The sequence below is a fragment of the Canis lupus genome, chromosome 10 (genome assembly GCF_003254725.2).
Source record: "Canis lupus dingo isolate Sandy chromosome 10, ASM325472v2, whole genome shotgun sequence".
NCBI lineage: Eukaryota > Metazoa > Chordata > Mammalia > Carnivora > Canidae > Canis > Canis lupus.
In genome coordinates, this window is record NC_064252.1 from 13,723,732 (window position 1) to 13,867,546 (window position 143,815).

The 143,815-nt window shown below is 46.6% G+C and overlaps 1 protein-coding gene across 1 annotated transcript; it reads left to right on the forward strand.

The window, feature by feature from the left end:
* The first annotated feature begins 11,946 nt into the window (after nt 1-11,946).
* Nucleotides 11,947-96,775, forward strand: TPH2 (tryptophan hydroxylase 2). The gene is made up of 11 exons (XM_035696553.2): nt 11,947-12,562; nt 16,381-16,533; nt 19,342-19,525; nt 19,624-19,724; nt 24,408-24,475; nt 44,171-44,367; nt 49,457-49,592; nt 66,448-66,574; nt 86,737-86,832; nt 95,584-95,717; nt 95,893-96,775. Exons 1-11 carry the CDS (start codon nt 12,458-12,460, stop codon nt 96,065-96,067), a joined length of 1,476 nt encoding a protein of 491 aa, XP_035552446.1. The 5' UTR covers nt 11,947-12,457; the 3' UTR covers nt 96,068-96,775.
* The last annotated feature ends 47,040 nt before the right edge of the window (nt 96,776-143,815 follow it).

Sequence of the window (143,815 nt, forward strand, 5' to 3'; positions counted from 1 at the left end):
TATTCTGGAGAAAGTTCCATGTGCGCTTGAGAAGAATGTGTATTCAGTTGAGTTTGGATGTAAAGTTCTGTAGATATCTGTGAAATCCATCTGGTCCAGTGTATCATTGAAAGCTCTCGTTTCTTTGGAGATGTTGTGCTTAGAAGACCTATCGAGTATAGAAAGAGCTAGATTGAAGTCACCAAGTATAAGTGTATTATTATCTAAGTATTTCTTCACTTTGGTTAATAATTGATTTATATATTTGGCAGCTCCCACATTCGGAGCATATATATTGAGGATTGTTAAGTCCTCTTGTTGAATAGATCCTTTAAGTATGATATAGTGTCCCTCTTCATCTCTCACTACAGTCTTTGGGGTAAATTTTAGTTTATCTGATATAAGGATGGCTACCCCTGCTTTCTTTTGAGGACCATTCGAATGGTAAATGGTTCTCCAACCTTTTATTTTCAGGCTGCAGGTGTCCTTCTGTCTAAAATGAGTCTCTTGTAGACAGCAAATAGATGGGTCCTGCTTTTTTATCCAGTCTGAAACCCTGCGCCTTTTGATGGGGTCATTAAGCCCGTTCACATTCAGAGTTACTATTGAGAGATATGAGTTTAGTGTCATCATGATATCTATTCAGTCTTTGTTTTTGTGGACTGTTCCACTGAACTTCCTCTTAAAGGGGAATTTTAAGAGTCCCCCTTAAAATTTCTTGCAGAGCTGGTTTGGAGGTCACATATTCTTTTAGTTGCTGCCTGTCTTGGAAGCTCTTTATCTCTCCTTCCATTTTGAATGAGAGCCTTGCTGGATAAAGGATTCTTGGTTGCATGTTCTTCTCATTTAGGACCCTGAATATATCCTGCCAGCCCTTTCTGGCCTGCCAGGTCTCTGTGGAGAGGTCTGCTGTTACCCTAATACTCCTCCCCATAAAAGTCAGGGATTTCTTGTCTCTTGCTGCTTTAAGGATCTTCTCTTTATCTTTGGAATTTGCAAGCTTCACAATTAAATGTCGAGGTGTTGAACGGTTTTTATTGATTTTAGGGGGGGATCTCTCTATTTCCTGGATCTGAATGCCTGTTTCCCTTCCCAGATTAGGAAAGTTTTCAGCTAGAATTTGTTCAAATACATATTCTGGCCCTCTGTCCCTTTCGGCGCCCTCGGGAACCCCAATTAAACGTAGGTTTTTCTTCCTCAGGCTGTCGTTTATTTCCCTTAATCTATCTTCATGGTCTTTTAATTGTTTGTCTCTTTTTTCCTCAGTTTCCCTCTTTGCTATCAACTTGTCTTCTAGGTCACTCACTCGTTCTTCCACCTCGTTAACCCTCGTCGTTAGGACTTCTAGTTTGGATTGCATCTCATTCAATTGATTTTTAATTTCTGCCTGATTAGCTCTAAATTCTGCAGTCATGAAGTCTCTTGAGTCCTTTATACTTTTTTCTAGAGCCACCAGTAGCTGTATAATAGTGCTTCTGAATTGGCTTTCTGACATTGAATTGTAATCCAGATTTTGTAACTCTGTGGGAGAGAGGACTGTTTCTGAATCTTTCTTTTGAGGTGAGGTTTTCCTTCTAGTCATTTTGCTCAGTGCAGAGTGGCCAAAAGCAAGTTGTATTGGGAAAAAGAGAAAAAGAGAGGAGAGAAAGAAGGAAAGAAAAGACAAGCGAAAAAAAAAACGAAAAAAAAAAGAAGAAAAAGAGAAAGAAAAAGAAAGGAGAAAAAAAGGGGGTGGGGGAAGGAAACAAATCAAAAAGCAAAACAAAACAAAAACAAAAACAAAAACAAACAAACAAAAAAAGAACCACCGGGGAGTATCTTCTGATTCTGTGTTCTTTAAGTCCCTTGGCTTCTCCTGGAAGTTGTCAGTCTAGCTGGTGTTCTGGGGGAGGGGCCTGTTGTGCTGATTTTCAGGTGTTAGCAGTTGGGGGAGCTGCTGTGCCCCTGCCTGGTGCAGGGCTCAGTGGGGGTTGTTTACCCCGTGAGGCCGCAGGAGGAACAGCCCCAGTGGCGGGGCAGCTCTGGAAACCTGGATTCAGCTCCGGAAGGAACTCCGGAGCTCTCCGTCTGCAGGGCCTGGAGGCTCCGGGGCGGGGCCGCTGATCTGCTCAGCTGGGGCAGGAGCGTCCTTGCTGTCCTGGGCCCTCCCGGTCTCTGCCTGTCCCGGGGGAGGCGGGATCCTGGGCTGTGTCCCGGCGCCCTGTGCTCCGGAGCCTGCGCTGTTGGATTCGCGCTCCCGGGCCGCGCAGCCCCCTCCGCGGAGCTGCCGCCCGAGCCCCTCCGAGCTGCTCCTGGAACCGCGCAGCCCCCTCCGCACGGAGCCTCTTCCTCTGCCCGAGCCCCTCCGAGCTGCTCCCGGGGCCGCGCAGCCCCCTCCGCGGAGCCGCCGCCCGAGCCCCTTCAGCTGCTCCGGGTCCCGCCGGGTCCCGCTGTGCGCGCTGCAGCCTTTTGGGAGCTCGGCGCACTCTCCTGGGCGCGCAGTTGCTGTTACTGTCCCCGGGAGCCCGAGGGCATCCTCGCCCTCCTGGGTCCTGCTCCAACTCCGCACGAGCCCCTTTCCCCCGGGAAGGTCGGTGCAGCTCCTGCTCCTCCGGGACGGGGCTCTCCTGTCCTGGGGACACTCGCCCCGGCCTCAGCCCGGCTCCTCGCGGGGCCCCTCCCCCTCGGAGGCCTTTGTTTCTTTATTTCTTTTTCCCCGTCTTCCTACCTTGATAGAAGCGCGAACTCTCCTCACTGTTGCATTCCAGCTGGTCTCTCTTTAAATCTCAGGCCGAATTCATAGATTTTCAGGATAATTTGAAGGTTTTCTAGGTAGTTTGGTGGAGACAGGTGATTTGGAGACCCTACTCTTCCGCCATCTTGCTCCTCTTCGCAAACTTTTTTTTTTTTTGCACATGCAAACTTCTTTATCTTTCCACCTGCCGATATATTGATTAGGTTAAAGCAATTAGCTGAGGCAATTTAGCCCCGCCTTTATTTTCCTTTGGGAGCTAATTCCTTTCTTTAAAAAATTTTTAAAAATCTGATTCTAGTATAGTTAACATACAATGGGGGGCTAATTCTTTTTTTTTTTTTTGTAGGTGATGTCTATTTTTTTATTACTATTTTTTTAAATTGGAGTTCAATTTGCCAACATATAGCATAACACCCAGTGCTTATCCCATCAAGTGCCTGGGGGGCTAATTCTTATTAGGGCTTTTCATCTGCCGATTTTATATTTGTCACTAATCCAACCTCACACTTTCCACCAAATATTTAAATTGGGGTTTGTCAGCTATGAGCTCCCCAGAGGGTGATCAGATTCTCCATGTTGTTCAGATTCTCTAGACTTTTCCTTTTGCCTGGCGGGAGGGTACATGCCTGGCTGTCAGCGTCCTGAGGTTTTTGAGTCTCAGTGTCCAGTGCATATGCTCATCTAATCGCCCTCCTTGCAGGATGACACCCCTATTCTCAACTTTGTCCGGTGCCCATCAGTCCAGAGGCCCCGCATTTTACCCTTGCTGGAGAATAAACTCCATTCATCTGCTGGGGGCAGGATGGGCGGGGAGTGACTTGGCTCTGTAGAATAGGGAAGGAGAATAATAGGGATTTAAGTGCCTTTAAGAAAAAGCTTTATTAAAATACAATCCATGTGCTATAAAATTCACCCTCTTAAAGTCTACGGTTCAGTGCTTTTTCATTTATTCACAGAGTTGTGCAACTTCCACCAGTATCTCATTTTAGGATATTTCTTTACCCTGAAAAGAAACTCTGTACCCCTTAGTAGTCATTCCTACCTTCCCCCCACTTTCTTTCTGCCCTTAGCAACCACTAGTCTACTTTCTCTGTTTTTTTTTGTTTTTTTTTTTGTTTTTTTTTTTTTTAAATCTCTTTTGGCCTCTTGTAGACATTGCCTGCAAATGGAATCATAAAATATGCGATCTTGGGACGCCTGGGTGGCTCAGCGGTTGGGCACCTGCCTTCAGCTCGGGTCATGATCCTGGGATCCAGGATCGAGTCCCACATCAGGCTCCCTGTGAGGAGCCTGCTTCTCCCTCTGCCTGTGTCTCTGCCTCTCTCTCTCTCAGTCTGTGTCTTTCATGAATAAATAAATAAATCTTTAAAAAAAGAATCTTTTAAAAAATTAAAAAATAAATATGCGATCTTTTGTGATTGGCTTTTTTCACTGAGCATAATGTTTTCAAAGTTTATGTTGTAACACCTATCGGTACTTCATTTCTTTATATTGCCCATTTATGGATATATCATGTTTTTTTAAAAAATATTTATTTATTTGAGGGACAGAGAGAGCGAGAGACCACACGAGCAGGAGCAGAAGGAGAAGATGGAGCAGACTCCCCACTGAGCAGAGAGCCCGAGGTGGGGCTCAATCCCAGGACCCTGGGATCATGACCTGAGCTGAAGGCAGATGCTTAATCAACGGAACCCCCAGGCGCCCCTGGGTACACCATGGTTGTGTTTTCTTGGGTTGATATTGGAGTTTTTCTCACTTTTGGCTATTAGGGATAATGTTGCTATGAACATTCATATACATTTGTGGGGACACATGTCTTCATTTTTCTTAGGTATATACCCAAGAGTGAGATTGTTGAGTCATATGGTATCTTTAGGTTGAACTTTTAGAGGAGCTACCAAACATTTCTCCAAAGCATCTACACCACTTTACATATACGTAGGAGTAAAATTGCTGGGTCATGCAGCAACTTTTTGTTTAACATTTTGAGAAACTACCAAAATTCCAAATGGCTGTACCATTTTTCAATCCCGCCAACAATGTATATGAAGGCTCCAATTTTTCCACTTTTTCTAACAGTTGTGTGCCTTTTCTATTTTAGCCATCCTGAGGGTTTGGGAAATTGTGTCTCATTATGCTTTTCAATTTGCATTTCTCTAAAGACTAATGATGTCGGACATTTTTTTCATGTGCACTATCGCCGTATATTCTTTGGAGAAATATCTTTTCAAATCCATTGGTCATTTAAAAATTGGCTTATTTGTTTTTTTTACTGTCGATTTGTAGGAGTTTCATATTTATGGGGTACTGTCTCCTATGGGATAGCTGATTTGCAAATATTTTCTCCCAAATTGTGGTTGTCTTTTAATTTTTTTTTTGTCTTTTAATTTTCTTGATGGTGTTCTTTGAAGAACAAAAGCTTTTCACTTTGGGGCACCTGGGTGGCTCAGTCAGTGGAGCGCCTGACTCTTGGTTTCTCTAAGGTTTGATCTCTGCATCAGGCTCTGCACCGGGTGTGGTCTGCTTGAGATAATTTCCCCCTCCTTCTCCCTTCCCCTTGCTCCTCACCTGCTCGCGTGCATGCTCTCTCTCAAATAAATATAAAACAGTGTTTCATTTTGATGAAATCTCACCTATTCTTTCTTTGGTTGCTTATACTTCTGGCATCATATTTGAGAAACAATTGCCTAAAGGTTATAACGACGTAGTCCTGTCTTCTAAGATTTTATAGTTTAAGTTCTTAAAGTCTATGATCCATTTTGAGTTAATTTTTGTGTATGCTGTAAGGTAGGTGTCTGACTTATTATTTTTTTTTAATGTGGATATCTCAGGTTTTAGCCGAATCATTTGTTAAAACGACTGTTCTTTCCCCACTGAAGTGTCTTGGCATTTCAGTTGAAAACCAAATGACCATAAACCTAAGAGCTCGTATCTGGACTCTAAATTTGATTCCGTTCATCTCTATGTCTATCCCGTTGCAGTACCACACTGATTTTGTTGCCTGATGCCCAGTACCAGGTTCTTGGGTCTCAATGTCACAGAAATGAACACTTGACTCAAGACAAAGAAGGCAGGCAGGGTTTACTAGAGACCGCTTGTGTACGAGGAAGCCACCAAGGAAGGGGGAGCTTGCTCCCCAAAGGGGTAACATACAGGGCTTAAATAAAGGCACTTTTCCAAAGGGCGAGAGGCTGGCGGTGGGGGAGTGTCCTTCAGTCCCACGGTCATTATCCTGTGGTCGTTACTCTTTCGCGGACACGAGACAATCACAGGATGCCTTTCTTCATGGTCAGGGTGTTCTTTAGGGCTCCTCAAAAATAGAAATACTTGTGCAAGCAGGCTTTAAATTGTTACTTCTAATTTTGGCCAGACAACCATTACTCCCCAACAGCTGTTATCTCTCATTTGTTCTCTTCCCCAGAAGGAGATTGAGGTTGTCTCCAAGCGAATGGAAACTTTTAACTCTTGCCTCAGACCGGAAGCCTTCCAGGACTAAAGTCCCTCTTGCTTTCCCGATACCGTCTCGATTTGATCACTACCACTTGGTTACGTTTTGGAATCGACGGCTTCGTAAACAGACTTCCAGGGCTCCTCCGGTAGCCTCACCCCTAGGGGTGTTTGGGCCTTTAGGAGATCCTACGATGTAAACGGGGTTGCCTCCTAGTCCTAAGGTTTAGCTTTCCCCCGTCTGCAAAGTCTGATCACCCTTCATCCCCTTTCAGCTTCCAGTTTTCTGTTACTGGTGTTTCTCGACTTTATGCTATTCTTCTGTGCCTTAAAAAGGAAAAAAGGAAATCTTATACTATTGCTTTAGTTGGGTTTCTGGAAGGAGCAGAAGTTCTTAGGAAGAGTCTTTTGATATCGTCTACAGGTGATCTAGACCTGTGGCCTGCGCTTTGGCACCTGCACGCTTTTTAACTCCTGTAACCTGGGTTCTGTGTTCTCTCTTTTGCTAAACTCGCACTCTTTAAGGCCAAAAGGGACAGTGTCATAGGCAGCTCTAGTGGTCTACCTCTGGCCCTCATTTCCTTCCCCTGCTCTGTTGTATTTGACACTAGTGACCACGAGTCTTTCTTAGTCTTTCCTAAGCCTTCACGTTTCACTGCCTTTGATCATCTTGTCACCCGAGGACGTCCCACTTTCCCTCTGCATTTCATTGCGAGCATCTTCCATGGTTTAGTTCCTGTTTTTTTTTTTTAGTTCCTGGTTTATCTTGGTTTTCATTTATTTATTAGTAATTACTAATAAATTAGTAATTTATTTATAAATTTATTTTATTTATAAAATAAAAATTTTTATTTTTTATTTTATTTATTTATTTTAGTAATTTTTTTAAAATTGTAAAATACACATAAAATTCACCATCCTAATTATTTTTAAACGTACGGTTCAGTAGTGTTGAGCACATTCACATTGTTGTGCAACCAATCTCCAGAACTATCTTTTTTTAATTATTATTTTTATTTATTTATTTTTTCAGAACGCTCTATCTTATAAAACTGAGACTTTGTATGCCATTGTCCCTGTGTAACCTGTCGTCTCTCCTCTGACCCAGCCCTTGACAACCACCATTCTACTTTGTTTCTGTGAGATTGACTACTCAAGATAACTCATGTAAGTGGAGTTCTACAGCGCTTGTCTTTTTGTGACTGGCTTATTTCACTATGCATGCGCCCTCAAGGTTCATCCATGTTGTAGCATGTGTCAGAATTGCCTTTTTTATGGCTGGATAATATTCCATTGCATGTGTATATCAAATTTTGCTTATCCACTCATCCACCAATGGACACTTGGATTGCTTCAATCTTTTGGCTGTTGTGAATCATGCTGCTGCTATGAACATGGGTATACAAATATCTTTTTGAGACCTTGCTTTCAATTCTTTGGAGAGATATATATATATATATATATATATAGCCAGAAGTGGGATTGCTAGATTATATGGTGATTCTGTTTTTATCTTTTTGAGGAACTGCCATAGTGTTTTCCATGGCTGCTGTACCATTTTACATTTTCCCCCACAGTGTACAAGAGCTTCAGTCTTTGTTGCCTCCTTATTTTTTAAGATTTGAATTAAATGTAGATAACATAAAAAATAAATGCATAGAAAAGAAACACATGACACAACACTTATCACAATACTTGAAAATAGAAAAAAATGAATCAATAAAGAAAAGTCACTTGATAGTACTGCAGTCAACTCAAATTCCCTGTCCCTAAAATTCCTCTTTTATTCTAAAATGTATTCCTTCTTTGGAAATAGTGGAAATACCATTTCCAGCCATGCGGGAGCTTGAGAGCTCAATCTATTTCTTATATGTGACCTCACCTTCTTTTGCTGAAATAATAGTCAGTTAGCCTCCAACTCCTAGTTAATTCTCATTTTGACATTCCTTTTTCTATTCATAACTGCCACCACCTAGTTCAAGCTTTTATCATTTCCCTCCCTCTAACTCGTCTTGCCTAGGCTAAATCCTACTAAGGTACAGCTTTCAGAGGCTATGGTTCCAAAACAAACATGATAAATGCTTTCTCTTTAAATATGATTTTTAAAATCCTGGCATTCAAATTTTCAAATAGTCTTTATCCCATCATTCAAATCTTATATTTGTCTTCTAGAAACTTATTTTCTCTTGGCTTTTCTTTTCCTACTTCTCTGAACTTTTATCTTTCTCATTTTTCTTTTTTTGGATTTATTTTAAATTGCTTCTTAAGTTTCGTGTTCCTCAGGATTCTGTTCTTGGCTCTCTTCTCAGACAACATATTCTCCATGAGTGAAGCTATACTCACATAAATTCAATTATTTGACAATACTTACACCTCTACAGCCAGCCTAGGTCTCATTTCTACTTTAAAATCCATATATCTAAGAGTTTATTGGACATTTTCACTTGGATATTTGCATACAATCTGTATAAAATCTACCTTTTAAGAATTTTATCCTAGATTGTTATTATTTATGTATGCTGTAGTTTAATGTATGACACCCACCATTTTTCCAGTCCCTCAAGTCAGAAACTTGGAAGTTGTTCTGTCACCTTTTTCTTGTGTCCATATCCAAGCAGAGATGTCCTGTGGATTTTGCCCCTTAATATGTCCTGTTTTTTTTATTTTTATTTTTTATTTTCTCATTCCATTCTTAATGCTATTGTCTTAATCCAGGTCATCATCTCCTGGCTACACTATTTCAGGTCCTGAGTGGCATATGCCTTCAGTCTCGAAGTCCTCCTCTGAATTGCTGCTTTCCTAAAATATTAATGTGGCCAGGCTAGCCTTGCATAAAACCCTCCCAATTGTTCTCTTTCACCTGCAGCATAAGGTGATCAAGTACAAAGCCCACCGAGCCATTCACGGCTTAGCAGGATCTGACCCAGCTTTCCTCCTCAGCCTTATCTCTCACCGGACACCCTTGCCCCAAACCCATACTCCAGCATTGTTGAACAGCCGTTCCCTGTATATTTTCTTACATTTTACCTGGAATAGCTTCCTTTCTGTCTCCCATTCCATTTTGATGAACAAACACCAACACTTTTGGGAAGCTTTTAAAATTTTATTTTAGGGGATCCCTGGGTGGCTCAGCGGTTTGGTGCCTGCCTTCGGCCCAGGGCGCAATCCTGGAGACCCGGGATCGAGTCCCATGTCGGGATCCCTGCATGGAGCCTGCTTCTCCCTCTGCCTGTGTCTCTGCCTCTCTCTCTCTCTCTCTCTCTCTCTCTCTCTCTGTCTTTCATAAATAAATAAATAAATCTTTTAAAAAATAAAAAAATAAAATTTTATTTTAAAATTGCTGTATAGTAAGATCAATTTGGTATGCAGTTCTGTGAATTTTGACATGGACAGCTCTGTAAAACCACCGCCATAATCAGGATATAAAATATCGCCCCTCGAACTCCCTCTTGCTATCCCTTGGGAGTCACACTCCCCCCTCCCCCCCATAAACACTGGCAGCCACTGATCAGTTCTCCATCACTACAGTTCTATCTTCTTGAGAATGTCCCGTAGATGCACATGACCTTTAATTAAGCCTGGCTTTTTTTCGCTTGGCATAATGCCTTTGGGATTCATTTAGGTTGTGTGTATTAATAGTTGGTTCCCTTTTATTGCTAAGCAGTATCCCTTTTTATGAATGTCCCACAGGTTGCGTGTTCATTCACCCCCTGAAGGACATGTGGGATGTTTTCAATATTTGACCGTGTGAACCTGTGTACAGGTTTTTGTTTGAATATAAGCTTTCATTTCTCCAGAGTAAATACCCAGAACAAACTCACTTGTAAATATTCAGGAGAGGCTTCCGGACTCTTCTAAGGGAGCATCGAACACCTTGTCTTCTGTGCTTCTTCTGTAGATAGGGTGATATATTTTGTCTTGCTTATTTATTTGCATGTACACTTCTTGCAGCTTGTCTGTGATTTCCTTGAGAGGAGGCACTGTATCTCATTCATCTTGGCATTGTCAGGACTCAGTTTCAATGCCTAATACAAAGTGACCACTTAACAAAGTTTTGTTGGGGGATGCCTTGGTGGCTCAGCAGTTGAGCATCTGCCTTTGGGTCAGGGCATGATCCTAGGATCCAGGATCGAGTCCCACATCAGGCTCCTCACAGGGAGCCTGCTTCTCCTTCTGCCTCTCTCTGAGTCTCTCAGGAATAAATAAATATTTTTATTTTTTTTAAGATTTTTATTTATTTATTCATGAAAGACACACAGAGAGAGAGAGAGAGGCAGAGACACAGGCAGAGGGAGAAGCAGGCCCCACGCAAGGAGCCCAATGTGGGACTCGATCCTGGGGCTCCAGGATTGCGCCCTGGGCCAAAGGCAGGCACTAAACCGCTGAGCCACCCAGGGATCCCCAAATAAATATTTTTAAAAACAAAAAACCCCCAACGCACCCCCCAAAGTTTTGTTGGATTGCACACCATCCCAAACCCTATTCTGGCTGAAATTATCTTTGTGTGCTCTCTTGAGCCTACTTATGTTTCCTTGTTTGGAATACCTAAGGGGCTGTATAATGTGATAGTTGAGGACACAGAGTTTGAAGCCAGACTACCTGAATTTAAATCCTGCCTCAGCCACTCTTTAATTGGACTTTTTGGCAAGTTACTTAAATTCTTTGTGCCTCAGTTTTCTCTTTATATAAAATGGAAATACCAGTTACTGCCTTGCAAGTGTTGTTGTGATGATCAATCAGATTTTTATCTAAAAGTTTTCTTAGAATAACGATTGGCAAGCACTCAGTAATATTAGTTATTCTTATTATGATTTCAATCAAGGCATTTTTATTTAAAAATTTTAATAGAAAGAAGTAGCATGATTTTATTGAAATGCTCTAGTACAGGGTTGGACAATCTCAAAATCCTATATGCTAAACTTCAATCAATGTATTTAAGCTTCACCTTACTGAAGGCACCTGCATGGCTCAGTCCGTAGAGCATGTGACTCTTGATCTTGGGGATGTAAGTTCCAGCCCCAAGTTGGATATAGAGATTACTTAAAAATAAAATCTTAAAAAGAAAAAAAAAAAACCCTTCGCCTTCCTATTAGTTTATCAGAGCTGATTTTTAGAGGAAATTCATTTCAAATAATGTTTCCAAAATGAGGTCAAATAATAATCATGTCCCCTCAAGATTCCAGAAACTATTAATATCCAGTTAATATGAAGTCATCCATTTCAGTTTTGAACGTTTTTCATCTTGTTTTCTGTGCAGAGAAGCAGTGCCAGCCCCAGGTTTTGCTTAGTTTTGTAGTCGGGCAAGCACATTCGGTCGAGTCTTACAGCCTTTAGGGGGTTGGTAGTATTTTCCCGTGACATGGTGAATTTTCTCACTTGGTAAAGTTGGAACAGTACTTACCTCAAGTGATCTATGCATTTCAGATGGTTGGATTTGATCTAGGTACAAGTGGAGAGGGAAAAATTCAGCAAATATCAATAGCGCCAAGAGATTGATTGATGTACAGGCATCAATCAATGATGAGAATGATTGATTCTCATCAATCATCAAAAAGTTTCCTTTTCCTTCCCACACAGTGAGGAAGATGCTAGGGTTAGTGTCTCCCCTTTATCTGTCTGTGGCCAAATCAGAGCCTTACATTGCCTTCACGCTACAGCTGCCTGCGCGTCACCGCATAGCGGCATCACAGGGGTGGGAGCAGTGCCTTTTAGGAAAGCCATCACCCGCATCCAGTCATGACGTGTCAGATCAGAAAACACTTATTAACACAGAATGGAATGAATTAAGGATTCAGCGGTGCTGATCTTTCTAATTTTTCTCCTTTGGGGGAAGAAAGCACAGAACCTTTGAACTCACAGTCCCCTAAAGGCTGAGGTTAGCTTGCCGGGAGCGGGTTTGAGAGATGAGAGCTGGCTACCAGGGGACAGAGCTAATATGGGTTTCTTTCACATACAGCACCCCATTGTGTCTTGTTCTCCCCCACGCACGCCCACACGACTATTCGACCTATGAAACAAACTGCGCCGGAGGCACAGATAACCCCAGGCGTCGGGTCTGTAATCTGATCGTGGCCATCGGCAGCCAGAAATGAGTTTCTTTCTAATCAGCCTCCCATCAGCCCCCGTCACTCATATAAAGGCTTCTGGGGGGAGGACGGTCTCATCGCTCTCCCTTCAGCACCAGGGCTCTGGACAGAGCCTGGGCAGAGGCTCCTGCTGGCCGTCCTGGTGGTGGCCGCCAGCCCAGGACGTCGCTCCGGTCCCCCTGCTGCACAGACAGAAAGTTGCAGCGGATCCATGCAGCCGGCAATGATGATGTTTTCCAGTAAATACTGGGCAAAGAGAGGGTTTTCTCTGGATTCAGCGGTGCCCGAAGACCACCAGCTCCTGGGCAGCTTAACAGTGAGTACCGAGCAGCTGGCACCCTGGAGGAGGGTTCCTAGGGTGGCGATGGCCCCATCCTGGCCACAGGGACCCGGACGGAGAGTAAGCACACACCTCACCCCAGCCCCCAGCACCCCACCCTGCTTCTCCTGCCTTCTCCCGGCCTTCTCTCCCCATAAAGTCAAGCATGTGTCCCCACCACCATGTCCCAAACTTCCTCTCCTCGAAGTTCATGGAGTAGGAAGTAAAGAAGCTCCTGAACATCAAGAGCGAGAGCTTGTATGAACCAACGTCTTGTACCTACAGCAAAAAAAAAAAAAAAAAAAAAAAAAAAAAAAAGCATGTAGGATTTTGAAAGGCCACGTACTAGGAGTAGGAACAGGGAGAAGAAATTAAACCGATTTATTTATTTATTTATTTATTTATTTATTTATTTATTTATTTTTTATTTATTTTTATTTTTTTAAAAACCGATATCTGTGGTTCCTGCAAGATGATTGAGCCTCCTACACCCCTTCCCATCTACAGAGGCTGTTCCTTACATACAGAGAAGTCATGTTTTTATTCTTGCCTGTAGGTGCTGATTATTGGAATCAAAGGAACATCAGCTCCTCCCAAAAGTTTTCCTGCTTTTCTCATTACTCCATTTTTCATCTTAATTTGATGGAGCAATGAAAGCAATACACCACTCGCTTCAGTATTTAAGGCAGTTTCTGTACTTAAATGTTAACAGGAAAAAAAGTCAACATTTTGCAGGATTTTATTTTATTATTATTATTTTTTAAAGATTTTATTTATTTATTCATGAGAGACAGAGAGAGAGAGAGGCAGAGACACAGGCAGAGGGAGAAGCAGGCTCCATGCTGGGAGCCCGACGTGGGACTCGATCCCGGGACCCTGGGGTCACGTCCTGGGCCAAAGGCAGGCGCTAAACTGCTGAGCCCCCCACCAGGGATCCCCAATTTTGCAGGATTTTAGATGCTGATTTGAGGTAATGGTGACCAGATTTAAGAAAAAAAAAAAGGCAGTGAACAACAAAAAAAATGTATGCAGATTCCCAGTCACTAAAAATATTAAGTGCTATTTCATTACTGTATCAGAGTTTATCCAACCAGTTACAATTCAGTCTGTATCATAGAAAATTCTGTTTTCATACCATAGCTCCAAACCTGTGCCAGAAGTTTGTATTGTACTGGTGTATTATTACTGCTTAAAATGTTGAGAAGTAATCAGGGCAAGTTTGTAGAACTGTTTAAATCATTTTGCAAAAAAAAAAAAAAAAATTAAATAAAATAAATCAATTTGCAGAAATGAGACCAAAAATGTAAATAGATTTTTTATTTTTAAAAATTCTTTTAAATAGATTTTTTTTAAACATCCAAATACCATGAATATGTGGCTGAGATATTACCCTGAGGAATTTTGAAGTCATAATGAGCTGCTAGAAGGAAAACAAAGAGCTCAGAGTTATGGTTAACGTATGACACGCTCATATAAAAATTCCTATACATGTGTAAGGGCTGCGTGTTACGTGGCGACAAGCAAGCAGATGTTGCGAGAGCTGAGACATTTGAGCTTTTAATGACTAAACACACTGTCAAATGCCAACGTCTGCATAAGCTTTTCTCCTCCAAGTCATAAATAATAAAATATTCATTTCCATGATATAAAAATCCAGGGAGGGAGGCAGTGTGAAGATGTGACACCCGTGAAAATGAAGTTGGGAGGGCGGGGGTGGAATCCGAGGGGACCGGGGCGGGCCCTACCCCCTGGCTCTGGTCCCCTCTCAGAGGTACTTCCCTCGGGTCCGAGAGGACGGGCGAGCCGGCCGATGGGCGCTGCCCTTTGCCCCGGGCCGCACTTGCAACTCAGACACGCGACACGTGCACCCCCGCTCCACTTGGCCTTTGAACTGAACGTTCCCAGCCTATTTTGCTCTGTATTCCTGACAGTGGGACCCAAGTTTCTGAAATCTGCCATTTTTGTCTTTAACCCATAGGACTAATAGTCACCACTCACGGCTGTGCGACGGTGTCTTGAACGGCCAATGAAGACTTGCTCCTTCCCAGTTTTCTCAGATTTTACTCTTTGCTCCTAATGATTAGCTAGTGTCCGTCCTTCCTTCCTCCCTCCCTCCCTCCCTTTCTTCTTCTTCTTCTTCTTCTTCTTCTTCTTCTTCTTCTTCTTCTTCTTCTTCTTCTTCTTCTTTCTTCTTTCTTTGTCTCTTCCTTTTTTCTTCTTCCTTTCTTCCTTTTTTCATTCTTTTTCTTTCTCTTTATTCCTTTGTTTTTTCTTTCTCTTTTTCTTTCTTCCTTTTTTCTTCTTTCTCTTTCTTTTTCTTCCTTTTTCTTTCTTTTCTTCTTCTTTCTCTTTCTTTCTTTTCTTTCTTTCTCTTTCTCTTCCTTTTTTCTTTCTTCTTCTTTCCTTTCTTCTCTTTCTTTCTTTCTCTTTCTTTCTTTCTTTCTTCTTTTCTTTTCTTTCTTCTCTTTCTTTTTCTTTCTTTCTTTCTTCTTTCTTTCTCTTGCTTCTTTCTTTCTGCCTGTCTTTGTCTCTTCCTTTTTTCTTGCTTCTGTCTCTTTTTGTCGTTCTTTCGCTTTCTGTCTGGTTTTCGGTCTCTTCCTTGTTCGTTCTTCTATTTCTTCCTTTTTGGTTCGTCTGTTTCTTTCTCCTTTCTTGTTCTTTCTCTTTCTTCCTTTTTCTTCTTTCCTTCTTGTTCTTTCTTTCTTTCTTTCTTTCATTCTTTCTCTTTCTTTCTGTATTTCTTTCTTTCTCTTCCTTTTTTCTTTCTTTCCTTTGTTTCTTCTTTCTCTTTCTTTCTTTCATTTCCTTTTTTCTTCTTTCTTTCTTCTTTCTTTCTTTCTTTCTTTCTTTCTTTCTTTTCTTTCTCTCTTTCTCTCTTTCTTTCTTTTTCTTTCTTTCTTTCTTTCTTTCTTTCTTTCTTTCTTTCTTTCTTTCTTTCTTTCTTTCTTTCTTTCTTTCTTCTTTCTTTCTTCTTCCCTTCCTTCTTTCTTCCCTTTCTTCCTTCCTTTCTCTTTTCTTTGTGGCTGGATTTTAATAGCCACATTTCAGGCATCATCTGCAGACACAGATGGCCTTAGTAGCACATGCTCCTCTGTGTTGAACTCCTGCAGGTAGATGCGCACTGACAACGTGAAGTGTCGTGCAGAAAGCAATGCAGGGAGTAAAGCTGCCAATTTTAGTGTGTGTCCTGACATATTTCAGAATGGAATGAATATTCTGTTTTTAAGATCATAATGGAAACTGAAATTATTGTTGTGAAAGATATGTTTGGTCTTATTTTTGTTATGCTTGGTGATTAGTATAGTTTCCACATTGTGTAACGACTAGCAGACCAAATTTTTTTTTTTTTTTCAAACACACGAGGGTTTATTTGCAAGCTTGAGCTTGGGTCCAAGTATACCCGACACAGCGGGGCAGAGACTTGGACCCTGAGCTGGGTTTCAGCTTAGTTTAGCAGACCAAAATTTATGCTGTAAAATAAACCTAGGAAGAATAGCAAGAATTAGTCATAGGTGAGACTTCATAATTTCTGATGGTCAGATCTTCGTGGCTGTTAAATAAAGTGAAGCAGATCTGATCCCCCTTTAATTTAAGCCACTGGATTCTGCCTTAGAGCACTGGAAAATAGTGTTCCGCAGCAAATTAGGCCAGAATTTATGATTGACAGTCAGGAGTGATGTGGCAAGTTTTCTTTGAGTTTATAGGATTGCTGAAGCTTCTAGCATTTGAATGGAATGTCCGACAAAAAATAAAATCTAGTTTTGAGAACTCTGGGATCCTAACCAATGTTTTTGTGTGTTTCTACCTTCTTGAAGTTAAATAGAGCTAACTCTGGCAAAAATGATGATAAAAAAGGCGACAATGGGGACAGCAAAAGTGAAGCCAGTCCTGAAAGCGGCAAGACGGCTGTCGTCTTCTCACTGAAAAATGAAGTTGGCGGATTGGTAAAAGTGCTGAACCTCTTCCAGGTGAATGTAAAATGTCATTACCTAACTTTGACAGTGACTGTGTGCCCAGTTCCAAACCCGTCCCCTGCTTTGAAACATCCCCAAATCTGTCTCTGGATAATGTGCTCAAAGAAACCACAGTCAACGAAGCTTTGTAAGGAAGGTTTGTCTGCCAAACAACGAAATAAGCAGATTTGTGCCAACTGTGTTTTATTAATTCCAAGGTAACCTATTAGTAATTCCGCAGACTATTGCCAGGTAAGAAAGCCAGTAATTAAAAAAAGGTGAGTCTCACACCTTTTGTTTGGCAAAATGAGCCAAAGAGGGTGTCTTTAAGTATCAAGAGACTGCAGCCCGATTTGGTTTGCTCGCATCTGAACTGCGCACTTGTCCTGGGAGCACGTTTATTCCGTGAAATGAGATGCAGGAGTCGAGGCTTTGGAATGCCCCCCTCCCCCACCCCGCTGCCCACCTGAGCCTCACTGCTTCATGAACTTGCCATGACTTTTGGGGAGATGAGTCACTGTCCTCATACATAAGCCAGGGCTGGCTCACTCTTTCTTTATTTCATAGAAATGTAGTGACCGTTGTCCAGGTCCAATGTGGCCTCAAGAAAGCGTGGTTGGGGGTAAGGTTGGAGAAACCCAGAAAAAGGACTGTCCCCTGGCCGGGGTAGATCTGAGGGCTACCTTTCCGTTTGGCAAGCATCGTGCCTCGCGCGTGCATGTTGTCTGGGGGGCGCTTCGCTCTGCGTGGGGCCCGGGGCTGCTCTCGGGGAAGAGGGTTGGCCTTGCAGTGGGAAGACTCAGGCCCGTGTTCTCCCGGCTTGGCCAACCGCTGGCTGCTGGCTCACTTCAGGGTCTTCCTCTGTGCATCAGTGGTGATGCTTCCTCCCTAACGAGGTAGGTCTGGTGCTAGGAGTGAAAGTGCCTTGCACAGTGGGCACAGGTGAGGCCTGTGTGGTGAGGCCTCTGATGACCAGAGGGGGAGTCCGTGGCCTGCTCCGGCAAATGTTTCCTCATTCTCTCTCCACCCGAGGAAAGGACCGGGCACAGTGAACAGAGCTAACGCACACCTGCGGGAAGGTGTCACGCCTTACAGCACCCAGGGCTGTCCTGGCCAGCGCCCGCGGGCAGGCCACACGCCCCGGACAAGCTCTGGCGGCGCCCAGCTTGGCCACCTGCGCCCAGGGAGCCTGCGGAGCCCCCTGCCCCTCCGGACCTCCGCTGCCTGGCCCAAAGTCCCTCCTCACCCCAACCCGGGGACAGGGACGTCCAAAGTGACACCATGTGTGAGAAGACTCTTGACCCTCCTATTAGCCTCACCGTTGCTTATCAGACGCTTTGGAAAGTCTGGTGTCACCAGAAAGGTCAGCACAAACAGAAGCCGGGTGTTATGCCTCGGGGTCGCAGGACCAGTTGCCTGATACGGGGGCCGCTGCTGTCGAGGCGCTCGGGCTCGGGCCTGGGGCGGCCTCCCCCAGCTGGGGCTGCACATGCCGACACTGCCCAGGGTCACAGGAGGAAGGTGACCTGATACGGGGCAGCCCGGGGGCTCGGCGGTGGGGTGCCTGCCTCCAGCCCAGGGTGTGACCCTGGGGTCCTGGGATCGAGTCCCGCATCGAGTCCCTGCAGGGAGCCTGCTTCTCCCTCTGCCTGTGTCTCTCATGGATAAATAAATAAAACCTTAAAAAAAAAAGGAATGTGAGCTGCTGTAGGACCCCCCTCTGGCATCCTGGGGCGCGGTCTCCCGTCGCCGGGGGGTGGGGATGAGCACGTGGGCCTCGGCCTCAGCAGGAGCCGGGACCCTGATGCCCAAGTACTGAGCCGCTGCCCCCTGTGAGCCCCTTATTTTATTTTATTTTATTTTATTTTATTTTATTTTATTTATTAATCAATTAATTAGTTTTTGTCAGGAGACCTTTAGCCCCAAAACCCGCCGTGGAGCATGGCTGCGAGGACGCGTCGTCTGGGGAGGCTGCCTGGAGGTGGCCCACACGGGTCCACCCGCGGCTGTTAGCTGTGTTCTGTTTTGGTCTCTGCCTGTAGAGATACTTGCTCGGCTGCTTTCCTTCCTTCCCTCTGGCTTGGGTCTCTCAACCACCGTCCTCAGGCCACCCGCCCAGCGCCTGCCTCGTTTCTCTGCCATTTGTACTACTGACTTATTTTTTCAAAGGTTATTTTTGAACTTTAATGCACAGTGGAAACCTTGTACCACTATTAAATTAGGGGTTTCAGTTTTAGCAATGTGGTTTTTTTTATTTTTTTGAAACATATGAAAATAAGAATGTAAATGTGCGGATTGCACGATGACGTGATAAGCTGATGCCCCCCAAGTAGCTACGCTCACCCCCAGCGGGATGTGGGCCGTGCAGGGAAAGGATGATATTCGTAATCGTATCGTGCCCTTTATATGCCTCTATTTTTAATTTTTATTTATTTATTTTTAAGATTTTTATTTATTTATTCATGAGAGACACAGAGAATCAGAGACACAGGCAGAGGGAGAAGCAGGCTCCATGCAGGGAGCCCGACGTGAGACTCGATCCCGGGACTCTGGGGTCATGCTCCGGGTGGAAGGCAGGTGCTCACCTGCTGAGCCACCTGGGGAATCCCTATTTTTTTTTTAATGAGGCAGGAAAAGCTCCATACAGTCCCCACTGCTAGTAACCCAGGCACTGGTTGGAAGCGTTTCCATGTGTTCATCAACCAAAGAGCCAGGAGATGGTCTTTCCCTCGGTCTTGGACCTCGGCCCCGTGCTTACGAGCAGCTGTGGCGTCCCCTGTTGTGCCGAGGGGTGAGTCGCAGATGTTGCTTCTATTTCCACAGGAGAAACACGTCAACATGCTTCATATCGAGTCCAGGAAATCCCGGCGGAGGAGCTCGGAGGTTGAAATCTTCGTGGACTGCGAGTGTGGGCAAACCGAATTCAGTGAGCTCGTTCAGTTGCTGAAATCTCAAAGCACCGTCGTGATGCCGAATCCGCCGGCGAGCATTTGGGCAGAGGGAGAAGGCAAGGCCAGCTGTCCCCGGTGGGGTGCCGCAGCGTCGCGAGAAGGGAGCGGTGACCCGGGAGCTAAGGCTCTTGAACCTGCGCTGTGTCTTCCACAGAACTAGACGACGTGCCCTGGTTCCCCCGGAAGATCTCCGAGCTGGACAGGTGCTCTCACAGGGTTCTCATGTACGGATCCGAGCTCGACGCCGACCACCCCGTAAGTGTCCAGGCACTCCGCTCCCCACGCTCCCCACGCGTGGCCCGGCTGCTGCACGTGCCGGGCGGTGTGCACCCGTGTGCTCCCCCGGGGGGCATGCGGCCCCCACCCGGTAAAGCGTCCCCGCAGCACGTGCGGGCCGGGGGCAGGTTAGGGGGTGGCACTGCCACAGGACGGTCGCTCTTAGAGGGTCGGCTGGGGGGGGCGGCTCTCAGGCTCGGGGAGCAGCTCTGCAGCGTTAGAGGGCACGACATACCCCGCAGCTGGTGGCCCTTGGAAAGACGAGGGGCTGACATGGGTGGTCCCTTGCAGAAACGAGGGCGGCCTGGGCCCCAGGGGCTTCGGGACAGGGGCAGGGTCTCCTCCTGCGTCCCTGGGCCGCAGGTCGTTAGGAGCACAGCAAGGGAGGATGCTGGCCTCGGTGGGAGGGCAGGCGGGGGTTCAGCGGTCAGAGGGACCTGCTCTACAGGTGCGCATTTTGTCAAAATGGGGACAGTCTGGGGAGCTGCCCCGGGCGCCGGCCCGACAGGTGCACGCCTGCCTAACCTTGAGAACCGAGCAGAGGACGCTGTGACACGTCGACGACAGGGAGCCTGCAGGGGCTTGTCGTTCGGCGCGACCCACGTCCAGACTGGCCCGTAACCGCCGCGCCAGCAAACGGTCGAGCGGACTCAACGCAACTGCGTTATTTTCAAGAAGCTGAACTTTTTCAAAGGCACCGCGTGCTGCGCCAGCAGGTCGGAAACCTCAGAACAACCCACAGGGGGTCCCACGGAAAAGCCTCCCGAGCATTAGAAACACACGCCGAAGTGCCTTTAGGGGCCATCCCCTGTGACCCCCTCGTCCAGAGGCCCGGACCGGCCCAGAAGCCTGATCTCAGGGACCAGCGGGGACAGGACCTCGCAGACACCAGCTGTTCCCTTGCAGGGTGACCTCGGCCGAGTCCCTCTGTCTGTGCACCTCGAATTCTTTATGTCCAGAGTGGAAAAGGCATCCTCATTGACCTGGAAGGGGCATTTCAAAAGCCGGAACAGCCGGGAAGCCTCTGGGCAGGTGCGCGGGCGAAAGCCCAGGAAGGGAAGTGCCAGGTTACGGTTACGGCGCGGACCCTGCCCGGGGCCTTGGGGCTCCTGCTAACCTCCTAGCTCCAAGTGACCCCCTGAGTTCTCGAGTCACCAGCCTGGACTCAGGACAGCAGCTTTGTTAGTGGGACCGCTCCGGCCTTGTGAAGAAATGGGTCCCGATACCCAGTGGAAATTTTCCTGTGTTTAATTCTGTTCCTTTTCTCCTAATTATACCACCTCGTGAAACCTCCTCTTACAGTCTGTGCAGCCCGTGGAGGTGATCGCACGTCCTTAGCAATCTCCTGCCTCACCACTGCTTTTTCTTCTTTTTTTCTTTTTTCTTTTCTTTTCTTTTTTTTTTCTTTTTTTTTTTTTTTTTACCCACATGTATTTCTTTTAGAAGCACACCAAATGTTCATTACGTAAAATCTGGCATGGCTAAATCGGTGTTTTTTGCAAGTTAGTACTTGATGAGCATGGAGAAGCTGGTCTCAGGACTTTTGGGTGCCTGGGAGTGACCCCAGTCTTGAGATGGGGCTTACGGTGTTCGGATGCTGCCCTCGTACGAGGGTGGCTCAGAGGAGCTGCCAAGGGAGGGGCCGGCTGCTGCGGCTCCCTAAGAGGCTCAAACGTCCATGTAGGCCAACGTCTCTCAAACTTTGCTGCACAAACCCCTTGGAAGGTCTTTACATTTTTTTTTTAAGATTTTATTTATTCATTCATGAGAGACACACAGAAAGAGAGAGAGAGGGAGAGACACAGGCAGAGGGAGAAGCAGGCTCCATGCAGGGAACCCAACGCGGGACTGGATCCCAGGACCCCGGGGGTCACGCCCTGGGCCAAAGGCAGGTGCCAAAACGGTTAGCCAACCAGGGATCCCCTGGAAGATCTTTTCGAGGTGCAAAGCGAGGCTCTGTGTGTCTGGCGAGCCCCGAGACGGGCCCGCAGCGCTTCGAGCAGCCAGGACCTGGATGGGGAGGCGCTCTCACAGTGTGCTTGGGGCCCCCTGAAAGTGCTTCTTAAAAATGCAGTTCGTGGGGCCCCGCCGAAGCCGCTCAATCGGGGCTTTCACGATGGACCTTGGAATCTGCCTGTAGAAGGACTTGCAGGACATTCTGAGGAGCTCTCAAGCTGAGAACTACCGCCCGAGCTCGGCGACCCTCCGCCTTGGCCTTCCACTCCGAGTATGCGGGGGATCAGGACAGAAATCACGGGCGCGGGGTCCCTCCCCAGGGTGCTTGAATCGTGACCTCGGGGCGTGACCTTGGGATCGTGACCTCGGGACATGACCTCAGGATCGTGACCTCGGGATCGTGACCTCAGGCTGTGGCCAGCTTTGGAGTAGTCCTGCAGGCTCCCCGGGGTATTCCAGTCTCCCCAGGGTTGAGCCCCGGGGCAGCCGGCACATCCTCGCTGTGCCCTTTAAGGTGCTGGCTGGTTCTTAACGCAACAGAGGAAAGGACGGGGTGCCCAGACTCTCCGGGACGAGGGCCGCCGGGCTTGCCAACTTGGGGGAGGCCTGGTTCAGTCTGACTCTCAGGCGAGCAAGGGATGGTTTCTGGGTGCCCCTGTGCCCCAACACGGCGTGGGGGGCGTCCCCTCTGCTGGCTGGTAACCTTAGCCCTGCCTCCAGGCCGGGACAGACGGCCAGGGCCTGCTGTTTCCCTGCTGTGCCCAGTGGCTGGCCGGTGTCCCTGAGCTGTTGTGCGGGTCCACGGGGAGTCCTGGGGTCACTGGGCCCCCCTCTGCATTGGCGTACTGACCGCTGCGCTCGGCTAACGAGGCACCACGGGCCTGCCCAGAAGAGGAGCGGTTGTTTGCCAAGGAGAGACAGGCGGGAATCTTCTGGAACCCGGCAGACTACGGTGCTTGCAGGATGCTGCCTGGGGGCAGGGCCCGGGGAGCAGGGCCCTTCCCTTCCGCACTGGCCTGCTTGCCTCCTCGGCGGAGCAGGGGCGGCCAGGTCCTAGGTTTGCCTCCAGGCCACGTGCTGCTGCTAGCAGGAGGACACCTGAGCTTTCTCCGGAGCGGGGGACCTGTTTCAGGTCACAGATGCAATTGTGAGCCTGGTGGCTTGGTCACGACGCTCGTGGAGCGCGTTGCAAGGCCTCGGAGCCTGCCTGGGAAAAGCAGTGGGAAAACTCTCGGTTCAGGGAAGGTAGGGCCGGGCCCTCAGGGGGCTACCCCGGCTGCAGGGCTTTGGGTGGCTCACCGCCGACAGCGATGCTCCTGTGACACAGCGGCCTTGGCAGGGGACGTGCGCCTCAGCCCAGCGGGCAGCCCCATGGCCGCTTCTCCATCAAGGGCGCAAGAGGCCAGCCCACCCGGGTTTGAGGCTCCTGCGTGCAGAGGTAGGGCAGCCACAGCCGGGTGATCTAGGACTTTGAGGGCCTGGGTGCTCCCTCCTCGGAGCCCCTGTCCCCGCCGCCTGTCCTGCCCTCTTTCACGCGGTGGCCACGGTGTCGCGGTGGCCCTTCTAGGTCGCAGGGTTGCACACAAGTCACATGGCAATGATTCCTTCTGGGTTTCTGGCAGTTGGAAGGAAGCCCCTGAGGCGCTGATGCAAAGTACCAGCAGGGAGGGAGATGGAAGGTGAGCTGAGGCCAGGAGCACAGGGACGGGATGCTCGGGCCCGAGCTGAGGCCAGGAGCACAGGGCGGGATGCTCGGCCCCGAGCTGAGGCCAGGAGCACAGGGCGGGATGCTCGGGCCCGAGCTGAGGCCAGGAGCACAGGGCGGGATGCTCGGCCCCGAGCTGAGGCCAGGAGCACAGGGCGGGATGCTCGGCCCCGAGCTGAGGCCAGGAGCACAGGGCGGGATGCTCGGGCCCGAGCTGAGGCCAGGAGCACAGGGATGGGATGCTCGGCCCCGAGCTGAGGCCAGGAGCACAGGGCGGGATGCTCGGGCCCGAGCTGAGGCCAGGAGCACAGGGGCGGGATGCCGCAGCCCCGAGCTGAGGCCAGGAGCACAGGGACGGGATGCTCGGGCCCGAGCTGAGGCCAGGAGCACAGGGACGGGATGCTCGGGCCCGAGCTGAGGCCAGGAGCACAGGGACGGGATGCCGCAGCCCCGAGCTGAGGCCAGGAGCACAGGGACGGGATGCTCGGGCCCGAGCTGAGGCCAGGAGCACAGGGCGGGATGCCGCAGCCCCGTGTGAGCGCGGCCATGGGTCCAGTCCCGAGGTTGCCAACGAGGCAGCAGCAAGTGCGGAGGCCCGGGGACAGGGCACGGGAAGCCACAGTACCTGTCCAGGCTGCTCCTTTGGGGGTTCACCGATTATCCTGAACGACAGAGTTGTTGAGGGCGGGGCACGTCCTGGCCTCACACACGACGGTGGCACTTGGGTCACCCTAAGGCCACTAGGTCACCCTAGTGACTACGCATGTGCCCCTGTTCCAATGAGCGGGGTGCATGAGCTGGTGACCCCAACAAGCGGCTCAGTGCCCCCCACGCGGCCCCAGTGAGTAGGGCCCGTGGATAATGGGGGTCATGGGGCTGGGCCGGCTGCCTGCGTCCCCTTCGTCACCCCGCGGCTCCTGTGGCTCCGGCGCACCTGCTAGGCCTTTGGCGCCCACCGCTCGGCCCCTTTGCTAAATAACCGGATCTCTCCTGTGTTTAAGGGATTCAAGGACGACGTCTACCGGCAGAGAAGGAAGTACTTCGTGGACGTGGCCATGGGCTACAAGTAGTAAGTACCGGGGTGTGGGAGCTCAGCTCCTGTCCTCACCGCCACCTGCGGGCCGTGCACCAACCACGGACAGCACTTGCTGCTGTGGATGCAGCACAGGTGCTGGAAGGTCCCCGGGCTGCCACAGCCGCGTGACGTCACGGCCACCGCACCTGCTGCCGTGCGGGCCCTGGTCACCTGCTGCTAGCCGCTCCCCGCTGGCCGCTGGGCCCTCCGCGCTGGTGGGACCTGGGTGCGAGTCTCACCTTTGACTCTGCCTGTCGGGGCCCCTTCCACGACCAGCCCCCCGTGCCCCCTTCCACGCCCCCTGGTGCCCCCTTCCACACCCCCCCTCCCAGTGCCCCCTTCCTCGTCCAGCCTCCCGGCAACAGGAGGGACCCTGCAGAAATGCCCCCGGGGGTCACGCCAGCACCTTCATGGAACTTACTTGTGTTTGCTTCTCATGGAGGGGGAGGGTCCTCACCATGTGGGGGCCTCGGGGAGAGCCCCACCCTGACCCAGGCCGCGGGGGTGAGGCCGGGGTGCAGCAGGTGCAGGGGGTGCGGGGAGCCGGAGGGGCCGGCCGGCCTCCGTGTCCTGTGCTCCCGTTAGCGGCACCTGGACACCTGCACCGGGCGCCCCCTCGTTGGCTTGGGAGCAGCCGCGGGAGCCTGACCTCGGGGCAAAGCCTAGATCCTGCCCCACAGGAGTCGCTTTATTTTACTTGCGAGGAGGTGGGCAGCCTGACTGTCCCGTGGGGCAACTTTGTCCTGGGTGAGAATTTCAGATATTTTGTTTAGAGAATGTCACTGGTGGCTTTTTCCCTTTTTCCTCTTCCTTTTATTTTGCTGACTAAGGCACACAGGGGCTCAAGCTGAGTTGAAGGGTCCCACCTGACACCCCCGCTGGGTCACCGGGTGGCTCCCTCTGGCTCCCTGTGTGTCCGCGGCTCTCCCCACGCCCTCCAAGCCCCAGGCAGCCTTCCGTTCTTTCTCCACTGCTTTTATGACCCTAAACACCAGGACCGCTTGGCCCGCGCTTTTCCACCTGTGTCTGCTCCATTTTTGTTCTCCTCTGTTCCAGGACACTTTTTTTTTTTCCTTTAAAGATTTTATCTATTTATTCCTGAGAGACACAGAGGGGCAGAGACACAGGCAGAGGGAGAAGCAGGCTCCTTGCGGGGAGCCCAACGCAGGACTCGATCCTGGGACCCCGGGGTCACGGCCTGAGCCGAAGGCAGATGCTCAACTGCTGAGCCCCCCACTAATTGATTGTGAAACTTAAGATTGGCTCCCTTGATTCACAGATTGTCCCCGGGGAATCGGGTTGTACGTGGGTCGTGGAAGGGGCGCATGCAGGACGTGACAAAAGCTCAGAGCTGGGCAGAGCTTTTTTCTTTAGGGGGAACCGATGGATAAATATGGGTTTTACGCACAGGTGGTATAGGTATTACGTGACTGGGAAGAGGCGTGTGTTTGTACGTGTGCACGTGAAGAATCTCGTTAGCACGGCGATCAAGGAGCCACTCAAATGTCACTTATTTCTCCTTGGTGGAGCCCAGAACCTGGGCCAGGCAAGCTGAGCCTACTGGTGGGGTATCTAGGGAGTCAACGCCTTTCACGGGGCCTCAATCCTGGGGAGTCTTTTTGTTTTAAAGAAAACATGCTGATATGGGCAGAAGAGCGAAGGAGAGTAGAGGCAAGATGATGGGAGTGTCCGGCTGCCGGCTTCCCATAGCTTAGGTGCCGGATCTGCAGAAAATCAAAGTAAACACTAGTGGTTGGAAATGGTGAAGACTTTTTTTCCTGCAAAAAGCTTTATTGCTTCCTTTTGGTCCACGACCTAGAAGTTCAGGGTGGTTGAGAAGCTGTCTCATGGCTGCGGGGACAGGCTTAGGCCGAAGCCCTGGCACCGAGGGGGATGCCACAGAGGCCTCTCATAGGGTGAGCCTTTGGAAGGGATACCCTCCCCCCCCCCCCAGCAGCCCAGCCTGGGGCCGCCGCTCTGCAGAGCTGGCCAGGTGGTTGCTATCTCCTTGCTGAGCTTCAGCTGCTCCTGTAGGAGATGATTCTTCGGAAAGTCACAGAGCCGGGGGGCTGTGTGGGCAGAGCCTGGGCATGCAGATCCAGAGGGGCCTGCTTCACGCTCTCCTCCAGAACCGTGGCAGCTTCCAGGGGATGGCTTCTGTGCATCCTGGAGGAGGGCCTGGCTGCCATATGTTTGCCTCCTCAAGAAGCACTGGGCACCCTCGTGCTTCTCTGAGGATGGGGAAGCGACCCATGCCTTCCAGAGCCGCACCAGCAAGGTGGAACTAGAGGCACAGAGAGAGGTAGGTGCGGGAGGCCTGCAGGTGCATGCTGACCAGGCCTCCACCTCGGTGGGATGGTTTTGACCAATCTGGGAGCTCATGGTTGGTGGGCAATAAGGAAGCTAAGCTCAAAAGATGGTGTTGGCTGTTTCCAGAGGCAGAGGGTGGCTGAGAAGATGGTTCCGAAGGTTATAGCTGGAAGGTGGGAGGCTCAAGGGGCATCCCTGGGTCTGTTCTGTTGAAACACTGTTGGAGCAAGACACAGACTTGCAGGAGCCCCAGCTGGAAGGGGTGGGGACTGTATACAAAGAAGGCACTGGACGGAGCTGGAGCATCCAGGCCCCGTTTACAGGGCTGGGAAGTGCATAGGTTCAAGGGCCCTGGCTCAGTGACTGGATGTTTGAGAGGCTGAGGCAGGCAGGGAGCTGCCAATTCATCATTTTCCAGGGAGAAACTACTCTCACATGGTTCACAAAACTCCCTGCTGTCGTGACCCCAGGTAGGCTAAACATTAACCCGAAGGTTCTGTGGTGGCTATAGGGTCAAAGCAAAGGGTGTTTGACCAAGACAGTCTGGAATCCAGGGCCACGATGGCCCTCTCCCTGGGCAGCGCCAAGTCCAGGCTCACCACCTCCAACAGCCAGGAGATTAAACACAACAAAACGCTCACAGCCTTGGGGCCAGTCTGGGGCTCGTCTTGACTCCACTGCCTCCTCGCTGGGTGCTCAGCCTCACTGTGCCTGTTTCTTCCCCCAGAACGTGTGTCTCGGCACCTCCCAGGGCTGTAGGGAGGATTGCCAAAGAGAAGGCACGTGCTGTGCTCCGCACAGGGCCTGGTGCACGAGCTGAGGTTGGAAGCGTCCCTCAGTCTTATCGCCTCTTGCCCTTTGGCACAGGCTCTCTTCACTTTCCAGTTGAACTATTGATCAGTTCTTTGCCTACGTCAGTGCCATTGCTTATGGGGCCACTGTAACGACTCCTGTAGCTCACGTGTCCCTAGAAGTCATCAGAAGCCTGTGCTGGAGCTTGCGTGCACACCAACATCCCTCTCTATGGAGAGATTTTAGGATGCAGCCGTCTTGCCGTTTGTATTGGAGGGGGGGGAGCTGCCAGAATGCGGACAACAGATCAGTTGCCTTGGTGCTTCTTGTAGGTTGGTGGGAGACGAAGGTGCCCATCAGGCGTGGTTAGATCTGGGAAGCACAAACCCAGGACCTGTGCAAAGTGGAGAGAAACGAATCATTCCCGGTGCCTTTTATGCCAGTGCTGCTGTGGCTCCTCTGAGTAGGAGTTTGAGGATGGTTGGAGGCTAGTAGGGCGTGCTTGGGTGCACGCCGGAGGCAGACGGGAGGCTGGAGCTGGGCTTGCGTTAGGTGCCGGCTGGGCTTGCGTTAGGTGCCCCTGTGCTACCGAACCCCAGGTGGGCCTGGCCCACCGTCTCCAGCTGGCTATGCCATAAGTTGGGCATCCTTTTAGTTCACGAAACATAAAGATGCGATTTAATTGAAATAGGGGCTTTTCTAGTGCTGATGGCTTTCCGAGAGAGCAAAGGAAAAACATGAACACGATAGTTACTTAAAATGAGCTCATTAGAGGGGCTGCTGGCTGCATGTGCAACCTGATGTCCCAACCCAAAGCTTGGAACTGCTGGTCCGAGCAGCAGATTATTTGAGGCTGGAGTGGTCCTAAAAATCCAGCAGGTGAGGTCCCCGCAACTACGATTTGCCGATACAATTAGGGACCGTGCCGACTTGTAGAGAACAATTCGATTCCCTGTTAATAATATGGTTAGGCTTTCTGGGCCCCACGTGGGTCAAACATATGGTCGGAAATACAGGGGACGATGGAGTAGGGACGTGTGGGGCTGTTGGAGGGACCGCAGGACGCAGTCCGGGTGCCTGGGGCCGAGGAAGGGGAGGGACAAGAGGCGACATGCAGGGAACAGGTGTTGACACCAAGGCCGGGGCGCCCCGTGCGGGACTCGCGTGGAAGGCTGTGTTTCCTGTGATGGTCTTGCAAGGATGAAGCGGGGGGCAGAATCAGTGCGAGCAGAGAACATGAGAACCTTGCAGTCTGGGACGGGAACCCAGCAGGCTCCAAGGGTGGTGGCCACCAGCCCGGAGGTGGAGGGCGGCCCGGCGGTGGTGTCTACAGGGCCCAAGCGGCACGGTCCGCTTCCATGCAGAGTCCCTATAGACACCCGGGGCGGGGGCCTGCAGGCTCCTCTGGGTCGGGGGTCCAGGCACTGGGGATCGGGGTCCGGGGTTGCCAAGGGGTCCCGGGGGACCCAGGTGCCTCCTCACCAAAGCTGTGGAGGAAAGGCTCGTGGGCGCACACACGGCCTCCGTGGAAGGCCCCAGGCACCGGTGGCCCAAGCGTCCCGCTGTGAATTCGGGTGGGAGAGGATGCGCGTGGCACCAGGTCCCGGTGCAGCCCAGGAAGGTGCGAGGCCGCAGCTGGGGGCGAGGGGGAGGGAGCGGGTGGAGGTCGTGAAAATGGGGGTGAAGGTGGGGGGGGCTCGGCGGCGTCTGCGGCCACCGGCGCCTTCCTACCCCGGCCTCGGCCCTCGCTTTGCCGCCTTTCTGGGGGCCTCACAACTGCCACATTATTGAGGAAGAATCGGGAATGCATTTTTTTTTCCCCAATTGGCTGGAAATAAGCACATTTTTCTTCGCGGGCCTAGTACGACGGTTCCTCCCCGATCTGCACGCATATTTGATTATATCTTTGGAGGGGGTGGTGGTAGTTATTTCAATCCGTCTTCCTCTCCTGGAAAGAGGCCCCGAGCTCTGGCTTTAACTGTGCCACCCTTGTTGGCTTTAATTGATTTCAAATATTGTCGTGATTGTGTTTCGTTATGAATGCACTTTGTTCCGGAGGAAGCTGAGGCGGGAGGTCCCCTCACGTCCTTCTCTGGTGCTGCTCCCTCTGGGATTTGTGTGTCGGACGCCCGCGGTCTGAAATGTAGTTAGGGCAACGCGGGGTCAGCGAGTGAGGTCGCCGAGGCGCGTGCAACACGCCCGCCCGAGTTTGCTGAAAGTCGGAAAATCCCCTCATTTGCCACGACAACCCGTCTGACTTCAAATTCAGGGAGAAGTGCTTGAACCCGTGTCTCGGCCTCAGTTCTCCCCTCTGTGAAATGGGGATAACATGACCTCTCCTTTCTCCTGGGAGGATTCTGAGGATTAAACCAAGTCGGTGGAGCACTGGATCCAGCGAACTGCACTCTTCTCTCTCTCCAATCAATAAGCACAGAGTGTAGACCCAAAGCCTGGGCTTTACTCAGCCCCCTGGCCCCCGTGGCGGGCCTTCCTTGCTTTTTCCAGTTTTTCTTTCAATCTGAGAGGCCGGGCGTGGTGTGATTAGGAGGCCAGGAGCTGCACCGGACGGCCTGGGGAGGATTCCAGCTTTCAACACTCGCCAGCTGAGTGACTCCGCCAAGTGATTTGTCTTCGATGCCTCAGTTTCCCTATCTGTACACCGGGGTAACTCTACTACCGCTTTAAAGGATTGTTATAGGGACTAAGTGAGGTTAAATAATAACAGCACTTAGAACACTTAGGAGATGCGTATTTGCTAATATTGTTATAATTTTTCTTCCTTCAGCTGGTCTCTCCTTTTGGTCTTCCCGCGTGCTCCAAATCTCTCTCTTTTTAAAAAGATTTATTTATTTATTTTAGAGATGGAGAGAGTACGTATGAGAGCCTGGGGAGGGGCAGAGGGAAAGCATCTCAAGTGGACACCCACCGAGCGTGGAGCCCAACGGAGGGCTCGATCTCACAAATGACTCCAAAACTGAGCAGCTTAAAGCGACGAGCATGTCCTATCTTATGAAGTTTCTGAAGGTCAGGAATTAGGGAGGCGCTTTGCTGGGTGTGTCAGGATCAGGGTGTCTCACGAAGCTGGAGTCATGAAGCCTCTTGACCAGAGGATGCCAGGGCTGGAAGATCTGTTTCTGATCTGATCATTCCCACGGTGGTTGGCCGGAGGCCTGGTTTCCTTCCCACACGGGTCCCTCTGCTGGGCTGCCAAGTGTCCTCAGGAGGGGGCACCTGGCCTCCCTCAGGCCGGGTTGTCCAGAAGGAAGCATGCCTCTTCTAATCTAACCTCTTGACGTGCTCCACTGGCTCCGCGGCCCGGCCGTGCTGCACCGCAGGGGCCACCACGGCACAACCCAGGAGGAAGGCTTCCCTGAGCACCGCGGGGAGCTTGGCTACCATATGCATTGAGCTTGTGCTCCATTTTGTCTTCAAGACCCGGTCTATCCAATCCCACACGGGTGCTAAGGTATGAGGAGCAGAAGCATCCCCGTGAAAGCAGCGGTGTGGCACCATTTGTGGCAGAAGGTCTGATGTTGAAGCTAGACGGAGCTGGGTTTGAACTCCCGCTCCACCACTCGTGCTCCATGGCCGTGAGCACTGACCTGGTTTCTCTGCATCTCAGTGCTCTTTTTTTTTCCCTTCAGATTTATTTATTTGGGAGACAGAGTGAGGGAGCACGCACGCCCAAGCAGAGGAGGGAGGAAGGACAGAGGGGGAGAGCATCTCATGCAGACTCCTTGCTGAGTGCAGAGCCTGATGCAAGGCTCCATCGCAGGACCCCGAGATGGTGACCAGAGCCGAAATCAGGAGTGGGATGCCCGGCCAGCTGGGCTGCCCGGGCATCCGTGCTCTTACCTGAAAACAAGCATAGTACTTATGTACCTTGTGTGGTTGGGAGGAGGAGCAGTGGTCACGGGCCCAGGTGCTGGCTCGTACAAGCTGCGGTTGAGTCTATGACAGATACGATTGCTATGATGACGGATCACGTGGCTAATGTTTCCTCGATTCCATGTGATCATATGTCAAGCTCATTTAAAATGAATAAAAGACCTTTAGGGAGTGAATGGATCATTGACTTTCAGGCTCCATGGTCGGCTGGGTTAAAGGAGCTTTTCACACCTATAAGCAGGTGTGCATGTGTGCACCTTTCAGTTGCATGTGACTCAGGTACACAGGGTTGCTTCTTTAATTGAAAAACTGGCCGCCTCCCAGGCCTTCCCGGGCCTTCCCAGGCAGGGGAGTGTCAGCTAAGATTAGAGGGGGCAGGGGGTGGGGGGCAGCTGGCCCGCGTCAGATCAGTCTCTGAACGGCTGCTGGTGGGACCCCTCCCCTGGCGTATTTGGGTAGTTTTAGCTTCTTTTGGTTACACTCCCGCCGAGCGCCGGGCACCGTGTTCAACACTTGGCTTATTATGTTCGCTCTATAAGCTCACAGAAAGCCTTTGGGGCTACTGCCATCCTTTTTTTTTTTTTTTTTTTTAAGATTTTATTTATTTACTTGAGAGAGCGCATGAGCCAGGGGAGGGGCATAGAAGCAGATTCCCCACTGAGCAGGGAGCCCGATGTGGGACTCGATCTCAGGACCCCAGGATCACACCCTGAGCTGAAGGCAGATGCTCAACCGCCGAGCCACCCAGGTGTCCCCCTTTTTTTTTAATTAAAAAAAATTTTTTTTATGGCAAGTTAGCTTTTGTTTGCGCCGCAGGATTCATGATGCGGAGCCTTTCCCGGGGGGCCCTGGCCGTTACACGACTTGCAGAACCGTAACTGCGGAGGCCACACCTCTCCACCTTCCCAGAGGTTTCAGTTGACCTTAGCATTTCTCATTTCGTGTGGGAAGAGCCATGATTTATGGATCCTGCTTGGTTTCAGGAGGCAGCTAAAAGAAATCCGTTACTAGCAGGAGTTGTGAGCGCCACACTGCCTATTTTTGGATAGGCGACTCTTAACTGGAAACATCACAAATAGAAGGTGGCAGAAGGATGAAAGGGGAAAGTCATGCTTTCCTAACAGGGGAGGAAACTGAAGTCGGGGTTGCAACTTTTTGTCCTGAATTTTGTTTTCCTCACCCGTCTCGTTGGCAGATGGTCACCTGGATGAATTGTGGGCTCCGTTGTGATGTGGGACCAAGCTTGAATTTTTTTCCCCCTTCTTGAGAAAACCCGCCAAATACGTTTTCTCCCCGAGTAAGCTAATTCTATCCCGTTCCATTACCCTCCATTGATTTGCTTTCCCAGGTTTTGAACAAAATGGGGATCTATGTGGCTGTTTGGGTACTTTGTGGCTCCTGCATAGACACCAGCTGTGGAGGCTTTAATTTCTCTGAAATGGAGCGGTAAATTGAAGAGTAGAACAAATCCAAATATTTGTGGTGCTGGGGTCATTTCCCCGACGGCCGGAATGGATTCCGAGGAAGGTCATGTTAGGGTCTCCCAAGAGTGCCTCTTCTGCAGAATCTAAATATCTTTCTCTGCCCAAGAGGCCCCCCCATCCCCATCCCGTCCCCCGTCCCCATCCCGTCCCCCTTCTTTTCAGTCTCCGTGGCAGCTTCAGCTTCCATTCGACCGCGCTCAAGTTGAAAACAAGAGCAACAGAATTAAATGACCGATGTTAAGAGTTTTTGGGCTCGCTACGGCGTCCTCCGCATACCTGGGATGCGCAGCCCTTGGGAGGATTTGGAAGATGTCAGGCTTTAGAGAACAGTCATTTCCTTGCCAAGCGTTTCTCTTTACCTGAAGTTCAGCTCAGCGGCTGAGACGAAGGGGGCCTGAGAGCGGAAAGAAAGACAAAAGGGAAAATCAACTTGGAAATTTCCACCTGTTGGGCTCGGTGGGCTTAGATGTGCGTGAGTGCCCCCGGTGGATGCTGTGTGGTTGTATCGTGGTGCCCACGGCTGGGGAAAGCCCGAGCACAGTGCGGCCCTATGTCACTTACGGACAAGGACCGGGGTGGCACCCAGGTGCAACGCTGATCGCCGGGAACCAGGTATGAGTCTTTTGCCTTAAAATGATCTCGGTGAGCCTGAAGGATTGACCTTGCTCTCTGCGAGTCCCGGGGGGTGAGCGGGTCCATCCAGAAGAGCGCTCGGCTGTCATCTCTGGACCTGTTCCCGACCCTGCAGGGGAACGATGCAATGTCCCCCCCCTTGCTGTTCGCTCGCCTGGAGGGGGCATCCGGCTGCACCGAGCCATCGTCGGGTGTCTGGGAGCCTCACGGGTGACACTATGGGGTCTTCCCAGTGTGGTGTGGTCGTCCCAACGCCCTCGCTTTCAACTCAGGACATGGAGGCCAAACTCAGTGCTTCACATGCGTCAGGTGCCCGGGACCCCGCACCGAGGTGCGGTGGTTAGGAGGGGCCTGCAGAGCGGGCCTTCCATGGCCGAGTCCCTGCGGCGCCGCTTGCCACCGTCGGGTCTTATCGCACGGCGTGTGAGCCTCAGTTTCCTTCGCCGTCGACCGCTCCACAAGGTGAGCATTACCTGACACCCTCCCTGTGATGTGCCCCCGTGTTCCTGCTACCGCTGACTGGATGGGTGGCGGCTGGTATTAATTCCCTTGGGGCCGTGAACTGCAGGGCACCCACGTTCCCTCATCGCCACCGGGAGACTTCGGGCCCCCCTGTCCCTATGGGTCAGGATGCAAGACGTGTGGGATTACAGGCGGGGGTGCCTCGGAGCCCCCACCCCGGGCCCCGTCACCCCGAGCCCGCCACAATCGCGGTGCGTGTCCGGATCGCATTCCTTTGAGCTCCGCTCCCTGGTGGGTTGAACACGGGCCTAGCGATGGACGTGAGGCCTGAAGGCGCGGCTGCTCGGGGCTAATTGCACAATAGTTTCAGCAGGAGAAGATCCATCCTCTAGAATGAGAGGAGGGCTTCCTGCGAGGTGAGAAAGTGAGGGAGGCCCTATCCTGGGGTGCTCGGGACACATAACAGCACGTAACGTCCAGGAGTTAGACCCCCCTCCAGCGGGCTCCCAGCGCCCGGGGCTGGATTTGCATTATGTCTCGTAAGCGCGGCCCCGATCTTAACAGTGTGAACAAAACCAGCCCACGTGCTTGTTGGCTACCATCTGAAGGTTCCTTGGGGCCCGTAGACTCATTTGCAAAAAATTCACGTGTGCAAAACTCATTTGCAAAAGCAAATAAAATACATGATGGCAAATGCTCTTTACCTGGCTGGCCTAGGGGAGCCGCTGAGCCCGAGCCTGCACCGCGACACTTGCTCTGTGGGGTCACATAGCTGTCCCCGCTGCCCGGGCTCACGGAGCCCCTTGACGAAGGCCGGACAGCTCGGGGGGGTCTGAAATCTTGATGTGACTCAGATGGTTCCTACATCCGTGAGCTGACCCGCGAGCCTCCGTTTTGAAAGACGGCACTTGGCCGTCGTGCTCTGCAGCTCGAAAACGTCTCCGGAAGTTTGTTCCTTAAGACGCGCAGCGAAGGAAACAGCTCTGTGGTCGGCTACGTTTGGCTTTCGTGTCCCTTTGGGTTTGCACACGCTGCTGTCTTTGCTCATGACAATTGTCACGACGAGTATGATACGCCGAGGGAGCCCCGGTTAAGAAAATCACGCAGAAAGGAACACTTGACGCCTAAAGCCCGTGGCGCAGAGGGTAAGTGGGAGCTACCGGAAAACCTAAAATCTCCAAGTTTCTGGGCTTGCTTTTTCTGTAGCAGTAGAAATACGAGGCTGGGAGGACGTAAGGCAGGTGCGTATCTGTGACTTTGCGATACGCGCGGCTTTGTGACACGCGGCTACGATTCTCCTCAACCTTTAGATTTGTGGCTTATTTTGGCCTGATTGGTTGGTTGAACACCTATGATGCTCCAGACTCCACTCTGGGCGGCGGGGACAGGAAAATGCAAATGCAAACAAAGATCCCTGCCTTCAAGGAGCACAGGATGTGATGGGGGGATGGATCTAGCAGGCTAATGAGTGGGAAGTGTGGCCTCCCCTGGCCCCCTGGCCCTCCGGCCCCCCCAAGACCCCCCCAGCCCCCGGGTATCAGTGACAACATTTCCTCCTAACGTGACTGAGTGTCCTTTACAGTCTGAGTTCTGAAGTGTGACTTTATCAGATGCGGGAGCTTTAGACTTTTCTCATTGCCTCTTGGAGATGAGTAGAAAAATGGCATTTGCTCTCCGGTTAAACTTTACTGGAACCCATTGACTCCCTTAGGGTTTGTTTTCCTGGCTTGTGGCAACATTTTCTCCGGTGTCGGAGGCAGGTGCCCCCTGACCGCACAGCTCTGTGCATGAGGCCCCTGGGCCGGCAGGTGTGGTGCTAGGAACCAGCGCGGTCACCAGCGGCCTGACATCACAGCGCCCGGCTGCCACCTTGGGTGTGAGCGGTGCCCCAGACGCTCGGTGACAATTGGCAATACATTTTGTGAGTGATGATTTTATTTTATTTATTTTTATTTTTAAAAAACATTTTATTTATTCATTCACAAGAGACACAGAGAGAGAGAAGCAGAGACACAGGCAGAGGGAGAAGCAGGCTCCATGCAGGGAGCCTGATGTGGCGACTCCATCCCGGGTCTCCAGGATCACACCCTGGGCTGAAGGTGGCGCTAAACCACTGAGCCACCCTGAATGATGATTTAAAAAAAAAGAAAAATGACATTGGGGGGCGCCTGGGTGGCTCAGTCAGTGAAGCATCTGCTCGCAGCTCAGGGCACAGTCCTGGGGTCCCGGGGTCCTGTGATGGGGCCCCACGTGGGAACTCCCTGCCCCGCGGGGGGGCCTGCCTCTCCGTCTCCCTCTCCCTCTGCCACTCCCCCTGCCAAATAAATATTTAAAATCTTTTAAAAAAAAATGACATCGGATCCACATGAAGATTATTCTTCCAATGCGGGAATAATGTCAGTCTCACTCTCCTGTATCCTTCTATGCTGTCTCGGGTGGGAAGGAAAGAGGACGGATCACAGAGAGCTCCCTGGAAACACGCAGAATGCGGGATGCTCCCCGTGGAGGCGGCCCCTGCATGTGTCCTAAGCCAAGAAGGCACAGAGATAGAGACCTCCTGCCTTCAGGTTTCCACATTTCCTCCGAGCGCCTGTCCAAGCCCCTCGAGGAGCTGCTGGTGGCCACTGAGTTGCAACGCTGACGTAGTTTCCCATTTCAGCCCCGCTCCTCTCCCTTCTGCAAAGCCCCAGGTGGGAACGTCGGGCAAGAGAGCTCCACCCCAGGTGAGGAAGGAAGAAGAGCTGAGGCCCAGACAGAGGGACAAGAGGGATGAGAGGGACGGCCTCCCCCAGGCGACAAAGGGCTGAGGACGGGAGGCGTCCCCTGGCCCGGCCCGGCCCGGCCCGAGGAGCGCTTCGCGGAGCCCGGTGGGGAGCGAGTTCAGTCCTGACGGCTTCCATCAGATCCCCGTGCCCCCCCACCAATGCTCTGCTCACCGTTTGTCTGCTTCTTGCCACTCACTCCCAACCCTTTTCCCAAGAAACACGATCCGCCTTGTGTTTCAGCCAGTCTTGCCGCCTTGGGGTCAATACCGCCCGCCCGTCGGGTCTCCTGCGTGGACCGCGGCCTCGCTCCCCGCCCCATGCGCACACACTGTGTCTTGCATTTGGAATTCGAGCCGCAAGGACTTTGGGGGATGGCCAGGGCGGATCACTGTGATCAGATATTTTCTAATCCCCCAAATTAAAAAAAAAAAAAAAGCGTAAGAGGAACGCCCGTGGCTGGACCTGCTGGCGGAGGAGATCAAGGAGATGGTTAAATAAGAGCAAAGCGTTGTTGCAGAAAGAGCTCTTGTGGGTACAGCCTCAGTGGGTCGGTGTCCCCAGATTTCAGTATCCAAAGCGTATCTGTTTTTTTGTTTTTTTTTGTTTCTTGTTTCTTGTTTTTTTTTTTTTCAAAGCGTATCTGTTACACGATGTGAGCAAGCTCAGGACATGCCTACAAGAACTATCAATGCACCTGCCCCCGGTGACGTTCGGTCTCTGCGTTTTCTACTTTGTCCTCCCTGTGGGGACAGGGCAGGGTTTTCGGGGTCATCCTCAGTATTTCCAAAGAAGGTTCCTGGTTGTCTCCGCGGGACGTCTCATGCCAGGGGTTTTTCTCCCAGGGCTAGGCCTCGATTCCACGGTGACCGCGGTCGCCGCCTCCTGGGTTCGGGCGTCCCCGAGCGCCGTCCGTCCCCCGCGGTGCATATGAAGCCTTGCTTTCCAGTTCTTTGGCAAGAGGACCGAGTCGGTGGTGAGTGGAAGCTCCTGAAAGCTGCCTTTCTTTTTTTTTTTTTTTTCCCGGTAATCTAGCAATCAGTGAATAATGATTTTGGTGGTTCTGGAGAATTCCGGAATCCCAGCTAATTCTGTATAAATGGAGGAGACTCCCTAAAGATCTAATTATAACACTTCCATGTCATTAGTTTACTAGGAAGTCTCATCCTGTTGGGGTTTATACCAGCAGTAAAAAGGTTTTATTTCCCCCCACTCGCCACTTCCAACTGCATTGGGTTGGATTCTACTTTCCTGCTGGGAAGCAAGTTCCTTAGCAACACAGAGTTGGCTGTCATTTTCAATTATTAGTAAGGTCTCATTTGGGTATTTAAGGCCCAGTGCCATTCATTTAAAAAAAGATTAATCTCGAACGTGATTCAAAATGTGTCCCCCCCCACCCCCGTTGTTTGGAGTGAATGGGTATGCACGTCATCGTGCGTGTGTGCTGTTCTGAGTCGCCTCTCCTCTCCCTTCTGGGCCCTCGTTCCCCTGCGGCTGGAGGCTGAGAGGAGGGAGCGAGGCAGCTGGGAGCGTTCCACAGGGCCGTTGGGACGTCCGCATGCGCAGGTGCAGGCCAGGCTGGGACATCTGTGGTTGGAGGTGCAGGCAGCGCTGGGACGTCCGGGGTGGGCAGGTGCAGGCTGCGCTGGGACGTCTGGGGTGGGCAGGTGCAGGCCGTGCTGGGACGTCCGGGGTGGGCAGGTGCAGGCCGTGCTGGGACGTCCGGGGTGGGCAGGTGCAGGCTGCGCTGGGACGTCCGGGGTGGGCAGGTGCAGGCCGCGCTAGGACATCCATGGTGGACAAGCGCAGGCCATGCTGGGATGTCCGGGGTGGGAGGTGCAGTAGTGGGAGGTGCAGGCCACGCTGGGACGTCCATGGTGGGCAGGTGCAGGTCATGCTGGGACATCCGGGATGGGAGGTGCAGGCCATGCTGGGACATCTGAGGTGGGCAGGTGCAGGCCATGCTGGGATGTCTGGGGTGGGCAGGTGCAGGCTATGCTGGGACGACCGGGGTGGGAGGTGCAGGCGACGCTGGGACGTCCATGGTGGGCAGGTGCAGTCCACGCTGGGACAACCGGGGTGGGAGGTGCAGACCATGCTGGGACGTCCGTGGTGGGAGGTGCAGGCCATGCTGGGATGACCGGGGTGGGAGGTGCAGGCCGCACTGGGACAACCAGAGTGGGCAGGTGCAGGCCATGCTGGGACATCCATGGTGGGCAGATCAGGCCATGCTGACTCTGGTTTGGGCAGGTCATCTCTGACAGGGTGACCCCTGCGGGGTGCTGTGCGTGGTTTCTTGGGCGGCACCCTTCCCTCCATCTGTCCCAGGGCTCGGCGCCCACATCCCCGCCATGGCCCCGTCAGTGTTCGTGCCCCCACGCCCTTCCCTGGGTGTGCCCACGAGAGTCCGGGGCCCGTCACAAAGCAGGAGCTGCTTCTATGGACAGAGCAGAAGCAGGGCCTCTGAGGCCCCCCATTTCCCTCCTAGGCCCGTCACGTTGGAGTCGCAGACATCTCCAGGCTCCTGGCTCCTTGCTCACGTGAACCTCACATTTCAGAGGACACGTGGCAAGGCCTCCTGGAGTGCATGCTACGAGGCCTCCACAGGCTGTCCTGCCCCTGTGGGTCCTTTTCTTTTTTTAATATTTTATTTATTTATTCATGAGAGACACAGAGAGAGAAAGAGAGAGAGAGAGAGAGAGAGAGAGAGAGAGAGAGAGAGGCAGAGACACAGGCAGAGGGAGGAGCGGATCCATGCAGGGAGCCCAACGTGGGACTCGATCCCGGGTCTCCAGGATCACACCCTGGGCCGAAGGCAGTGCTAAACCGCTGAGCCACCCGGGCTGCCCGGGGCTGCCTGTTTTAAAATTAATTAATTTATCTGAGAGAGTGAGCGAGAGAGAGAGAGAGAGAGAGAGAGAGAGCAGGGGGAGGGGTGGAGGGAGAGGGAGAGAGGGAACCTTAAGCAGCCTCCCCATGGAGCGCGGGGCTCAAACCAAGGGTGGCCCTGCGCTGCCTCTTGGTAAGCGGCCTAGCTCCGGCGGCGGGGCTTTCTCTAGGATGGGAAGCCCCTCAGTGACTTTAGCCTTGGCCGGAGCAGGGGTCTAGGACGCTGAAATACGGTGCCTGTCACACGTACCCTGAGACGCATCCCTGTAGATGGGTGTGAAATGATTATGGGGATATATCCCGGACCCCGGAAACAGCAGCCCCCCGCCCGTTGTCCTGCTCACCTACAGCTCACTCACCCCGACACATGCTAGTGCCTGACAAGCCCAAAGGCGGGCAATGCATCCTGTTTTCCCTGTGGGGATGGTGTTTATCTTTCCAAATGTCCAATTTTGAAGTTGTAATTATTTTTTTGTATATTTTTCTGAAATTTCGGAGTTATTTATTTATTTATTTTAAATTTCGGAGTTTTAAAAACGTGCATGCATTCCCAGCGCCCCACGCCCTGCCTCCAAGCTTACTGAGAAGACTGAGTGAGCCCGTGTGGATCTGCAGATCCAGCAGGTACCCTGCTTACCTACGGCTGCATGGGGGATGTTCCAGGTATAACTATCCTTACCTCTGGGCCTTATTTCAGTTTGAGATGTGAAAGTAAGTGGGGGTCTGGAATACATTTTTCATTTCGTTGGTATCCACCGATCAATTCAGCCCAGACTGGCTGGGCTTTAAGACTGGGCCTTGGGATCCCTGGGTGGCTCCGCAGTTGAGCACTTGCCTTCGGTCCTGGGATCGAGTCCCGCGTCGGGCTCCCTGCATGGAGCCTGCTTCTCCCTCTGCCTGTGTCTCTGCCTCTCTCTCTCTGTTTCTCATGAATAAAGAAATTAAAAAAAAAATCTAAAAAAAAAAAAGAGGACTGGGCCTTAAGTTAGTGATTAATCAAGGATTAGTTCATAAAAACCACTATAAAAATGGTAGAAAAGTGGCCCACGGTGAGCTCTCATTAAATGGGTTTTCATTATATAATCTTATCAGCGACAGAGAAAAATAGGAAATTTTTTTTTCTTGGTTCTTGGAATTTGGCTGTTAATAATAGGCATAAAATGGGACAAATTAGCATTGGCTTTGTGATGAAGTTGGCTTCTCAGCATTCGCCTTGAGTAGTCACGGGGCCAGGCGCTAGCGTGGAATCTGGGGAGGCTGAGGTCAGCGTGCCCTGCCATCAGGGCGGCCTGGGGCCCGGGGGGCGGCCAGCGAGCCCCGCAGGCGGGACGGAGGCGCCGAGACAGTGAGCTCGCCGCTGACCACCCAGTTCCCCAAGAGCGGGGCTGGACGTTCCTTATTGGGTCTCAGATCCGCAGGACTCGTTCCCGTCCTAGCCCCCGCTGGCTGTCCCTCACTGCGTGCTCCTGGCGACGCTCGGCTCCCCTTCGAGATGCCCCAGGTTTGCAGACTCGTCCTGGGGGAGACATTCAACCTAACAGCCTCTCCGCATTCCATTTACCCTTCCAGCCTCCCCACTCTCCTACCTGCTGCTCGCGCGCCGCTCTTACTAGCTTTATTTATTTATTTATTTATTTATTTATTTATTTATTTATTTATTTAGGTTACTTTATTTATTTAATAGTTTTTTTTATAAATTTATTTTTTATTGGAGTTCAATTTGCCAACATATAGAATAACACCCAGTGCTCATCCCGTCCAGTGCCCCCCTCAGTGCCCATCACCCCGTCACCCCAACCACCCCCTGGCCACCTCCCCTTCCACCACCCCTAGTTCGTTTCCCAGAGTTAGGAGTCTCTCATGTCCTGTCTCCCTTTCTGATATTTCCCACTCATTTTTCCTCCTTTCCCCTTTATTCCCTTTCACTATTTTTTATATTCCCCAAAGGTATGAGACCACAGAATGTTTGTCCTTCTCCGATTGACTTATTAGCTTTATTGGCTCACCTGACTCCAATTGATTTCGTTGGATTTTCTGGAACTGGAGGCAGATCGTCTATATATTTATTTCCCTGCATCCTTTCTATTTTTCTCTCTCCACTTCAAGCTCTCATCTTAAACTTATCGCAGATGCTATAAGCTTTAGCGGTCTTGATCTTCTCAGCAAATATTTGCCAGGTTGTAATTTCTTATTTGTTATCAGCCGCTGGGTTTAAACAAGGCTAATCTTGCTCTAATTTGGTTTGCGTAAGCCCCAGCCTTGGCACTCGGAGAAAGCAAATGCTAGCTTCTTGTTTTTTCTTAAGTGTGTTATGCCCTCATCCCTCCCGTACCCACAGTTCATTTTTTTTTAAGAATGAAAATTTGGGGGGATCCCTGGGTGGCTCAGTGGTTTAGTGCTGCCTTCAGCCCAGGGCATGATCCTGGAGACCCGGGATTGAATCTTGCATCGGGCTCCCTGCATGGAGCCTCCTTCTCCCTCTGCCTGTGCCTCTGCCTCTCTTTCTCTCTCTGTCTCTCATGAATAAATAAATAAAATCTTAAAAAAAAATTTGGGGCGTCAGAAACCTCACATTTGGACCTAAGGTTTGAACAGAAGGCATTCTGGCAAGAGTGCCCTGAGGTGTAGAGACAGCCGGGTGGGTGGGGGTGGTTGTTAACCTCATCTTGTTACGTCCTGTTTCCCTTTTTTGCTGCCTCAAGGATGGAGAGAGGGTGGGGGGTGAGGGACGGGGGATAGAGGGGTGCAGGGTGCAGGGAGGGGTGAGGGCCGATGTGGGTGGGCAGCATGGTCCCAGCTTGCTGCAGGTGCCCTGAGCGCTGGCCCCCTGGGCTCCTGGCCCGGCCCCTGCCCTGCAGGCTGGATCATGTAGACGCAGAGGCCACGCTGCTGCTGGCGTGTGCGGATTCAGACTCCCCTGGGTCGTGTGCCCGTGGAGCACGGGGCAGAGCTGCCTGCAGTGCTGCCTCTGGCTGTTGGCTATGTCGTGAAAGGTTGTCTCAAAACCCCAATTTCACTTTTAAAACGAGTGTCTTAACCAGAAGCTAAGTTCGGATTCCAGGCTGCCAACAAGGGCTGGTGAAGCTTGGACCCATGGGTGGGTGGGGGGGTCCAGCTGCTTCGGGCTGTTTCCTGCGGGGACAGGGGACAGCGGCGCTTCCTCAGCACCTGTCTGTCCGGGATCTCGGGGATCCCACCCGGCCCGCCAGGATGCTCCCCTTGGCCAGCCCGCGGCCTCCTCTCCCTCCCCTGACCCAGGGGGCTCCCCTGGGGGATCCAGCCCACTGCCCCAAAGTGTGGTCAGGACACAGCCAGGTCTGCTGGTGTGCGCGCTGTCTCGCTGTCTTGAGGTGCGAGGAACGGTCGTGGCACAGACCGCGGGGCACACAGGAGCTCCCTATTGTCACGTTCTGCAGCTCTGCAGGGAAGGTTTGCTGACCCCCCTCCTAAAGCGAGGAGGAGTGTGGTGCCTAACGAGCGCCCCTATTGTGCTCTTTGCAAACCCCTTACTTTAGAATTCAGTGTGGTTTTCTAAAAAAGATTTCATTTTTTTAAAAGATTTTATTTATTTATTCATGAGAGACACAAAGAGAGAGAGAGAGAGAGAGAGAGAGGCAGAGACACAGGCAGAGGGAGAAGCAGGCTCCATGCCGGGAGCCAGGTGTGGGACTCGATCCCGGGACCCTGGGGTCATGCCCTGGGCTGAAGGCAGGTGCTAAACCGCTGAGCCACCCGGGGATCTCCGAAGATTTCATTTTTAAGGACTCTGCACACCCGATGTGGGGCTCAGACCCACCGCGCCGAGACCCAGGGTCACGGGCCCTGTGCCTGAGCCAGCCAGGTGCCCCCTAAGGATTGAGTCTGGTTGTTTTTTAGCAGTTCCTGGACATTTTACTCACCGAATGAAAAAATATCTCAAAATTATACGCAGAGATTGGGGTGGTTTCCCTGCAAGGGCCGGAGAGAACCCACAGGCAGTTTCATTTTCCAGCGACGACGTCCGTTTATTGCCATGGTTGGGTGGCGGCAGCCGAGGCTTCCAGAGCCCCACTGTGCACCTGGGCCAGTTCTGTGAACGCGGGTGCTCAGTGGCTTCTGGCGCGGGGCAGGGATGCAGACCCCACCACACCCCCATGAGGACGAGTGAAATAGGGCTTAGTCGAATCGCTTATGTGGAAGTCCAAATCCGCACACAACACTGTGGCAGGTAGTTCTTGGGGCACAGGGTGGCCCAGTGGTTGAGCGTGTGCCTTGGGCTCAGGGCCCCCTTGGGGTCCCTGCTTGTGGGGGGCCTGCCTCTCCGGGGCCCTCTGCCCGTCCCTGCTCGGGTCTCAGGTCCGTAAAGGTGATGCTAAAGGCCTAAACCCCCGGGGGGACCCTGGAAGGGGCCCGGCGTCCCCCCTGCAGGAGGGGCCGGGCCCGCGGGAGGGGCCGGGCCGCCTGGGACTGACCACCGTGTCCCGGCCCAGCGGGCAGCCCATCCCCAGGGTGCAGTACACGGCGGAGGAGACGCGCACCTGGGGCGTGGTGTTCCGGGAGCTGTGCAAGCTCTACCCCACGCACGCCTGCCGCGAGCACCTGGACAACCTGCCGCTGCTGACCCAGCACTGCGGCTACCGCGAGGACAACGTGCCGCAGCTGCAGGACGTGTCGGCCTTCCTCAGAGGTGAGTCCCCGGCCCCGGACGCTGCCCCCCCCAACTGCCCCCGGCCCCAGGGACATTGTCCCCCCCAAACTGCTCACCTCCCTAAACTGCTCCCGGGGACACTCCCCCACCACTGACACTGCTCCCCCGCCCCCAGGGACACTGCCCCCCTAATGCTACCCCCTGTACACTGTCCCCCCATGATGCACCAGGCTGCGCCCTGCTCCCCCCAGGAGCACACAGCTCCCCCCCAGGACACACTGCTCCCCCAGGGGCACATGATGCACCAGTGGCCCTTCTGACAAATGGGGGAAGACTGTGCCTGCAGGACAGGAGCCCCGAGCAGCCAGTGAGCCCCCGGCTCCCGTGCATGGAGGGCCTCAGCCCTTGCTGGCTTGCTGGGGGGGCGAACCCCACAGGACGTCCTCGGCAGGTACAGCCTGGGGCTGTTTCTGATCCAGGAGCTGCCCTGGGGAGCCGTGTGGGGGTGCAATGACCTCGCACGTGACACTTTATGTGCTTTGCTAAGCGGCCACGTGGGTGAAACATCGGGGGACGGGGGACAGGGAGCCAGCGGCGGGCCTGGGTGTGGGGGGTGGGGGGGGAGGCAGTCTGTGAGCCAGGAAGTGCTGTCACACATATGTGCTGTGCCAGGGACTGTTCCGAGACATGGGTGGCCCCAGGTGCAGTTCCGTGGGCCCCCTCCTCATGCCTGGCCCCGGGGGCCGTGGGTGGGCTCAGCTGCCAGCTGCCCCACCAGCTCCTGTGTCCTTTCCCTCCCTGTCCCCAGAGAGCAGCTGTGAACCCAAAAGCTGCCGCCTTCCTTCTTTCCTGCCCACCCTCCTTGCACGGGGGACCCTGTATCCTGCAGCCTCATCAGGCCCCCCAGGCCCCCCCAGCCTCCCGGCACACAATCCGTCTGTGGGACAGTGTCCCGCGGCTGCTGTAACACGTCGCCACAAACCCGGTGACTTACAGTGACACAGACCTGCTACCTTATGGTGCCGGAGACGAGAGGTCTAGCGCCAAGGTCCTGGTCGGGCCACATTCCTTCTGGAGGTGCTTCCGCAGCCCTGCCTCTTCCAGCTTCTGGGGTCTCCCCACATTCCTCGGCTCCATGGCTCTCGTCACATCTCCTTCTTTCCCTGTGACCCTCCTGTGACCCTTCTTGCAAGGATCCCGGTGATTATATCAGACCCCCCAGAGTAATCTGGGATAACTGCCTCCTTGAAAAACCCTTAACTGGTCACACCTGCGGAGCCCCTCCTGCCACGGTCCCAGGTCCTTTGGGCTGTTAGCTTACGGGGCCTCCAGTGTTGCCGCCTCTAGCTTTACTACCCTCGTGAGCCTGTGCTTTGCCTTCGTCCCACTGCCCCTACCCCAAATTGAGGCCCCTATTTTACACCCCCAATGCCTGTATCTTCTCCCCCTTACTCTCTGGACCACCGCCTCCAGGGGAAGCTTCCTAAAGCATCGTGTCCTCCTGGCACCTCCGCTCAGAAGCCATCAGTGGTTCCCCTTTTATTTTCCTGAGGTTGGACATGGTTTTTGTTTTTTTTTGCTTTTCTTGGTAAAGGCCAGATCATGAATATTTTCATTTTTGTGGGCCCAGAGGCAACATTGAGGCCCTTCCGCCAGTCCTCATATAACTGTTTCTATGTGACAGTTAAAGAAACGTAAAAATTTTTTCTTGGCTTGCGGGGCGCACGCAAACCAGCGGGGTTTGGACGCCAGGCCATGGTCTGCTGATCTCTGGCTGACCCGGGCCGGGTCTGAACCACTCAACCTCAGTTCCCTGCCCTGGCCTGGCTTTCTGAGGTGGTGCGCTGTGCCGTACAACCTCCGAGCTCCCCGTGGGCTCCCCACACCTTTGCGCAGGTTCTGTCCCTCCGTCCCTCGCCTCTCAGAGTCCATCCTTTCTTCCCCTCTGAGTCCTGATGGTAGGAGTGATCAAGACCTTCCCTCTAATCGCTCATCCTAGATCATGTGTGTGTCAGGCTAGAGAGTGGACGGCTGAGAGCAGGGACACGGACGACCGCAACTGGTGCGATGGGAGTGCCCCTCGTGTGACCCTCACCCACGACATCTGTTACTACGGGAGGGCGGGAGATTGAGGGCCACCCACCAGTGCCACTGACTTAGGGCCTGATTACATGATGCCGCGTGTTGCTGTTTAGCTGGTTTACAGGCTCCCTAACGGTCTTGCCTCTCGCCTGTCCCTGCTTCCCACAGCCTTACGTGGATGTTACAGATTTGCCGCGGCCTTGGTTGCTCTTATACAGGAATTGCTTTTTACTGCGTTGTTTCCCAAACCCGAGTAAATTAGGGTCCCACCCCATAATTTTTGCCATATCCATCTCCCAACTTAATATTGCTGTGAGAGGCTGGATGGTATGGCATGGACTCTGGGCACGATGCCTGTACTGCATCCCCATTCTGTCTCTCTGCTCCTGGCTGTGTGGCCTCTGATGAGCTATCTATTTTATTTTATTTTATTTTATTTTATTTTATTTTATTTTATTTTATTTTATTTATTTATTTTATTTTATTTATTTTATTTTATTTATTTTATTTTATTTTATTTATTTTATTTTTATTTTTTTATTTTATTTTATTTTATTTTATTTTATTATTATATTTTATTTTATTTTATTCATTCATTTATTCATTCATTCATGAAAGACAGAGAGCTGAGTGAAGTAAGTCAGTCGGAGAAGGACAAACATTATATGTTCTCATTCATTTGGGGAATATAAATAATAGTGAAAGGGAATATAAGGGAAGGGAGAAGAAATGTGTGGGAAATATCAGAAAGGGAGACAGAACGTAAAGACTGCTAACTCTGGGAAACGAACTAGGGGTGGTAGAAGGGGAGGAGGGCGGGGGGTGGGAGTGAATGGGTGACGGGCACTGGGGGTTATTCTTTATGTTAGTAAATTGAACACCAATAAAAAATAAATTTAAAAAAAAAAAGAGAAAAAAAAAAAGGCTAGAAGTTGCCTGATGCACAGAAGGCACTAGTAACTTTAAGGACTAAAGGAAAAAAAAAAAAAAAAGACAGAGAGGCAGAGGCATCGGTAGAGGCAGAAGCAGGCTCCCTGTGGGGGTCCTGATGTGAGACTCGATCCTGGGACCCAGGGATCACGACCTGAGCCAAAGGCGATGCTTGACCCCTAAGGCACCCAAGTGGCTCTCTGATGAGCTATCTTAACCTCCCTGGGCCTCAGTTTCTTCTCTGCAAATGGACATAATCATTTTACCAACCTTACACAGTGACCAGGAATGGAAGCTGGTATACCCAGAGCCCTAAAGTTATTTTATTTTATTTTAAGATTTTATTTATTTATTCATGAGAGAGACAGAGAAAGAGAGAGGCAGAGACACAGGCAGAGGGAGAAGCAGGCTCCATGCAGGGAGCCCTGACGCGGGGCTCGATCCCGGGACCCCAGGATCATGACCTGGGCTGAAGGCAGTGCTAAAGTGCTGAGCCACCTGGGCTGCCCGTAAAGTTATTTTTTAAAGAAATATTTTATTTGCTTATTGAGAGAGAGAGAGAGAGAAAGAGAGAGCGCAAGCATGTAGGGAGTGGGGAGGAGAGCAGAGGGAGAGAACCTCAGCTGAGACCTGAGCTGAAACCAAGAGTCTGAGGCTCAACCGACGGAGCCACCCTGGTACCCCACCCTAAAGTCATTAGGGTGGAGTGTAGCAGAGTCATAATTCTTAGGGCTATTGTAATTGTTCTTGCTGTTATTCTTCACGACCCCTGTGAACTGGACACGGGGAGCTCAGTCCCCATCATTCACTGGCACACACAGCAAGTGTAATGTAAATGTGTGTGTTTTTTAGAATTATTTTATTTTTTAACGGACTCTCTTTTAAGTACCTGATTTATTTACAAAAGGAAGCGTTTAAGGCGATGATATCCATAAATTCAAAGTTCTTGATGCGTTAGTTACATATTTAAAAAAATTCATATGAAAATAAGATACATAACTTCAAATAAGGAACATTCTTCCGTGTGCCGCTACTCAGGCCCCACACGTGGGATATACTGGTTTAATTGACATAAAATAGAAAAAAGAAGAAAATATACTTCTCTTTTTGGTAGTCAGTAGGGAACAATCCGAAGTAAAAGCTTGTAGAACGAGCTCATAGCGCTGTTAGAATTATGGGTCTGAGGAGGCCTGAGAACAGGAATGTTTTCATATAGATATCAGAAATCCCAGGATGGACTCGTTTTATGAGCTTAATTGGTTCTTGCCTTTAAAATCCATTCTAACCGTTCTGAGGTGCTCTCCTAATGAGATGAGGTTTTCAGAATGGGAGCCTTTACAGTGCTGGTGTCAGAGATAAGAGTAGCTCTCCTGTTGTAAATTTTCCGGGTCTTCTCCGCAAGCGAGCCTTCGGTAGCCCTCAAACCCACAGCACCGTTGACCCACAGCCTAATGGGGTTAGCGGTATAGGGCAGCTTCGTAGACTGTGTTATACTCTGTTTATTTGCCTCCTCTTACCACAGCCCAGGAGCACGTGTAGCTCTAGTGTTCCTCTTCAAATGATAGCAATTAATGTGATGGTTTTCATAAAATCACAGAAAACAACGACGTGGAGTGACAGAGTCCGGGGTATTGACAGTAGAAAGCAATGGTGTGACCTGAATCCATGAGGCTAGTGACGGGGGCGGGGGTGGTGGTGATGGTGACTTAGCTTGTGTGTTGATGGGCCACACACAGGCGGCATGGGTGTGTCATTTAGAAAGATGCCAGGTGACACGTGGCAAGCATCACTCTCATTGTGATCTTGTCCTGTGAGTTTTGAGCTTTCGTGTCCTCATTTAGCTTCTGAATTTAAATCTTTAAAATAATTTTTTTTCACCTTTCTTTCCATTTTAATGAGTGTCTTGTTCCCCTGGAAACCATGCGGGAGCATATTTTAGTAATCAAAAGCCACAAACGTGATAGCTTTTGATGGTAGATGCCATTCACTTGTCAAGAGTTCTAAGACCTTGATGACTTTGTTTCTAGAACGTCCCGGTAAATAGTAGGACGCCCTGCTTGGGCTCTCCAGTCTTGTCGAGCTAATACTTAGTTGGCTGTTTATGATGACATTTCAGAAAGATCAGGCTTCACGGTGAGGCCCGTGGCTGGCTACCTGAGTCCGCGAGACTTTCTGGCAGGACTGGCCTATAGAGTCTTCCACTGCACCCAGTACGTCCGGCATGGCTCGGACCCCCTCTACACGCCGGAACCGTGAGTACCCACATCGCATTCCCAGGCTGAATGGAGGCCACCACCCTGTCCAGTGGTCAGATTGACGTAGGCCCTCCCTTACCCCCAAGTAACTTCATCTGCGAGCTGAGCGCTCACCGAAACATCAGCTTTCTGGGTGATGCACCAGCTGGGCGTGCAGGCCCTCTAATAGTCTCACTTTAGTTTGCCTCCACTCAACCTTTTGCGCTGGCCAGGCTCTTGGTGACATTGCTCCTGAAAACGCGAACGTTCCATAAAGCCGTGATCCACTCCATATAAACCATTCAGACGATGTTGCCTTTGGAGAAGCAGGGCTCAAAGTTCTAATAATAGGGACAATCCCGACATGCCAGGTGCTGCTCTCATGAACTCATTCAATCCCCAATGGCAATTCCTCAGCGTACATGGTTATTTCCAGTCTTATGGATGAGGAGATGCAGGCACATTGGGATAAGTCAATGTCAGCACAGCAGGACTCCCATGCCTCTCCCGGGGGGAGGCTCTTCCGCGTGAAGGACATCCACGTCCACGTGCCGTGGCAGTTCTCAGATATGCTTGCTACCGAGTCCTTCTCCTTTAGTGTTTTTTATCAGCCCTAAAGGTCAGAACTTTGGGCTGTGTTCTTCCTGCCATCTTTGTTTCCCGAACAGTTCTCCAGTCCTCCCCACGACCTCTAGATATATATTGAGTTTGTGATTCTTCTTTGCCTCTGTCAGCTTTCCTTGAGAGCATCTACCTTTGGGGCTTTTATCCGTCCTCTCCTGGACAATGGGTGGCCAAGGGATGGGTAAGCTGTGAACCCTCAAGTGTTAATATTTTGGCCTTAGCACACATGGTTGGTAGAGTCTCTAATGGTGAAACCCTGGCCCCGTTTCCTTAAACTTACTGAATTTTCCAGGGCCTTGGAGGCAGACACAAATCTCTTCTTCTCTGGGAAACACTTGCCACCCGTATGCACACTCACTCCTTCCTTGGCAAATCTGTCATTTACTTTCCTTAGTATTCATCTATTACAGGTAGTTAGCCTTGCTAGCTCTTAACATTTTAACTTGGGTCTTCTATCTTTGCCAGAATTATAAACTACTTGAATGTTTCTTTGTGTGCTTCTTAAAAAAATAAACATCTATTGGGAGATTGCGATATGCGTGGGTTAGCTAGGAACAAGACAAGGTCCCTGTTCTCTGGGGCGAATGAGTGGGGGGTGGGGGACATGGTCAGCATACAAACACATAGGTAATATGGTGTCAGGCACAAGTGCTATGAAGTGCCCAAAGTGCTGGAAAGACAAATAAAGCAGGGTGAGGAGATGAACAGTAATCGGCAGTGCTCTTTTGGGTTGAGTCATCAGCAAGACCTCTTGGGAGGTGACATTTGAGCAGAGACCTAAATGCAAATATCTCCCAGTAGAACATTCCAGATAGAGAGAAAAGGGCAAGGGCCAAAGGCCCCAATGGCTGGGAGTTGTCATAGGGTTTCTGCCCCCTTGGGATCCACTTGAATGAGTGTCTACTCCTAATCTTATCCCAATTTGTTACCCAGTCTTCTTCAGGACACTGGGGTTATCACTTGGCTTCTGATGCTTACTAGGATAATATTGTGATTAATGGGCTGCCATAATCTTTAGTGGGGAGCCGAGAGTCCTTGGAGGTTCAAGCAGTTGAGGAGCTGCTGCTGGTGGAATTAGGCAGGGATTTGAGTTGGGTCTCTGAGGCGGGCAGGAGGCTCACTGACCGGGTAGGTCCCCACAGGGTCACTACCTTGCTTTTTTAGCTCCTTTCAGCTTCCCTGAAAGTGTTTTCAGGGTAAACAAAGGTTACTTATAGGACTCAAGACATTTGGAAAAGAAATGCTTCTTACAGTGCAGTGAGTACTCAAAGGAGCATTGTCAGAGTTAGAAAGGCAATCTCTAAATCTAGCCCAGAGGGTTTACAAATTGCCCTGTTTACAAATAGCAGGCACTTTGTTAGTTCCTTTTGAATAACTGGCCCCCCTGAGACCTGTGATCCGTGCCAATAGGTATGCAGAGAGAGAGAGGGCAGAGAAATGAGATTTTAGCCACGGAGGTCTATAAAATTTTGGGATAATGTGTTACATTTTTACCAAAGTGCTTTCAGCCAATTCATTCAGCAAACATTTATGTGCAATGCTGGCAGAGAGGTGCAGCGGATTCAAAGATGAATAAAATACAGCAGCTGTTTCTTAAAGCAGCTCACATTCTGGTAGGAGAGATAGAAACATAAATAATTATGAAAGAGTGTGGTTGGGCTCTTAGGAGGGTGTGTGCAAAGTGTTAGAGGAGTGAAGAGGAGGGAGCGGTCCTAAACAGCTTTTCAGAGAGGGTATAAACTGAGTGCGGGGAGGTCTAAAAGGGGGAATAGGAAATTGTTCTTGTCCAAGGCAGGGTGCGGGGAAGGGGAAAGCTTTCAAGTCAAGGAAGCAGCAAGGACAAAGTTGTGGAGGCTCACAAGAGGCATAAATGAGCAAGGCTTGTCACACAGAGTGGCCAGAGCACAGGGTGTGCGTCAGGGATGGCATTTTTTGGGGATACAGTAGGAACGATCACTTGTCAGACGAGGACCTTTGGGCTGAATTCTGTAGGCAACAGGAGCTATCCAGGGTTCTGAAGCATGATCCCATACTTGGGTTTGGGAAAGACGATGCGGGGGGGGGGGGGGGGGGGGGGGGTAGGAGCTGGGGAAGCGTAAAGAGTGAACTAGCCTGAAATCCAGCAGGAGCTCACATTCCAGTGAAAGAATATCGTTTATAATTTCTTGAACTAGAAAAAATCGGTGGGCTAGGACATCTATGTGGGAAACTCCATCATGATGGAATGAACAATATTTGGTGACTGTAATAAAATAAGGGTGAGGAGAGAGTCCTCAGGGTAACTATAAGGTTTTTAGATTGGGAAGCTTAATGGATAGCTTTTTTTTTTTTTTTCTAATAATGACAGAGAATATGGGAGCAGGATAGCGCTTGGAGGGAAGAGGGAAGGAAGGAGGGAAAGGAGAGGAGAATTTGGGTTGGGACGTGATTTTTGAGGTGCTGATGGGTGGGACTTCATGGAGAAGCCCCTGGTAGTTGGAGACAAGTATGTGGAGTTCAGAACTGAATTGAAAGATCCCACTAGAGATGTGGGTGTCTTCTTGCATGACTCCCATGATGCCCCAGACAAGAGGAGCCTTACGTCAGAGGATGGAAATGTGGGATTCAGTAACTTGGGTTGTTTTTTTTTTTTTTTTAAACAACAGACTCTTTTTTGGGGGGGATGGGGTGGGTTTTATGTTATTCCTTTGTTGTGTTTATGTAATTTTCATTTGTTTGTTGAATTATTATTATTTTATGAGTAGGTGATACGTGTGCATGATTCAGAATTCAAAGCCTACTGTGAACAGTGACTTCCTTTTCCTCCTCTGCTCCCTTGACACCCATCTCACCTCTGCACAGGCGACCACGGCTGCCAGTTTCCACTGTCCCCTTCCAGCAATATACTAGACATAATTCCCTATAAAGACCCCTTTAATCCAGATGTATTGCAAACTCCTAAATCCCTTCCCAGCTGCAGCTGTTGAAGGGATGGGACCACACACTGAGAGTGCTGTTTCCTGCCCAAGCACTTTTCCAGGCATTGTCTTTGTAATGAAATCCCATTTCCTCAATTGAAAACCAACCAGGGGGCAGATTCTCCAATTTGTGAAGTTCACCATGTTCGGTGCTTCCAAGTACCCGCCTTCAATTGCTGAACTGTTGTGGTGGAGGCAGCACTAATGAGACAAAGGTGAGCCCTGAAGATGTCGGTGGAAATGAGAGTGAAGGTGGCCAAAAGACATTATCTGAAAATAAGAATTTTATTTTCCTTTTCGGTCCTTGTAGCCTGTCTTTTGATATCTTAGCTTTCAACAAATACTGGATTTTAAACGTGTCTTTGGCCTGTTTTTACATTTTGCATGTTACAGACTGTTCTCTAAACTTGGCTGGATAGGGGGACTTTCATGTAAAAAGTGATGGCTGATTGGATGGTTTCCCTGAGGGGAGAGTCTTCTGGCCTGAAGGATAGCAGTGAGAGTTGTGGAGAATCAGGGGCTCTCGGTTTTCTTGGTAGGAGGACTCGCTTTTCCATGTGTTTCTACCTATATTGAAAGGTCACCACTTTGTTGGAAGTGCAGAGAGATCCTTCTGCCCTGCACGCAGTGCCTGACGCAGTGCAACTCCTAAGTCCCTTCCACAACTTTAATCAGTTGCTATCACGTGCAACCTTATCAGTGATGGAGTATTGAAATTTGTAAATGGTTTCCTTTAAATCAGTTGGGTCAAATTCAGGGTTGTTCCAATAATAGCCCTCTTCTCACTCAGAGCAACGAAAGATGCAGAGCTCCAAGCCCCATGGTGTGTGGGCATCACCTGGCGCGGGAATGGTGCCAGAGCACCAAGTTGGAAAGGTCCACCATCTCCAGGTTTCCTCTTCGCCTCTTGGAGAAATCTTTTTGCACCCTCTGGCCACCTCATCTTTTCTCCTCCTCGCCACTACTGATATTTTGGATATTTGGGGCCAGGTGATGCTTTGTTGTGGAGGGCTGTCTTGTGCATTGTAAGATGTTTAGGAGCCTCCTTGGCCTCTAACCCCTACGTGTCAAGAGCTCCCTTCCCCTTAAGCCAGAGGTGACAACCACAGGTGTCCGCAGATCTTGCCAAATGTCCCCTGATGGGGGCAACGTTACCCCCAGTGAGAACCACTGTTCTGGAAGAAATTTGATAGGTTGTGTTAACATTGTTGCTCTGTCTGCCAATGATTGCCTCCTGTCGACTCTGTTTCCCTTCTGAAACACAAACAGCAGTATGGAATCAAATCCCCTTGGTTAATCTCTGCTCTCTGTTGCACTTGGAGAGACAAGTCTAATCGTGTCAAACTGTATCTTCTGCTTCTCTTTCGCCTCATCCAAAACCTTATGTTCCAGCTGCACTGGACTTCTCACCATTCCTGCCATCCCGCTGACTCCTGCCTCCACCCCTTTGTACAGGTGGTTCATTCTGCCCGGAATGACTCTAGTAAAACCCTCTTAATTCTCTAGGATTAAAGCTCAGTCACAACCTTCTCTGTGAAGTTTTTTCTAGGCAGAGCTGGACGTTCCTAGAATATTTGGCCTTACTTCTATGTTAGTACTTGCGACACAGAGTGGTAATGACTTGTTAATGTGTCAGTCTCCTTCATAAGAAGGTAGTTAACTCAAAGCCAGTTGGCAAAGGCAATGCAGAAGCAAGATCACACTGAGGTTGCAGCGCATCCCCAAACCTGGCACAGAGGGTGAGAACTGAGTCCTGTGGAGCCGAGACCATGAATATCACTACTACTAGGTTTGAGGTACACTCAAAATCCCAGACCCAGGCTGAGATCCATGGAGTGAGGGACGACAGGGGAATAAATGGGTTTATTTGAAGTGCTGGGCATGCACGGTGTGGCGGTGAGACCTCTTTCGGAAAGGCTGCAGCCCCATATCGGAGAGTGCCTTCCGTTCTCCCCGATGGCCCTACCCCGATTTAGGGAGTTTCCTGAACATCCTTCCATGAAGAAGGTCTTTTTGCACATCCAGTGTCTTCAAGTAAAATCCTGGACCTTTACAGGTAGGATTATAGGTAGCGCCTGAAGCTGTAAGGGTATGTCGCTTGGGTCAGAGAGCCTCTGCTTCAGCCACACCCAGTAAGGGGCAACCTATTTTGCTCACCTGTTTTGTTTAGTTTCAGAATAAAAGAGTGGTTATTCACTGTGAAGCAGAAGAAGAGGAACAAAAGGAAATGGGCAGGTCGTCCCCACATCTCCCTTATTATATGAGAACAAGAGAGAGAAAGAAGGAAAGAAACTGTACTTTACATGGTGCTGAAAAAATTTATTCCCCCCCCTTTGGGTAACTAACCCTAAATATTGTCCCACTTGCAAGGCAGGGGAGCTCAGTGCCTGAGCCTTAACAATAATGTTATTCTGCAGCATGTTCTAAATTATATTCGAGCTCATATTTAAAATATGACATTAAGAAGAAGTTCTGTGAGGTTGGAAGTTCCTGCCAAGCGCTGGTGCGGGTCCCCGAGGGACGGACCGCCATGTGGATGGATGTGCTGTCCCCGTCTGGTGGGTGCGTGCTCCCGTCCCAGGGAAGAGAGCAGATCAGAGAGGCCACAGCATTCCTGGATTCGTCTCTATAAGCTTCTTGCTGGAGTGGCAGTGATTCAGGAGTCCCAGGCATAGAGGGATGGGAGGGAGGTTGTAGGGAGGGACTTTTCCCTCGCTCTCTGGTTTGCTCTCTGACGCCAGGCTTCTGGTTTCCAGAAGGTGCTTTGGATTTTCAGATGTGATATATACTCCATTCTCCCTAGTTCTGCTCTAATTCCTTTGACTTTTCTTCTCTGGGCACCTCCTCCAGGGGATTTGTGGTCTCTAACCTTCACAGTCCCTACAGACTTCTTGGCTGTGTTCTGTGCCAGGTGGGTGCTGAACACCTGCTCATTAAATCTGCATGTGCACAGGTACTTGTATATATGATTTTCAATTACCTCTATGGTCCCAATGCCCAGGGGTTTCTAGAAATGTAGAGCTCTTGAATAAGAAATATAGTTCGAGAAAACTGTATTCCTTTGGTGCCGGATTTTGTGCTTTCTCCAGGAAGCTGTGTGGATTGACTGCAATCTCAGAAATGAAGGAGTGTAGGGTAAGAAGACCCTATTTTCTAAAGCATTAATCCTATGTCTACACATTCCTGAATAACCTGGTCTTGTTCTTCTGAGTACAGGCCACATCTACCCTGATCTAGATTTCTGGTTGGATTTGCCTAGCTGCCTCATGGTTCTGCACTGAGTGGAGCTGAAACTTGACCATCGCCCAGAGCGGTGCTGAAATACATGTCCACGGCATAACCCCTCCATCTCTTGTCTACTGCTCAGGAGAAACGAGCGGGAATTTTAAAATACAAACCTACATTCTTCGACATCGGTTTCTTGAGGTCAAGCCAGTTCGCTATCCGTCTTTCTGGAATAACTGTTGCCAAAGTCATGAGGCAATTCTGCACCAGAAATCCCTTTTAAAAATGTTTCAGTGAAAACATTTAAAGATATTCATTCTATTTTATTTTCAGATGTTGGGCTTAACACGCCAGTAACAGAAATATACTTGGCACCGCACGATAAAAGCTCATTCAGCCCGGGAGTCCCTGATTCAGAACTCCTTCGGCAAGATCGATTATTCAGCACATAGTGATGTGGGCATATCCTCTTCTGCTCTTTCCTGCTATGTCACTTTTCAAATCAAGGGGCAAACTTCCACGCTCGAGAAATAATTGACGACACTGCTGACTAATCCCACAGCGGCTGTTGTCGTGACATTGCTAAGTGCATTTGCGTTAAGGAAATTCTTTCTTGTCACGGTTGAACATTTTAGGGGCAATTCATATTATCTCTGAATATGACTGTTTTAAAGTTTTAAAAAGGGTTTGCAAAAAGGCAAATCTTCTTATAATTGCTGCTGTGTTTCAGTTTTACAAGAAAAAGTGTATTACTTCTGACAGCGTTTTTCATCTAAGTAAACGGATTTTACGCGTAGCCCTTGCTTAGCAGAAAGGAACCCTCTCTAGAACCGGCAGGAGACTCTGTTTATTTTCTTTTCTCATGGCTCAGACATTAATCTTCATTTATTAAGTGATAATGTCAGCAGGTAAAGACGTAGGTTTTCACGTTTACAAGAAAATGGGGCTGCCTCTCTCTTGATCTAACAGGTGCCTCTCACTAGGTCCACAAGGAGAGGCAAAGGAGGGCCTTCCCATTGGCAGTTTTCCCTCCTTGCTGCCGCCGGAGAGATTCCGGGCGGGTGAACTTGTCCGACTTAAGCCCTGACCACCTCTGCTCTTCCTCACGTCAGGCCTTGCTGAAGGCAGGTCTGGGCAAGGTCTCACTGTGGAGCCGGGAAGATAAACCACAACTGTACAGAGTTCGACCTTCATTCCTGCAAATTCCTACGAGCTCTGTGCAGCCTAAGCTCGCTCTTTCTCAGAGGATCCGGAGCACGGCCCCAAGGCCCCTGGCCGGCCCGCCGGCTTCCTCCACGGCGCGGTCCCTGTGGCTGCCGCTGGGGCTTGCAGAGAAGCACTGCTACCAGCAAGTCTCAGAAAATAGCAAGTACTCAGAAAGCAGATCCCATCTGGCTCCCTTTCCTTGCATTTTAACCCAGAGCTCAGGCCCTCAGCGCTGCACCGTCTTCCCCCTCAGGAGAAGTTTGGTTCGGGCTCTCCCACAGCCAGTTAAGACGTGACACAGAGGCCCCAAGGCCTGGAAGTCTGGTCATCCCTTCTAGACCAACAGACAAGTCCAATAACAGTATTGGTAGCAACAGAAGCAACAGAAACTTTTTTTTTTTTTTTTTATTATCAACAAGTGTGTATTTAGTGACTATTAGGCACTAGGCACAGTTTTCAGCGTCGTATGTCGAGTGAGCTCACTTAATACAACAACCCTCTGAGGGGTTGGTGCCGTTATTATTCTGAGTTTGTGGATGAGGAAATGGAGGCACAGAGAGGTTAAGGGGCTTCCCAAGGTCACACAGCTGGTGGCAAGTGGGGAAGTGAAGATGTGAGCTCAAGGAGCAGTGTCCGTGGCTGCGAGATTAGCCACTACTCTTTGTTAAAGGTACTGCTAAACAGCAAAACTCAAAACCTGTTGTGCGTGAAGGTGAATAGCTTCTTTCTTGGTTTCTCTAATTTACAAATTTTATGTAAGAGAGTCAATAGGGACAGCCGTACTTTAATCTGGTCCCCGTGCTTTGCTAGAACCCTAAGCACTGTCGGGTCCAGAGCCGTGCGGGCCCCATCGAGTCTTTGGTCTTTGTTAGATGCCTGCCCCCTCACCTTTGATCCTCAGATCCTGCCCTCTTGATCAAGGGGAGGCATCTCCCCTTTCACGGAGAGAAGGGGACCTTCCTCTCTGTAGTGAGGACATGCAGATAGGAAGCTGCTGAGTCCGCATCCTCAGGCAGAAGGGCCTATGGGCTGCTTGCCTGAAATCCAGGCCTGCTATCAGCTCTCAGCCTCCTCTGGCTGTCGGCAAGCCACTTAACCTCTCTGTGTGAGGGATGATGAAATAATGCTTTGATCTTTGCAGAGAGAAAAAAAAGCTTTATGTAAATACCAAATAGGTCCACTCTTTCTTCGTACCTCTTAAATTCATGAGGAAGCTGATGGGCCTCATTAAATTCCAGCTTAGTTACGAGGTCACGTACATTCCTCGACCTGGACTCCCAAGTCTTCAGTCATAAAATTGTGTCTCGTTTTGTGAGATGCCTAAAAGCAAAAATAACCCCTAGGACTTTTCACAGGGCCTTTTGTCTCGGGAGCCCCAAGCAGTCTAACAATGGATATTCTATGAAAAAAAAAAAAAGCAATATACATTATTTAAAACCTGTGCATTTTGAGACTGAACTTATACCCAAGTGCCTGCTGGAGCTGTTTCTGTCCTTTTAGGCGGTAATGACTCAAGGTAAAGCCTTTATATATATATTAGCAGATTTAAAGCAGGATTCCTTTGCGCTCCCCCCCCCCCCCCGCCCCCAGGTTTACCTTCCTTGCGTGGTGCTTGTCGTCTAAAATTAACACCATACCCAAACCACAATCTTCATTCCCTCAAGTGCCATGTAGCCGGGGAGAAGCTCATTTCCATGCTTTCAGGTGTGGAAGACCAAAATGATCCGGGAAAAGTTTTTTTTTTTTTTTTTTCAGGAATATTTGCATTTTTAAATTGCAAGTTCAGAAGAAGAAATTTAAAGTGATTGAATTTTAGGCAAGGATGAGGTTAACCACTGGTCACATGTCTCCACTGCTGGAGACAGAGGATTACGTCTGTTGACAGGCACAGAAGCCACCACAAAAGGGAAGGAAGAAGGGATCTGGCATTTCCTACACATGTTCCGTTGGGCTTGCATCATTCCACTCATCTTTATGAGGGAGGCAGGACTGTCACTATCTTACAGATGAAATCCAAAGTTCAAAGAAGTCAGGTAATTCCGCTATGGTCACACAACCAGGAGATAGCAAAACCAAGCCCTAGTCCAATGCTATTATGCTACACTGGAAATTAGGAAAATTGTATTTGGATGCACTTGGATTTACCTCTTTATGGAGCTGAAGAGTCCCAGGACCAACGATCTGCTCAGCTGAGTTAAAATGGCAGTTCTTGAGCGTCTATTATGGGCCATGCACCCAAGGACGAACGTGTTATGACATCTGTCCTCCAGAGGGTTGCTAGTTCTTGTTTAAGTGATAAAATTCCTCCAAAAGGGCAGACTTACTGAAGTACAGTAAATGTTGCTGTAAGTATAATTTAGTGGAACGTCATTAATAATACATCACTCATCGGGAGCATATGTTTTCAATGTGTGGTCTCACTACGTTGTTTAAGAACTCCATGAGCCAGGGAGCCATGTAATCTCTATTCCAAAGATGAGAAAACAACACATCCGTGCTGTTCCAGTGTGGTAGAGATGCAGCTATTGACATTTATTAATTAAAATTAAATTAACTGTGAATTTAGTTCCTCAGCACCACTAGCCACAGTTCAAGTGTCCAGCAGCCACCTGTGCCAAGAGGCTACCATATTGGATGGTGCAGATATGGGATATTTCCACCGATGAAGACAGTCTTATTGCACAGAACTGCTCTAAGTCACTTACCTATGTAGGAATGTGGGAAATGGACTTGGGTCTGACTTCAGAGTCTATACTTTTCAGCATTCTGTTATATTGCATCCTTAATATTTAGTGAACTTTGGAGGAGGCAGCAGGAAAAGAATTAAAAATCTCTTATTTCTTCCAGAAACAAGAAGTATCTGAGATAATGGAACTAGAGACATATCAACAGTTTCCCTTGCAGCCCTTTTATGGGTCTTGTAAGAACTGGAAACTATGTCTCTCACTGGATTAGGAAAGTTAGTACTTGCTATTTGCCCTTTTATGGAACCATAAGGTGACTTTGCCAAGAGTTATTCTAGGATTATGTCTTATTTACTTTTAAGCGTCAGTTCCTAACATAGTACTTGGTACATTATAGGCATACAATAAATGCTTCCTGAATGAAATTTCAAAAAAGATAACTAATATCTTCTGTCAGTCTCAAAAGAATTGTAGAGAAGGAGAGTAACATTGGTGGCCTTCCTTATGATTCCTAGGGGGAAAAAAGTAAAGATTTCCTTCAGGCCAATATCCAAGTGCTCGGCTTCATAGAAAGAGGGCTGCATATCTATGTATCTACACCGCAGATAGAGATAGAAGAGGAGGGAGTGATCATAAGGGCTGCCTAAAATTTTATCTGGGCCAGATTTTACAGTATGCTATTTTAACTCTAAACCAAAGGAACTCCGTATATGGCTCCAAGGCAAGTACTGGAGAAAAATTGCCTCGATACCAAATTAATTCCCGTTATCATCTCCTTGGTGCAGTGAAAACAAACCAAGTCACCCCTTTTCAGTGCGTCCCGGAGTGTGATCCCAGATTACTTGCACCAAATGTTGTGCGAAAGCTGGAAAAAAATAAAAAAAACAAAACCCAATTTTGCCTCCCAGCTCATCCTCCTGCTTCTTTCCACCAGTGCAAACTCCCCACCCCTCCCACTCATCTTGCTTTGCTTCTCGTCATGATTTAGCTACTGTGTTGGCTTCTGTGTCATTTAGAACAAACAAAACCTATAGAAATATGGTTTAAGAGACAGATGCACTGATTTGGGATGGGAAAGCAAATGTTGGATGCTGGCTCACTGCTTCTTAAAGGCTTTAATTTACAGCAGAAATAAAAAGGAGTTGTTCAACACATAGCGTGAGGAGTCAGCTTTGAAAACTGATAAGAGGAGAAAAATGCCAGACTCATTCTGAATGTGAACTTAACAACCAGGACCCTTATTTCCCCCACAGCAAAATGATCACGACTTTCTTAGAATGATTTAAGAATTCCCTGGAGGCATTGCCCAGGCCCTTTGGAGGGCCCCTTTCAGCAGGCTTTAGAATCCTCCTAACAGGGCTTATCAGAGAAGATTCCAATTTAGAGCAGCAAAAGTTTAGAGTCTGATATCAACTCTCGCTTTTCTTTTTCTTCCTTTCTTTTCTTCTCCCCCCCCTTTTTTTTTTCAAAAGGAGACATGATGTTTTACAGTGTTAACAGTTTTGAAAGGTCCTACATTGCCAGTGAACAGAGCGCTTTTGTGAAAAGACTTCTGAAAGCATTATTCAGGCGAAAATGCATCAAAGGGATGCTAGTTAAAAAGAGAAAAGTTTGCCGATGTAGAGATTGGAGGCAGCATGTGCTGACAGGTGCAATTATAGCCAAATAATTGAATCTTTTAAGAGCGATCTGGTGTGATAAGGTGAGAGTTGTGGACTCACCTCAGAAACCTGTTCGTAATTAGATACTCAGGGGTCCAGCTGGGGATGGCACAACTGACAGAAGGATCATGAACTACTTTATATGCAGCACATAATAGCCGTTGCGCTTTGCTAGGGTGAAATAGCATCGTTTCAACCCAACAGAACCTAATTGATACAAAGGTCGGAGAAAAGACTCAGCCTTTTCCCTCCGATTCCCGATGGTCTGGAGCCTCTTTCAGTCCCTGAGAGCCATGGCCTGTCCAGGCTTCTAAATCCTTCGGTGTCAAAGAAACGAGGGAAAGTGCCAATTACTCAGAGTTAAGTAATTGCTTTTGTTAGTAATATTACACATCTTTCTTGCCATTTGGTTGAAAAGTTTCCAGGCACTTCAGTTTCCTTTGTCTACACCGCATGTCTAAGTCAAACACACTGGGAGAGAGAAACTTCCAGTATTTCTTTCTGAGAATGTTGCACCAAAGTCATAAAAAAACCTGATGATCTAGTTCTGGTTTTGAAATATAGGTGCTTAAAAGGCCTTGGTTCAATGAGAAGTGGGCTTACTGTCCATACTGCATGCACATTTGCTCAGGACTCTGAGTGGGTCTCTGCGGGGACGTGGAGCTGAGAGTGAGACCTAGCACTGCCATTTCTACTTAGAATGGCAAAGGGTATCTCTTACATTCCATCAGTAGTTCTGTTAGACATCTTGCTTCAGGCTTTTTTTTTTTTTTAAAGATTTACCTATTTATTTGAGAGAGAGAGAGAGAGGAAGCAGAAGTGGGGAGAGGGGCAGAGGGAGAGAGAATCTCAAGCGGATCCTGCTGAGCGTGGAGCTGGGCGCAGGCCTTGATCTCACAACCCTGAGTTCAAGATGTGAACTGAAATCAAGAGTCGGACACTTAAGTGGCTGAGCCACCCAGGCACCCCCAGACTCTCCTTCTTAATGAAGCAGTATATTCGGCTGTATTGTAGGATTTCATCCTTTCAGATTTATTTCTTTTATCCTCTTCTCTGTAGAGTTGGATCACATTGTCATTGTAATGCTATTAAAGGTTCTCAAGTTGGCTCTGAGTTATAGGTTTCAAATCATGGCACCTTCGGTTAAAATCTAGGCAATAGCTCCTTTTTTATTACAGAGAATTGACTCCTTAATGTCTTTGGATCTTAGTATTTAACTTCTTTTTTTCCTTTTTAGCTTCCAACTTTCTTTCCGTTAGTGCCTATGTAGATAGAAGACTGTCTTCTTTTTTTTTATAAATTAATTTTTTATTGGTGTTCAATTTGCCAACATATAGAATAACACCCAGTGATCATCCCATCAAGTGCCCCCCTCAGTGCCCGTCACCCAGTCACCCCAGGTGTTTAACAAGCTCCAAAGTAAACCCAGTATTGCACCCTGAGTCCCCTGTCATGGTAGCCATGACCTGCCTCATTCTCATGTCACGAAGCCCTTAGTACAGTGCCTGGCTCGTAGTAAGCATTCAATATGTGTCAGTCACGATGATTGTTTTTTTAGTTTCTGCTTAGCCTATTTTATTTACACCACCTTCAGCACTTCCCCGAAGTTTGTCATCTGGTCTAATTTTGGAATTATTGTTGCCACATTTTCTGCCTGGATAAGTCGGGCTGCTCCAGCATTTACGGTATAGACTACAATGGGGGTATTCAGATTTATCCATGGTGGGCCACTTGATCCCAATCCCAACGTCCGTGCAGACTGCATGGCCTTTGAAAAAACTGATCACAGGAGTGCGTCTACAGGGTCCCTTCCCAGCATAGAAGTATTAGACACTTTAATGGAATCAAAAGCACATCGAGGAGTAATTAGGAGTAAAATAGTGACCAGTATTATGATGTCATTCCAGTGGAATTAAATTTGGGCAGCTCAGAATTACACAATCACATTCAGCTTTAGTTTCAATTCCTTGCTGCTTGAAGCCTGCTAGGAGAGCTCCTAGCATCAACTGTTATGACGATGGGTCTCCACCTTGGCGATATCCCATTAGCACCCTCAGAGCTTTTGAAGCAATACAGATGCTCTGGTCTGTCCCAGAGACTTGGGCTGAATTAGTTTTACATAGGACCTAGTCACTGATATTTTTATTTAATTTTATTTTTAGTATTTTATTTATTTGAGAGAGAGAGATAGCGAGATCATGAGCAGTGGGGAGAGGCAGGGGGAGAAGCAGGCTCCCCGCTAAGCAGGAATCCTAGTGTGGGGCTTGATACCAGGACCCTGGGATCATGACCTGAGCCCTCATTATGTTTTTAAAAAGGTTCCTCAAGTAATTTAGGGGACTGAGGCCACTAAGTGGCAGGAAAAGAGGCTTGCAACACACTGACACATTTTCACTCGTGCTGACCAACTTGGTTAAACACTCTCCCTACAGCGTAAGTGATGCCCTCTGACCTATCCCTGCTCATTTACTCCACATCGACCAGTTAAAACAACAGAGCAGAAAGAGCACAGCTTTTAGTCGGAGAAATCCTTGTCCATCTCTTATTAAGAGTGTGACCTTGGAAAGATGCTTAAGTTTACTGAATTGCAGTTTCCCCATTTATCAAATGGGGACCATAAGACTTCTTTGTAAGTAAAGATAAATTACTGATATGATATGATGAGAACATTTAGTGCAGCCCTCAGCACGCAATGGGAGCTCAGAGTATGTTAGCTTGCTTTCTGTATTCCCTTCTGTCTTGAATGTCTTTATAGGTGAAATAAAGGACTCAGGTAATATTTAAATTCTCCTTATGCCCTAAAATCCCACGAGTCTGATTCTCTGCCTTAAGTCATATGATTGGAGACTAATAGCATGTTTTCTTTTCCACACATCCAGGCCTGTGTAAAAAGAAAGCTATTGGCACACAGTTGACAGGGAATAAATGAAAATTTCTTGTAGTATCCTGTCTCCATATTCTCATTTGGCTGCCCTTTCAACCTGATGTACCTGTGCAGGGACTGGCCAAGGCCAGGGATGTGGTTTGAGTTGTGGGAACGAGATTTTTTTTTTTTTTGATTGAGTAACGCCATCTGTTTTATGTGGGCATCGATCTTGTGCCCTTGACCAACATTGACTGGCTTCAACCACATAACCACCCAATGTACTTTATACTCGTAATAATAGTAGCAGCACCGGGCATTTATATTCTAGCATCTATTTGAAGTGATACACCTTAGAGGAGTCCAAGTGAAGTTAGGAAACATCTTTCAAATACTACCTGGCTAATTACTTTTTGCCGGGAAAATAAAACATTGCAGCTTCTTGGTCCATTCCCTGAGAGTCCTAGGGGAATTAATTCCAAGATAGCTTGGTATCAGGAAACACTTTGTGACTCATGAAGGCGATGATGCAGGAAGGCATCTGCTTTGCTTCCCTGTGACACGTACCTGCCTTGGCCTGATCATTTGGCTCCAAATGGAAGCTCAGGCAAACAAGAGCAGACCTGAGCTTCTATTATTTCCTCATTCAGGCTAACGGAGCAGAGGACTGGGAAGGTTTCCCACTGTGCAGGCTCAAGGGAGTTGCTTGTGTTATAGGCAGACAACTTGTTTATGATAAAAGCCCCTTTGGTGATGATAATACTATCCTCTGCTGTTTCCCGGGGTCTGCAAAGTGTAACATGGCAGGCGGTGCAGCTTAAGAGTTAAAGGCAACAGTTTAGAAGCCACCATAAGCTGGATTCAAATTTTGGCTTTATCACCATAGCAAACTTTCTCTGTAAAGGGCCCGCTAGTAAATATTTTAGGCTTTGCGGGCCATATGGTCTTAGTCACAACTACTCAACTCTGCAGTTTTAGTTAAAAAGAGCCATAGGCAATACATAAACGATGGGCTATGGCTGTCTTCAAAATTAAACTTTATTTATAAATGGGTCATGGGCCAGATTTGTCCTGCAACTATAGATTGCCCACCCCTGGTCTCTAGGATTTTGCACTAATACGTTACTATGATTCTCTAAGTTTCTCCTGAGGATTTTATAGGGACAGGGTGTGTAACAGAACACTTACTGTGTGGTTGGCATCTGGTAAGCACTTGAAGTCAGTAGTTGCTATTATTTATTGCAAATATTGGATATCATATAATCTAAGATGCCGTGAAGTGTAAGGTGCATCTGGATTTCGGAGATGTTAAAAGGTGTTTAAAAATCTTAGACTTGATGGAATTTGGTAACGGTGCTTAATTATAATGCCAAGGTTCTAGGTAGGATTTTTTTTTAAAATTTTTTATTTATTTATGATAGTCACAGAGAGAGAGAGAGAGAGAGGGAGGCAGAGAGAGAAGCAGGCTCCATGCACCGGGAGCCTGACGTGGGATTCGATCCCGGGTCTCCAGGATCGTGCTCTGGGCCAAAGGCAGGCGCCAAACCGCTGCGCCACCCAGGGATCCCTAGGTAGGATTTTAAGTCTTGCTCTGCCTGTGATAGTTTAAAGCCTTTTGTATAACATTTTTTTAAATGATGTTTTTCTTGTCAGAGACACGTGTCACGAACTCCTGGGACACGTCCCACTACTTGCAGATCCGAAGTTTGCTCAGTTTTCACAAGAAATAGGCCTGGCATCTCTGGGAGCATCAGATGAAGATGTTCAGAAACTGGCCACCGTAAGTTTATTTTCAATTTATAAAACTATTGTGTTTATGTCCATTTGTAAGAGAAAGAAAGCTTTAGTGTTATCAACTGAATTATAAGGCAAATATTCTGGAGAGGGCATGGTAAATTCAATGTTTCCCATGCGTTCCTTTGAAGCACAATGGGTTCTTAGCTTATTAACTATCAAAATATTTGTATTTTATCCTTCTTGTTCAGGGAGTGACTAGATAGTAAATATTTTAGGCTTGCAGGTCATAAAGTCTCTGTCACAACTACTCAGCTTACTCACTGTGGTACAAAAGCAGCCATAGACAGTATGTAAATGAATGAGTGTGGATGTGTTCCAATAAAACTTTATTTATTAAAGCTGGTGATGGGCCAGATTTGGTTTGTGTGCTAAAATTTGTTGACTCTTGTTCTAGTTCAGTGTTTATTTCCTAGAGACATTAGGAATAGTAATATACGCATTTATGGAAAAGTAGGTGTTGCGCTTGAGATTATTTCAGATTAGTCAATATGGGTGTGGTGAGACACAATTCGAGTCAGCAATAAGCAGCTGAAGCTAAACAATTATTACAAGTACAGAAGCAGAAGAAGACTTCGTAGCTACTGTGTTCTCAACCACGTTTTTCTCAAACCAAGCAATACGAGAGGAGAGGTGTCATATTGGGGGTTTTCTTTAAGATGCTCAAAGCCAAATCTAGCAAAGCTCATCTTCCTTACTTTAATCCCATTTCAAAGAGCCCAGGGTGAGAAAGAGCAGCTCTAGCCAGCTCATTTACAGGGGCCAGCCCCTTTGCCTAGATGAGCAAAGCTTCTAGGTTCTTAAGTTGTGTGTATCTGACACGAATACTCATTGATGGCATATTAGGCAAGGAGGGATATTTTTCTCTCCCACCAAGAAATGCATGTTCTCCTAGATTTCCTTCTTTCTTCCTTTTTTATTTTTAAAGATTTTGTTTATTTATTTTTGAAAAAGAGAGAGCATGCACAAGTAGGGGGAGAGGAGAGGCAAAAGGGAGAGGAAGAAGCAGACTCCCCGCTGAGCACAGAGCCTGTAGCACGTGGCCCCATCCCAGGACCCTGAGATCATGACCTGAGCCAAAGTCAGATGCTTAACCAAATGAGCCACCCAAGGGCCCCTATTCTCCTAGATTTCTTAAGACTCATTTTAAGCCCTCAGTTTATCTTGGGTTTCCTAGTTTTTACAGAGATATAAGAAATGAGAAATATTTTCCTAATCTAAGAGAAAGACTGGTGCAAAAGCCATGCTGTGCATGTCGGTGTAGAGATGAATAGTCAGTGGGGTGCATGGGGGCTCCGGTGAGCTGGGCAGCACCTGTGGCGGGAGGCAGGCCCTCAGTTCTCGCTCACAGCTGCCAGACTGGAGGGTGGCCTTTGTGTTGCCAGGTCGTCACGGTCTTGAGAGAGACTGGAAATCTAGAGTTCTAGATGAATTTAAATGATTTTTGAGTTTTGGCTCATAAAAAAACATAATGAGCTGAGGAAAATATATTTGTAGACTGAACCAGGATCTTGACTTCCAATTGGCAACCTCTGCCCTGGGGATGGTGTCTCGTGTATGTTGGCCGTCTATGACTGCATAACAAATACCTCCAAAACGTTGTGCCTGGAACCAGTGAACATTTATTATCTCATGATTTCTGTGTTTGGGACTTTGAGCAGCATCTTGGCCGCGTGGTTCTGGCTCAGGGACTCATCCTGTGGTTGCTGTCAAGATGTGGGCTGGGCCTGTAGTTTTCTGAAGATGGGGGAGTTCTCTGCCAAGACAATTCACCCATGTGGCTATTGGCAGATCGCTTCCCTTAGAGCAAGTAATGAGGGGGTTGTGGGGGCGGGGTGGAGGAGAAAGAGAAAGACTGAGGGGAGGAGGTGGTGATGTCACTTTTGTGACTTGATCACGCATCGTTCGCGTCCCGTATTGTGTTCCCCAGAGGGGACTCACTCGGGCCCACGCTCCTTTGAAAGAAGGCGTGTCGGAGTGAATGTGCATAGACATATTATAAGGCCAGCACACCACCGAGTTCTGCCCTTTAATTCTCAAACCTTGGCTCTGTCTTTAATCTCCACATTTTAGAATGTTTTCCATGCCTTGGAAATTTCCCTCGAAACTTTCTGGTTTCAGATCCCCTACAGCGTGTACTCTTCTTCACCAGGGATGCAGGTATTACTTACTTGTCTGACTCTAAACAGTCGCAGCCTGGGATTCAGCTCAGCCAGGCTCTTTCTGCATGTGTCCAAAGGGAGGAGGACTCAGAATGAGGTAGGACTTTGTTGATGGGAATGTTTGTGGATCCCAGCAAGTGATAAGGAAGTGGTTTTATTGGGCCTTATTTTTACGCTCCATCAAATGATAATGAAGTCTGTCACTGAAACGAACACTCACCAAGAATATACCATGGTCCTCATGTTTGGGAAATTTATAGCCTAATATGGGTAAAAGTAAGATCTTTCAGGGGAGAGAAAGTTTGTGCTGAATCTTGAAAGATGACACAGTCAGCCAAGTTGCAAAGTGGGGGAAGGGGGACTGGGGGGACAGTTTGAGCCAGAATAAGAAATCTCTCTGGTTTGGGGGCCAAACAGGGCCAAAAGGCCCCAGTTTATAGGGACTTGCTCAAAACGAGGATTGCCTTTTGTATTAGTTTTCTATCACTACTGTTAACGATTGCAGGTGGCTTAGAGACAACACAAACTTGTTACCCTGCGGTTTCATATGCTCAGACGTCTGACACGGAATTACAGTTAAGGTGTCAGCAGGGCTGTGTCCTCTCTGGAGGCCCCAGGGAAGAATCTGTTTCTTTGCTTCTTCCAGCGTCTCGAGGCTGCCTGCATTCCTTGGCTCATGGTCCCCTTCCTCTGTCTTCAGAGCCAGCCACATTGCAGCTCTCTGATTTTTCTTTCATTGTCACATCTCTCTCTTCACTGGCATATAGCTGGGGAAGGTCTTTTGCTTTTAAGGACTTGTGTGATTAGATTGGATCCCCTTAATAGTTCACAAAAACTTCCCCATTTCAAGGTCCATATTCTTAAATATATCTGGAAACATAATATATATTCTAGGGATGAGGGCAGGACATCTAGAGGGGGGCATTATTCTTTTTTAGTCTTACATTTGCAAGAAGGAACAAATACTTGTATCTTGAGACATATTCTATTAGGACCAGTAAGTTTGTAGGATGAATAAGCTTTCTTTTGGAACTTACATTCCTTAGCATGATCTAATACCCTTGGCTGTGGATTGCTCGAGCGCCAAAAATGCTTCCATCTGTTAGAGATTGTTAGGTCATTAATCACATTTCTCTCTCTCTTTCTCTCATTTTTTTCATTGCCTTTTTTCTAGAATGTACCTGCATCTCTGCAAAAGTCAATCAATAGTTAGTCTTTAAATGGCTAAAGAGTCCTAGGTACCAAGAGGTAGGAATAGGAAAAGACAAAAAAAAAGTAGTACTTGCATCAAGGAGCTCACGACCTTGTACACAAAAATACTGAAAACCCAGAGTCAGTGTCGGCTTAAAAATTAATTAATTAGCTAATCAATTAATTAATTTAGACAGCACTAGCAGGAGGAGGGGCTGAGGGAGAGAGAGAACCTCAGGCAGACTCTGAGCTGAGTGCCGAGCCCTACACGGGGCTCGATTCTGATCTCTCGATTCTGAGATCATGATCTGAGCCAAAATCAAGAATCAGATGCCCACACATCTGAGCCACCCAGGCGCCCCCCACTTATATTAATGCCTGTGGAGAGAGATGCAGACGTGTATTTAAGATGAATCTTCCAAATGTGTTTGAATTCTGAGTTCAGTAGTGGAGACCGGGATTCAGAATCGCCAGCAAGGGCCGGCAGAGAGGTTCATTTGTATGTAGGAAGGAACTGGTGCCACATAAAGGAGCCTCCTACCCCAGGGGAGCCAACCTGCCTGGAATCTTGCAGCAGCTTCTATAATTCAAACCAACCAACCAACCAACCAACCAACCAACCAACCAACCAATCCAAGAGAGTATAAACTCGCAAAAGACCTCAACACCAAAGATTTTCAGTCCCTCCTAAATGCAATGGAGACTTTGCTGGGTGGGGAGGACTCACGGCAGTTTTGCCTGATGTACCCATTTCTCTCCTCCCCGTTTTATATGGGCAGCCCCCACCCCAACTCCCTCGGATTTCCTGCCTCTCGCAAGCCTTACGGTCCCACTTCCTCCAGTTGCTTCCAGTTGCATAGGCTGCCTGTTTTCTTTGAAAAGTGTTTCTCAGACTGAAGAGAAATTTGGAAAGCATTTTTTTCTGAGGGACACGGGGAGTGTGGAGGAGGTACTCACGGTGTGAAGAGGCTAGGGAGGTTTTCCCTGAGATGCTACTAAAATTGCTCTTGACTTCTGAAACCACATCCATCTCTTGGTGAAAAGCAAAGCGAGCAGAAAACTACTGGAAGGTGGTCTTGAAAGGAAACACAGCTTCTAGCCAGGCAATTTCAAAGTAAACCCTGGTATAAATGGCCTGTTGGATAACTGCATAGGAATGACCCTCAAGCCATATACCGTAGCGAAAAGCCCAATTTAATGACCCAGTTACAAAAACTAAGAGACAAAGGACTAACTAAAGCCTCACTGGGAGGTGTAAAAAGTCCATTGGCGGGGGTGTGGGGGGGTGTGGGTAGTGGTTGGCGAGGCCTCGTACTGTCCAGGTGAGAAATGGAGGTGTGCTTAGCTGATTTCCTCCAAGTCGTTCCCATTAAGTCCCCTGAAGAAGTACTGGGGTAAAATGAGAGATGAGATGTACCAAAGGAGAAAAATCCATAGAGAGAACAAATGGAAAGCCACGGAAATCACCATTTATGCGGCGCAATGAGACAGCCCATATTATTCTTTTACTCTAGGTGAGATTTGTATTATTAATGACTCTGTTTATATAGTGCCTGCTTTTCCTTGTTTAGTGAAGTCAAGCACTTAGGAAACAGAGAGTCACGCCTGCGGAAGCAGACTCTTAATAACTTTCTGTGATATGCTGTCAGCAGATCCATCCAAGGAGGAAAACAAAGTCCACTGGGACTAATTGGCCTCACTCAACTCTGGTCTGGAGCTGCTTTTGAACTCCTGGGTCTGGTTTCAGAGCGGCCAGGCTATTGCCCGATGGCCGTAGTGCCTCTTCTTGCTGTATTTCTGCATGGTATTTATTTTGACATTTTATTTTATTTTTTATTTTTTAAAAAGATTTTATTTATGTATACCAGAGAGAGAGAGAGGCAGAGACACAGGCAGAGGGAAAAGCAGGCTCCATGCTGGGAGGTCGATGTGGGACTCGATGCTGGATCTCCAGGATCATGCCCTGGGCCAAAGGCAGGTGCCAAACCGCTGAGCCACCCAAGGATCCCCTATTTTGACATTTTAATAACGCTCAGTTTTGAGAACGGAGCTCTCTCTGTTGTTTACGTGGGCAGTGGGTTTCTATGCTCTGAGAACCGTTTAAATGAAACTCTTGTATCTGCAGAAATTGATGATTGGAAAATGTATTTCAGATGCATTGTTATACATGTAAATAATTTTCCCTCTGGTGGATAATGAAGAAGGCCCCAGGTTTTGGCAGCTGCAGTCTTTTCATAGTCGTCGGAGCTGTCCGGGGTCTGTGCATGATAGATATGCAAGAATATTCCCAATAAGGGCTGCTTAGAGTGTGCTATGATTTTGAGACGAGCCATTTCCCACTGTAGTGCTGGCTTAAGTGGATTTCACAGATTAGTGTCTTCTTTAAGGGTTGTAAACCTGAATGCCTTCAGGGGCCAGAGAGGTAGCAAACGCGCGTGAAACAGCCTGATACACGATAACGAGGAGTATAGGAGCCTGTGGAGAACCGGAGAATACACGTCACACCTAAAGGCCTCCAAATCCAGAAATTAAAACAAAACAAAATGTCCTTTGGCTACACACCGTGTCTGCGAGCTGAAGGGGAGCACCGGCTCTCAGCTGCCGGCCTCGTGTCTGAGGTCAGACCATACAGTAGACCTACCTTCCGTGAGGGGTGGGCCCATGGGTTTTCATCTCTGGCCTAGTAGGTGTGCTTGCTAACTGTTTGCTCACCATTTTCCCCAAGGAAAGGTGGCCCTTGCAGTGTTCCCCCCAGGTTGAGTATCCCAGATCTGTCAAGAGACGACTGTTTCTGAAGGGAACTGGGAACAGTTACCAGCGTGATTGCCATGCGTGTGGGCTGAGCATGTGCCAAAGGTTTACGTGACTCGTCACTGAGGGACAAGCAGGATGATAAACGTCGCTCAAGGAAGAATTGGAGGGACTGAGATCACGTCATCCCTGAAAGAGAGAATCCTGGAATAAGGTGCAAATGGTGTATGTCCTACGGGACTGCACCCCCCTAACCTTGAGAGGGTCTTTCCTACCTGGCGGACATCACTTGCCGTTGATCCATCTTAACAAGTTGGGGCCTGGCGTCACCGCATCCGAGCCCTGATGAGTCCTCAGTGGGGTCAGACACCACCTCCCATCCCTGGTCAGTGCCGCTCAGACCACAATATCTGGAAACTAACCCGGCGATCTTGCTGAAAGGCAGCTTCTTTTTTTTTTTTTTTCTTCTATTTTTTTTTAAAATTTTTATTGGTGTTCAATTTACTAACATACAGAATAACCCCCAGTGCCCGTCACCCATTCACTCCCACCCCCCGCCCTCCTCCCCTTCCACCACCCCTAGTTGGTTTCCCAGAGTTAGCAGTCTTTACGTTCAAAAGGCAGCTTCTGATCAAGTAGGTCTGGGATGGGGCCTGCGCGCTGGCGCTTCCGACAAGATTCTGGGTGCTGCGGACGCTGCTGGTCCCAGAGAAGCAGTTGAGCTGCCGGGCAGGAGAGCCTGTTAGACAAGGCCTGAGCGTCCTTTCAGCCCAGGCTAGTCTTCTAGTCCTCTTTCCACAGTTTGATACTTTTTCTACAAACTGAGTTAGTAGGGTATTGGCATGAAATGACTTTATTTAAGACTTAGCTTGAGCCTAAAAATAGGTGCTGGTGTCCATGAGCGCTGTGTTATTGGTTCCATGTGGAGTGTCTGCCCTCAAACTCTCCCGCCGGTGCTTTGGCCATATGACTTATATTATTCAATTTTACGAGAATGCACATGTGGTGACCTGCCAATGAAGTAAATTTAGGAACCAATCCTAGAAGAATATTGGCTTCTCTTCCCTCCAGATGTTGGGAAACGTACAGGGGTCCTTACACCCAACAGTGCCTCCCATCCTCCGGGATGTCCCATCCTACCGAGCAGGTGGCTTCAATTCAGTCTGTTCATTTCTCACACCGCAAAGGCACTGGAGAAGGCACTCTGTACGAATGCACCGCGGATGTCTCCAAGCAGAATGAATCGGCCTCTGGCCCAGCTGGAATTTTCTCCCTGTAGAGAGTTTTTGGTCATCCATTCCGTTCTGTCAACCCTGAAACATGTTCACCTTCACTTTATGATTGAAGGTTTCTGTCCCTGGGTCTTGGAAAGCTGATGAGAGAAGAGTCTTGGCCAAGGGTAATAAAACAATGAGTGGTCTTCCCCAGAACGCCAGTCTCCTGAAATGCTATCGTGAGTCCTCGAAAAGGAGGGATCCATGGGCAAGTATGTCTGGGAAACATTGAGTTAAATAAAGAAAACCGTTTTGTCTGTAAAGTGTAGGACTTTCCAGAGACTTTAATGTGGTAATGTGCCAGGTGAATCTCCACAGGTAATGAAAAAAAGTCATTTCTGTGAACTTACCGTGTTTCATCCGTGTTAAGATGGAATTGGTTGTAAAATATAGTCTTAATTTAAGAGCTGCTTTTCTTTTTTCTCTTTTCTTTTTCTTTCTTTCTTTCTTTTTTTTTTTTGGAGAAAAAAGACTTAGCAAAGTTTTTAACATTGTAAGACAAAGCTCCATATTGGAAATGTGAAAATAGTGAACTCGAGAATCCAGTTAATACATTATATGGTTGTGAGGCTCTCTTTGCAGAACACACGTTAGCATCTTGAGCTTTGAATATTCCAAGGAACACAGTTGAGGAGACACAAGTCTAGAATGATTTTTGAAAGGGTACAATTCACTGTGAACAGAGACTTGATCACCAGCTTCATTCTTTTTTCCCTCCAGAGTAAGACTGTCAGAGAATTAATAACCTAAGGTTCTGTTTGTACTTTATCAAAAGAAATAATTTATTTGTTCCAAGTAAGAGAGTTTGCATTGACTGGGGCTTCTGATGGTCATGAATCAAGTGTGTTTGGATTTCCAGTTATAACCAGGACTTTCCCATGCTGAGAGCGGTAATGAAACGTACAGTCTGCAACTAACAATCGACTGTAATTCACACCAGAAGTCCACTGGTAGAGGTAACCTTGGTTTATGAATTGCTAATTAGTATTTTCCTGCCCGCGGGAGGACATTGGCTTGTTTCCTGGGTCTTTGCCTACCTGGCTAGGATTGGGGAATGTAGATATGCTTTTAAGAGACGCATGCCCAGCTCTAGTTCTTTCTGAAGATGGATGACACTAAAAATGACCACTTCGGTATCTCTACAGAAAGCTTGAAATAAGCCCCAGGCTTATCTCCTCCATGTAGAGTCTTTGAACTAGTTCAGCTGTTTGGATCATTTGGTACAAAGCTGACAGAAAGCTGGAAGGAATGCACTCTTGTACATTCCTAATTGAGATGTTTGGGCAGATGATCGGTGTGTGTGTTATTTCTAAGGGTGACTTAATTAAAAGTCGATAATATCTGCTCCAATGCATTTCTTTCGTTTTTATGTATTCTGTGCATATAGAAAAACAGTAGCACCTTGTAGGAACGCTGCACTTCTGCTAGCCCCAGAAAGCATAACTTTTTCAGTGTTTTCCTGGTAGTGTTCTTGGGCCTGGGCGCGCCAAGGCCTCACTTCCTTCTGACGATAGCTCTCTTTTGAGAACTTTGGTGTCACAGCTGAGATGGTTTTCCCTGTGTGTGTGTGTGTGTGTGTGTCACTTATCTTAGTCATCCTTGCCATTAGGAGCGGATCGCCATCCGTTTCTGTTATGATGAGGACGCCGTCGTTATTTGGAATTAAAAAGTGAGCCCTACCTTGCTCGCTGTGGTTAAAAACGAATCGATTTGCAATCCAGAATAGTTGTGTGTGTGTGTGTGTGTGTGTGTGTGTGTGTGTATTTGAGGATTTTATTTATTTATCTGAAGAGAGACACAGAGATAGAGCACAAGCTGGGAGGAGAGGAAGAAGCAGGCTCCCTGCAGGGAGCTGGATGCAGGCCTCACCCCAGAGCCCCGGGATCGTGGCCTGAGCCGAAGGCATACGCTTGACCCACGGAGCCGCCCAGGTGCCCCTAGTTGCATATTTTTGCAGCTCAAATCTTTCTTTGTCATTTAAGACTGTATCCCAGGGCCTGCGGAGAGAGCCATTGTGCAACTGCAGGTAAGGGGGAGAGAAGCCCGACAACCAATTTTGCACTTTTTTTTTTTAATTTTTATTTATTTATGATAGTCACAGAGAGAGAGAGAGGCAGAGACACAGGCAGAGGGAGAAGCAGGCTCCATGCACTGGGAGCCCGATGTGGGATTCGATCCCGGGTCTCCAGGATCGCGCCCTGGGCCAAAGGCAGGCGCCAAACCGCTGCGCCACCCAGGGATCCCCCGACAACCAATTTTGGACACTTGGAGACTCAGTGGTGGGGCTGCTTTGGTAGCTGTTCTGTTCTCCATGTTCTGAGGGATCCCTGTGCCCACTAGGTTTTATCCACGCGGGAGCCCGTGAGCCGGCAGCTGGCGCCTCTTGGCGCCTGGTGAAGCTGCTTCTGGGGGGCCCGGCGGGCAGCGTGCGGTGTGGTACCCTGAAGTTAATCCAGTGGGGCTTGAGCGCCCGCTTTTTGTTTTTCTTTTACTTTCTCCAGCTTTATTGCGGTATGATTGACCCAACCTGGGGGAAGTGGGACGTCTACCGCGTGCCGATTTGACTTACATATGGCAGCGTGGGTGTGTCGCTAGCCGGTGCCTGTGTCGTGCCACGTAGTTACCACTTCTTTTTGGTGATGATGCGTTCGCTTAGTGACGTCCAGGATGTAACACGGGATGGTTGAGTCCAGTCATCCTACCGGACATTAAGGGCCCCAGGACGTCTTCGTTTTCTACCTGGAGGTTTGTACCCTTGACCACCCCCCACCCCCCACCTCCACCTTTCTCCTTAGTCCTGGTCGCCACCATCCTAGTCTCCATTTCTATGAGTTTGGCTTTGTTCATGTTCCCTGTAGAGTGAGCTCTTACGGTGTTCATCTTTGTGTGCCTTTGGCACTTAGCAGGGTGCCCTCCAGGTCCATCCATGTGGCTGCCACGGGCAGAGGCCTCTTCTTCCTCGGGGCTGGATACGGTTCCGCTGAGTGCCCCGTGTCGATGCGTGTGTCTGTGCGCTCCCGTTGTTTCTCTACCTTGGCTGTTTTGGATGATGCTACAGTAAACACGGGAGCCCACGTACCTCTTTAAATACCCCATTTTCATTCTTTTTTGGATATGTATTCAGAAGCGGCACCGCTAACTCATAGGGCAGCTCTATTTTTGACTTTTCGAGGAAGCTCCGTATGACTTCCCATAGTCACTGCACCAATTTCCACTCCTACTAACAGGGCGGGAGAGTTAACAGGTCTTCACATCCTTTGTTATCTCTCGTCTTCTTTTTTTTTTTTTTTTTTTTTTTATCTCTTGTCCTCTTGATCTGCATCCCGCCTGGGCTGCCTCCTGAGCTTGCATTCCAGGACAAGTTCCATTACCACTTCTTGCCTCCAGTGTCTTCTTTAAGATGAGCATAGTCTATCTCCTACCTGAGGCCGAATGAGGAGCAAGTGAAATTAAACACTTCCGTGGCGTATGTCCCGCCCCTGTCTACGTCATTCTCAGGCCATTACCCAAGAAATCCTAACTGCACTGAAGCTTCTGTATTACTGATTTCCTAACTTTAGAGTCATCTTAAAGCCCTAAATCCTCCAGCTCTTTGTCTAGAGATAACTTCTTCCTGTGATTCAGAAGCCCCGACATTGAGCCCTTCTTTACCTTTTCTCCTCAAAGTAAGCTAGTCTGCATTCATCAAGGACAGAAGATTTCTGCACTCATTTGAAATTTCCACAAAGACATACAAAAGAAGGAGTTTTCTGGTTGAACTATAAATGGAGGAGACTCAAAATCTTAGACTTGTATTAACAAGAAATAGAAAGAAGCAACAAGAAATATCGGTGGTATTAACAGAAATATCAGTGGTGTAATTCCATTTCTGGCAAAATCAGGGGGAAGATGGTTTTTTTTTTTTAAGTTTTTTTATGAGCTGGAATAGCAGAGGTGATACTATATGGAACTATAGGAATTTAATTACCCCATTCTGCAAATGTAGTTTTCAAATAAAGGAGTCAAAAGGATTTTCGAAGCTATTCTTCTGAACCGTGGTATAAAAACCCAAAATGCATTTAGTAGATGTAAAATGTATTACTGTACATTATGAGCCACCACAATGAAGGGAAGCACAATGAGAAACACGGCACGAGACTGAACACGCGGTGATTAAAAATCTCTTTGCTGCCTTCTTAGAAATAGTGTAATTTGCCTAGAGTTTTATATGCTTGTCACTGTAAAGATGGGCATTTCTGGCATGTTCCCAATGAGTGGATTTTGGGGTGGGGAAGGTTTCCCAGAGAATGAAAATGCTGTCATTGGAGGGCTTGGATCCGCAGTGGGTGTAAGTAAGAAATGCTAGGAGGGTGGAGGGGAATAAATCACCCATGGGCCTTCATCGCTCTTTTCAGGGCCTGCCAGTCTGTCCTTTATGGTGTCCAGAAACAATCATTCCCTCGGCGGTGGAGGGAGGGCTGGGGCAGGGTGACTTGGGGACCCCCTTGGTTGAAAAGTCTTTACAAAAATGCTCTATTTCTCTTCCTTATTATGAAAGTGACATATATTCCCTGGAGGAAAACAAAATGTAAAAAAAAAAAAATGGGTGAGGAAGGAAGAGAATATAGAGATCATTTGTAATATCAGAGTGGCAGTAACCACTGTTGACATTGGGTAGGTGGCCTTCTCGTTTTTCCGGGGCTGTCTTGCCATGTCAAGTAAGAACCTAGTAGAGGGAGCCCTGGCCTTGGAAACAGGAGCAAGGAGGTGTCCATCCATTCATCAAACACCTGTGCTGTCGGGAGGGACTGTATCTATTATATGGACAGAAGAAAGAATAAATTGGAAGGACTCTGGAAATAGGGGCCTTGTGACTTTTCACTCAGGTAGGCTGCGCAGTGTCCTGTGAATGTTGTAGGCCGCTAATGAGTTTTGCGGGCTCCTCCTTTTGTCTTTAATGTTGGAGGAACAAGTTAGCGGATGCCACTTTTTAATTAAAAATGGGTTTCCCCACGTATTTTAGTCTCCTGTTTGCTAATTTTGCATTAGGTTGTCCTTATGGGTGAGTGCGACTTTTATCTAATCCGTATTCATCCCCCCTGTTGTTCTCTTTTTTTGCAGAAAGTCAATAAATACCCTTCCCCATGGCACTTGATCTCAGATAAGCATACCGGCGGGGAGCAAGAGGGAGGGCTGGCATGGAGTAGACTGAGCAACGTGGACGGCCCTGTGTGGCTTCCCTTGAGCCTGTGTGCCCTTCGGGACCTGCTAGGAGCCGTCCTGTTAGTGGGTGACTCTGAGTGCCAGCTTTAGGGCCTAGTGACCGAGGTTCCCATCTGGGCCCTGTCACCGCTTTGTGGGCCATGTAGGATAGGCTAATTGAACTCTGTGCCCTGGCTTCTTCATCCTTGTGGTGAGGCTCCTACTCCAGTGGATCCCATAGAGCTCTTGAGGGCTGACGCCACAGGGCATCATGAAGCTGCTTGGCTAGTGCCGAGTGCCCGGGGCCTGCAGAGAGCCCATTCGACGTGACTGTGCACTTGGATGTCTGGGGGGCCGTGTCTGTGAGACTGGAGGGCAGGGGACACCCCGTGCGACCTTGAGTGATTCTCTACCTTGCAGCGACTCCGCGGTTGCCTTGAGAAGTGCAGACTCTGGAGCCCGTATTACAGGGGTTGCCGGGGAGGCCACGGGCTACTTTGCAATGGAAAGCATTTCACCCATAAATAGTAAAGGTAAGGCCTCCCCAAAAGACGCCAAGCTTCTCCCCGGAGATGGGGGAGGCCTCCCCGGGGTTAATAGCTCGCCTCCGCTGAGTGAACATAGAGAAAGGCCAGTTGGGGGAAACAGCTCCAGGAACACATGGACACACGTTGTGCGCACCCGTGAGAGCGCATGAAAAGCGGATTCCCGACCGAACTTTGCAGGCCCCTGGGAGCAATGCTGGGCTCGCTGACACAGGCGGCACTCCTTTCCCAGCAAAAGAAAGCAATGCATTTGGGGTTCAGGGGTCCGCTGTTCCCCCCAAGGAGCTCAGGTTGCAGAGAACCCCAGCCAGGGGCCTGCAGCTTGGCTGTGCGACGGCTGCATTCGTGCCAGAGCCACAGAAAAGCTCCCGGAGGAGTCCCAGAGGATGCCGTTGGCCCGTTTGGACGCATCTTGGGTGTGTCTCTGCGTTGGTGCTCAGGGGCCCCGTGTTGGCATCTCACGGCAGCGGTGAAAAGTCCTCTATGATAAAGCACGGCCACGCACCGGAATGGGCCATGTGGGGAGCAGCGGCGCGGTCGGGACTCACAGAAACTCCTCCTGGGCTGTTCGCCTTCCCCGCTCAGCTCCCGAGGAGAGGACTGTGCTTCCGAGGTGAGAGTCAGAGCTCTAGTCAGTGCAACGGGGGCACTGCATTCGGCTTCCTCACGAAGCTGCCTTGACAAAGGCCTGGCCCCACCGACTCCGGACCAGCTGCCTTTCCCGCAGCTCCGACGGACGCCACTGAGACCCGTTCATTTCTTTATTCTGCAAACATTTGCTGAACCCCTATCATGTGTCGGGCAGTCGGAAGCCCACTGTGAAGCAGGTGGACATGGCCCTGCTCCTTGGGGACTCGGGGTCTGGCGAGGAACGCAGGTCAGTGAACACCTGAGAGACCCATGCAGGTGCGTAGGACTTGAGTCGTTGGAAGATTGGAATAGCGGGGAACTTAGGCCAAGCCCTGGGTGCTCAGAGGCGGTTTCTCGGCAGCATTGTCGGCTTGGGTACATCACCCTGCAGGGCCACTTGCACCTGCGGCCTCGGCCCTGGGTCCCCGCCCGTGAGGATGCACTGGCAGCAGTGGGTGGCCCAGCTCCCAGCTCCGGCTCCCAGCTCCCAGCTCCCGGGCCCTGCGGCCTGGTGCTCACGCCTGGCTGCCCGAGGGCGGCGTGCGTGTAAAGGAATCTGCTCTTCTTCGGTGCAAGAGGTCTGATCTATCACTCCTGTTTTGGCTTTCAGCTAATGATTATATGTAATTACATTCAAATAAAATATTTATAAATAATTACATATAATTAGTGGGCTGTGGAATTTGGAATGCACGCACATCAGCTCTGATGAAAGGTTCCCTTTAATTTGGGAGGTGATAGTCTTGGTATTATTCGTTTCTGTTGGAAAGACATCAGTGGCCAAAGGTCTACAGTTCTCTTTTACAGGTGTTCTCATAACATTCAGGGTTTTTGGGTGGTGGTTTATTTTATTTTTTTTGCTTGGTTTTGTTAATAGGTAGGATACTTATGTGGTGAATCTCTAGGGAGGATATGTCACAGATCCACATCTGGAGAGCACTCTGAAGAAAACAAATTATATTTTCTTAAAATATCGGGAAGCAATTATCCTTGAATCCTGAAAGGTCTTTGAGGGGTCGTCCGGTCCAGCTCTAAGCAGGCCTTGCATCTAAAGCCAGGCAAGACGCCGCGTGCCGCTGTCCCAGCTGGCCCATCTGTGATCCTGCCCAGGGCACTCTGTCTTGTGAGGTCTCCACCAGTGTTGAAAACAGAGAAAAATTGTCCTGAGCAGGTCCATAATTCAAATTTTTGCCACCCCTGGAGGTTTGGGCACATTTGCCGTTTCTCTCTGTCCGTTAGCCATACATGGAGCTGCAAATGGAAAGCTGTCTTAGAGTAAAAGGTCTGATTCCCCGGGGGCCGGGGGTAGGCTGTGGAACCAGGGTGGACAGAGAGCGAGCAGATGGGGCTGTGTGAGGTCAGGGTTTCTGGAAGGACTCCCAGGCGAGGTGTGGAGTGACAGGAAGGAAGACGCACGCTGGCTCTGTCCTCTGAGCTGGCCCCGATTCGACAGGCCCGGGGACCAAAGACGTGCTGATGTATTTTTTTTTTAATTTTTTAATTTATTTATGATAGTCACAGAGAAAGAGAGAGAGAGAGGCGGAGACATAGGCAGAGGGAGAAGCAGGCTCCATGCACCAGGAGCCCGATGTGGGATTTGATCCCGGGTCTCCAGGATCGCGCCCTGGGCCAAAGGCAGGCGCTAAACTGCTGCGCCACCCAGGGATCCCCGTGCTGATGTATTTAACCTTCAACCTTTGGTTGAGTTGATGAGGACCTTTGATTCCTGCCTTAAAATAGGAGGGGATGCCCAACGTGTGTGAGGACCAGTATAGGCATGCCGCACATTCTCAGGGCTTCTCTCAGCCTGTTTTGATTTAGATCATCACATGGGCACTGATGAAGCACGGGGAAAATGAAGAAGGCCCTTACCAGGCTGACCCGAATGCTCCTATAGCTGGCACCGGAGGTTTTGGAGGCTTTGGGACATGATAGCTCTCTGGCTCTCTCTCTGTTTTTTTTTTAATTAATTAATTAATTAATTAATTAATCTATTTTAAAAAAATATTTATTATTTATTCATTCATTCATTCATTCATTCATTCATTTATAAACTCTTCTGTATCCAATGTTAAGGCTCCAGGGATTTTTTTTTAATCTCATGTGCTATAAATGCAACATAAATTAGGGAATCCGCCAAAAGCACGCTAAGAACCTGCGATGAGACTCTGTTTTTTTCCTCCTTTAGGCTTTTGTTTCTCCATTTTTGGTCATAAGGGAGGATCATGCATCTGTTTAGGCTTTTACCTAGAAACTTGAAAATGTGACAGACGTTGAGCTATTTGGAGCTCTAGGGGATCCCTGGGTGGCTCAGCGGTTTGGCACCTGCCTTTGGCCCAGGGTGTGATCCTGGAGTCCCGGGATCGAGTCCCACATCGGGCTCCCTGCATGGATCCACTCCTCCCTCTGCCTGTGTCTCTGCCTCTCTCTCTCTCTCTCTTTCTATGTCTATCATGAATAAATAAATAAATAAATCTTTAAAAAGAATTTGGAGCTCTAGATCTCTTAAATGTCACCGTCTAGGCTGGTGCTAGGTAAACCACTTTTATCTCCTTAAGCTTGGGTTTTCCTATTGGTGAAAACAGGAGGCTGAACTTCCCAGACTCTTGTTCTCTGACTATACGACTGTTTCCCCTCGCTGTGCCCAGGATTGTGCAAAAGTTTTTGGAAGAGTCTGTCGGTTAAGTGTCTGACTCTTGATCTCAGCTCAGGTCTTGATCTCTGGGTTGTGGGTTCAAGCACTGTGTTGGGCTCCTCACTGGGCATGGAGGCTACTTAAAAAACATTAAAAAAGTATATATATATAAAAGTATATTAAAATATGCTTTTTTATATATATTTATATTAAAATATAAAAGTATATTAAAAAGTATATATAGTACATATAAGTATATATATAAAAAGTATAATATACTTTATATTTTATAAAATATTATAAGTATATTATATTAAATACATTAAATATTATAATATATTAAAATATTATAAGTGTATTTTATTATACTTTATATATATTTATATTAAAATATAAAAGTATATTAAAAACTACATATAGTATATATAAATATATAAAAGTATATTTTTATATTAAAATATAAAAGTATGTTAAAAAGCATATATAGTAATATAAGTATATAAGTATATATATATGTATATATAAGTATATAGTTATATACATATATATATATAATTTTTTTTGGAGGACAGACTTGAGGGTTGTATTTTAACTTTTCAACACATACTCAGAGCTCTTATTTTGGTGCTCCTCCTGAGGCCTCTGTGATGCTGACTTCCCCCAATCCCGTGCCCCCCCGTGGCCCAGGTCCTTGTCTAAGTCACTACCCTCCTAGCTCCTTGGCTGCCTCTGCCTCCTAAGTGGTCTCTCTGCTTCCGCTCTTGCCCCACTGATGGTCTGTTCTTTACCCAGTTCTAGCACGATTTTTTGAAACTAAATCAGAACATGTCTGTCTCTTGCCTGAAACCCCTCCAGTGACTTCCCACTGCCTTTGGAAATACAAATCCGTTCCTGCCTTTGCACCTGCTTCCTCTGCTGGGAATGTCCTTTCCCTAAGATCTTTGCACAAAGGACTGCTTTTCAAGTGGGTTGCAGCTTAAATATCACTCCCTCAGAGAGGCCTTCCCTGACTATGCCGTCTAAAACAGCCATTTCTCCTGCTTAATACTGACCTATTACATGGATTTGTTATTTATATCGCATATCCCACTGGGAATTATCCTGTATATTGATTTCTGTTGTTATATCTCATCCCAGTAGCAAATATGCTTCATAGGATTAAGGACTTTGTTGCCTTGTTCATTGCATATCCTTAGCAGCTAAAGCAGATTCTGGAATATAATAGGTGCTCAAGGAGTGTTTGTAGAATGAATGAATTGATGAGTAAATGTCATTGGCAGAAAAACTACACACCAGAGAGGTTATGGTCACATAGTTCATTAGGAGTGGGGCCAAGTGAGACACAAACAGACATTTCTCCAAAGAAGACCTACACATGGCCAAGAGGCACATGAAAAAATGCTCAACATCGGTGGGCATCAGGGAAATATGAATCAGAACTGCAGTGAGATCCCACCCCACACCTGTCAGAATGGCTCAGATGAACACCGCAGGAAACAACAGGTGTTGGCGAGGATGCAGAGAAAGGGGAACCCTCTTACCCTGTTGGTGGGAAGGCAGGCTGGTGCAGCCGCTCTGGAGAACGGTGTGGAGGGTCCTCAGGAAGTTAGAAATAGAGCTTCCCTACGACCCAGCAATGGCACTGCTAGGGATTTATCCAAAGGACACAAACATAATGATTTGAAGGGACACACGCACCCCCGGAGCCATTACAAGTGGATTGGGGGTGCTACTGGCATCTGGTCAGTGGAGGTCAGGGATGCTGTTATATATCCTATAATCACAGGAGAGCCTCCCACAGCCATGATCCAGCCTGGAATGTCAGTGGTGCTGAGGTGGGGAGCCCCTGTTGTCGACGGGCAGATGCGTGCGCTCATGGTTTAGGGTGGGGATACGGACGGACGGTGTGTGTCATGCATAAAGAAGTTAAAGACCGTGTCAAAAAAGGGGTATGATGGAAAAGAGAGAAGAGTCAGAACAAAGTAAGCAGGAGCGCCATTGGGCATCGTGGGGGACGAAGGGGGTAGGAAGGACTGTGCGTTTAGCCTCGCAGGGAGGTGAATCAAGAGAGGAAGTTTTGCCTCAGGAGGTTTGGCTCCATGATCTGCAATGGCCAGTCCCTCAGATTCAGCTCCCTCAACTTCACAGGTCATCCGCACATTTATATTATATGGTCTCATTCATTTGGGGAATATAAAAAATAGTGAAAGGGAATAAAGGGGAAAGGAGAAAAAATGAGTGGGAAATATCAGAAAGGGAGACAGAACATGAAAGACTCCTAACTCTGGGAAACGAAGTAGGGGTGGGGGAAGGGGATGTGGGCGGGTGGCGGGGGTGACTGGGTGACAGGCACCGAGGTGAGCAGTGATGGGATGAGCACTGGGTGTTGTTCTATATGTTGGCAAATTGAACACAAATAAAAAATAAATTTATAAAAAATAAAATAAAAAATAAAAAAATAAAAAATATAAAACCCTTGGGAACCAGGGGACATTTTAACCTCCAAATGAAAATAGAGCAAACTGCCGTGGGCTAGAAATAATTACCATTTTCCATCACTTTTCAGGGGTGTTTAACTTCTTCTTTCTCAACACTGTCAGTGCTCTATCATCACTAATGCAGGACAGTGTTAATTTGATGCAATTTGTATTGCTCATTGTCAACTTCTCACTTTTCTCTCAGAGCAAAAATAGTGTGATTTCAGACTCTCTTAAGAGCATCGTGAGATTTTTGGCTATACAGAGGTTTCTGTCTGTCTAGGTTGATTTCCTAAAATCAACAGAAACAATTATAGATCTTAATGTCTTGGAAAAGCTGTAGTTGTTGATGCTGGTGAAACTCAGGTCAATGAAATGGTTCTTAATACCTATTTTTCATACATACACACATGTACCTGAATCTATGAATGTAGCATGTGTAGGTAGACATTTAAGATCTCACTAAAAATTCATACTAAAACGGTGGCTTTGGTAATTTGGTAAGCACGTACTTGCTCTTTTGGTCTTGCTCTTGTTTCTTTACTGAACATTGGCACCTCGTAGGTCCTCACCAAATGCTTGTTGAATGAATAAACAAACTGCAAAAATTGGTTTGGGATCACTGGATTCCAAGTTATTTTTCCGCATTTGCATGAGCTTAATTATGTCAACTGAAACACAACTTGGTAAATACAGTAGCATATTATTATATATTTTTTAAAGATTTATTTATTGATTTGAGAGAGAGAGAGAGAGAGAGAGAGAATGTGCAACTGGGTGGAAGGGGCAGAGAGAGAGAGATCCAAGCAGACTCCTGCTGAGAAGGGAGCCTGATGGGGCGCTGGATACCACGACCCATGAGGTCATAATGTGAGCCAAAACCAAGATTCAGATGCTTAATTGGCTGAGCCACCCAGGTGCCCCTACAGTAGTATATTCCTATGGTGTATGATTGTGATGTAGCCATTCATTTCTGAGTTTTTTTTTTTTAATTTTTGAAATTATTGCCAGGGATGTGATTTGACTTATGGGGTTTCTGAATCCACTCAGCATGAAACTCTTAGTAGTTGATACCTTTTCCATATTAACCTTTAACCTAGGGAGGGATGGTTAATCAAAAGAATAGATTTCAATGAATGTTCTTAATTCAAATGTATTTAAATTGACAATGTTGAAGAAATTATGCCCCGGGCACCATTTTATTTTGGGTGCCATTTTATTCTAGAGAAGAGCTATGTTGACTAGTTCACTGGATGTGTGTCCATGTTTTTTTTTTTTTTTTTCTTCTTTTTCTTTTTCCAGTGCTATTTCTTCACAATCGAATTTGGCCTTTGCAAGCAAGAAGGGCAACTGCGGGCCTATGGGGCAGGACTACTTTCCTCCATTGGAGAATTAAAGGTATGAAGCTGTGAATGAAAATAGCCTTCCCAGGCAAACTGGCTCAAGGTCATGGAGATATTGATTTGTTTGAGCAGTTCTACTCGTAGGTACCCCATAAATATTTAACACAGAGGATTTGGCACCTCAGATGTGGCCGCTGACCTAACTTTCTGCACTTCTGAAAATGGGTCATGCCTTTCTAGGTTTGTGGTGTGACTCAAATGGATGAGCAGCCATGTGCACAGATCAACAGGAATGACAAATATATGCTTAAATGTTGGGTAACACATGACTGGCCTAAATTTAGTGCAGAAAAGTAGGCAGCAAGTTAGCAGTGATCCTTCTGATTGAAATTTCCCTGTAAGGATCGCTTGGCTATTTTCATTTCTGTTATTCCCAGGGCTCCCATGGACACTCTAGAATTTACTCCTCAAAGGGGAATTTGAGATTATTTTAGCTTCCTCAAAATTAATGTGTATTAAAACATTTGTGGATACACACCATTTAGAAAAAAAACCCTAAATAAACCTCCATTTGTTCAAAGAGGTAGCTAATATGTATAGTGATACCTAAGGAATGCTATTGTTTTTGTCTTAAAATATAGCAAAGCGGTCATTTATTCAGAGATGTTGGGGCTTGGAGTATTTGATAATTTACATATCCTGGTTACTTAAGAAATGCTGTCTATACCACTGGGCAACAGCAAGTTTTGATGAATTTAGAATGCAGTGTGATGTATACTCTGGAAATGGTACTGAAGATGATTCAACCTTTCTTTGATTACCCAAAGATCAGGATTATTGACTACCCTAAGTTTTTCATTTGGTGCATTGATTTTTCTTATATAACATAGTTGGGAAATAGATGATTACCAGAACTTTTTGGTTGTTTATGCTCTTGAAAAGTACAATATAACTGTAGTTTTATTGAGTATTCGCTCTACGATTACATTCATTCATGCATTAAGTCCCAAACATTTGATCAAGCACTTACTATGTCCCATGCACTGTGCCAGTCACTGGGGATATAAATAATGAAAAGGGGGAGGAGGAGGAGGAAGAAGAAGAAGGAGAAGGAGTAGAAGAAGAGAAGGAGAAGGAGAAGGAGGATGAGAAGAAGAAGCAGAAGAGGAAGAGGAGGAGGAGGAAGAGCAATAGCAAGAACAAGAACAAGAATAAGAACACCACCACCACCACCACCACCACCACCACCACCACCACCACAGCTACAACATAGCAGAGACCTCAGTGGACTCTTAAACAGACCTCAGTTAGTATTGTAGGTGCTTTTAACATATTAACCCACTTAATTCTCATACCAATCTGGTGAGATAAGCAGTATTATGATCACAGATGAAAAAACTGAAGCATAAAGACATTAAGGAGCTTGCCAAGGTCACACAGCTAATCAGTGCCAGAGCTGGATCCAAGTCCAGGTGGCTGAGGCTCCAGGATTCCTGGGGTCTCTGTTATCAGAGGGTTCACAGTCTAGGGCAAGCGATAAACAGCCAGTAAGATGACGCAAACTGTGACATGGGCCTGGCACTTACTAGGCCGTGCTGGGGAGGGCTCCTGTCCAGGGCCTTGCAGCCCGAGCTGATTCTTGAGGAATGGAGAGGACGAATGAGGAGGGGATGAGATGCATAGAATAGTGAGTGGACAACGGGGTGTGTATTCTTGTTAAATCCTGCCCTAGTCAGGCCCATCCCCGAGGCTCCACAAGGCTGGAGTAGATGATAACACGGAACCTGACAAAAGCCTGATGTAATATTGTATTTTTTTTTTAAATTCTCAACAACAACAAAAAGCCACTTGGGGTTAATTTTCTTACAGTGGCCAAATCTCACAGCAATAGCCTGATGTCATATCCGTGTAAGACCCATGCTTTCTGTAGGGTGATTCTTGATTTCCGCGAGAAAAGAATTAGAAAATGAGTTAGCTCTTGAGCTGTATCTATTTACATTCTCCTCAGAAGGTTTATAAATGATATCAGAAGCAAAAGAAACTAATCTCTCTCATTGCCCCAACTTTTGATAAGGTCCTCTAATCGGGTTAATGGGGCATATATAGGCAGCATTGGGGTGAATCTGTTGTTTTTGTTCCTATTGATGTGGACAGAAATGTCTGGAAATGGAAATCAGTCAGGCTGTGTACACCAAAGGGCATTGTCTGCCGTGAATCTTGTTCTGGTCCATCACCTCTGGTCATTAGCATTCTTCCATTCTCAAATTTCTACACTCCAACATCCTGATGATTGCTACTTTGGACTATTTTTACAATTCAGAAGTTCTTGCTATGAGAAGAACTTCTGATTATTCACAGAGAATACATAACACGGGACGCTTTCTGTACCTGCTTCCCTCCTCTCTGCCGTGCTCTGTGCAGATGTCCAGAACCCCCTCACAGCTTCTGAGTACTTCTGTCTGGAAGTACTCAGTAAAGAGTACTCAGTATTTAGTTATGGGTTTGTTGAAGAAAATGAATAAACAAATAAGTGAATAATAAATTTAAAAATGAGACACATAGCAGGGCCAACTCTGAGATCAAAAAAGCATGAACACGATAATTCTGAACCTGGGGTGGGGGGATAACTTTATTGATAGCGTTATAAAAATTCCTGTATCAAACATGCTTGCGGGTTCGAAAGGAGTTACTTTTTGCAGTAAAATATCTGATTCAAACTGTAGCCCAAATGTAGGTCCCAGCTAAGTTGGAGGTTTTGGTATAGTCTTTATTACTTTTACATAAATATCCATGATTCACCTTTTCTCCTTGAACAGAATATGTTTTAAAATTTGTGCTTCAAGAGGCTAAATTTTCCTGGGTGCACTTCAGAGCTGGTCAAGTACTCCCAAGAGGTGTTATCTATAGTTTGGAGGATAACTTTCATTTTTACCTCTTATTTTTTCAATGACTACAATGCTTACTTTTTGACAATTTGTGAAGAGAGAGACAAAATAAATAGGGAAAAGCTTGTAAAAGCTACATCTGATACACAATGTTGTCTTCTTTTAGCCTCATCAGTGGTTGCTCTCTCTCTTTTCTGTTCTGTGATGTACTTTCAGGAATTCCAAAAATGTATTTGGGTAGGTCTCTACGATTCCTTCACACTCTGGAGAGCAGTTGATAATGAGCTAACTCATCTGGAAATCTGACTTTAAAGAAAGGTTGAAAGTAGGATAATCAATTATGTTTATCCATAGCCAGAATATGTCTTTCATGCCTTTTCGATCTCAGAGTTGGCCCTGCTATATGTGTCTCATTTTAAAATTTATTCTTCACTCATTTTTTTATTCACTTTATTCAACAAACCCATAACTAAAGGTCTAAGATTTCAAGGCACTTAGAGTCTCTAGTAGGGAAGGTCTAAGGAAGTGATTGATACGGGTCTCTGTTGAGTCCAGATCCATGGCTAAGCAACGGTGAAGCTTGTTCACAGGCCGTGATAAAGAAATGATTGCTAATTGATGAACTGGCTGAGTTCTAACCCCAAAATTTAATCCATCTTAAAAGCAAAAAGGCAATTTCTCCTTTTTTATGGGTAAAGGTAAAGTCTAGTTCATTATTTCCTTAAGGGCAAGGATTAAATTTTTTTTTTTTTTTTTTTTTTTGTGAACAGCCTTAGCACCTACTCCATAGTAGTCACTGGAATAGTACATATAAATCCATTCATCCTGCTTTTCAGGTTTTGGCAAAGCTGATGGTTTTACTTATTTATTAATTTTTAAAAAGATTTTTATTTATTTATTTATTCATTCGAGACACAGAGAGGGAGAGAGAGAGAGACAGAGACACAGGCAGGGGGAGAAGCAGGCTCCATGCAGGAGCCTGATGTGGCATTCCATCCTGGGTCTCCAGGATCAGGCCCTGGGCTGAAGGCAGACGCTCAACCGCTGAGCCACCCGGGCTGCCCAAAGCTGATGGTTTTAAAGCTTTTAATTATTATTATTTTTTGGCTCTAGTTTTAGGATCTCCTTGCACAGTGACTTTATTGTACTGTTTTTTTTTTTTAAATAGCTTAACCAACATTCCCAGAACAGGCTTATATTTATTGCAGTCAGTCATGTTTATTGCCACTTGCGGCAACTCTGTCTGGCAATCAGAATTCCTGCCAGGCTGCACAGAAGAGGCTGGAGGCACCTGCAGGTCCTGCCATCAGGGTGGCTAGAGTTAGGATTCACTGACACAGAGCTCCCCCATCTTTCCCCTGCACAGACGGCTCCCACCTCCATTCCCCCCACCCTTCGTTTTCCTGAAACCAGCACTATTAGTAAAGACAGAGAGAACTCTGGAGCCAGACACAGGCGTTTGGCCTTTATGAAGAGATTGTTTGAAGAGGGAGTTTGTTCTCTCACTCCTGCAACTTATTCAAATGGATGAAACTTTCAACATCACTGATTTAAAAAAAAAAAAGGTGCGATGCTATTATCACCCAGTTGAGCAATAAGGATGTTGATGTCACTTTGTACTTGGTTAGCAGGAGGAACATTTGAGGGAAGTTCAAAAAATATTATCTACATACATGAATATGCACATATACAAATGTATATATTTGATGTTCTGACGGGGAAAAGACGATTGCAGTGTGAACGTGGGAGTGTTTGCAAATCTTATTCAGAATCTAGGCCCCAAACTACCTTTAAACCTGACTTCACACCTGAGTTTTTTCCTGACTTAAACCAGCCCTAATATAGAGGGTGAGGATCACAGGATTTACATGGAGAATAGTTGAGATAGTAACTCTGTGTCTGCAAAGGCAGGTGGCTGGAAGGATGGAAGATTTTAAATTGATGAACTTAGGGCAGGCACTGTTGCAGCCGAAAACCAGAAAGCCTCAGAGCTATGGCCATGTTGCTTTCTTTGTGGGTTCGGGACCCCTGGGGGAGAAGAGCTGCCAATGGTGGCAGGTGTGTCTGAGCGCCCGTATACACCAAACATCATCTCCAGATTGAAATGGCAATAATCACTTAGTATACTGGCCACTTCCCATGTGCCAGGCACTTTATATGCATTACCTCATTTAATTGTTTTTTAAAGATTTATTTATTTATTAGAGAGAAAGAGAGCAAGCAGAGGGAGGGGCAGAGGGAGACACACAGAGACAGAAGCAGAATCCCCATGGAGTGCAGGGCTCTACATGGGGCTTGATGTGGGGCTCAGTCTCACGACCCTGAGATCATGACCTGAGCTGAAACCAAGAGTCAGCCGCTCAACTGATGGAGCCAGCCAGATGCCCCCCATTTAGTTCTTACCACAAGAACTTATCTTATCTATGGGTTATAGATACCATTAGTATTCCCATTTTCCAGATGAATACTAGAGTGGGCTTCCATAGGTGGACAAACTGGCCTGGTCATGTAGAAACTTTAGGTAACAATTGGGTACTGGACAACTTGATTTTGGAAAAAGATTTTTGTATTTAAAAGACCAGGATGGCAAATAAGCTGTAATTTGTGCACCGAAGCCAATTAATTGCTAATGGCCACCATTGCTGGGAAGGGTGGGAAGGCCGTGGCCAGGCCAGCGGGAAAGGCTGCGACGGTCAATGTGTGCCACCTGGGGTGGAGGGAGGAGATGACAAGGATGCGGTGTATGTGTAGGGCCTTCTAAGATGGTATTGCAAGGGCAGCTTTAGAATTCACGTAGGTCAGCCTTTTCAGTTTATCGAAGAGGAAACCGTGTCTCAACCTGGGGGAGTTTCATTGCTTTGATGTCCTGCCTCTGGGACAACTATGTTTAGGACCTGGGTATCACAGCTCCCAGGCCCGCACACTTGTCTTTAGCACTATGGATGAATCCAAAATAGTCCTTGTAGAGAGCATTCAGGTGAGGGCAGGTGATTCTCAAGCACTCCTGCACTTCTAGAATGGCTTCAGAGTGAAAGACTGTCGGCCACATCCTCTTAGCCTTACAAAGCCTCTGTCTGCCACAGTCGGATGAATTCTTGCAGACTTCAGGATATCAGACTGTTAACCCTTTGAGAAGGAGTCACCCCAGAGTTCCCTGGGGACCTCAAGAGTGTGGCCCAAGGTTTACAGAGAGTCCACTGTGGACGTAGAGGGGAGGGCATGCATGCTGCTCCCTCAACTGAGACAGCTTAGAGGTGTGGGGAGGAGTTGAGGACAAACCGAATAGGGCTGCAGCCCATAGGGCATCAGTGGAGACATGGACGCTCTTTCATAGCCTTAGGGCCACACTCTCGCATTCAGACCTGGGAACGTCATAGGCCGCGTGGATGTTCCTGGCAGGCATCCCACGGAAGAGCTCCACGAGACCACTAACGGGTGAGAGCACCGCCTCCCTTGTTGGCCTCAGCTCCAGGCCCTGGTCATTCTCCAGGCTACTACGGAGGTGCCGCTGTCATCCCACTGTTAGTAACAGCCAAGGACAGCGCTGGTCCCACGCCACGTGGGTGGGGAGGTCCCTGGTGGGTCGTGGGCATGTCGGCCATGGCAGGTTCCTGCCTTGTTGAGAGCTTGCAACAACCAGCTCCCGGTGTGTCCTTGGATTATTCCGTTGGGCAGGTGTGAGATCTGTTGCCTGGTGGTTTTTGCCTCAAGTTTATGCTGTGAATCCACTGATTTTCCTTGAAGTCTGGGACAGAGCATTGTGCCCTCTAGGCATTTTCTTCGTGCACTCTCCTCCTTTTTACTGGTTAAGACGACTAAACGGGCTCACCTGAGTATCCAGGGTGATTGTGACATGAGGAGGCTTTCCAAAGCTCCCCTGATTTCAGCCTCTCACTGTCTGCACACATTCGGGAGGCGGACTGTACACATGCTGGCTGCCAAGGCCGCGAATGGCCCATCCGAGCATTTCCGACCCAAGCAGAGGAGTTGCACCCCTTTCCGTGCTCCCGTTGACCCGGTCCAAGTCTTTGGCTCAGCGGTGGGCGCTGCCCTGCGGAGGGAGCAGTGGTTTGGGTGTTCTCACGCTGTGTCCCGCTACCCCTCCGCCCTCGCCCCTGATTGTAATGATGAGAAAATAGACCAGGGGCACCGGGCCGGTCACCGTCCTTCCTTTCATACATGCCGGTGGCGGGTGGACACTTAGAGCAATGTGCCGAGGCTGGACACGCTCCGGGCGCGTGGCTGCAAGGAAAGCCGTGGCTAATTCTGAAAACCACAGCAAGTCAGTGGGAGGCCTGTTCTTTGCAGAAGAGTGCCAGGCCTCCAAAAAGGACATTTGTTTCTTGGAACTGCGAAGTCGTTTTAAAATGTGGACAGAATTATTAGTCATGTGGAACCCAAATCCCCCAATGTTCACGGCGCGGGATGGAATCGAGCACAAATGCATTTGCAGGTGTAGTGACCTTCTGCTTATAATGAAGCTGCTCCGTGGGCCAAAAAGAATGAGTTCATTCCCAGAGGCCCTGTCCAGTCCCTGATTCATGTAGGCATTGATCTGGACAATGCAACTTTGTAGGAAAGCAAATCACAGGCAGGGGAGGGCCGCATGCCCTTGCCCTTATGGGTTAGTCCGGCCTTTGGTTTGTGCTTGTGTCTCCAGCTGTAGGGAGCACAGCCTTGTTCATGGAAGGCTGCAGATCATCCCGTGCGTTTTGAAATTGGAGGGGGTGGGGGATGCACAACGGTGTGAACGGGAGAGGTTTGCAGCATCTCTGCTGGTGACGGCACAGTCTACGTCTCCCACTGGAGGGAGGTGGAGGGCCTTGCATGGAGCCCAGCGTCTTCGGAAACCATCCAGCCCAAACCTCTCGCTTATAGTTAAGGAAACAGAGTCCCGGAGAAGGGAAATCCCGTGCCAGGTGGTGCAGCTGGGTGGCAGCGACATTGGGGCTGAGTCCCTGTCCTCCAGGGGTAATGCAGCTCCCGTGGCCAATGGGCCCTTTAAGGGGAGCACAGACTCTCGGGGGGAACGCTTTGCAAAGTGGAGTTCACAGGCCCTGCAGTTGGGGGGGATCCCCCGGGGGCCTCCTCCCTGTGCGTTCCTGGGACCTGCTGAATGACATTGAGGAGGCCCGGCCTTGGCATGTGCTCCTCGCACTCCTGGGCGGCTCCTGGGCAGGTGAGCTCCAGCCCGTAACCGAGGCCTGGAGCTGGCAGCGGCGGGAAGCGCTGCCCTTGAGCATCACTGAGCTCACCCTGAGGAGCCCCCGCAGGCCCAGGGTCCCGTCTGGGCCAGCAGTCCGCGCGTGGAGCCCACGGCGCTTCCCGGGGCGGCTGCACCAGGCTTGCTGCACCAGCCTCCACCGAGCCGAGCCGAGGGGTCTTGGCTCCTTGGCCCTCCCCCCGCCCCCCACAGGATCACCTGCGGCATTGGCTCTGCTGTCCCCGCAGAGTGGGGTGAGGGACGAGTGCTTCTCAGGTGCCTTTGATATCCAGGCCCTGGCCCGACTGCCCACCCCCAGGCCCCGGGGGCTCCAGGCCTCCGGGCCTCCGCGCAGGTGGTGATCGCTTCTGCCATTTAAGTGACATTTCAGGACGTCTCTTATAGCGATGAATGCAGAGCCCTGTTTCTGCTCTCTCCTTGCTTCCATTCATGGCACAGATTAAAAGTCCGTGTCTTCTGGGCCACTGCTCTGAACCGGCCTTCCCTATGACTTTGTCTGATAATAAATAATGCCGTGATCTCTGCCCCCCCCCCCCGCCCCCGTTTCTAACAGCCTTACACAAAGGAAAGCAAAGGCCCTGACACCCACTGTCGCCCGCAGATGAGACGGCTCCGTGTCCCGGGTTGGGCACAGGTGCCGAGCTGTGGCCTGGGGAGGCAGGTGGCGGAGTTACCTGCTCTGTGGTGTGTTTTGCAGCATGCTCTCTCCGACAAGGCGTGTGTGAAGGCCTTTGACCCAAAGACAACTTGTCTACAGGAGTGCCTCATCACCACCTTCCAGGACGCCTACTTCGTTTCGGAAAGTTTTGAAGAAGCCAAAGAAAAGATGAGGTAAACTCGCTTTTCTTCTGCTGTTTCCCTGGCTCTGCTCCCTGCCTCTCTGTGCATTCCCGGCACCGGTGGAGCTGATCGCATCTCCCCCAACTCCCTGCTTGTTTTTTTAAATATTTTTATATATTTTTTTATTTTTTATTTTTATTTTTTTCCCTCCCCACTTGTTTTGCAGGGACTTTGCAAAGTCCATTACTCGCCCCTTCTCCGTGCACTTCAATCCCTACACGCAGAGCATTGAGATCCTGAAAGACACCAGGAGTATCGAAAACGTGGTGCAGGACCTTCGTGGGGACCTGAACACGGTGTGTGACGCCCTGAACAAAATGAACCAGTATCTGGGGATTTGACGCCCCAGGACCCGTGATCTCTTGGGGGCTTTGCAGCAGTCCAATGTCATGTAGCGCTGATCACATTCTGTGTCACGGCTTGGCCAGTACGCATGCAACCCTGTCCCTCTCTATGCACGTGTGATATTCCGTGTTCACGTGCGAGGCACCATCAAGAGCCCAATGACACCTGCTCATTGTTGGAAGTATTGTGACCTGTTCAAACGTCTCAAATAGATTTGCCATTCCTGCTCCTTGTCTTTAACCAAACTGCAGCTGTTTAAGGGTCTGTAACAAGTAGCCCTCTTACGCTTCTAGCTTATGACTTCTTCCTTCTCAGATCCAAGCCCTTCCTCAGTGTTCAGTAGATAAAATGAGAATAGCGGTGACCCTGTTCCTGTTTTCTGTAGTCTCAGTGTTTCCGCAGCATTATCGGAGATAAACCCAGAAATCGTGCGGAACCTCCCTCCCGTTTCAGAAATGAAAACTAGTGAGCACACTAGTTGGAATGGTTTTTAGATTAAGTATTTATACAACAGAAGAAAAGAGACCATTTTCTGGGACATATAGGTGGCACTGGCTGTGTAGATACTGAGTGGTGGCGCGCTTTCCAGAGAATTTTGGAAGAAAACACTTCTGGAGGGGACATGCGGAAAGACTAAGCTATGGGCAAAAAAATGTCGGGACTTTGATTTTTATGCTGGAATAAAGTGAATTATCGTGCTCAGATGTTTAGCCTATTTCTCTTAGAGAACAATAACAGCACAGAGCTTTGACCTCAGAGATGTGGAAATGGAGTCCCACAGAGCTCAAGCCATTTGCCCAAAGAGGCACAGTTTAGTGTGCCACCAACATCCATGGCCCCTTGCATCTCCCTTCTGGCTTGCTAAGAAGTTCAACGTGGTGTACTTGTGTGTAGTCAGAGAAGGGAAACTAATACTTATCAAAATGAATATTTATCACTAAATGGGATTTGGTTTGTGATCAAGGGCTGCCAACAGTACAGGCGTCTCCTTCTACAGCCCCTAAGCAAGTCAGATCTCTGAGAGTTCATCTGGTTTGTCCAAAGTTTGGGGGAATTTGGGCAAACTGTAATACACCACAAATCTCTGGTCATCTTTGCCATAAGAGGTACAATCAGGTGATTAAGTGAAGAAATAAAAAAAACAACTGCTGAACGAGTGAATAAATTTCTTCTTCTGACTCTCTCACCAAGTGCAACCACTGCTCCTCTTGTTCTACTTCCGTCTGTCACACAGAATTCCGGGTGGAGGAAAGAGGGGCTGTGGAAGGGTAGAGAAGGAAAAAATGATAAAATAATTTTTAAGTTCACCGTTCTACAATATTTACTCAAGCAATTTCTGAGGTGTTCTTTTAATAACCGCTTGCACGTCATTTCCAACTAATTTGTACTCACGTGGGTCCATTACAAGTCAGAAATTTTTGGCCTAGATATATTCAAGAAGAACGTGAAAGGGTGAAAAGTCACATCAGAGGGAGGTCAAATGAAAATAAATCAGAAGTTTGAATAGTGGCCTTTCTTTTTTTTATTGTTTTTTTAAATAATAAATTTATTTTTTATTGGTGTTCAATTTGCCAACATACAGAATAACACCCAGTGCTCATCCCGTGAAGTGCCCACCTCAGTGCCCGCCACCCAGTCACCCCCACCCCCCACCCACCTCCCTTTCCACCACCCCTAGTTCGTTTCTAATGGGGACCTTTCATTTCTGAAGGGTTCTCAGCATAACAGAGTTTGGGAGACGGGTTTTGTAGGCAGAACAGGAGAGTCATGCAACTTAAATGCTCTTTTAGATGAAAGAGATAGTGCCTTGAAAAGTAGTTGGTGGTAGAGAAGTGATGAGCTAGCTGAACCAAAAGGATCTAGAATGATCCAGTAGTTGGATATTCCAATAGTTTCATAGATCCCCAAATACATCGTTTCTTGTTTTGCTAGACCTAGATGACCCTGAGTAATCATTTACTTACAAAAACTAATCTCTATCAATAACCTAGAACAATAAACCCAGAAATTTATTTGGAGAGCTAGTTGCTGAATTTTCTCAAAGGAAATTGGCTAAGAAACTCTTAACATCTGCCTTCCGTGTTGTTTTCATAATTTGGTGTTGCTTTACACACTCTTAAAAAAACAAACAAACAAAAAAACCCCACCATGCCATAAGTAGCCATCAAGTTTTTCCCTTCTCACCCCACGAAAAGGTAGGTTTTCAGATGAGGCCTGAAAGAAGAATTATATTGAATTGTAGACCAGTTCCCGTAACAAAAATAACATTTGAGCTATCTTCTGATTTGGCTTACAGTGGCTTCTTCAGTGGCTTTTTTTTTTTTTAATATGTGCAAAGTCTATGTTGTTTCAAAAATAGAGGAGTTGTAAATAGGCTTTCCCACAGAGCTTATATAGGTATCATACACGGTGGAGGAATTACTTGATTCTTTTTAGATTTGTTCCCCGTTTGGAATAGTGGCAACGATGGTTTTCACCGTGTGAAACAATGGAATCATGGTTTTCATTTGTTGTGAGCATTCAACACGCAAATGCCATTACAACTAATGGCGGGAAAAATCCTATAAAATTTAATAGCCGTCATAGGAAAAGTGTTGGCAGAAAAAGTCCCCAAATGGAAATAGTACAACAAAATAATCACAGCTAGCTCCCTGTCATATTTGATACCTGCTTAGTGTAACCATTTGTCTCCATTATGACTCACGACTTAAAGCAGAATTAAACAGAATCAAGGGCAATTTTAATTTGAAGACACTTGCTCCCTGTCATCTTATTGTGAATTGCTACTTTATTTTGAATTTGCTGCTAACTTCTATAACCGGCTAATCAGAAGTCAACAAGAGATTCCTAGCAAGACCAAGTTTTTATGCATTACGAATTAACCAAAGACAGCCAGAATCTGATTAGTTCTTTTCTTTCTTTCTTTTTTTTTAAAGCATTTTTTGGGTCTGTTACGAGTTAGCGTCAGGCATCCAATATATTCTGGGATGTTCGGTTAATTTGGCATAATGAGAGTTCAATAGATTGTTCATAAATTGCATGTTTTAAAGTAGGGAACTTTGACCCAAGGTTGTTAATTTTTTTTTTTTTTAACATTTGTGGTAAGGGTTGTGGAACTTCAGTTTCTGGCTTAGTCTCATTTATTTACTGTGTAATTTAGAAGTGATGCTTTATGGGGATGATGTATCTGTGCTTGTCTTGCTTGTTCATAGTAAATGGGCCTGTGCCTAATGAATGTAAAGTATTGCAACATTTACCAACATGAAAAGTCTAAAATGAAAAACAGCGTGCTTTAACGTGGAAGCAAATAGAAACACAACGTTTCATTTTCAAATGGAGTCATGGCTCACATCATCTCATTTTCTCCATTCGAGAAAGAAAACATTAACACACGATGCCGTTGTCCTCCAATTCATTTGATCTAATTTTCAACTTCTAAAGACTCAAGCTCTGATGCTTACTCTCATGAACCTTGTCTTACTTATAATGAAAAAGAAAGCAGCCCACAGTTTTCTAGTGTGTCTGAGTTTTTTTTTTTTTCCCTCCTTCTTCTTCTTCAATTTCCAAAGACATGCTCTTATTTTGGGAAATGATTCTTATGCAGATTGCCGTATTCTGGAAGGAGGCAAGGGAATTGATGGTGAGACACTGCTTCTTCTAGTATTAGACTTGCATGTGTTCAAAATAAGCCATTTCTGGAACATGACATGGTGATCCTTTATAGTATGACTTGGGGTCTCAAAACATTTATTTATTCAGGGGCTTAGACCCTATCAGGGACCGTATGAGACACTTTTTTAGGCCCTGAGGATATAGTGGTAAATAAGGCAGAGAAGTTTATGCCCACTTTGAACTGACACTCTGGTGGACAGATACAGGCAAAAAACCAGATTATTTGAGACCACAGCACATTTTATGAAGAACATAATTGGAGGGATAAGGAGTAACGAGCAGGGGAAAGGAGTAAGGTGGCCAGCGAAAGCTTTTCTGAGCAGATGGCATTTGACCAAGAAACGTGGGATGAGAAGAAGCCAGGCATGAAGAGACTCATGGAAAGAGTGTTTCTGGAAGAGGGAGCAGCAGGATCCAAGCTAGGGGAGGGCTGCCGAGGAAGGACGAGAGGGCAGCCGCAGAGGCAAGAATGAGATAATACAGGGTTCCAGAAGATATGTTCTTTTTTAAAAGATTGATTGATTGATTGATTGATTGAAGAGAGAGAGAATGAGTGGGGGGCCAGAGAGGGAGGGAGAATCCCAAGCAGACTGTGTGCTGAGCCCCCCAACAGGGGGCTTGATCTCATGACCCCGAGACCAAGACCTGAGTGAAAATCAAGAGTCGGACACTTAAAAGACTGTGCCCCCAGATGCCCCCAGGGGGTCAGATGTGTTCTAAATAGCGTGGAAAGTCACTGGAGGCCGTCACAAGACCCTGACAAGATCTGACTTACATTTTGAGAGGTTACTCAGGCTGAAGTGCACTGAAGGGGGTTGGGGGGTAGGACCCGCAAAGCCAGCATCTTCCCGGATCCCGGTGGACATGATTAAGAACGGTTGTAATGAAATAAGTCGCTAAATTGAGTGGGTGGATTAGAGCTGTCAGGCGAAAAATGAAGCAACCGGAGTCACGGGGACCTGGCGTCTCATTGGACCAGAGAAGCCGGCATCCCATGATACCCCCCCGTGTCTGTCGCAAATACTTGAAGCTCCCTTTGGCAAAGCAACGTCGTGTTACACTTCCTCTGGCATAAAAGCCATGCGATTTTTTTTCTTGTAAGCTTGCAAATATTAACTGTATAAGCAAAAATGAAGTGGAAATTGAGGCATTATTGATGAACATTGGTGGGGCTGACGTTTAGGACATAATTCAGGACAGAAAGCTCCCTCGCCCGCAGGCACCCTCTTGGGTTCACTGTGTTGCGTTGTGTTCCTGGTGCCATCCGGCCATTTCTATGGGAAATGGGCCATATAAATGGAAACGAAATAGTTGCCTATTTCCATTCTTCTTGCTGCTCCCCATCTTCCCAGGAAGATGTTTCTGGGGTGTCTATATTCCAGACACCCCACACACGTTCGCTTACTGAGATTTCTTCCTCTCCCCAAGAAGGATGGGTCTGGCACAGCAGCTGGGTGTGTATGTCCTCTGGGAAGATCACAGTGAGCCTGATGTTCAACCTAAGGGCATCTGTGGTTATGGTGCCTGCAAACAGCATCCTCATCATCCGGGCTGGATACAGTTTTTATGATTGAACCACAAAAACATCTGACAGATGTGGGTAGGGTAATTTGAAAGCTCGTGGCACAAAGAAATCAAGTTCATTTTCTGTCAGAATCAAATCTTAAAAAAAAAAAAAAGACGTAGACCTAGGCCTCATTGTTAGGTTGCGAACGATAATATTAATTATAGGACGGTGGTGGGAATCTCCTGGTGCCTCCTTCACTCTTTCCAGATCCCTTGCAGTCTCTTTACTTTTTAGCCTGTTAATTTTCATGGAACCAGCAAGATGCTGATTCAGTAGGTCTATTATTCCCAAAGGTTTGAAAACCACTGAACACATCTAATGTACAGCTTGCCCAATTTCAGTGAACAGCTAACTTCACAGACGTTAATGAGGCCAATTATTGGCAAGTGAATTTGAAGTGAAGAACACATTAGGTTTCCCACTATAGCAGTTATTTGTTATCGGGATTGATGGAGGCAAACTTCCCTTTGATCATTACATCTGATTGATCATGGCACATGGCATTATGAAAGAATGAGGTCCCCAAATCAGATAGGTAGTTGGAAGAAAAATCTCTACCTCGAAAGGGCGGAACATGTTCCTCTATCCATTTCAGTGTGAAAGCCTAGCCATTAAGTTGGAATGGATCCTAATTAGCCTCCTTACACGTCTCTACAACTTTCTGGTCTTTTCTGTTGAGCAGAATTTAAAAGAAGCCGAAATTCCTCCCTTTCCCACGTAGAGTCAATATCAAAGAAAATAACTTCCAGGCTAATACTTACTGCTCAAAACCAGCGCGGACACAGAAGTCCTGATTTGAAGTGGCGTCGCAGAGGATCATCTGGTTCCCCCAGCCCACTGATTGCCTCGAGAGCAGATCATCAGCACGGCCCACTCTACACATTTGATTGGTGATCGGCTGACAGCTAATTGCCAGGAGGAGCCTGCCTCTTGAGCTGCTGCCTGGGAACAGAGGGAAAAATCTCCAGGCCTCCCACGCAGCCCGGTGGAGGTGTCCCACGTCGGGACTGTGCCTTCAAGGGTGGTGGTTGCTCTGCTTACCTGGGCAGCTGCAGCTTGCTAGCATCTACCAGTAATGGAGACTCCCCCTGTTTCCTTTTGTGAACACCCCCCCCCACCAATGCTTCATTCATGCCTCAGGGGACACTGACTCCCCCGGTTCCAGGGATGGGCTTAGGACCAAAGCTTGGTCAACGAGCTGGACTACAACAGTCGGTGCCGGGGCAGGCCGTGTCCTGCGGTGGGCCAAGGCCAAAAACCCTGGCCTTTCCTGGAGCCATTGGGAAGGAGGTGTGCTGCTTTATCTCCCTTGACTTGAAGGTGCTGGTTGTGAATCTGGAACTTCCAGGGGGCACCACATGGGGAATGTGGGACCGGGAGTAAGAGACAGAGACCATGTCTTGATGCTGTTATCAAGCTCGTGGATTTAGCTGTACCTGAGCCAGATACACCTCTGGGCTTTCCAAGTCTGCGAGCTGATAAACGGCCTCTCCTCCCTTGTTCTCATTTTCCTGTGGCTGCCACTGGCTCCGAAAAAGCACTGACGCCCAGGATAAAAGCACAAGAGGAGACGCAGGGGATTTTAGACTTGCTTTTTTTTTTTTTGTTTTTCCCCCCACATTTTTCATCTTGGTTTTGGAAATCACAACTTCCTGAAGAAGGACTATTTATATCCTTCTGGTTTAGTCTGTGCCATACAAGCATGGGATGTCTGACCTGTTTATCCTCCTCCAATGCTGGGAATGGGATGACCTCTTCCAGCAAGATGACCTCTTCCAGCCTGCACAATTGCTCAGAAGTGCTTAATGAAATTCTAGGTGACTACTTGAGATTCAGTCTGTAGACCACTGACCTGTTCCATGGAAAAAGAATATCAACGCAAATTAAACTTTAGACACTTGGTTGAGACTTTTTTTTTAGGTACCAGTTTTATTTTATTTTATTTATTTTATTTTATTATTTTATTTTATTATTTATTTTATTTTATTTTATTTTATTTATTTTTACTGTAACTGTTAGGAGGATCTGGTTTGCAATAGAATTGAGTAGTTCTAAACAAAAATTCTCCCTCAGAGCATCGTGAGAGAACATGGACTCTGGAATCAGGTAAATGCAAGGACAAAGTCTTATTTTTCTGCTTACTAGCTGGGTGAGCTCTGCAAACGGACTGACAGTTTCTGAGCTGCAGTTTTGTTTTCTGTAAATGGGAATGAGAATATGTCGTTTACGGAATTATCATGGAAATTAACTTTATACATGTGTCTAACTGTGAAAAGCACCTCACAGAGGTTAATTTCCTTCTCTTCTTGTTTTAAAAATCTACCAGCCCTTACACATCTCTAGCTGTTCCCACACTTCTGGATGATGAAATCATTGTACCTTAATGGCCCAAAGAAGTACTATACCAGTGCTATGGGTCATTGTTTTTATTTCTGTGACTTTTCATACGACCAGGTATTAATAGAACTGACTGTATCTCATTCCGATGTGAATCTGTAGGCTTGTGATCGTTTGCATGATGGCTTACGTCATCGTCAAAAGCAATAGATACTAACCGATTCAGTGACCTCAGAGATGTTTTGCCTTTCTCTCTGGACATCAAAATTTATATCTATGAGATGGGAATAAAGATACAAAAACCTGTTTAAACTAATGAAATAATATCAAAGGTTGGAACTTTCTGGAAGAAACACACTAAGCAGATCAAACCATTATTCGTAGGTCATCGAATCACGGCAAGTTGGCCCTGAGCCATTCTACGACTCTGTCGAAGAAAACCTGAAACCGAGGGCAGAATGGTTGGTGGGCACATGTTCTAGTCACCAGTCCATCTACTAAAATGCAGGCTTGGCCAACCTCTTCTTTGTCGGAGGTACTGCATTCCCCAGGCTTCATTCCAGAGAGCAATCGCGTAGGGCTGTCTCTAATGAAAATAAAGTCCTGGTCAGAGAGAACAAATTAAGTTCAGAATCTAAATGCATTTTATTTGTAAAGGAGGAAAGAGAGGTGCTAAGTGAAAAAAAGAGGAAACTGGAATATTATGTATTGGGAGAGCAATTCCCTTCATCCTCGTAGCTAATGGACTGAGCAAAAAGTGAACAATTTGTTTCGTGTGATGATTCGCTAACGCGCAGCGACGAGGTTTCCATCCCTGAGTCCCATTCCGCATTCGGCTGCTCGGTTTGTAGTGCGGTAGCACAATTATCTGTCCCTCTATTGCATGGCACACCCAGGATGGCTGAAGTGTATGTGAGGAGGAGCCGTGACGGCTCCGATCCCTCCTGTTAAAGGAAGGAGCCAGGCAAAGGCAATATGGAGTGTCTCCTGCTCGCCTGAAAATAACCATCTGTTTCCTTTGTGATGTCCTCTTCCCTGGAGAATTCAGTTGCAGAAAAATATTCTGCTATGGGAAGGGGAACAGTAGCTGCATTCCATTTTACTTGGAGCTTTCGTCTTGCATCCTTTTCATCTTGGTTTTAGATTAGACAACTCTGAGTATAGTGCTCTCCCCAACCACTGGTGTAGACAGAGCAACTCTCCTTGTGGTTGCCTTCACCGAGGACCGAACCTTAGGCATGACAAAAACTGACACGTGGGGAGAAGGGGCATTTGACACGTGAATTCGAATGGACCCTCATTTCAGGGTCCTTGTAATAAAACCTTGTAATAAATTTAAAAAACTTAAAAAATGGACCTTGTAATAAAAACCTGGTCAACTGTTAGCTTTATCTTCCATTCCTGAAAGTTTACTCTGTTGACTTCTTTTTTTTTCTCTCTCTGTTGACTTCTTATTTTTGTGTTATTTGTATAATCTGGGTGAGCTTTGCGAACAATGGGGAACTTTATTACTTATGGCTCATGGAACCCAAGAGCAGGGACGTGGTGGGCCTCAAAGAAGCTGGCAACTGGAAAGACTTCAGACTTGCTCTACTGTTTTCACCTTTGCCTTCTCTGCGCATCTGTTTCATTCTACTTTCCGGGACTCTTTTAAAATCTTCTTTAAAATCTGCAGATGGGATTTTTCTACTTACCCATCTGCATGATGGAATATTGAGACTTTAGAGCTCCTGAGTTTTAAAGGTTACAGCTTTAGCTAAAGACAGACCCACTGCCTCTGAATTCAAATTTCAAATTCTTGGGAAAGAGAAGCTGATGGGCCCAGTGTGGTCAACTTCCATTCCTGGTCTAACTGACTGTGGGCAGAATGGAAGGGTAAGGTGGTTAAGATATGACTGCAGAGAACCTTCCCTGTGGGCAGAGTCAGTTCTGGGAGAAGATGGCATGGGCAGAAACCCAAGTAGGTTTTTATTATCCAGACGATAATTAAAAAAAAAAATCATTGTGGGGGCACCTGGGTGGCTTAGTGGTTGAGCATCTGCCTTTGGCTCAGGCCGTGATTCTGGGGTCCTGGGATCAAGTCCCACATCAGGGTCTTTGCATGGAGCCTGCTTCTCCCTCTGCCTGTGTCTCTGCTTCTCTCATGAATAAATAAATAAAATATTAAGAAATATACCATTGTGCCTAATGGAGCTTGTCCTTGTCCTTAGATCCTATCAGGCTTGGGGTGAGACTTTACCCTCTAGGTCTCATTTTTATGACCCCATTTTTGGATGTGCCGATGTCACATCAGCTGTCCCAGTTTTTGGAGACGATGAAGTGAGCTTATGCTAGTGGCAAACACCACCACTGGCCAGTCCATTCTCTCCCTCTCTACTCATTTTTGTATTTGGTACCATCTAACCTGCAGGCTGAAAAGACCCGTAGGAAGGCTCTTAGAGTGAGGAACAGAGAGGAGAGACCAGGGAAACAGAGGAGGACCATCAAGAAAAATAGGAGAATCAAAAATGTGTGATCCTAGAAGCCAAAGGAGAAGAGCTTTAAGGGTTAAGGAGCTATGGACTCCAAAGAACTGAGCCCTCAGACCCTACAGCTGTGAATGGAGCACCCGGGTACTAGATATAAACATGACCCGTTGAGTTCCATGCATATGGACTATATGTTCCCATTCAGATTCCTGCCTTATTCTAGGAGTGGTATTTTCCTTTCTTTGGAAAATGAGGTTGATTTTTCTGTGGTGTATACATGCAAGGGAATATCATTCAGCGTTGAAAAAGAAGGAAGTCCTGCCAAATGCAACAACAAGGATGAACCTATGAAATATTACGTTAAGTCAAATAAGCCAACCACAGAAGGACACCTTCTGTATGGTTCCACTTATAGGAAGTATCTGAAAGAGTCACACATACAGAAGCAGAGAGTAGACCGCTGGTTTCCAGGTTTGGGAAGGAGGGAGGAATAGGGAATTGGCCAATGGCTAGAAGGTTTGGGTTTGCAAGATAAGTAAGTTTTAATGATCTACTGTGTAACCTTGCGCCTATACTTACCAATAGCGTGTTAGGTACTTGAAAGTTTCGGTGAGAGCGTAGATCTTATGTTAAGTGTTCTTACCCAGCGCCCAAACCAAAACCAAAACCAAAATAAAGCCAAAGGGGCACAAGGTGATGGATATGCGTACTACCTTGACTGCAGCGATGGTTTCACAGTATGTCGAAACTCATCAAATTACACACGCTAAATACGTGCAGTTTTTTGGTACACCAATTATACCTCAATCAAGCTGTGAAAGTATCCACAAATCAATAAATTGGAAAAAGAGGGTTGGATTATGTAACTTCTTAGACTACTTCCATTTTCAAAATTCATTTAACACATCTACAACCATATCTATAGGCCAGATTGTCCCCAGACTCCACAAAACATGTCTATTCCTCTGTCATATGGTCGCTCAAGGTTTTCAGAACTGATTAATCTGCCAGAAAATGTGTTAACATTCTCAAATATTTCTCAGGGCCCACCCACCATAAAACACCAGTGCTTTCGCTGCTATACCTCAATCACTAATTGCAACTCCCTCTAACCACTTTTAGAAAACCTCAGAGACCAGTTTGAGCTACACGGGCAGATAAATTTTTCTTTAATCTCAGATGCTTTAATTTTTGTTTTCTTTTCTGTCTTCATCCACAAGCAGCTCTCTCACATTGATAGTGTGTTATTTTTCTATTACTGCTGTAACACCATCGCAACCCTAGCTGCTAGAACAACACAGTTTTCTAGGTTGGAAGTCTGGCATGGGTCTCACTGGGCTAAAATCAAGGTGCTGATAGGGCTGCCTTCCTTTCTGAGGCTGTATTGGGGAATCTGTGTTTTTTTTTTTTTTTTTCTTTTCTAGCTTCTAGATTTTTTAATGCATTTTTAGTTCATGACCGCTTCTATCCTCAAAGCTAGCAGTGGTGGGTAGAGTCCTTGCATTGTATCATTCTGACCTGGCTTCTCTGATCCCATCTGTTTCTTTGACCCTTCTGCTTTCCTTCCTCACTTTTCAGGACTCTTGTGAATACACGGAGTCTACCTGGCTAATCTAGGATAATCTCCCTACTTTGAGGCCAGTCGATTAACAATTTTAATTTCATCTGCAACCTTAGTTCTTTCTTGCTATGTCACTTAAAATAGTCACAGATTCCAAAGATTAGGAATATGGACATTTTTGGAGGGGAGCATAATTCTGCTTACCTTGGGAAAGTTATTTAATCACTTGAAGTGGGGATATTATTTTTTTTTCATACACTTGGTGCAAAGATTAAATGAAATTACATATTAAAAATTCATGGTACTAGTGTCTCACCTATGATAGATATATGGTGAAGAGCATCATTATTATGAATGTGTTATTTGGCACACCCAGACAAGAAGTATGGCTAAGAGAGATTTTGGTTAGAAGGATTATTTTTCCTATTTAACCCCTCCTATAGTAGAAAACATTTTCAATATAACCTTTCTCCTATAAAAAATAGTAGTAATGTCTTTTTGTTATAGGATGTTTCAGAGATTAAAGAAAAATTAAATATATGCTATGTACACTAGGGTGCCTGGGTGGCTCAGGTCTCTCAATCTTAATCTCAGTTTAGGTCTTGATCTCAAGGTCATGAGTTCAAGCCCCGTGTTGGGGTCCACGCTGGATGTGGAGCCTACTTAAAAAGAAATGACATGTATACCTACCTCACAGACAGCTTCTGTGGAAACTCTATCTCGCTTACATTCTTAGAGGTTTTATACTATGAGCAGCAGAAGCTCAAATTAGCTCAAGCAAAAATGGACATTTATTGAAAGGACATCCATGAAATTCAAGAACATCAAGAAAGAAGGGGTCTGGTTATTGAAAATAAGCAATAATATTTACTCTTTTCATTTCTCTAAGAGAGAATGTTTTCTTATCTTTGCTTCCTTTTGGTGTTTTTCTGCTCTTGGACACTGATATTTTTTCAGTTTTGGCCATGCATGTGGCTACTCTAGTTCATGGCCTTTGTATTAGTTTCAGTAAAGGCTGAGCTGCTGCATCAAAGAGCCTCCAAAATACAGTGGCTTAAAAGAAGTTTATTTTTGTCTCTCTCCAGGGTGATGGGGCAGGTCTGCTCCATGCAGTTATTCTGGATTCTAGATTTTTCCCCATCTTTTTGCTCTGCCACTCCCTAGCATATTGACAGTCTGCCTGGTGGGAATTGGTTCATGGGTATATCCGAGTTTCTAATTCGTGGGAGGGAGTCCAGGAGCACTAGTTCAGGAGAAAGGGCTTCTATTTCATGTAGGAGATAATCTAGAAGTTGCATACCTAACTTCCACTCTCAGTCCTTTGATTTGAAATAAACCGCTTACCCACCATTTGCCACTAGAGGCTGGGAAATGTCAAATCCTGCTACAACCCGATTGCTGTGGATAGCTGGCAGGCTTTGCTACGATTTCCTAATTCAAGAACTCAAACTGCAGCTCCTCTTATTTAATTCCAAACTCTCTTTAGTGGGGCTCTGACTGGTCTAGGATGGGTAAGGTGTCTACCCTATGTAGTCAATCCTTGTCCGGGGAGGCAAATTCATGTGAACCTCGGCAACAGCGTAGAGGTTGTGGGAGGAGACTAAGAAGGGGCAAAGAACACAAACTGCCCATTTTTGTATGAATATATATATATTCCCCCCAAATGTGGACATATAAATATGTACACAAATATTTGGGGATATCTCCTCCAAATCCATGTATCCTTATCTCCATTTATCCATCCATCCATCCATCCATCATCCATCCATCCATCTTTCCATCCATCCATCCATCCATCCATCCATCCATCCATCTTTCCATCTTTCCATCCATCCATCCAGCCATTCATCTTTCCGTCCATCATCCATCCATCCATCTTTCCATCCATCATCCATCCATCATCCATCTTTCCATCCATCCATCCATTTACATGTTACCCAGTTTTTAAGATTTATTTATTTATTTTTTATTTTATTTTTTTAGTTTTTAAGATTTAAACAAACTTGGCTTGAAATAACTGGGTCAGAGAACACTGTTTTTCTTTCCTCCTGGGCCTATATATAGGCCATACTTTTAGCCTTCTTTACAGTTAGGTATGGCTGTGTGATTGAATTATGGATAGTAGAATGTGGATCATAGAAGCAATTTGCATAATTCTCTATCCTCTCTGTCTCCTACCAAGAACTAGCTGAATGCCCGGGGTGACCTTGGAATCCATGTGTTGCATTATAAGCCTGAGAATTTGAATAACTGTGGAGGGCAGTCTGGGTGGCTCAGCGGTTTAGCACCGCCTTCAGCCCAGGGCGTGATCCTGGAGACCCGGGATTCAGTCCCACGTCGGGCTCCCTGCATGGAGACTGCTGCTCCCTCTGCCTGTGTCTCTGCCTCTCCCTTTCTCTCTCTCTCTCTCTCTCTCTCTCTGTCTCTCAGGAATAAAGAAATTAAATCTTTGAATAACTGTGGAGAGCAGAGCAAGTACTCCCTTATCCACCTCCAAATAAAATGTGTAGTAGAAATAAATTTCTATTGTTTTAAACCGCTGAGATCTTGGAATAGCAGATGCAGTTACCTTAATACACTCACTAATTTCTGTCTCATGGGATGTCCACTGCCCTACCTATGATCTCTGGCTCTTCCTGGAGGATTATATTTTTATGATACCTCTCTCTCTGATCTCCTGTTTTATTAAAGCCTTGAAACTCACTTACCTTTCAACTTGTAAAGTAGTTTTCTTCTTCCTTGACTGCATTAATCCAGGTGGAAGAACAAAGAATTTCTGTCCTGTTCTCTCCCCTTTATACTATTATCCAGGCTATGTGTACACATGGCATACTTTGTGCAACCTCAAAAAATTGGATATTTAAAAAAGGTCCTTGTTCTTGTAAGTCCTTACACCATCTACTCCTATGTTAGTTGATTTCTTATTTCCTCTGCTTTCTCCCTTTTGTTCTTCTTTCCCTAAACTCCCAAATCAAGTTTTTTTTTTTTTTTCTGCAGGGCAATGCAGTTACCTACTCTTTGACTAGTCCCAGCCTACCCAGGCTATCCTCAGATATATCCTCTCTCTATTTTTTTAAAGATTTTATTTATTTATTCATGAGACACACACACACACACACACACACACACACACACACACACACACAGGCAGAGGGAGAAGCAGGCTCCACGCAGGGAGCCCAACATAGGACTCCATCCCGGGACTCCGGGATCATGCCCTGGGCTGAAGGCAGGCACCAAACCACTGAGCCACCCAGGGATCCCCATCTCTCACTCACTCTCTAATTCTTTCTCTCACACACATCCACATGCACACATACATCCACTAAGGCACACTGGCAGCCCTTGAGCTCCAAGTGGTGCTTTACAATATTGGCTATTACACAAAAAGCATAAAAAACCCAGGTGGTCAGCTCCTTTAGAAAAAAAAAATCAGAAGAGATGGCAACATTTCCAGACACACATGTGCACACTCCCGGATGCAATTAGATGGAGCTGTGCACTGGTTATCTTTATAGCGAGCTGATTGCTCTCCAGGGAGCCACACCCCTATGGCCTCTGTTCCACGTCGCCTCTCAGACATGGGCCATTTCACACACTTCCATCCCTCGCCTTCCTTCTCTTAGGCATAGGAGCTTCCTCCTTCTTTCCCATGACGAAATAGTTCCTGTGTTAATAAGAACTCAGGATCTGACTCTCAGAACGACACATATTCTCCCCTATGTACACACACCTTGCCCATTTTGCTATTTTTCTGGTCCCGTTGAAGACCCAATGACATATCCATGTGCCACCAAATGATTTGACCGTTTCTCTTAAGTTGTTAATTTGAATTGTTCCTGAGACTTGGTGTCTAAACGCCTGTTCACTCTCCATTTCTGTAGACTAAATTCCTGGGTGTAGCATCAGTTGGTGGATAGGCCTGAAGAATTTACAGCACCTGATACATATCACTAAATTGTGCTGAAGGAGATGATATCAGCAGCGGGTACCAGAGTTCTGCTTGCGGTAGTTAATAGGGCTATAACTCAGTCTTGAATCACAGCTCCTACGATACCTGGAAGGGCTCTTTCGCTTTGAAATTTCATTTTGACTGAATTCATGCTCTGAGATGAAAACTAAATAGAGGGCTGTATTTGGTCAACCTAAGTCTATGCATATATGGCTAGTTTCCATGATGATAATGAGACAAGAATGTCAAACAGCCTCATCAGAGAACGTAAGATCTTGGTTACATGTGGCTGAGCATAGAGTTTTGGTTCCGGTTTTCTTTTTTGTATCACACAAGCTTTTCTTTTCTTTTTTTTAAATCCTTTTCTGTGCATCTCATGGTGTTCTTGTTCTACTTAGAAGGCTACTTCCTTTGAACAGGACATTTCTTACCATTTGCAGCAAATTTTTAGTTTCCTTCTGTTTCCTAAAATATAGAGTCCATCACAGTGTTCAAAAGAGATGGCTCTCCTCCTTTCCTGTGCTGAGCACTTCTGTTCCTTACCACGCTGGCAAGGTTTGCCCTGCTTTTAGGGTCCTCTGCAGAGCCTCTCTCTGTTCTGGGGACAGCCTGGTTCAGCTAACATTCTGGATTTGGGTGGAAATACTGGGTCAAGTGGTGTGCTAGCAAACCACGGTTCTATTTCCTATGTTACATGGTCATATATATCCTCCTGGACAAGAGCAGGTCCGTTTACTTATTTGCCTCCTTCGTAACCACGTCCATGCTGCCCACACTGGTGAACGATGAATGTGAAGTCCCAACATAATTCACGGCACCAGAACTCTTGTTCTGATATGAGAGGAATCCCAGGGAAACTTCAATGCAGAGACTCTCATTTGTTTAAGGAGTTTGGGAGCAGCCCACCTTAAAGGCCGGTGTGTGGCCCTGATGCTCGGGGCGCGTCGCCCCCACCCCCGTAATGGTTAGACTTTACATGTGTAACAGGGTGACTTTACACCCAGTTCAACCAGGTAATGCTCTTTGGGCGTTTGGAATGGACTGACTTTTGGAAAGAATCGTTTCATCCATGTGGTTTGCTTGTCTAGAGCTCGTCTAAATTCAGGTCGGGTCTAAAGTAACATCAGAGGCCCCTTTAATGTCATCAGGGCAGTAGTTAAATTGGTTGGTTGAAGAAGTTGTTTAAAGCAGGAAATTATTTAAAAAAGACACCATAAAGACTGCACGTCCCTTAAGAATGGATACATTCATAGTCCCCCACTGGCACTCTCCCAGGACCCTCTGTCTTCATTGCAAGCATGTGTCCCGACTAAGCGCCCCCTCGTCTTGCTCACATCAACCACACCCGTCACTTACCTGCCGTGAGTTGTGCTTCGGCTTCCCCAGGTAGGACACGAGCCAAAGACACGGGCGCAGCAATCTGGGTGCCGACACCTTCATTTCTATGACGCTTTAAACCTACTCTACGATGGTCTCACTCACATCTAATCTGACAGCGTACTTTTTTTTTAGTGACTCGCTTCTATAAAATCTTTCCGAAGCATTCTGACATGGTATTCAAAGAAGCCGTGACACTCCTCCCACTCAGCCGTCGTGGACTCTCATGGTATCCCATTAAATTATGCAATTGTGCAATTACAGAGACACGTTTAAGCGGCACAAACAGGACTGGGAGCAAGCACGGCCACCTCTGGGGGGCATCCAGCTCCCCAATGGGGTGGCCCTGGGTTTGCTGGCTGGGGAGGTGCCCCAGTGGCTTCCTGCTGCTCAGGGCACCCCCCTACCCCCAACAAGGAGGGAGGGCAGTTAGCAGAGTCCTGCTCACTGCTAGGATCTCTGTTGAATGTTTTTATTTATTTATTTATTTATTTATTTATTTATTTATTTATTTTATTTATTTATTTATTTTTTTGTTGAATGTTTTATAGTTGGAAATTTGAATGCCACTTACTATGAACTCAGTTAGGGTATGAAATAAATATTTTGCAGAAACCCCAAATCTTGTTAATTTGAGTTTCTGGAAGATTTTATCTTTTATCCCCCTGGCTCTCTCTCTAACATGCCTCTTGATGGAATTCTTGGCCCTGTAATCTCAGAGCCCAGATGACTCTTTCAATACACTGGCTTCGTGTTTCCTTGTCTGCCTCTGCCCCATGCACCTGCCCCATGCACCTGCCCTCCAGCCTCCCACAGCTCTCCATGCTTGGGTGCATCCCAACCTTGTAGTTGCCAATGACGGCAACCTCTCCGTAGGTTCCGTTTCAAACAACTGCTTCCTGCCAGCGCCACCCCGACTTTGCAGCTGCCTTCGGTAACCTCGACCCTGGAAGTCCTGGTGCCCACCCACCTTTTGTTCACATTTCCCCTCTTCTCCAGCTTGCGTTCCAGGGTCTCTCGTTACAGGGATAGGGCGCACGCCCTCGGCTGCCCTGACTGAGGCACACTCCTGCTTTCTGAGTTTTGTTGGGGGAACATCCCAAGCTGGGTAAACCATGCTATCTTCCTACCCTATGCCTCTAACCATGCAGCAGAATGTGATTGTAGACAAACATACAGCTGTGGTTGGTCTCACTTTTCTAATCTTTAAAAAATATTTTATTTATTTATTTGAGAGAGAGAGAGCGAGAGAGCGTGCATGAGACAGCGGAGGGACAGAGGGAGAGGGACAAGCAGATTCCTCCCTGAGCAGGGAGCCTGACTCAGGGCTCCATCCCTGGACCTCGGGATCATGACCTGAGCAGAACCACTCAGGCACCCCTGGTTGGTCTCACTTTAAATTTGTGATCACTCTCCCCAAGTGGGGCCCATGATGCCCACTCTCTTAGATTATGTCATACTTCCCCCTCTTCTTTAAACGCCCGTGTTACCTGCCCCATTCCCTCTCTTAGCTGACCTTGCTTGCTATTCCATCGAGAAGATCCAAGCAATCAAGAGGCTGACCATAAGTCCCCATCTCAAACCACACGCCTTCTAGCCCTAGTTCCATGTATGCAGCCTTCTCTACTGTTTATCAGTTGTCCAGCTCTCTCCTTCATTAAGTTCTCATCTTTTGGATCATTCTCATCAGTGTATGAAAAAATGATACCATCCTCTACCATTAAACAACAACAACAACCCAATGTATTCTTCTAAAAAATCTCATTTCTCCCTCTTGCTATTGCCCCACTTCTTGGTTCCCCTATGTAGCAAAACTTGTTAAAGAGCAATCCATGCATACAGACCCTTTCCCTCTTCTCCCACTCTTTAGACCTCAGGCCAACCAAGCTTCGGCCCCCACTGTTCTACTGAAACTTGGTCATCAGGCCTTCACGTTGCAGGATCCTAAAGGTAATGCTTCGGTCTTCATCTCACATCACCTGTCAGTACAATTGGCCCAATGGCTCTCTTACTCTGTACACGATTTTATTCCAGGCTTCCAGGCATTGTCCTCTTTTGGGGCCTCCTCCCACCCCGCTGGCTGCTCCTACTCAGGCTCCTCTGCTTATTCTTCCTCATTTCCTCAGCTTCTTTACATTGAACTATTCCAAGGCTTGGATTTCACCTGTTCCTTAGCCATACTCACTTCTTTGGAGATTTTAAAATATTATGGCTTTAAATAACATCTAAGTGACTATGATTCTTAAATTTATATTTCAGCATAGATGTCTTCCCTGACATGTGCAATTTCTACACAATCCCCACGTTAAAGCCTAATGGGAAACTCAAACTTAGAATGTCCAAGACTAGGATTTTTGATTTTCTTCCCCAAACTTACTTCTCTTGTAGGCTTCCTTGTGTTAGAAAACACAACTCTATTAAATTGTTCAAGTGTATCAGTTAGCTATTGCTTCATAACAAACTGTCCTACTCTCAAAGGCTTAAAACAGCCATAACTTATTATTCCTGCTGTTTCTAAAGGCTGATTTGGAGTCGGCGAATCTAGATTGGCCTTGCCCAGGCACCTTGACTTCCAGCTTCAGAGACTAAGGTGCTCTGTTCCTACTGCAGTTCCGGAGGTCACTTGAGCAGTTCTACTCTACTTGTCTCTTATTTTTCTGGAAGAAATAGGCAGGGCAGGGCATATTCTTTCATGCTGATAGCGGAGGTATAAGAGGGCAGGAAACAATGTGTAAGGCTTCCTGAGGCCTAGGCAGGCAGTCACTTCTACATGCATGTCATTGGCCATGGCAAAGTTTGTGGTTGTGCCCATGATCCAGGGGTGGGAAAACAGTACTTCTCATTAAGGTAATGGGAAGGACTCTGATGCTGGGAGACATGAGGAATTAGAGTCAATGATTTAGTTGACAACACTCAACCAAAATCCTCAGCGTCACACCTGATTCTTTTCTCATACTAGCTCCCAACATTTAATCAGTAAACCTCGTTGACTTTACTTTCAAAATACATCCCAAATCTGGTCACTTCCCACCACCTTCACTGCCACCACTCAAGTCCCAGCCACCGTCATGTCTTAGTCGGATAACTATAATAACCTTCCATCTGGTTTCCATGCTACTGTCCCTTTCTCGTGATGGTCTTCCTTAGAATTGCAACCAGGGGCATCCTGTTGAAATGGAACCCAGATCATGTCATTCCTTTCAAATCCCTCCCAAAGCTCCTCAACTTAGAGAAAAAGCCAACATTCTTACAGTGGTTTAAAAGAATGTACACAATTTTAATGTCATTCCTTTACCTCTGTGAGATCATCTTTTTTCTTGCCCCACATTGCTTCAAAACTAACACACTCCTTGACGTTCCTTGAAAATGACAACCGTACCACTGCCTCAGGGCTTTTGCACTTGCTATTTCTTCTGCCTGAAATGCTTTGGCTCTGGATATCCTACTGTCCTATTCTCTTATTTCCTTCAGCTATTTGCACAGAAGCTATGTCCTCACTGAAGCGTTATTGTTCAATTCTTCCTCCCCCCCACCCCAAATCCCACCACCTGCACCACTTCCCATCATCCCTGCCTGGATTGTTTCTCTATAGTACTTATCCCCATCAAACATACATATATTTTATTTGTATTTTGTCTTCCTTTGCTGGAATAAAAGCTCTATTTTTACATCTCTCTAGCTATTTTCCCTTCTTGGTCACTGCAGTGTCCAGGAGAATGTTTGATACATAGTAGAAGTAGACCTTCAATAAATATTTTTTTATGAAAATAATAATTGAACAAATTTTACTGATTCATCGGTGTTTCATTCATAATGAGCAGAAAGAGCATTCCTTTGCTTAATTGTGAATAATTACCAGTACATATCTTACGGATGCTTAACTTTCAAAATATTGTTGATCAGCTATAATCTCCTCAAGTCAGTTATGGATTCAGGAATTATTTTGTCAGAAAAATTTTATAATTTGGATGTTGACTAATCAATTGTTGTTAAAGTACATAGTAGAGAATATATTTATTGAGATCACTTCTTTTCAACTGAGCTTTATTTTCATCTTTCCTTCTTTAATCTATAGTATTTCCTCTGGACAGCACAAAATATTATTTGTTCCTTTTCCTTTGCAAAATGACTGGTCGTGCAATTTCAGCCAAAATGGCCTCAGTTGGGGAAATAAATAAGTTTAATTCTCCTTTAGGTTTTGAGATGATTAAAATGGAGAACAGGTGGGATGTTGCTTTCATATGTTATTTCTTCAGCTTTATAATTTTATGTTCAAGCTAGTTTATTTTTCTAAGCCCTCCCTTTTTTCCCCTCCTCTGAGGGCAAAGTAAATCGCTTTACCTTGCAGAAAAGTGCCAGCAGCATCCTGCAAAATCTTTGAGGAAGTTTACCCATTGCCATTAATTTTGGAAGATTCATGGTTCCCTGTAAAAGATATAAAAAGTCAGTGCTTGGAAGCACTGATGACTATTATTTTTTACTTTTCTTCCCTTTCATATGCAAGGGGTGGGTGGGCATATTTCCTTAGTTTTAATGATAGTGATACATGATCAGAGATAGTCATTCTTCCCAGGCTCTAATGGGAGGGAGTGACTGCTCAGCCAAAAAATAGAGCCTGGTCTGCAGTAAGAATTATGTGTGTTTGGGTGAAAGGAATTGGTTTGGGTCTCCTAGCATATATCAATAAGTTTAGTTTCCTTTGTATATCTTACAAAGTTCCTTTCATTTCTTTTACTCTATGAAAGGTGATTGAAGTAGAGGTTTAAAGGGACTAAATATATTGCTGCAATTTCCTGCAACTATTATGTTTCCCTCCGTATGTCAGGTTGAAGACAATTATCAATAAAATGTATAGAATTATTATTTGGCACTGACACTCACCACTTATCACACACACTTATAAAGGCACAGGGAGTATGTTGCATTAGGTTTCCCGAGTCTTTGCAAATAACTCTTTTGATCTTTGATTGTTTTAATTCATATGTAAATGTTTTTAATTTATATTTTTTAACCTTCAATTTTGTATAAGAAAAAAAACCCCTCAGGATCCTGCTTCTTCAGGTTGGCATTCCAGAGGAGGGTTTTGTTTTTGCTTTCCTGGTAGAAATGCCAAGTTTATGTTTTTTCCCCTAGAAATGATCAAATGATAGTTTTCTTCACGCGAAGAATTTGAACTTAAATGGTACATTTTTAATGGCTGGCACCTATTAAGAAAAATACTTTACATTCATTATTTGATCTCTTTCCTAAAACCAAAAGTCATAGATCAGTGGGTATGAAGGGAGGGTAGTCACTTTAGCATTCTCCTGTGAAAATGCTATTTCTACTTGTCACTAGTGTCTTGTGATTTTTCTTTGGGGCCCAGTGACCTTTTGCCCCCACGCCTCTTCCAGAATGAAAACAGGAGACTCTACCGTAAAGAACCAAATCGGGGGGAAAAAATAGAATGGACATATTGCCCTGGACGTACTCTGCAGACATTTCCAAAGTTAATTTCTCCCAGAGGAAGGGCAGTAAACAGGCTTTCACTTTGGAAGGTCAAAGTCTTATTTTTAGCCGTTTAAAATGGGAATGTTAATAAGAACACAATTAGAGTAAACAGTCTACAGCCCATGTGAGAATCATCAAAGTTACGAACAAGAGGAGGCATTTAAGGGATAAACGTAGTTGCTGAAATGGTGTTGAAATGAAGAAAAGAGGTCAGACTGAGACTATGCTGAAGATTTTAATCAGATTTTTGCTCCTTTTGTATTACGGGACCCCCACACCACCTTCTCCAGAGTCAGGTCAGCTGTGGTCTTCCTCTTGGGTCTAGAGGGGAGGGAGCGGGCACTTCAGAGTGCAGGTGCACCTCCCCTTCCCGTTTTCCACCTTGAGACGGTCACCTGCCCAGCCACAAGGTGGCTTGCTGGAGCCACGCCCCCACAGGAAGCCACACCCCCGATGGGGTCACGCCTCCACTGGAGCCACACCCCACGCGGGAACCACGCCCCCGCAGAAAGCCACGCCCCCTCTGGAGCCACGCCCCATTGGAGACACACCCGCGGGGACCACGCCCCTGCTGGAGCCACGCCCCCACCGGAGCCACACCCCTGCGGGAACCACGCCCCCGCGGTAGCCACGCCTCCATTGGAGACACACCCGCGGGACACGCCTCTGCTGGAGCCACGCCCCTGCTGGAGCCACGCACCGCAGGAAGCCACGCCCTCGATGGGGCTACGCCTCCACTGAAGCCACACCCCATGAGGAAGCCACGCCCTGGCTGGAGCCACGCCCCTGCGGGAACCACGCCCTCTGCCGGAGCCACGCCCACAAGCCAGGGGAGGAGGGGCGGGGCCGGGCGGGGGCGTTTCCTTTGTGCGAAGGCACCTGCCCTTTAAAGAGACAGGTGCTGATACAGCTTTCTCTATTTTGGTGGAAAACTAAAATAAAAAGCGACCGGCTGGCCCTCAGGGCACTATTTTTAAAACTTAAAATCACGAGCATAAGCACTGTGGTACACAAAGATGTTGAGTGTCTGGTGGTGGAGATTGTCCAGGGAAACGTCTTGGTTTCATCCACAGCTATTCGCTGAGGCTCCTTTTGCTTCCCTGTTGGGGTTCACGTGTGCGGCCCTGTGGCTGCAGCAGGACACGGGGGAGGGGGGGGTGGGAGGGGGGCCGGGGCGGGGTCCCGCAGGCCAGGCCGGGGCTCCTGACCCGGGGCAGCGCTGCAGCAGCCGTGCCAGAGGCCAGGCCTGCAGGCCAAGGCCTGGGGTGCGGCCCGGGCCCTGCTCCCCTGGCTCGCGGCTGCGGTCTTACCGAGGCTCTGGGCCTCAGTTTCCTCGCATGTCGGCATGTCCGGGGGCGGCAAGGATCGCATCTCCCCGACAGGGAGGCGGCAGGTGCTGGGAAGCGTCTGACATGGTGTAGCTCAGGAGCTGGGGGTGGGGGTGCTGAGAACAGGCTTGACTCTACTCTGCAGCTGGGGGTGGGGGGGCTGAGAACAGGCTTGACTCTCCTCTGCAGCTGGGGGTGGGGGGGCTGAGAACAGGCCTGACTCTCCTCTGCAGCTGGGGGTGGGGGGGCTGAGAACAGGCCTGACTCTCCTCTGCAGCTGGGGGTGGGGGGGCTGAGAACAGGCTTGACTCTCCTCTGCAGCTGGGGGTGGGGGGGCTGAGAACAGGCCTGACTCTCCTCTGCAGCTGGGGGTGGGGGGGCTGAGAACAGGCTTGACTCTCCTCTGCAGCTGGGGGTGGGGGGGCTGAGAACAGGCCTGACTCTCCTCTGCAGCTGGGAGGTAGGGAGGCTGAGAACAGGCCTGACTCTATTCTGCAGGCGGGGGGCGGGGGGAGCGGTGGTCCTGGTGCTGGTGCTGAGAACAGGCCAGAGACTCTACTCTGCAGGCGGGGGTAGGGGTGCTGAGAATAGGCCAGAGACTCTACTCTGCAGGCGGGGGTAGGGGTGCTGAGAACAGGCCTGACTCTACTCTGCAGCTGGGGGGTAGGGAGGCTGAGAACAGGCCTGACTCTACTCTGCAGGTGATGGGACATGTGCCTGGACTCCACGAGATTAGAGCGGCTCCTGACAAAGTGGGGCAGCGGCAGGGGGTCTCCTTCTGCCCTAACACGGAGGTGGGAGAAATATCGTTTACCCCCTGAATCAAATATCAGAAAGGGAGAAAGAACATAAAGACTCCTAACTCTGGGAAACAAACTAGGGGTGGTGGAAGGGGAGGAGGGCGGGGGGTGGCGGTGAATGGGTGATGGGCACTGAGGTGGGCACTTGACGGGATGAGCACTGGGTGTTATTCTGTATGTTGGCAAATTGAACACCAATAAAAAATAAATTTGTTATTAAAAAAAAAATCCCATCTGATCCAAGCCTTCATCTCGCTGTGGGGGCTGAGCTTCGCCCTTGGCAGGTTTTGGAGTTTTCTCTGCTGCCAAATTGGACAAAGGTGCAGGTGAGGATGGGGTGGGCAGGGGTGATTCCTATGGTGGGAATATTTGGGGGTGAGTCTCCTATCTCTGGTTCATACGGATCTCTGCCCCAGTTCACATCTGTCTTGGATGGGGACAGGTTCTGCTGCCCCCCACCCCCCGCCTTTGTTTTGTTTTGTTTGAGCTATATTGAATTATGATTAAAATTATAAATAAAATCGTATATATTTAAAGGGTATGACCTGATGATCTGATGCATGCATACATTGCGAAGTTTACCAAAACCAAGTAAATAAACGCATCCACAACCACACAGCATTACTTTTTTTTTTTTTTTTTTGTTTGGTGTTGAGAAACCTTAAGATCTAATCTCTTAGCAAATTGCAAGTGTACAATACAGTGTTGGTGATGTTGGTGACTAGTCACCATGCCGTACACTAGAGCTCATTCATCTTATGACTGAAAGTCTGTACCCTTTGGCCAATATCTTTTCGTTTCCCCCATGCCAACCCCCCAGCAATTGCCTTTTTTTTTTTTTTTTTTTAAGAGTCCACAAAAGAGACTCCCACAGTTTCTGTCTTTCTGGGTCTGCTGCTTGGGCTGCAAGTTGGAGCCTGGGCCTTGCTGAGGCTGGGTGCCTCCACACCTGCTGGCTCTCCCAGCACACACCAGACAGTTCTCTCAGCATACTTGCCGTCTTCTCTCTTTGTGGGACATCCTTGTCTAACCCACCGATCTCAATTCCCCTCCTCATCTTGGGAGTTCTCCCTCCAAGCTTTCACCTTATTTCTTTCTTTTCTTCCCCTATTCGCCTAGCAGAACTCCCTTAATGAGTTTAGGCTTTTAGGGGGGAAAAATCCAGAAAGATGCATGATCTTTGGGCAACTTTTGCTTGGACCTTGGAACATAAACTCCCTGCAGAAGAAAACATAAGGACTCAGTGGCCATCTTGGAACAGGGAGGGAAAATTATAGGAAAAAGGAAACACATATTAATCTTGCATTTTTGGCTTCAACATAGGTTTCAGAGCGTGGAACGTGGGAGCTCGTTTTCTCCAGAGTCACTCATGTATTCCTTTCCAATTTGCAAGGGCCTCTTCCCTGACACTCATCGAAATCACCAAGTCATGTTAAGTGGCAGTCAGGGCCACTGTTTAGTGATTTCTGACCTACATTATGGCCCATGAGTTTTCTTTCATGGGCAAATGCAGTGTGATCCTTCCCTCAATGGCGATCTGAGTGGTGGAAATCCCAACACGGATCTGAGGGACCCAAGTACACCAAGTGTTAGATTTGGTCTGAATTTTGAAATAGAGAAATAGTGGGACATCTACTTCTCTTGAGGCCACCTGCCTCCTGAGTTAGTTCCTTGCTTATCAAAACCTGCCACCTACCAGTCTGGAGTGGCTGCCCTCGGTCTCTGCTTTTCCCTGCCCTCCGTGTGGGGCCAGTTTGCAAACTAACACATACAACCGAAATAAGCAATGACCTTCCCTTCTATAAAATATTATGCACTTGATTTTAAAAAATACCATGAACTAGACTTGGATCATCTATGACCCTGGAATATTTACGTGACCTTGAAGGAAACCTTGGTAACCCACCACCGTTCCACAGTGTATAGATGGTCTCTTCCTCATCTCTCTTTGCCCCCACCTCCATCCCCATTCTCTTCCTTCTTTCCGTCTTCCTATCTCTCCATTTTCTGTCCCTTTCCTCTGTATTTCCCCTGTTTTCTATTCCAGGATAATTGTTACTCAGCCCCACTGGGCTCTTTGGTCCCAAAGAGACTTAATTTCTGGTGCGAAGGTGTTTTCTTTCCTTTAATCTGAAGGCCTAATTTATTTTCTCATTAAGAGAATATCACATATGTCTAATATGATGTCCATTTGTTATTCTTTTTTTTTTCCATCCCAGGTATCTACAGTAACTCAAGGAAACAACATAATCTCAGTAGATATCATTCCTGGAGTTCTTATCAGAGAAAATGAGATCACTGTTGTCTATAACCAAGTATTTAGGTTGTTAAGCTGATACTCCCTTGGATCTTTTTAAGACCAAGCAGTAGTATTGAAGTCAGGGCTTTAATCGCAAAAAAGTCCAAAGACTTTTGTTTCCATTAGGAAGCCACACACACAAAGTGTTTTTTCCATTCCCGCAGCAGCAGTGAGTAAATACATATATCCGTAAAGATCAGAGTCTGGAATCCAAAGAGTAAAGTCTTCCAAATAATTCAACTCAATTCAATAAGCCATAAAGATGATAAAAATAGTTCCTATCCTCTAGAACAAGATTCAGCAAATTACAGCCCATGGACCAAATATGGCTGACTGCCTGTAAATAAAATTTTATTGGGCCACAGCCGTGCTCATTTGTTTCCCTGTTGATGCCGCTGCTTTTGTGCTACAGAGGCAGAGTCAAATGATCGTGACTATGGTTCAAAAAGCCTAAAATATTTGCTATCTGGCATGTTACAGAAAATGTTGACCAATCCCTGCTATTGAAGCCAACACATGGTGTGGAGAGTAGTGGTCAAGGAGACACAGACACTTTTTTGCTCATCCCCTTTGAATGTTGTGCTTGAGGAAGAGGCCAAGCCCGTTGTGTTTCTACTGTAACCTATTGGTACATTTATTTATTTATTTATAAAGATTTTTATTTACTCATGAGAGAGAGAGAGAGAGAGGCAGAGACACAGGCAGAGGGAGAAGCAGGCTCCATGCAGGGAGCCTGATGTGGGACTCGATCCTGGGACTCTAAGATCAGGCTCTGGGCCAGAGGCAGGCGCTCAACCTCTGAGCCACCCAGGGATCCCCGTTGGTGCTGTTTAAATAGCACTTGCCCATGTTTGATGGCACTTATTATTTGTGACTAGCGGTCTCCCCACCTGTTAGACTGTGTTTGGTCAACCCTCACTGAGGATCTCCCTCGGGTCAGGTGCCATCCTAGGGATGGAAGATATGGCAATAAACAACAAAATATTGCCTCTTTCTTTCTTTCCACGGAGTTCACAGTCTGGATCTGAGGTTGCAAATCCAAATGTTTTCAGGGACCAGGTTGGCCACGTAAACGAGTGAGGCTGCTCAGGTGTCTCAGTCTGTTTGAGCTGCTCTAACAAAACACCCTATGCAGTGGGTGCCTCGTAAACAGCAAACACTTCTTTCTTACAGTTCTGGAGGCTGGAAAGTCTAAGGTCAGGGCCCCGGCAGCTCGGGTGTCTGAGGGAAGCTGGCTTCCTCATGGATGGCGGTCTCACTGTGCCCTCACAAGGTAGAAGGGGCAAGCTGGCTCTCTGGGGTCTCTTTCATCAGGGCGCTCCCCCCACCCATGAGAGCTCCGACCCCAAGACCTAATCACTTCCTGAAGGCCCCTCCTCCGAGGCCTACCCCCTCAGGGCTTAAGATCTCCACGTATAAATTTTGGGGGACACGAACATTCAGAACATAGCACCAAGCCTAAGACACAGACTTACTTTCTTTGACGATGAAATGTGTAAAAATACTTTTCACTTCCACAGAGTTTGCGCTGCTTCATAATTTTCTTGAAACTTGAGTTCCTTTTGGATGATGCTTCCACTTTTCTGATTTTGATAGAGACATATTTGAGATCTATTTCTCTCCTATGAGAAAAGCAACAGTATAGGATGATAAATAGGGACTAACTCTTGGCGTTAGTGCCAGAGAGGCTGATGGGGATGGTGACACGCTGTATGGTGACACGCTGTAGATGAATTTGTTCTTCTGAGGAAACACACTAGCTACTCAGTGGTCACATGGGAATGGTACATACTCTTCTTCTACCTTCTCCTCCTCTTCTTGCTTCCTCTCATCTATCTATCTATCATCTATCATCTATCTAATCTATCATCTATCTATCTATCTATCTATCATCTATCTATCTGTCATCTATCTATCATCTATCTATCATCTATCTGTCATCTATCTGTCATCTATCATCTATCTATCTATCATCTATCTATCATGTATCTATTAATCTATCATCTATTATCTATCATCTATCTATCTATCTATCTATCTATCTATCTATCTATCTATCTATCTTCAAGACAGAGAGAAGCTGAACAGTTGATCTGCATCCTAATGTGAACTCTTAATCTTGAAATGTTGGCTCAGCTAAAAAGTACTGTGCAAACCACACTTGATATACACGCTCGTCAAGCTTCCTTTAAGGTCCATGAGTTTGCATTCTGTGTAAGAGCTGCGTAGGGTCCTTGGGAATAAGTACCTCGTTTTGTACTAATAACAATATTCCCTGTGATTCTTTTGTTATGTTATTATTATTCTCATTTGGTGGGCAGAAATGAAGTTCAGATAAAAGTAACTTGTCTGAGCTTTTGGAAAAAAAAAATCTTCCCCCTGACCCTAAAAAACAGAACTGAGCTGGGTGGCGGGCACTGAGGTGGGCACTTGACGGGATGAGCACTGGGTGTTATTCTGTATGTTGGCAAATTGAACACCAATAAAAAATAAATTTATTAAAAAAATAAACAGAACTGAAAATGGGAACTTTTACAAAAGTGTAAAGAGAAAATAAATACATACAAAAGTTTTTGGGTGATTCAAATTTTTGGGCGAATCGGAAAGCTCTGTGTGGGTATTTGTTTATAAAGTGGTAAAAGAGAGCCTCTGCGTTCTCTGAGCGGTGGGAAAGGAGAGACTCACTTGTTTCCTTGGAACAACAAGGGATCCGCTTCGGAGTGGACCTTTACAGAACGCTGGGGCGTTAAGAGGTGGGAGAGAGGGCACAGGAAGCTGGCTGAGCAAAGGCCCAGAGCATTATTTCCTAAACTGTTTCTGAGAGGCCCATCAGAGGACTGGTGTTTGAGGATTGTTGGCCTAGAGATATGTAGCTGTAGAGTTGACTTAGGAACAGAATATAATCCTGTGACTAAAATATGGTTGGGTCTGTTGGACACACGTTTCAAAGGTAGGAGCTTGTGGAACTGGAGAGGGCCTGAGGGCGAGAGAATGTGAACGTTATTCTGTAGGAAGGAGTCATCACCAGAGATTTGGGGAAGGAAGAGATATGCTTGTATTTGAGTTAAAGGAGAGAATAACCTCCTTCGACAGTGGCAGTCATGATGGGTAACTAAGGGTGGACCAGAGGCTGAGAATCCAGGTTGTCCGTCTAGGATGACACTCAACAAGTAAAAACAAAGGGTAAGATTGGAAAACATTTTCTATCATCTCTCTCACGTCTTTGATAAAGATGAATTTTTTCATTGCTTGCATATTAAAGAAGAGTAATAATGAGGTATCTGGATCTAGGCCTCAGATTTCTCCTGTAGAAAATGAAGAACTTTTGTGTAACTGATTTTGATTCTCTGCCACCAACTGTTTAAAGGAGAAAAGTGAGGGGCATCTGGGTGGCTCAGTTGGGAGAGCTCTGACTCTTGGTTTTAACTTAGGTCATGATCTTAGGGGTCATGAGATCCAGCCCCGCACTGGGCTCTTCCCTTGGCAGGGAGTCTGCTTGAGATTCTCTCCCTTTCCCTCTGCCCCTCTCCCCTTGCTTGTGCTCTCTGTCTCAGATAAATAAATACATCTATGGAAAAGTAAAGGAAAAAACTGAAAGCTGTGAACATAATGACAAACCTTAGTTATTGTTTTTATTTTTATTTATTTATTTTATTTTTACTTTTTTAAAGAGGGCTCATCGCTCAGTGTGGAGCCCAACACAGATCCCAATGTGGAGCTTGAACTCACGACTCTGAGATCAAGACTGAGATCAAGACCTGAGCCGAAATCAAGAGTCGGATGCTTAACTGACTGAGCCATCCAGGCAACCCAACATCAGTTTTGGTTTAGAAAAATTTAACTGTGTGAAGAAAAATCTATATTGATGGTACCACTTGATGTCCCAGTGTCCTTGAATCCAACACACTGGGTTTATGGGCTGGCTTTGCAGTGGCGTGCTGTTCCAGGCTGTCGGTGGGAAGCCCTTAACTCTCCCTCTTCCCTCCTTTAAGTAGCAATTACGAGTCTTTGCTTTATTCATTTGCTTCAGAATATCATCCAGTTTACCCACACACAGGCTTGTTTTCTCATCACCATTTTCGAATTGCTGAAGCAGGTTGTTTCAGTTGTGTATGTTTTCCTGTTTCCTTTCCCCCGTAGAATCCTTTATCTAAGAGATTATAACTCAGCTGCTTCTGTTGAAAGCAGGTTTTTCAGGCCTGTTACAGACAGGCTGTTGGGTAAGAAGCCGTCGAGAGGCTGCCCGTGTGATCTGTTATTCCCGTGTGAAGTCAGCGTTCGGCATCCAGGGATGTGTAAAGAATGTGATGTCTCATAACTCTCTGCAAGTCTCTGATTCTGACTGTAGTTTGTAAATAGTCATCTCAGGAGGAAGGTGGAGGAAGGATCCTGGGTGGAGGGGGTTTATGCAGATGCATTCCGATTAGCATCATTCATTAACCTCGGCAGTTTGTGCTGGTTAATAACCGCTAACACCCTGCGCTTTGCAAGATTACTTATGGGGTGGTATAAATGTCCCCTCAAAGACATTCTTGCTATTTCATTTAAAAGGCAATGAATTAGCCCTGGACATCTGCCATCTATAATTTCTATCTAGTGGAACTGCACTTCTCTATAGCATATTAGATTTTAGTGCTGGGAAAATTCCATCATCAACTAACATCTTGTTTCTCTACTGGGGGAAAGAATTGAAGTTGAAGCTGCCTGTCAGGTGTGATGATACAATTTACATATTATTTTTGGACACAGATTGTTTTAAATTTATTTTTAAAGTATCAAGCAAATACATATTTAGATTGGGGAAATATATAGGAGGTGGCATATTATTTTAAGACAACCAGATTTTATGGGATGCAGTGTGATAGTTTAAATTCTAGAGACAGACCGGGTTTGATCGTAGCTCATTCACCTATGAGATGGGACTTGGGTCAATTATTCATCCTCTATGAACCTCAATTTCCTTAGTGCAAAATGAGGATAATAACAGCAACATCATAGAGTGTTTTTGGTGATTATATGTATAGTGCTTGGGAAGCACTTAGCAGAGTGCATGGCACTGGGTAGGCCTTTAATAAATGGTAGTTATCATGATTGTTGAACCAAATTATTCTAGTAATTAATCTATTCCTTGTTTTTAAGTTTGATGTATAATTTTGGAATAAATCCTTCCATACATTACTTTGTAGGGTTTGAAATGAGAATGAATAGGTTGGAATTTAGAGTCTACTGTTTACCTAACTGCGGGATCATAGACGGGCCACTCCTTCATTCATGCATTCACCCACTCATGCATTTCTTCCATGTAATTCAGTGCCATTATGTGCTAGGCTCTAGGCATTGGTGATAAAGAGGTGAAGAAGGAAGATGAGACCTTTATCTGGATGATGCTTACATTCTACTAGGACTTGTTAGACAACCAGAAATAGTACGAAATAATAAAACAAAAGAACCTGGAATTATTTAGAAATAACTATAAAGAAAATAAGCATAGGCTGCTTACTGTTATAAAGCGACAGCATCCGTTATAAAGGCCATTGTGTTGGGGGGTCGTTGGGAGCTGCAGCACCACGACGTAGTGTGACCAGGTCTGAGAAGATATATTTCATTTAGGATTTAATCACAGAGTAGGATCTGTGAGAAGAGTATCCTAGAAAGAGGGTCAAGTGTAGGCCTTGACCGGGAATACTCTAGGTGTGGCTGAGGGACAGAAAGAGGCCCGATGTGTCTGGGGGGGCAGTGAGCAAAGGGGGAGTACAGGGGCCAGTTGGGAAGGCCACGGATGCCATGGTAAAGCATGGGAAAGCCACGGATGCCATGGTAAAGCACTTAAAGCATGGTAAAGCACAGACGCCATGGTAAGAGTAATAGGAAGCCACTGCAGAATTTTCACAAAGTGAAAGATATGTTCTGGATTTTTTACCATTTGATCTTTTGGGTGATGTGTTTCTTACATATATAAAAAGTCGATGATAGTGGTAATTACCTGCTAGGATGCCAGAATATTAAATGAGATCCTGCAAATAAGGCCCTCGGTGCTGGCGTATATAACCACATAATAAAGGGGAGCTATGGTTACTTTTGTGTAATTGATACCGTTTTTATTTCAACTGTTTTGGACTGAATGATGTTCCTTCAAAATCCATACATTACCGTATTTAGAGTTATCGCCTTTATGACATAATTAGAGGTGAAACGAGGTCAGAGGGTAGGGCTCTAATCTGAGGGCTGATACTCCTACGAGAAAAGGAAGAGGTACAGACTTTTATTTGCCATTGGTTTGGACGAGGGTAAGCCATTCTCACTTGGTTTCTAGGTGAGGACCGGCAAACATTTGGGGAGACGTGATGTCCAGGGATAGAGGTACGTAGGGTCCATGGGCATAGAAGGGGCACCATGTTTATTGTAGCTAATACTCCGAGCACATGAGCTGAGCAGTTATGACTTCTAGGTTCATTAGCTCTGGAGTGATGTTGTACAAGTTTGGCTACGTATAATAATGACAGGAAGAAATTTTAGAATGACATATTCCTGGATTCTACTGCCAGAGATTTTGATTTAGTAGTTCAGTGATTGAGTCGTGTGTTACGTATTTTTGACAAAATGTCTCAAATGCTCTGCCAGGTTTTGGGATGTCCTGGTTTTAGCGTATTTCCTAGTGACCTAAAATTGGTCAGAAGTTGTGTTCAAATACATCTGATTTTTATTTAGAGAACACCAGGCCTTACAATAATCTGATTCTCTAAACTTAGAGTTTAAGGGTTTTCTATGACACTCTTCTATATACAGCATGCTTTTGAGAAGCTGTGTAGTATAATGGTTTTGTACGTGTCCTCTGGACATGGAATTTATAGGTCGAAATCCCAGTGACACGACTTACTAGCTATGCAATTTTGGGCAAATTATTTGCCTTCTTTTCTTCATCTATAAATGGAATGATGGTGATTATGCCCCAAATTCTAGGACAAATCTTGCTGAAACCAACATAAGACGAAATATAAAATCTGAATTGTCCTGTAATAATTGAATACAATTATAATTAAAAACTTTCCCACAAATTAAACTCCAGCTCAGATGACTTCACCAGTTGATTCCAGAAAATACTAAGAAATAATGTCAATCTTACACAAACTCTTTCAGAAAAAAAAGAAAAGAACACTTCCCAATTTTTTTCATGAAGCTAGCACAACAATAATACGTCCTGACAAGAATATTACAAAAAAGAGATATTATTGGTGAGTCTCAGTCATTGTGCAAAAAAGTTAACATAGCAGGTCTGAGACTGTCATCCTCACAAAGACCTGCTGGCAAGGTTGTCCTGGGCTGGCATCTGGAAACTTGGATTTCAGGAGTATTCCCATCACTCCCTAACCGGTGGGAGTGACTCACTGGGCCTTACCGTCTGTACGGGGTTCTTGCTAACTGTCTGCTTTCCTTCTACACATCTGGAGTTTTAGCATGTGCTGGGCAAGGGGTGCCTATGTGACCAGGTTCAATAAAAACCCCAGGTGCAGAGTCTCTAATGTGTTTCTCGGGTAGACAGCTCTTCACATGTGTTGTCACAGTTCCGCGTTGGAGAAATTAAGCATGTCTTGCCCGACTCCACCAGGAGAGGACTCTTGGAAGCTCGCTCCTGGTTTCCTTCACATGTCACTCCTTGCGCCTTTTCACTGAATTTGCTTTGTGTTCTTCTGCTGTAATAATTCAGTGGGACTAAATGCTGAATCCTGTGAGTCCCTCTTTATGATGCAAATTCTGCTCTCAGGGACCCTCAACAGATACATGCGCTGCAGTTATTAACCAACTCCATAACTCATGGAAAAGTATGAAAGGTGTAAGGATTATTTACACATGACATGATCTGATGCATAGAATTGAAGAATAAGTATAGCCAGGTTGCTGGGTACACCAGCACAATTTTTCAGATTGATCATCTTTCTATATAACAGCAGTAGAGTGTGGGAAAATACAAATGTGTTATGTCCTCTAGGGTAAATCTAATCCATGTGTAAGAACTGTTCACAGAAAAATATAAAATATTGAGAGAAATTAAAGAAGACTTAAGTATTTTGATGGATGTGCCATACTCAGGGATTAGAAGATTCAATACAATAAATATGAAAACCCTTTCCAAACTGATTCATAGATTCAATGGAATATTGATTGAAAATTTTGTTTAGGGGCAGCCCCAGTGGTGCAGCGGTTTAGCGCTGCCTGCAGCACAGGGTGTGATCCTGGAGACCCGGGATCGAGTCCCACATCAGGCTCCTTGCATGGAGCCTGCTTCTCCCTCTGCCTGTGTCTCTGCCCCCCCCCCTCTGTTTCTCATGAATAAATAAATAAATAAACCTTTAAAAAATTTTGTTTAGTGGAATATGTCAAGCAAATTTTAAAATTTGTATGGAAATGCAAAGGATCAGGACTAGCCAAGACTCCTTTGAAGAATAAGATAGGAGGACTCTTTTTATTCAATAGTTGTCATGAATAAAAATAAATATGTAAAATATATTTATATATAGAGACATGTACATTTATAGATGCGTAAAATAAATATTTTTATGTATTTTTATACATACATATTTTGATTCACAATGATTTCACTACAGTGCAGTAAGGAAAGAACAGTCTTCTCAACTGATGTGCTGAGTCAATTGTTTATCCATATGGAAGGCAACATCCTATATCTCACAAAAATTCATTCCTGATGAGGTATAGGCATAAAAATGAAAAAAGCAAAAACAATAAACACTAAAGCTTCTAGGCAAGGGCTATTCAATAGGACTTCTTGAGATGACAGAGACATTCTGTGACTGTGCTGACCATTACAGAAGCCACCAGACCAAGGGGCCTATTGATGCCTGACAATGTTGCTAGTGTGAATGAGAAACTGAATTTTTACTTCTTAAAAATTTTACCTAGTATAAATTTAAATAATAGCTGTATGCAGCGAGTGGCTACCGTGATGTGCAGTGCAGTTCTTGAGGATATTATAGGAGGCTATTTTTATAGCTTTGAGATAAGGAGAGATTCTGAAGCAGAACAGCAAAATTAGCAACTAAGAAGGAATATGTAATAAATTAAACTACATTAAAAGTAAATTCTTCATCAAAAGACACCATTAAGAGGATGAAAGAGTAAAGCACAGGGTGACATAAGGTGTTTCTAGTGCAGAAAATTGACAGTCCTGTTCAGAATATGTAAAGAACTCCTATAAGGAACATAAAGAAGAGGGAGCTAGCCCTAGAAAGACATCCAAGAGGCTTGCACGGGCAGTTTATTTAATTTTTTTTTTAATTTTTCTTTTTGCACGGACAGTTTAAAAGGAGGATATATAAATGACCAAGGAGCATATGAGAAGGTGTTTGGCATGATGAGGAATCAGAGACATGCAAATTTAAAACCATGAGATAACACTCCTGTCTAATGAGAATATTAAAATTCAAAACACTTAAAAACACCAAGTGTTAGTGATGATTTGAAGCAACAGGAGTTCTTATATACTGCCGGTCGGCACTTCAGTTCACCCACCCTGAAAAACAGTTTGGCTGGAGGTGTGTATATAATTCAGTATTTTCCCAACGGAAACGTGAGCCGAAGTGCTCAGTGACATTCCTAAGGGTGTTTGTAGCAGTATCGCTACAGTCCAAATGAAGAAGGGAATTACCAGTGAGGGTGGAATGAATGTGTGAGTATGGTTGGTCTATAGAACTTATAGAATGGCATTCTTTTTTAGATTTATAAATAAATAAATAAATTGATTGATTGATTGAGGGAGACGGGGGAAGAACAGAGGGAGGGGGAGAAAGAGAATCTTAAGCAAAAAACAAACAAACAAAACAAAACAAAACAAAACAAACAAACAAACAAACAAAACGCTCAGTATGGAGCTCGACTTGGGGCTCCATCTCTCAACCCTGAGATCAGGACTTCAGCCAAAATTAAGAGTTGGAGGCTTTACCTGACTGAGTCACCCAGGTGTCCCAGTTTCTCTATTTCTAAAAATTGAAGTCACTCAGCTTGGCATCTGTATGTTGTTTTATTTATTTATTTATTTATTTATTTATTTATTTAAAAAATTTTTTTAAATTTTTATTTATTTATGGGAGTTGTGCTGTGTATTCACAGAGAACGACACCTGTGCTTTTCCCCCTTCAAAGTAAAAGCTGATTATAAATAATACACGTGCGCTAGTTTCAGGGGTACAACGTAGTGACTCCACATTTCCATGACACTCAGTGCTCATCACAACAAGGGCCCTCCCTCATCCCCACCACCTATTTCCCCCACCCCCTCGCCCAGCTCCCCTCTGGTAACCATCAGTTTGTTCTCTACAGTGAAGAGTCTGTTTCTTAGCTTCTCTTTCTCTCTCCCTTTGCTCATTTGTTTCTTAAATTCCACATATGAGTGAAATCATATGGTATTTGTCTTTCTCCGACTGATCAACTTCACTTAGTATAATGCTCTCTAGCTCCATCCAGGTCACGGCAAATGGCAAGATTCCAGTCCTTTTTTCAGCTGAGTAATATTCTGTGTGTACATACACCCCATCTTCCTTATCCATTCGTGACTCAATGGACACTTGGGCTGCTTCCATAGTTTGGCTATTATTGATAATGCTATAAAAATCACGGTGCATGTATATCCCTTTCCATTCATGTTTTTGTAATCTTTGGGTAAATTCCCAGTAGTGCAATTGCTGGGTCATAGGGTGGCACTATTTTTAACTCTTTGCAAACCCTCCACACTGTTCTCCAGAGTGGCTGTACCAGGTTGCATTCCCACCAACAGTGCAAGGGGGGTTCCCCTTTCTCCACATCCTTGCTAGGATGGAATTTTTTATGAGAATGAAAATAAATGAAATACAGCCACATAAACATGAGTCTCTCTTGTAAAGTCGGGCAAAAGAAGGCCGACAAATAGAATATATAATGCCTGTTCTACTTAAATAAAATCTAAAAATCCACAGAACCGAACCGTGGGCTTAGAAGTTGTCATGGTGGAGGAGTGAAAAGTGGTAATTGGAAAAGAGCATGAGGGAGACTTCTGGGGGGCTACTATTATACTCCTTGGCCTGGTTGATCATATGAATGTGTTTGCTTTGTCATAATACATTGAGCTACGCATTCATGTTTTGTGTACTTTCCCGAATACGTGTTTTATCTCAATAAAAATGCAAATTAATGAAAAGAACAAATTGGATAATAAAGTAGGCTATGAAATGGACTAAATAAAGAGGTTAAGAGAATTCATCTCAAATGTATAAGGCGCACATATTCTTTTCAGAAATAAGAAGCTGTATCATCTTCGCATTAATGGCAGCATCCATATCCAGGTTAGGTCCAGGGTTTGGCTGATGGGGGAGGACCCCCAAGTGGGCTGGCCCAGGCAGGCAGCAGAGAGCAGGGCTGGCTCTCGCGCAGTGAGCACCGCGAGTCAGGCCGGCAGGTGGGAGCTGGTATCTGGGAGGCCTGGCAGTGGTCTGCAGACAGATGTCCTGGCTGGTGGGTTAGGGCTCTCAAGTTGGCAGCAGGCAGACAGTGAGTGTCCAAGCAAGCAGGTGGTCAGCACAGGGAGGACTTAGAGCAGGTATTATTGACCGTGCTATGCAAGTAGGGCTCTGGCTTCTACATCCCGAGAGGAATGCAGAGGAGCACGATGGGATTCAAAGCCCTGAGGAATCGGGTACAAGACAGGAAGTCAGTCAGCAACTTGTACTCCCACGGAAATGGAATGTGATGTGGAGGTTTGTTCATGAGTCTGAGTCTAGACCTATTTTGAGTCTACAGGTGGGAATTAAATATTTGCAGTTGTGCAGCTTGGAAGATAATGGAGGGAATCAAGCTGGTGTACAGTTTAGAGTATGTAGGAAAAAATAGTAGAAACAAAAAATGTGAGCACCAGAAGGTACCTTAAAGCTCATGTAAATTCAACTCCTTCATTTTACAGGAAAGGAGAATAATATTGAATATCATCTGTGAAATGCTCTTTACAAGGGAATCCATTTGATCCTCGTAACCATGTCATGAATTCACTAGGGCGGTCTTTATTTTACAGATGGATCAGAGAAGTTCAGTAACGTCCTCAGAGTCACTCAGCACGGTTAGTGCTATTTCCACTTTGTCAAAGAGCAGGTAATGGCTGAGTTGGGTCTAGAATTCAGCCTCCTTGACTTCTAAGTTTATTCTATTTCCAATATGACAGAAGTGACTGTGATTTTATTTACATGGATTGACTGAAGGGGAGATCTAAAATCTCAATACGTCTGTCTCACTTGAGCTGAAAACATGGGTTGACTGATAATTTACACTGGAAGCACCGGTTTCCTCTCTTGGAGGGTTGTTGAAAATCTAATCTGTGCCCGAAATGGCTCAGATACAGAGGGATGCTTGAGTGGATCAAATTGTATCTTTGGGTTCCAGTTGAATTTTCCTATGTACAGCCTTAGTTCAGGAAAATCAGAGTGCACAAAGTAAAAAAAAAAAAAAAAAAAAGGAATAAAATCAAACAGGAAACTTTTAGCCAACTGTTCTGAAGCTCTTTTTGGATGAGAGATGAGCTGATGGACTGGGGAGAGGCTAATGACACCCTTGCAGCCTGCTATCACAGACCTATTAGCCCTGCAGCAGGAGTGGGGAAGACAATGGAAGCTCTCTGCTGGGATAGAGGAGCAGAAATTTCCAAAGCCACCTGAAAAGCGAAATAATTACAGAGAGTCACCTGAAATTCAGCCAGAAACATAGCATGGACAAGTCACTTAACACCTTTATTCATCCTGTCTGAATTGCAGATAAAAGCTTTTTATCTACCCACCTTTTTGAGACATAAGAATATATGTAATTTTTGTTGTAAGGTTCTTCCAACTGCTTCACAAAGGGTCCTATCTAAAGACAATGCATTATTGTTACTGTTTTTCTCTGCTTTGCGTCTAGGGAGATTTTTAAAGATGCTACAAATGGATGAGGTGGGTCATGGAGGATACTGTCCCCATCCTCCAGGAGCTTGAAATCTGTGGATGGAAGACCATTTTCTCCCCCAGCGCTGCATGTAAAAGTGCAGATGAACACATCAATCTATCACACAGAACATCTACAGGTGTCATTGTGCTAAGCACCCTTGCATTCATCACCTGAGTTTTCTTGTTCTGTTTGGAGGCCATTTCCCCTTTCTGCCTATGCCCCCTCCTCTTTCTTTCCTTCCTTCCTTTTTAGGCCTTTATTGACTGAGCTGGAAGGTCACCATTTTCAGCATGGACGTTTTCTTTTCTTGTGTGATGTCAAATATCCAAATGTTCTTATACATCTAGAGGTTTGGAAGAACCTATTTAGTGTATTATAGAAAGAATATGCAGACGTTCCATTTCAATCCAGTTTTGGAACAGGCATCATAAACACGTAATGTGCCCCAGGGGTGAGAAAATGTGGTTTTCTCAGTCCAGATTTCATTTTCTCATGTAGTAAAAGATACATAAGTATATCTAGAAAAATATTTGGGACTAAGACAGGAAAAAGAGCCTAGGTAGGCTTGTTGGTAAAGAGCTCCTGACACCCAGTCTGGATCTGGAGACAAGTTGAGATGGTAGGAACTGTAGTTGTTTTTCACCATATGGAAACATGGGTTCCAATTTAGACATGTTTTTCAAATTTTCAAGAAAATTCAGAAATCTCCATGTTTTAACGTAAAGTATCCTTCAAAAAATACTGACAAGGAACTAAAAATCTCTTGAAACACCCTTTCGGGCAAACACACGTCTGTGGGCCACATTCTGTTCACAGGTACCAGTCTACATTCTTTGAGGTAAGATCTTGGGGAGAAATTTGGGTTTTAATGTGCATGCAATAGAAAATCATTGAATAGTCTTAATAGCAGTAATATAATCTAATTTGCAGTTCCCAAAGGCATCTCCTGGCCACTGTTTCTAGGTTTCTAGGTGGGCAAGAGTGGAAGAAAGTCATACTCATGGTCCAAGTGAAAGATGATGGACCTTGGTATGTGGCGGAGGCTATGAGGTCGAAGAGTTGAGTTGTAGCCAACAAGGAATCAAGGATGTCACACAGAATTGGGGCTGAGGCAGTTGAGTGGACGGTGGGGCCATCCACTGAGACAGTGAAGCGGGGGAGGGATTAAGCTCCAGGTAGACTCAGAACTCAATTTTGGACAATTTCTTTCTCTAATTTCTTACCTTGATTGCTTAGTTCATTTATTATTTCTTTTAAAATTATTTATTTTAATAATTAATTTTGTAAAAGAAATAGAATTATTTCTTTTAAACCTATCATCAATGTTGTCATTTTTATGTTTTTGGCAGTTGCCCTTAAATTTTTAATTTCCCTTTCAATTTCGTTTGGGAGAATATTTAAAAATATCCAAACAGTGCTGGCTTTGTTATTGACTTCTTTTATTCCACTGTGGTTAAAAAATGGAGTCTGTCCGAATTCTGCTTTTATAAATTAATCGATATTTTCTTTGTAGCTAGTATAAAATTGGTTCTTCTGGGGGGACAAAAATCCCCATTTTATCTCAATTTCATGTTAGCGAGTCTTGAACATCTCAGAAGGCCGATCGCAGTTTCTTACCCAGATCTACTCCAAGAAAGAAGAATTATTGTTCTATTTAAAATAATGGTTGATTTGCTCTGCCAGTGAAAATACCCACTGCAAAATTAACCTCATGAGGAGGTAATGCCATACCATTTTTGACATAGGAGCTTTTAGGTGAACATGGTGAGCGTGTCCTACAGCAGCATGCACCCCTGATCGGACTGCAACAAAAAGGCAATTTCATTTTGGACCTTGGTCCAAAGAAGGTTGGCCTCTTCCAAGGGGTTTCCAAGGCTGGAGTGTTGCCCACAGTCTACAGGACACTTTTTTTTGCAACGTCTTTCTGCTCCCATCCCTTGCTCAACCTGCTGGCTCCAGGGACAGGCCGCTCTTTCCTCCACAGATGCTTCTCTCTCGAGTGCACACTTCACTGATTCCCTTAGATGCTCTCTCTCCTCCTTCTTTTGCAAACACTTATCTCTGCGCTCTTTGGGAGCATCTATGAAGTGCTGAATCCTGTGCACATGGATTTCTTGGAACTTCTTTTTCGAGTGAAATATTTTGCAGCTGCTCTGCAATAGAGCGACAGCCTTATGACTGCCGTTTCCCCTAGACGCTTTTAGCCTCTCTTCTCTCCTTTTCAGAGCAGAGCAAACTCTTGTCCAAGTGCTCCTTGCATTCACCCGATTCCTTTTGTCCTTCTCTTGTCTCCTGCCTGAAACTACTTGGGACAAAACACAAGTGTTTCCTTCACAAGTGTAGGTAAGATGCACGTGCTTGTTATAAAAATAGTCAACAGTAAACCTGTTTGTTTATGTTACACTCTTCTGGGCTTCAATTTATTCACCTTTATATTCTCTTTGTGAATAGTTGAACTCAATTTTCAGTAGAAAGGAAATCTTGAAAAGCGTCCCATGGAGTGCATTACAGCCAAAAGCTCACGGAGGAAGAGATTTTCTCTTCAGGAGTTTCTGAAACGTCACCAAAGGGAAGGTCGCGCCAAAGGTGAGACAAGGTCAAGAATTAAATTGAAATTCGTTCCCGAATGGTAGCCAATATTTCTAGTGTACATTGAAAATGAAGTAGCCTAGCAGTTCCTAAGTAGGCTTGAATATATGATTAAAGGGAAAAAAATTATATGGGATTTAAGTGCCAGCTTAGGAAGAGAGGGGCCCAGGCTAAGCTTCCTCCCTCCTCTGGTCCCCATTTCCTTGCAGCTTGCTTCTGAAAGAAGCAATCAACAGTGGTTTATGACGCTCAGACATTTCTATGATGCGCACTGACTGAAAATCATTGATGTTTCTGCTTTAACTAGATTTAGCTACTTTGAGTTGAAAGCACTGCGCTGCCTGAAATCCCATTTTCCTAAACCCTCCAGTGAGTAAAACCACTGAGTCCTTTAGGAAAATTGCATTGCACAGTCAGAGGAAACTGTTAATTAGAGCCGCACTCAGCGGCCGAGCTCTACCTTAAAGGTCTAGGAACGCTGCCTGCTTCAGCTGGTCTTTATGTGCAGCCCACGTGGGGCCACTCAAGCACTGCCACGCAGCTCAGGCCCTTGTGATGTGTTTCCTGGGATTCTGATTTCTGCGTCTCTACAAAATGCTTTGCGAGCAAGGCCACGAATCTTCCAGACATCCTTTCTTTCCCATTCCTGGGATTCCAGGTCTTTCCCCACACTGGCCTCCGTCCCTCCCCACATCCCCTTTAGCAAAAGAGCTAATTCTTAAAAAAATTTAAAAAAAAGATTTAAACCAGCCCCACACTCAGTTATGTGTTGAACTGGCCCCTGTGCACAGAACATGTTACCTTGGGAACTGAGACAAATTGTAGGCTTATGGATTATAAAGATTTTTTTTTTACCTTAATGAAAATTTAATTTGTTATGAATGGTTCATCATAACATATGCCAAGAAGAGCGTGCCAGAAATAACAATCTGAAGGAACACACGGGATCTAACGCGTCCATACTTTTCCAGAAGTAAAAGGGATCATTGAAACAACACATGTCAGATGCTATTACTGTCATATTGTTGAGGCCATCTGTTGAAAACCAAGATCAGGACCTGCCGCGTTCATTGAATTTGCAGTTCTGGAAAGGACAATGTCAAATGAAATTAAGTTGATTCTGTTAAGAGGACTGTACCTGAGGGATTAAATTTCTTTTTTTCAATAAGATAAGCCTATGTTATTTGTTTAGATGTCCGTACAAACACAGCAACTTTTTTTTAAAAAGCACTAAAATTTGCATCACTCTATTAGTTTTTGAAACACAATGTTGCAACGATAGTTTGTATACGTAGATAGATATTTGAATGTATCCATATAATAATGCAGAATATGGATACGTACCTGATAAAGTTGTAAGTTAAAATACTTAGGGGCTTTTAGAATAAATTAAGGATGACCATAAAAGACTATATGATAATTTATAAGTGAAAAAGAAATGTGCTGTTTCTTTCAAAGTCTGATGAGGCTTGAAAAATGAAGTTTAAGAATGGCTTTTAATGAGATGCTTACTCATTTTTCAGGCATTCTTGTTTTTTTTTTTTATATTGAAATATCAAGGTGGTTTTATTAAACAATAAGTGGACTTTCCTGTCTCCCAGAATGTTTCTTGGGCAGTATTTCAAGTCCCTTTGTTTGTATTCTATGCTTTTTCCCCCTCACATTCTCCCCCAATATATCCTCCCCTTACACAAATATCGAAAGAGTAAAAACTCTCTTTGTCCTTTTATTTCTTAACTCTGACCAGGCTCTGAGGCTGGGCTTCTTTAGTAAAAGCATACTTGCCTAATGCACTGGTTCTTAATCAGTGGCTAAATGCATTAAGGCATGAGCAATCCATTGATCCTCATCCAGAACATGTTTGGAGTGAATTTAATGATCACTAATGTCTTTTCCATTTCTAGAAGTCTGGGATCCTAGGGAAAAGTGAAGTCCTGTGTGTCTATAAAGTAACATAGCACGCTCTATCTAAATTTTATCTGAGCAGATGATGCAGAGTTAATGATAGCAAAGTTTCTGAGAAAATCTAAGAAAGAACAATATTGTATGATGTAAGCCTTTACTCACTGAAGATGACATACTTTCTGAATGGTTCTTTATGTTTTCTTTTTTTCCCCATCTTTTTTCATATTTTACCACAAATTCATATCTATCATCTGTCTATCTATCTATCCATCCATTCATCCATCCATGAAGTTTCTTATGAGGTTCGTAAGTGGCTTAGATGCATGAAGCTTGTTTCTCACTGATTTTCTGTGTGTGAAAATCAAGGGTTGTCCCCGTGTTATAATAGGGCCAGGAATTCTTCTAGTTTTCCTGAGTGGTAGTTGGGTGTGAGGGGAAAGGAAGTGGGCTGGGGACTAAGATTAAATGGAAGTGTACCCAGATGGTTGGAATTATATGGCAATTCCACCCAAAGCAGTAGAGTGGCTGTGGGGATGGGGAGAGGAGGTTCACCTGCATAGTTTTGGGTGGGTTTTTTGTTGCAGGAATCCTATCATTTATCGTTCTCTTTCCTGGGGCTTCCAAAAGAGGGAGCACAGACACTAATAACTGCATTTAAATAGAAAATAACGTCTGTGTCGTTGTCTAATGGTCCTGCCATTAATACTAGAGCACAGACGTAGGCCTGGAAACCGAAGAGAGATTTCTCATTTTTCTCTCACCTGATGGTTGACCTGCAGGGCAGACCCATCTGACTCACCTGGCCACACACTGAGAATTAGGGTCTCTACTTTCCCTGTAGTGATCCTATCCCCTTGTGAAATGGATCCAGAGTCAGTCTCGGCTTGACTAATTTCTGGTAGCATTTTATTCCTTAGTTGGGCCCCGGGAGAATGGTGTGGGGAGTTGGAAATTAGCTAGTAAGGGGGGTGGATAGTGATGGATGCTTAGGCAAAAGTTATTCCTGTGGGCAGAATGGGGGGATATGAGGAGAGGGGCCGTAATGCCCCCTAGCTCCAAAAGTTCATATATAAATAGTAAACATGGTGAATTTGGTCAATCGCTTAGCTTCTTGGTTCTACCTACAACTCTCAGGGACCCTGTAACCTACTATTTCAGACCATGTTTAGGATTTATCTTAGTGAGATTACACTTTCTTATAAATGAGTATTGGAGTCCGGGCACCTGGGTGGCTCAGTGGTTGAGCGTCTGCCTTTGGCTCAGGTCGTGATCCCGGGGTCCTGAAATCAAGTCCTGCATTGGGCTCCCCACAGAGAGCCTGCTTCTCCCTCTGCCTGTGTCTCTGCCTCTCTGTGTTTCTCATGAATAAATAAAATCTAACAAAAAGCGAGTATTGGGTCAAAATGCCTTATGCTGTGGGTTTTATATTTCTAATAAAGAGGAATCTGCTTATGTGCTTGATTGAAATTTCATCTGGACTAATTTTATTCTAGTGACCTTATTATGAGATACTGATTCATTATGATTCTTTGTAGATTGAGAGAGGGTCTTTAACATACTGGAAAACTTTTAATGGCTTTACATATATTTTGATTAAATTCAACAAAAGATTATCATCTACTACAGACTAGGTTCTGTAGGGTACACAAAACGAATTTCCTTGTTCTTGAGGATCTTACAGGTTGATTTCATTTTTTTTTCAGGTTGATTTCCAAGTGTTAATACCGTACTTACTGATTCTAAGACATACATTTTAATATTTCTAAAATCAAGATTCTTCTTATTCTGGTTGATGGCATGACCTAATTTAATAGGTGGTATTTAAAATCTCTTCATGGTAAATGAAAGTATGTGTCTGGTACTTAATGTCTTCAGAGTCAATGAGATACTACGGTAGCATGAGAAATTTGGGCAGGTTTACCCCATACACTTGATAAGCGTTTGCTGTGAGTGATTGTGGGTTAGGAAATAGGAATCTGTGGTTTCATCAGTTGATTTCAATTTCCAGTTCCCACTTGCCTCTCAATGTGTGAACATCTCACCAGTTGAAAGTGATTCTAGGATTTAAAGCTATACTGCTGTCTTCCAAGACACGAATCAATTAACCTCAGTTGGCATTCAGTGGAGTAAACAGGTATCTCTTTCAACGTTGGAGGCTTCTTAGACTTACTGGAATATAATACGGAGGACCTCAACAACATGGTACCCTTCCAAGACATCTTCAAAGGTACATCTGACTACATGTGATTTTTTTCCCCCATCATAACTAAAAAGCCATGTAAGATGTGTCTTCACTCTGTACAAGAGAGGATATGGCATTTTGACATTGGTGTGAAGATTGGAGGATGTCAAAATTATTTCTGTGAATTTGTGTATTTGGAAAACATAATGAATGCCTATGATGTGCAAGGTACCCACCCCATTTAGGAGACTATAATAGCAAGAAGCCAAGAGATAGCATTCTGAATTTTGCCTTCAAGGTCTTTGTAATACCATATAGCAAAGTATATATATATATATACTTAAATGCTAAAATATTCGTAACTGTTGATATTGCTAAATGAGTTCATATTTTAAAATGTGTTTATTTTTAAGAAGATTTTATTTATTTATTTGAGAGAGAGAGAGAGAACACGAGTGGAGGGGAGGGGTAGAGGGAGAGAGAGAAGCCGACTCCCTGCTGAGCTGGGAGCCCAATGTGGGGCTTGATCCCAAGGCCCTGAGATCATGACCTGAGCTGAAGGCTGATACTTAACTGGCTGAGCCATCCAGGCACCCCTAGGATGTGTTTAGAATAGCGTCTAGAACATTGAAAGTGCTACATGAAGGTATTTGTTAAGGACACAAAGAAAGGAAGGATAAACCATAGTATATGATGAGATAAGTGATCTAAATAATACCAAAAAAGGTATTAGAAATTCAGAAACAGAGGTATGTTTCAGATAGGGGTGATCATAGGGAATTTTTTAGCTAAATTTGTAAAGAACAGTAGAATTCTAGTAAGAGAGAAGAGAAAGCCCTCTAAATCCAAAGAGTTCCAGAAGGAAAGTCCATGTACTCGAACTTGTCTTATTACACTAGAGCCTGTTTATTTGCTGGTGGGATGCAAAGCATGAGCAGAGGGATTAAGCTTAGACAAGAAAAGTGAAATCTACTCTTCTGAGGCATGAAGAAAGGATAGGATCAGATGCAGTCAGATTAATTTTGGGAGTGATGACATAGCAGCTGGGGTGTAAGAACATAAGACTATAGGGTTGCTAGAAGGTTGGATTGTCTTGGAAGCTGCAGTTCAAAGGGAGAAGTGAGGTCTAGTCGTGTCCGAAGAGAAGAAGGAAATTGAAGGGTCAGGAGTCGGAGGGCTTGACAAAGATAATTATTAAATTTGGTAGGGACATGGGAGTGGGCTACGTAGAGGCCCAAGAGGCTGTTTTTGCAGAACAGAGTAT

What these genes read in the sequence shown, in the direction of transcription:
- TPH2 (XM_035696553.2), top strand. Translation starts at nt 12,458, where the DNA reads ATGCAGCCGGCAATGATGATGTTTTCCAGTAAATACTGGGCAAAGAGA. An exon ending in CCCCTCTACACGCCGGAACC is followed by an intron (nt 49,593 to 66,447) that starts GTGAGTACCCAC and finishes TTTTCTTGTCAG; the next exon opens with AGACACGTGTCACGAACTCC. An exon ending in CCTCCATTGGAGAATTAAAG is followed by an intron (nt 86,833 to 95,583) that starts GTATGAAGCTGT and finishes TGTGTTTTGCAG; the next exon opens with CATGCTCTCTCCGACAAGGC.